The sequence below is a fragment of the Solenopsis invicta genome, chromosome 13, assembly GCF_016802725.1.
Source record: "Solenopsis invicta isolate M01_SB chromosome 13, UNIL_Sinv_3.0, whole genome shotgun sequence".
Taxonomy (NCBI): domain Eukaryota; kingdom Metazoa; phylum Arthropoda; class Insecta; order Hymenoptera; family Formicidae; genus Solenopsis; species Solenopsis invicta.
Genome location: NC_052676.1, coordinates 7897317 through 8041495, shown reverse-complemented (window position 1 = coordinate 8041495; position 144179 = coordinate 7897317). Strand labels below are relative to the sequence as shown.

Below are 144179 nucleotides of genomic sequence, written 5' to 3'. Positions count from 1 at the left end.
GACATAATATGATTATGTCATTTGAATACTTTGTGTATTGATATTCAACGTTTCTTAATATATAAAATAGCATAATTTAAAAGTATAAATAAATGAATGACGTAAAAATAATGTAATTCTAAGATAAATGAATAAAATGTACGTATCAACATATTAATACAAAAATTTAACCGATCCATTTTGGTTAACATGCGATATACCTATGTCAAAATTGATACAAATTTTACAAATATGTATCTTGCTCAATTTACCAAGTAAAATAACTACGCTTAAATTATTTATAAATAATTATGCTAAATTTAATTTATAACATTTTATTGTAATTTCTGCTTGGAATTTCACAATAAAGTATTTTCAAACTATATAGGCCAGGAGGAACGGCATCCTTTAAATTGCTTATTGTCATTGTTGCGCTTAGATAATTCAAAATTATGTAGATAAAACTAAAATATATTACAAATAAATGTATCTTAGATTTTTATCTTGAGATATATGTTTTGAAATACATTAGGTGATTTAATTTTGTTTTATCTAGATGAAAAATAAAATTGGACACGTTATCATGTAAAAGATAAGATAATTTTTAGATAAAACTGCGAAACAGTTTAGAATATGTAAACAGTATGTCTATATTTAAATTTCTAAATTTTTATTTCTTAAAAACAAAACTTCTTCGAATAATATGACGACAAATACTTTTCTTTAGATTAAAATTAATACGCAAACAAGAGTAAAAATTGAAAAATAGAAGGAATAATTAATTCACATTACGCAATGACTGACGAAATTTCTTGTAAACGTTTTCTAATTTATAATTTTGGAACGACTTTTATATTGCATTACTACTGTGTGTAAGCTGTTCTGATATACCTACACTGCCAGTAATAAAAACCTACAATTTACGTTACATATACTATAGATTTTTAGTATTGGCAGTTATCTTAGATTATTTAAAAAATAGAACATTTTTTTTATCTAAGGTAAAAATAAAAATAATATACATTACAATAATTTAGGTAAAGATAAGATAGAGATATTTCTTTACCCGGATTTCTAGATGATTATCTGGATAATTTTATATAGATAATAACAAACACTGCAGCTTGCACATCCCCCAGCAGATCTCTTTCGCGCGGGCGTCAAAATAGACCAAATAGATCACGGGATCAGCGGGCGTAGCGTCAACTCGAAAGTTCGCAAAATGATTAACGGGTATGCAAGTGAAAACGGGGGATGGGTGGCGTAAATGAGATGGAGCGAATTAATGAGGCGCGAACGAGTGTATACATTATACTTGCGCCGATCGCCCGCGGCTTCCTCGGGGCAATTGGGAAATTGTACGCGTGCGTGGTGCATACGACGCGAGTAGCAGACAAACACAGAATGTATCGCGAACTAACGCACGTAGGTTACCACGCTTAATTGTCAGAAGGACACCCCAAACAACCGCAACTGCGCTCCTTTACCGCAATAACATCCATTGTTCTGCTAAACAAATTTTAGTATTACATTACTGCTACAGTTTGATAATGCATGATTTACATTATTACATTATTATTTTGGATCATGATTCAAACACGTTTAGTTATGAAATTTATGTATTGTAACATTGAGAGTTAAATTCAACAAGATGATATTTTACTTCATAATATTGTACCAATGTATGATAGAATTAATCTTCATTATTAGAACAATACATTGCATTCTTTATTAATGGACAGCACAATGTAATATATAATACGTACAGAGTTGAGCAGAGTAAGTAGTTAAAAAATTAAACGTTGAATACTAAAGTTAAAAGATTAATAACTTTTACCTTAATTTATTTTAAATAAATTGTAATTGCGTTAATTTCAAAGAGTTTTTTAATATATCAATTTATTAATTTTTTTTTTGAAGTTAAAAATGTTTTTATGTAAACTTCATATACCTTTTTCAATGAAATCTTGAATATAAGGCAATTAATTATAAAAAGTTTAATGCGTATCTTTTATGATGTATCTTTATAGTAATGTGACGTAAAATATTATGCACCTGCAACAAAACGTTTGTTTATAAAATATAATACAATTATATATATGTATAATACATTAGTACTGTCTTCAGCATATATATATATGGAGCGAATATTTAGTGCATATTGTTTATATGACGATTTACATGGAAAATTAACATTGTTTTGAAATGACAATCTTATAACTTAATCATTACTTTTACCATGTAATTTTGCACTATTATTGTTTTGCAATTATTAGTAGTTTGTCCTTGTAAATAAATAATTAAAAAACATCCAAGCAAGCATAAAATGGAGTATAAGGATACTTATACATTATTAATAAAATTTTTTTTCTATTTATGATAATTATGATAATTAATACTTGTATAACAATTATACAAGTAATAATTATGTACATAATTTACATATAAAATATTAAATATTTTTATACTGTATATTGTAATTATATTATTATTTACAGTAATCTAATTTTCAAAAATTGTACACTAAAATAGAATATAGCATATATTTTTTATACATACACATTAGTATATAATATTCAAGGTTATTTAAATTAATACTGGAATGAATTAAATTTAATAACCTATAAAATTAATTTAAATACCTTAAAAGTTACATGAACAAAAATCTGCGTCAAAAGTTGGATAAAAAGGTAAAATTAATTTAAATAAAATTAAATGCGAAGTTTGAAACGCGCTATTTATATTAAATTATAATAATGTAATTTCTAAAAATTAGATTACTGTAAATAATAAAATATAAAATATTATATACAATAACAGTATATTTATATTATACATTATATAATATATAAAGTAATATATAAAGTATTATGTAATATATTGTAAATAAAACACATGGAATGTATAGCTAACCAAATAGTTCTTATATAATTCAGATATTTAAGAAAAGAAATATTATACATGCTTCTTATAGCATTAATATTACCATTCCGGTTTTATGACTGTGTTTCGAGTCTGATGAATATGCGGCGCACAGTTTGAGAGTAGGAAATTGTAAAAATTAGAATTATTATTTGACACCAAAAACCGCTGTGACTGACGTAGATCTTCCATTCTCGTGTTTAAAAAAAAAAAAGGAATTTTAGTGACATCAATATTTTTAACGTACACAAAAAAAAATTAATATCAAATCAATAATTTATTGTTTCATGCAATGTAAGCAAAAATATAGAATCTTGAATTTGTTTATATGAAGAAATTTTGTTTATTTAGATAAGCAAACAGGATTTTATATTCTTGTTTATACATATAAAACAATGAATTGTTGATATAATATTAATTTTTTTCTGCGTATAATTAGAAATAGCAAGTTTTAGTTCTGTATAAATAAAGATCTTTCTTAATACACATAGTATATTTTCGCATTTGCATCTCCCCTCGACTGTTAAAAAAGTTCATCAAACCAGCGACGTAATCCGGCGTGAGAGCGGAACATGATAAATTGCAGTATGTTTGTATATAAAGCGCGGTTTCCTGCTCGTGCAAATATTTGATGCGCGTGTGATTAATTGCGGTTGCCTAATTACCAGTGTACAGCTCAAAATTGCATCTGCATGCATACAGGATGCTCCAGAACTGTCGCTCATCCCAGCAGCCGCGAGTTCTTTGATGCAGTTCATTTGCACTCGTCGAAAATACGACTGACCGTCATGTTTCTGTGATAGCTTTTTTTTATATATAAGCCTCCAATTATTTTCTTTTAATGTTTGTATTGTAAAAGAATGATAGAAAGCGAAGTATATTTTATTATGTTGTTGTGAAAAACACTGATCCACGAGAATTGTTTCTCGTGTTGAGAATAAAGACGCGATATTAAAATACAGGAAAAGAATATATTGGAAAAAATCAATTCTGAAGTACCTCTTTCTCATTTCTTTGTCTTCTTTAGTTTCTCATTTATTTCTTCTTGCCATAACAAAGGCCGGTCGATTCATAGTCGATTCTTGCTTCGAAATCTTCTTAAGTAATGTCTTAAGATGTTAATACGACTTTTTGATTGGTCGATGACATCTTAAGGTGGCACTTAAGACAGTCTTAAATATAAGAATCGACTATGAATGCCGACCCCAAGTTTCGTTTAATTTTCTTTCTCCTATTTTTCACGAAATATTGTTTTGTGTGCGTATCTGTTACATTTATAATTTGTAATTAAAATGAAGGTCGGTAATTTTAGAACACTCTGTAACGCGTGAGAAACGCGCGATGGATGATACTGCGGGGATCGTATTACTATATTATTTGCAATATCACGAAACGGTTGCGAATTGCAAAATTTATCGAATATTCGTCGGAATATATGTAAAAGCGTCCTTTTGCTAAATTAATGTAAACGAAGTTTAACATAACTAACGAGCAACTCACTTAATATTGCTAACGAAGTAAGGGGGTCGGCTTCACCAGCTTAATGATAATTTTAGTGGTATTAGCATCGAGTTTTCCGAAAAAAGATAAACAAGTAATCGAAAATACACGGAAAAAGATTGATCCCAATTTAAAGGCATAAAAAAGTTACTCGCTTATTCGACGTATCACTAACGCATTTTGGTCATTTAACACTCGTATTTTCTACGTGAAAATTACATATATTGTATCGTCCTGGCTCTGATTCTACTTTATGATACATTTTATGGAAAAAATTCTAGATTCTTGCTAAATTCTTTTATATAGTGTTATGACCGAGCGAGTTTGCGCTCGACGTGGTGCCTCGTATATGCTAATCGCTGCGCGTTGTCTTGGCACGAGACGCGACCGCGTCTCTTGAAAAGATGAAGACAGTTGACGAGTTGATTTGAAGCTATCAAGTTTGACGATTGTGTTTCTTCGTTTGCGGAGAAAAGCGTTTCTTGCATTATTCCTTGTGTTATTAAAGTTGTGTTCTTTAAGAAGTTCCGCGTTTTCTTCCGCGTGCGCGAATGACGCGAGTGCGAAAGGAAACTTGTGAGAATTCAAATGCGCGTTTCTTGTACGAGAGCGTAATAATATGTAAGGGAAGATAGGGATAGTTCGATGATAAATAAAAGTTTGGTTTTCATAATTAACGAATTATCTTTACTTTTTAAAAATTATTTGAATTTTAATCTTTCAGTATAACTGTCGTCAAAAAAAATTTTCAAAGAATTATAAATAATTAAAGAAAGACATTTTTTTCCATGTTATTCCACAGATAGGGTAAAACAAAGTTGGCAAGATGGGATACACTTTAAACTATGCAATCATATAATTTAATGTCATAAGTGAATAAAAAGCCGTATAAACGCTCTTTTAAAAACCTTTAATTTTGATTGATATAGTATTTTGTAAAACAAAATATTTCAGAAAATGTTCCATTAAATATTCTTTTCTAATCTTAATTTTATTATGATTATCAAACATACACAGAAAAACAATTAGTATCAAATTAACAATTTGTTGTTTCATGTATAAGCAAGAATATAAAATTTTTTTGGAAGAATTTATAGTCTTAAACAGACATAATTTGCTTATACAAAGAGAACAATTTTCTTGATGTAAGTAAATTATATCTGTTTAAGATTATAATTCTTCCAAGAAGATTTTATATTCTTGCTTATATATAAAACAGTGAATTATTGATGTGATACTAATTTTTTTTCTGTGTACTCTCCAATCCATTTTCTAAAGATTTATAAAACCTAAAGGATATAAATACTTTTACAAAGCGAAATATAATTTATCAAGTGTAATCTTGTACGATTCAGTTGTTTATAGAGAATTAGATTGTAAGTTACGAAGCTTTTGACAAAACTGTGAAGTAAAAGAGTATTCTGGAAACAACGAGCGGAAGATGTCCAGGAATAAATTGCGAGGAATTAACAAAATTATTAAAAACAAGTAATTCAACTTTAACGTTTGTTAATCTCAACAGACGTTGATAGAAGTTTGTAAAACAAAATAATTTCAAGGAAATGATCTACTAACTACTTTTTCTTAATCTAAACATTTTGTTGTGATGTCATAATAATTTTTTTTAATGCTAACAAGAACTAAGGGTCCTACAAAGAAAAAAATGCAATTTATCAAGTGTTGAGTCTGAGAAAGTATATAAAATCACACGAATACATAAAAGCACTAAGATCCAGCTACGATCGAAGAACCCTTCTTGTTTAAATTGTATGTAATATTTTATGTTTCATTTGTTGACGGAGAATTAGATTATAGAAATCATAAAACCTTTAACAAAAGCGTGAAGTGTAAAGGAAATATTCGGCCAATGTCGAAAGATATTCAAAACGATTGATGTCTATTTCAAAACATGTCTCTTCCAGTGTTCCAGAAGGTGTATATTATATAGAAGATATTATTGTACACTCTCTTTGGAGATGAAACGAGGACGACCCTGGTGAGATACTCTAATGCAGCTTGTTATTGCGTTCAACGTGCAACAATGCTCGCTCACGCTCCAGCGAACACAAATATGCTTCGCGTCACTGCTCTAAGACGCTACCGGGTGAATCGATTGTTTGGTTTCTCGCATCGTCGGTTCCGTGTCGACGGCAAATTGTGCGCAAACTGTTATCAATGGCGCTTGCGACGCGGTTGCCAGTTCAGAGAGAATTGCGCGACTTGCTCTCGACGATCGTCTCACGCCGATCATTCGGAACGTAGGTACTCCGCAAGCAAACGCGTCGCCAAAAGAACAATGGTAATAAATTCGATCGCTTTCGAACGCGGAGCAATATTTGCGTTCGTTTACCCAGGACACTCTAGGCAACTCTAGGTATCGCGCGTCTTCTGAAGACCGTGCATATTCCAGACTCGCACTGCATTCTACGGTCATTGTGAGATGAAGTGGTCTAGCCGCCTAACGATGTCGTTATTATCATGTGGAATATACTTCTTAGTACGTGCTCAACGCTACGCCACTCGACTCGCAAGAAAAGCGACCTGCGCAGACTCGCTTATCTTCTTGTGTAAATGGAAAACATCACGAAACTTGAGTACTGGTCTGTCTGTCTCTGACTTGGAAATCTTTCATGTACACTTTACTTGAGAAAAGGTTTGCGTTTACAAATATGCAAAAATGAAACTGTTCATATTTCACGAAGCTGCTGTAAAGTGTTTGAGATTTATGAGCGATCTATTGTAGCATAGAAAATTTATATTTAAAAATAAAACGGTTTTAACTGATAAGGGAACCTCGTGAAATGATAAATTTTGATTTTAATGATTTATATACATATATTAAATAATGTAAATATGAAATAATTTTTAAATTGTTCTTAAAATATATACTTACTGCAGTAATACGATTTTATAATTAGGGGAAGGAATTTATGTAGTATCTCAAATTAAAATTGTGCCTAATCCATTAATGTGCCCGAGAAATCCTGGGCATCTTTTTATTTTAAATTCTTCATACGTGTCCTAATCAAAATTTTTAAGCGTTAATTGAAATTTAAGAGTAAACATGATTGCTCTTTCCAAAAATCTAATTGACGATATAGTGGGATGAGAAAGGAAACGTAAAGTGAAGACAGTCGTATTAAATGTGTCCTATTTAACATTGTATGTATCAATGTCAGTAAATTGTGATTATAACTTAAAAATAATGTTTTTAAAATATTTCAACAATGTTTAAAAAAAAATCAAATAATCTTTATAAAACATCTGTACATTATTTTTTAAATAAACACATGAAATCAACATTTGTAAATGTTGCTTTAATGTTTCTTGCTTGGATATATTCTCTTCAGTTCTCTGTAATAATGGGACACGGTAAAATATTTGGACGTGTATTTTTCACTCTCTTGCTGTTAACATGTTTCAATTTCTCTCACGTGGAGATAGAAAAAAAATGATAAAGTTATTACGTCTCTTATGAATTACCTCTGATCGTTATATGATTTTAATTTTTTTCGTCTATCGTCTCCGATTAAATTTTTTAGAATTAACTCTTTTCAGCCCCCTAATATCAATTATGGTTTTTTCTATTTCGATATGAGCTCAATTGAAAAAAATGTAAAAAAAGAATGAAAAATACCCGAATTATTTTATCTTCCATTGTCACAGGGAATTAAAAAGAATATATAGAAATTAAAATCTAAAGCTTTTAAAGGTAATAAATTTAAAATTTTGAAAGTCGATATGAATAAAAAATTAAAAATGGATTTTGTTTAAAAATTATAAAAAAATTTTAAACAAAAAAGCGCACATATGTTTACTGGTGCAGTAATAACAGCTATTAGCGTTCGTTGTGTTTTTATAAAATCTGAATTTTTCAGTTTTGCAAGTATATAGCAGCGTTTTTTAGGTATATACGTTTTAAGCGTATAGGTACTCTTTACATAATTTTGAGAAGTACGTTAGATATTAATTTTTTAAAATTTAGTCTAGCTTGAATAAAGTTTTTAATTATTGTAATTGAATTTAATGTATGGTTTAATTTGTGTATGAATTTAGCATATAAAGTTACATCGTGTAGTAAGAGGAGTTGTAAGATGCTCATGAGCCATTTGCATTACGAGCGTAAAACCGCTCTTACGACTTTACAACCTCATAGTGGACGTTGCATAATGCTTACTAACAGCAAAGAAATTATTTTAAAAAGTTTTAAACAAAAGAAGTTATTTAAAAAACTCTTTTTCACATAAAATTTTTGTAAAATAATATTTATAATAATATTTATAAAATTGTTTTGTAGCACTTAGTGTGTAAAATTTACAAAGAATTATTAAGTTGTGATTTTTTTTAATTAAAATTTTATGACAGTTGTTAATATTCCACAATCCCCTGCTATCTCACAAACGCATCTCTCTTTTTCCTTTTTTAATAAATTGTAAGCTACGTTCGTTCTGTATACCCAATAAACTTTTTCAAATAGCGTGGTTGATATAATTTTATAACTTACAAATTCTTCATAGAAAGAATGCCCTTGATTAAAATTGTAACGCATTAATATTTACTGAGTTACATTAAAAAAACAAAATGATATTCCATCATATCCTTCTTTCTTCTACAAATTGTTTTATTACTACCGAATTTTAATTTGTTGTTAATAAAAAAAATTAAGCAAATAATTTAGTTGACGTAAGTAAAATATTTTGTGTTACCAATCATGTGTGTACCAAATATTTCGATTAAAATTAAAAAAACTTTTTCAAAGCGTGAGCTTTTGCCTTTCAAACCTGTTAAAAAGTATGATTTTTCATAGGGATTTAACAACATTCGGTTTACATTGGCATCACATGGTGAGATTTAGACGAACACTATCATATTTTTTGGAGTGCAGATTCTTTCAATTTCACCAAAAAATTTGAAAAGTACAGAGGAGAGATAATTCCGTTTCTGCAACACATGAAAAATCAATGCTCTCCTCTCGATGAATGAACAACCTAGCACAAAAGCTTGATCGTTTGTACGCAGTTTTATATTCTGCAGAATATCAGAGCAAGTTAAATCGTGTGATGAATTGATTCGGCGGCCCTTTGACTCGCGACCGCGAAAAAAAGAGCCCGACGGCAGAAATGGTAGGGATGATGCATCGCGATCCTTTGCGCGGTATATCCCAATTTATTAGAGGTCTGCGTGAATTACTTCGAGATAGAATCAAAGTATTGACGGGTACATTTGTACGATAGGCCGATAACCGTTCCGTCGTAGCCTTCGCAATTTCCGCGCGAGCGACAACAAGACTAATGCTTATAGCATTGACATAGTGTCATAGTGCAATGGCATACGATTACGTAAGGCAGCGTAACGCACATTCGTTGGCTTAATGTTTCGTGAATAATTTAATGTTGCTGATCACAAGTAAGTCATCATTTCTATCGTCACTTCTAAAAGAATTATTAATATTACCATTCTGTCGGAGCCAACGAGGAAGAAATATTTAGAATGATGGGACGTGTGACGGAGGATAATACTTTAAATTTATCAAAAAATTTCTTTCTCTGTGTATGACGGATAGAATAATCAATCAAATAAATCGGTAAGTTTTCGCTAAAATATTGGGGAGTTTTTGTTTTAAATTCGATGATTTATATGCCGTGGCGATAATTAAACAAGGAATACTTATTGTTAAAATGATGGAATGCAATATGCGTCTGTGTGACGTAACAGTATAATACTTTAAATTTATCAATTTTTTTCTCCACGAATGACAGAGGAAATGATCGATCAATTAGATCAATAGGAAAATTTTCGCTAAAATATCGGAGAGTTTTGCATATTAAATCCGATGGTTTATACTCTAACGATGATTACAGGGAAAGAACTATTTAACTGTAATATCTAAACATTTAGCTAGATACAGATCGGAAAATACTTTTGTATCGAACTATAAAAATTAATATGTAAGACGTTTAAACATGACGATACTGCTGCAAAAAGATTTGCTGTTGTGAGTTTTAATATTAGCTTACATGTCCAATATAAATTTTTTTAACAGTTCAACATAATTATTTTCAGATCTGTATTTCAGCAGAAGTGTTCTTTCCGTGTAAGAAAGAAATATTTAGAACAATAAGGTATGCAAAGTGTATGTGTGTATTTACGTGACAACAAAAGGTAATACTTCCAGCTGAGCAATGAATTTTTTTCTCAATGAATGAAAAATAAAATAATTAATTAAATCGATGGAAAAGTTTCATTAAAATATCAGAGAGTTTTATATTTTAAATCCGATGATTTATGCCGTGGCAATAATTAAACAAAGAGAATATTTATTAAAATGGAATATAATGTGCATAATAGAATAATATGACAGATTGAATGATCAATCAAATCAATTGGAAAGTTTTTCCTAAAATATCGGAGGGTCTTGTATTAAATCCTGTTTAAACTCTAACGATAATTAAATAAGAAAGGAATATTTAGGATAATGAGATATGCAATGTATGTATATGTCTGTGTGATAATGGAATATAATACTTTAAATTAATTAACGGATTTTTTCTCAATACACAGAAGATAAAATAATTAATCAAATAAATCAAAAAATTTTATTAAAGTTTTAAAGGTTCTTTATTTTAAATTCAATGATATATGTCGTATACAATAATTAAAAATGGAATATTTAATATAATCAGTAAAATGCGTGTCTGTGTGATAGAATAATATTTTAAAATTGTCAAAGAATTTTTTTCTCAATGGATAGACCAATACATCAAATTAATTGAAAAATTTTTGCTAAAATATTGGGGGAGTTTATATCAAATTCGATGGTGTATACTGTAATGTTAAACAAGAAAGAAATAATAGGATGTAATGTGTAATAGAATAATATCAAAGTTGTCAAAGAATTTAATGTTTCTTCATATGGAAACGAAAGATAAAATAATCAGTCAAATCAACCGGAAAGTTTTTACTGAAACTTCGGGAGGTTTTATATTAAATTCGATAAGTTGTGTTATAACGATAAATGAACGTAACAATATTTCTAGCTGTTAACTCTTTCGTGCTTGGTAACTAATACGTCTCGGTTCTTCAAAAATTCATAGCTTTCACAAAAATAAATAGTGAATTCTTTTAGAGCTTATTTCAAAGATCAAAAGCAGAATTTTTCACAAACAAATCAACACTTTTATGAATTTCTCTTAATCTGTATACATCGGTTAATAGTATTTAAAAAAAGGGTAAAAATAAAAAGTACATATATTTTTCTCAAAAATTAAGATATTAGGTTCCTTTTAGGCTACTTTGGAAGGTCAATAAAAAGTCACCACTTAATTTCATTACTTAATAGCGAATTCGGAGTGGCGGACCAAAATGCCAATTTTATTGTATTTCAGTAAATTTTGATTCGCCATTTTTGAATTTTAAAATTTTAATTGTAGACTCATAATCATAACCAAAAGAACTTTTAAAAAAAATTAGATGCTAATTCTTTATTCCCAGAAGAAAGTCAGACACAACAGGTGTTTAATTCGTTCGGAGATTAATCATAATTGCAATATTTCACAGTACAAAATCGTACGCGATAAATAATGTTTCTCGTGCCCTTTGATTCCGTCGATAATAATAATTTTAGTGACAATGGAATATCGCAGGATATATTGTTAAACTTGTTCGTAATTATCACAGAATAGGTGTGTGATACCATCTATAGTTGTAATAGATTTAGCACGGAGGGTGCCGTTAAAAGAGTCGTGATCGAGGGTTAAATTAAATTCTAGCTGCACATGGCATTGTGCTCCATTTTTAATATCCGACATTAATAACGCATCGTGTGCCTCGGAGAGATATGCAATAACGTCGATACGCGCGGCGTTATGAAAATTCGCGCAAACAGAGGGGCGGCGCGGCGGGGGTGACATTATTTTCGTGCATTATTTCGCATATTTTGCATCTTCCATCGTGCGGCATTAATCATTTTTATGAATCACGCAGCCGCGCTAATACATTTTATTTATGTACGTGCAAAGCGCGCCGTTTTATCCAGCGCGCGGAATTATAAAATTAATCGCACTCGGGCGATGCCAAAAGCAATGCGCGATTGGATATCGCGTTTGATTTAATCGCCGTAACACGACCGCGATCGATACGTCGCGCACGATATTTCGATACATCGAGTGCGTATATCAAATTCTGAAAATATTCGGATCGTCAACCATTAAAATAAATTTACAAAATGGAGATCATGAAACTTTTTTTTTTCTTTTTTTAATACGAACTGTCGCTGACAGAGAAAATGCGTTTTAATAACGTGAAATATGACGGACGGCGGCATGGTCATTAAAAAGCCAAAGTTGTCTCGTTTAAATGTCTACACAGACAGAATGTTCTACATATTACATAATAGTATCTCTTTGATGCATTGAAACTTTAGAATTTATTCGACCTTTCATTTGATTTCCGTGAAATTCAATATATAGAAAAAAAACGGACCGTTTACAATGTATATGACAGATAAACAAAGCTAGCAGATTGTCCAATTTGGGAAAGTGACGAAGGGAAGTCGGTCACGCGAGGAAAAAATTTTGCAGCAACGAATTCCGAAAGGTGGTGAAAAAAATATATAGTTCAATCCAATCGTAACGAAAAATTTGCAATTTCGGAGATACGAAAGGATACCCCATCAGCAGACAATGTTTTTTAAATATTTTTTAAATATTTATTCTTTATTGTAACGTTTTTTAAATATTTAAAAAACATTTTGAAAATATTGTTTCCTGATAGGGTAGGAGCGTGTCGACAGACTCACGCATTATTGGCCGCGTTCGGCCGTGTAATTTCCACGGCTATCATCGGCTCTAGGTAAGTCAGGAATTTAATATTAATACTGGTTGTATGAATTTCAAGAATACCGTCTACGATATCGGATAACTGGTCCAATTCCCGCGACAAAACGCGAACACAGTGGCGACGACGAACGGTCGCTGTGCTCGTTGCAGGAATGCACTTTTCTGGTTTTAGGGCATACACTTTTCGAGCGGAGGATACGGGGAAAACGAAGAATGCGTCGATACGCAAACGAATTCGATGGATGCGCTACCTGACAGCCCGCAGCGCGACGTTGTCGCAGTTTCTATTTTTTAATTAATTTTAGATCTCAAAATACCTCCTGTCTGATGCGGAATTCTTTCTAGATACGAATTTAATTAATCTATCGCACGTATTAAAAATACAAAGGATAAGAAAGCGCACAATGGAAAATATTTTGTATTTGTGTTAAAATCAGTTCTCGTCATAATTCTTTCATTGAATTTTTAACACACGCAAGGGTTAATTTAACACAATATATAATTAATTATGTACTTGTATTTCACTTTTATATTTTGTATTAAATGAATATTTAATATTTATTACTGTCAAAAAATAATGCAATAACATAATAAAATAACGTAATAACTACAATAAATTTATGGGTAAATGAACAAATAATATAAAAATAATGCTCTTTTAAAAAATAAATTAATAAAATAAACAAAATATACGTGTTATAATAAATGTTTATTAAAGAAATATGTTCCCACAATTTGTTTCTTAACTGTATCAAAATATAATGTCTTTGTATTAATTCTTTTAACTTCTTTGTATTAATTGCATAATATTTATGTTACTCCCTAACATTAAGTTAATTAAGGAAAGATATCAGTTAGGAATTAGTTGTGAATATGCTTTTTTTAATATTTAATAACATAATAGTTAAGCTCTACTTGGCTTAATGCCTACCCTGAAATTAAATAACTGTTATAGCTATATTTTATGACGGTCATATAACTGAAATAAATTATATCATGTGAATTTGTTATATATGTATAAGTTGCAGTGACAGCTTCTTCTAAGGGATGAGATGTCATTTTGTACAAAACATAATATTTCGAGCTTAGTACCTTTATTAAAAATAAGTTTAAAAATTTTTTCAATTTTATTTAATTCTATACATCTTAAATTTCTGAAATGCTACTTAAATTTATAGAAATACAAAAGTATAATTAGTTATTTCTTACCTGTTTATGTCTTATCACTTATTTTTGTAATTTAAAATTTAAATGTAACTGTACTGTAGGTAAATAAATCATACAAATTTCTATATATTACGTTACACTGTTTAAGTAATTGTGGCATCTTGTCCATATACGTTAAAAAGGCTAATTTTACAGGACTCAAAATTATCCTGTTTTACCGATCAAACATGATTTTTTTCAGCATGCTATGTAATTCCTAGTAATATTTACAGATTTAAAAATCCTTTTGCTTAATTAAAATATAAATACAAATGTAACTCAGGCTGGCGATTTTATCCCGAGAACAAAGAATCAAGAATTTTAGACCCATTTTGGCTAATATTAATCTAATATGGCGTCTACAGCTGTCGTACACAACGTGTGTCAATATTAGCTTGACAAAAATTTTACAGTCTGTACAAAACTGAAACGGTCTGAGGTACAGATCACATGATAAAACAACTTTGTATTCTTAAATTTTGGCTTATTGTTAGACTCTTAATATGTGTGCTTGAAAGATTAGTGTGCTTGACCATTTGTGCTTCTACATGCGTATAATATTCATATAGCAGTATGTATTGACGTACGTTTGTATTATAAATCATATATGCGTAAGTCGTTGTTTAGTCGGTAGATCTCTTGAACATCTTAACTAATTTTTTCTCAAAAATCAGAATTTTAATTATTTTATTTATATGAATAAATGAATATCACAAAAATATTATATTAATTTTTTATCGCTTAATTCCTCAACATAATAAAGTAAGTGATAAATAAATGATAAACAAAAATTGCTTGTTATTAAAAAATCGGTCCAATAATACATTCGATTTATGCGTTTCCATTAAAATTTCAGACTTGATATGTTTATCCTTTTTACAATAGTTTTAGAAAAATCGAAATACCATTGTTTATAGAATTTAGATAGGCTTTGGTGATAAAAAATTTTTTTACAATTATCCATTGCCGAGAAAAACGGGTGGTTTAGTGCATCTTGCATGTTAAATTTTTCAACTGTGAAAACGGTTGGAAGTAAAAAAATAACCGACTCATCAAATGCAAAGGCGAAAATATGTAGAAATTATAAAAAGAGAATTTTAAAGAATAAAAATGAGATAATTATACTATATTTTTGCCCATCTTCTTGGACATATCAGACACTGAGAGTTTCACGTTAAAATTCTGTTAAAGTAAGATTTACTTACAATTAGAGTCAACTGAAGAAAAGAGATTAGCTCCCATCCTGCGCTCATGCAAGTTGATTAGAGTCGTTACTTCCTTTTATACAGGGTTGGGAAAGTTACTTCGTAAAAATAACTAGTTACAGTTACAGTTTTCTTCTTCCAAAAAATAAATAGTTACCGTTAGAAGTTACTGACTTTAAAAAATAACTCGTTATAGTTACAATTATTCAAAAAGTAACAAGAAATTACTTTTCAGTTATTTTTCTGTTTTTTCTTACAAGCTATTTTAAAGCATTGATCATTTAAATACTAGATCTTTACATTTCTAACATTACTCAATTTTATTTATATTGAAACATGGTGTCAAATTTAAAGACGCTATTGCTTGAAATTCAATGAGAAACGGAGATAAAATTACTCCTGTGTTTATTTGTGTGATTTGCCGAAGAGCATCCACCTAAAGTATCTTTAATTGTGTAAGATGCATGTGACACGTCCATATAAATTACTTACACATAAAAGCTATATGAATTGTGTTCTAAAATCTAACCAATCACATTAAAGCTGCGTTTGGAAACATCAGCTGAGTACCCTCATTTTATCCTTGTTGTTTACTGATTGTTAAATAAAGATAAAATGATACATGACGCCACCCGGGTGATGTTTGCGAATGCAACCTAAATTGACAAATGAGTTTGAAATATGCAAAGTAACTGTAACAATAACTATTAATTTAGTTACTAGTTACACAAATAATGTAACTAAGTAAAGTTATAGTTACAAATGGAAAAAAGTAACAAAATTAAGTTACAGTTACGAAAAAAAGTAACCCAAACTGTAACTTCGTTACCAGTAACGAGTTACTGCCCATCCCTGTTTTTATATTAAATAGTTCTAATTTGTAACATGTGATCTCTAAAATCTTATTGTGTGAATTCTTAGGGAATTTGCAAAAAATCTGTTTGACATAAACGGGAAATGATCTGGTTAGGCATTCGTTACACGATAACCGCAGATAACGGTATAGGCTGAACGCTGGACAAAGATCAGCGGTTGCAATTGTTTATTCAAACTGCCGGATCGGAACAACGCCGGCGGAATTTATCGCATTCGCTGGAAAAATAAAACAAGAGGAAAAAAGAGAAAAAAAATGCGCGCGGTCTCGGAATATCGAGTTCCGTGGAAATCGTGGAATAGCAGAGGAGAGAGTGTCGCGTGTCGGCGCGTTCTCGCTGGTCCTCGCTGTCGCTTCCAGCGGAGTTCACACCGGGGCACAACGCGACACCGAGTAACCGACGACGCGACGGACGCGGGGAACGATCCTTCCGTTCCGGGAGGGCGTGCGCGAATATTTCGAGCCGCGGCGCGGTACGGCGCGCATTCTGGCGCGGCTCCGGTGTGCATAAATTTCGGACGTGCCGGCTATGGTTTATACCGGCGGGATTAAATAACTTGACCCGCCAGCAACATATCACGCCAGTGTACGGCACGCGCGTCGACTCTCTCCGCTCTCTTCCTCTCCCCAACCTCACCAACCCTACGCTCGCACACGTACAACAAGCGTGTCTGTCCTAACACCGACGTGATTGCAAGGTACATATACTCCCACGTCGATCTGCACGCCACAATTTTTATTTATTCATACGGTGTCTCGCACAATTATCTCCATTGTCGCTGTTATCGTTATTACCACATCTTTCTGTGATTAACGACATTATATCGTAAATTCTATTATAATAATATGTCGATATTAATACCATATATGTAATACTTCTATATGGCTAATGGGGCGTGGTGTACTATAAGTGCGACAGAGTCAACACTAAAAGACAGAAGAGTTACAGTTATTGGTTGTCTGCGAAAAAGTGGAAGAAGCGCACAATGTCACTAATGCGCAAGCGCCGACAATAAAATATATAACCTATTTCAAAACATCCCTTTCGAGGAAAATTTTACTTGATATAATATATACACGTAACATGTACTGTATGTTTCGAATAAAATTTTCCTCGGAAAGAAATATTTTGGAACCTAATCTAGTCTATTCGTATAGAGTACAAGTTGATTCCAAACCTAACCCCAAAATTGTGCATGACCGATACACGTTTATTTTTCAATATAGTCACAAGTGGTATTCTATTGGCGCTTGCCTAAAAATCACGCCTGCGCATTACACACGCAGAACGCGAGAATAAAGGACAGCAATAGCTTGCTGCACCGTAATGTTCTAGCAGCGAAAAAAATGAGTTAACCGTTTTAATCATATATGAGGAGTATTACATATATGATTAAAGCTAATAACCATAGTGGATAGTCACCATAGGTTTGATTTTTTATTATCTGATTAACTGATAGTCAAATTTTACCTGATGTTTGATCCAATGGGCTTTATCCATGATGATGCCATAGTTGAAGCTTATTGACTAAAACTTCAAGTTAAGTTTAACCATAAGTTAACTAGATAATGAAAAACTGGGCCATACTGACATAAGTCTCTTAAAACGACACCCCTTTAGTTTCCGAAAGCTAAACATTTCACTTTATTAAAAGTAGAAATGATATTATATTAGGATCCCGATTTACATTTTGTACAATAACCTTGTTCATAATCAATATTTTAAATTGAATTGAAACTTAACGATTACATTAATCAATATATTTTCCAATCGATTCAAGACTCAAAGTTATGAAATATTTATTACTCATAGAATGTAATTCACAGAAAGTGATAATATGGCATAATAGCTCGGAGAGAAACAGAGGTGGTGAATAAAAATAACTGTTATATAATTAAACTGTTTTTCTAATGCAATAAGTGATAGCGCGCATTTGTAAGAGATATCGCGCGATCGGTTACCATATTTTCCACAAAATGCAACGCGTTCAATTGTTTGTCGCGATGCGGGTTTCACGGTAAAAAACGATTCGAGGGATCTTTCGCTGCACCGGTGGAATGTCCAGCTTCGTAGTTTGATTAGGCAAGATTGGCAAAGTGTACTGCAAGTGCCGAACTAACCCTTACCGATACCTAGGTGAAAGCCAAGCCCAGCGCTCCAATAAGGTGAATCAAGTTTGTCAACTTTGATCTAAGGCACTTTCAAGGGACTGAGCACAAGAGATAGGTACACGCGTGTTATGTTATCGGGGGTCGTAAGCGGGCCAGGATGAAAGAGAGTGCAATGACCCGGTAACTTCCAACCCTGTTTAACCAGTGGATTATAATTACTGCTGACGAATTAGGTTTCGATGGCTCGAGCGAAGGCTGAGCGAAGAGAGGGATGAGGATTGAGGGAAAACGCAATATAAACTCGATAAAATTATTAACGTCGATCTTTCGCATAAATATATGTATGGCAATGTATTTAAGTTTGTAATTAAAAAACTACTGGCCTTGATAACACTAATTTACAAAAAAATATTTTTCTTAAATATTTAGAATCAGACAAAAAGTTTCTTATTTATAAATTTTTGGATCCTAAAGACAATGATGCCAGTCAATTTTTATTAGTCTAACTTTCTCTTTTATTTATTTGTTACATGCATATGAAAAGAATTCTATTACTTTCTTGCATTAATTTTTATATTATATGCTCAAGAATTAAACAGTATACATATAGTGATGCCGAATACAAATTTTAAATTTTATTCTAGAAATATTTGGAAAAAGAATTAAAGATAAAACAATCGCATTTTTAAATATCTTTTTTTATTATATCTATAAGAATTGGTATTACTTCTTCTTTTCATTTCTTATTTTTTGAAATTTATGTGAGTATTTAAACTTAAAAAAATATACGTATATGTATAATTAATAATATCGTAGTTGAATACTAAAATACTTGTTCCTTCGCTGTTCTAGCCATTTTTTCAATATTTTGCCAAAGTATGCACAATATGCGGTCCGTAGGTTTTGAGATAAAAATCGTATAAAATAAAAAATAATATTTCGAACATTATCTACTCGAAATACTTTTTTGACACTTTCTTTATTTTATGTGATTCTTATTTCAGAACTTATGGACCATATTGCGTAAAGTACTAGATAAAATAATGTCAAAATGATAATATCATTTAGATTAAGAAAAACATAATTTTTTTTCTCCAGAAGTTGTATTGTTACTGTTTGCTCTTTTTACCAAGTTGTAACACCGATTCTTTTTTTTATTTATACATACAATACAAGCTTAAATTACCTATAAATTTCAAACAATTTGCACGCAGTGTTATTATTATTCTATTGAATAATATGACACCAAATGCGTCAGTAAATAGCTAAACCGATCAATAATGCGTTGATAACAATTACCTCAATTCTATGAGCTTTGAATGTATGCGTTCTTGCGCACAATAGATTAATGAAGGGTTACGCATGTTCCAAGCTGGTTTAAACATTTGCATTAATCTGTCCTAGCTTATCTATTTTAGTATAAATAATGTTATTATGCGCACAGTGTATTTGTTAGATGTTGAATTTAGCTATGAGTGTATTCACTGACTCATTGCCTCGGATTAAAATAAAAACGTAATACGACATTCACCGACATTACGCACAATGCCGGAATTGTAACTGTATTATGTGCGTTGATCTGCAAAATACAAGCATAAATTTCAACTTGTTAGTGTTTGAAATAATATTGCGCGCAAATTTTTCGTTCGTCAAAGTAATAAAAGAAAAAAACGTCGTCTGAAATAATCATATCGTAATCATATCACAATCAGGATTTACACTAACGTATGCTTTTTAAACAAAATGCTTTTAATTTATAAAATAACGAACACGAAATGGAATTTCTCTCTCTCTCTCTCTCTCTCTTTCTCATGCCTCTCATCGATTTCACAGTTGCTGGGGCTTCTATTTTTTCTATATAGCTTAGCGGAATTACAATCGACGAACTGATCTGGAATTTCTTCGTTGATGTAATTGCGCCTTGCTTTGTCCGCCGGCAGCTAGGCAAACCTTTGCTCAATTAATTAGCAGTAATTGCAATTTAGTCGACGAACGTGGAAACAAGGACAGAGCTGGAAGTTTCCACCGGTGTACATGCGGCATTCTCTTGTAGTCAGATATTATTCGACTGCAAGTACACACAGATATACTGAGAATTTCTAGCTGCAGCAATAAAATTAATCCTTTATTCACGCGCAAAGATAAACTTATGCAATTCATCACTGCACGTCCTTCCCGATTAAGCTCTGAAAATTTGCATGGATATTATAAACTTTTATTTACGCGACTTGCAATAGAACAATGTCACAGTTCTTAACAGAATATCATATCGCAACTGTCACGAGAAAAGTGACACAAATCAAACATAAAGTTTAAATGAGAAGAGAGAAAATTACGCATTTTTGAATGAATTAATTGTTCGCGGCAGCATTAAATAATAATTAAATACATCGTACAAACAATGAAAAACTGAGTGCTTCTCTAAAAGTAAAACAGATAATAATTTTGCCGTACTATTATGTTAGATCCCCCAAAAATATTCCTATTTTAACTCGCGTCTCATTTTTTTTCTTTTTTATTTCTTTCCGTGGTTTTTTTTTTAAATTTAACTAGTATCAGCTAAATTTTTTTCTTGATTAAAAACCGATGTATTTAAAACACAATGTGTACATAGAATAACTGTCTCAATCATTACCAATTTTTTCTGTTGCAGTTTTTAAAATAAAATTTGAAAAATGGAAGCATTATGTACTAAAAATGTTTTAAAATTAAACTAAAACTATTATATGGATGTAACAAAATTTGTTCCAAATCATACCTATTTATGTTGTAGAAATTCAGACCCTTTAACCACCCTGAAACGTTTCGACAGGGGAAAATATACAGAAGCTATTAAGTTTCTCATCGCAAATAAATTGATTCCCAAGCGAAATTATTTTATTATTGATAAGTCCTTTGTTGAGACGGATTCAGTATCCGGTAAAGTAGCATTACAACGACAAGCGAAAAGACTCTGAAGGTACAATTTCTTCCTCTTCATAAGCTGTCTCTCGCGGGCCGCCAATCCCGTTTTTATTATAACTCGATCGTCCATATCTTCCGTAAACCATGGCGCTTCGCAATATGAGCGGCGTCGTTTCCTCGACAAATGCGAGAAAATTCCCATGACGACGTCGACCGGAATGAAATCTTTATAGCTTATTGAACCGAGCGATATCCGGTTTCGATCGCCACATACTAAAAAAGAAGTTATCTGTAATCGATAGTCAATTCCCGACCTTCTTCTTCTTAAAATGTTTACCCAGATGTACGAAACACGTCATTTTGAAGTTACGAGTATATAAAATAAACTCATTGGCTGTAGGAACACATCCATCAATTAAAACCCATGACTTCACTGCAATCAGCGAAGATATATGCCTAGCAATTGTCGATCGTTATAACGTTAAGCCCCTTGATCGTCTAACGTGTCACTAGCAGTCATCGGTGACTAGCACAAACGTGCCCAATAACCGTTAGATTAGCTTCGTAGTGGTGATCGATACTGACAGCATTATTGGTTTCTCCTCACTTTTCCGGACAGTGCTGTAATTGATGCGCCAGTCAATTAATATAACATGAACATGGTGAAACACATCGATTAGTCTCCGCCCAGATCTTAATCTCATCTAGCTTTCAACTTGACGCTAATTTAACTTGGATCGAATTACTCCTTTGCCAGACATAAAACGGCGAACATAAAATTTTGCACAAAAAGCCGATAGGTGACGGTCGCTTATACGCCATTTCGTTGCCGAAGATACTATTGCCGAAGATACTACATTATGACGGGATATAAGCTGTTCCGTCATTGCGCTCATAACTGTGGATATTCTAGATGCGTATGATGGACTATTGTCGTGATATAGCGCGTGAAGATGATGCTCTGAATTCTCGAACATGTCCTGCGGTCACGTCTTACTTACTAGTTTGGTATAATTTTATCCTGTTCTCTGTAGTTGCGCTTCAGCTCTTCGCTATGTGCGCAGTGAAACTTCACGTAAATGAAATTATAATATGTAAGAAATAATATAGATGTTTAAATATATTTAATATATTAAATGGCCTGTAATAGTGAGAAGGATCTTATTTTCTAATTTATTAAAGAAAATTTTTATCAAAAACGTATATTAAAAAAAAATTATCAATTTAATGTCATCGTTATAAATAAGCCAAAATAAGTTAAAATAAATATAAATAAGTCAAAATATAACATTTTTTTTTAATTTAATAATCTTGAATTTCAGTGGAATATTATTTTATATTTTATATTTAATATTATATTTTATTTTAATATAAATTATTTAAACAATAGTTATCTAAAGAGTACAATTTTATTGTTTTTATAATTATAGGAATCCAATTTTTTATTTGATGATATTGTTATTTACAGTTTAATATATTTTTCTTTTTAACTCATAAAAATTATTATTATTAAATAAATAAATTTAGTTTTCTTAACAAATCATAAAAAATTTTTTTACATAATTCTGTCTTTTTTTAATTATCAAATTTTTTAGATAATTTTATATTTTTGCGTATTTATTAGACAATGTAATTGTTAAATATGATTGTTATATATAATATATTAATTTTAATTTGATATTATTCGTTCTTGTGCGTGTGACAAATATTGTATTATTTATATGAGCAAATTACATAAAAATTGTCAAATATGATTCCTGTTTATAGTTATTTCATGTGACAAGAGAAAAAAAGGTAGTATCATGCTTTTACGTTTTATTTAATCACTTTGTTAATATTTAATATTTAAACTGAAGTAAGACTTAAGTATTATTATTACATTCATTAAAACATTATTTAATATTATGCAATTGAGTAACTTTGTTTAAATCAAAATGTGTATAACCGAATAAAAAGTTGAATAACAAATAAGAATACTCCAATGTACATATATTTGTGTGATAATACACTCAAATTTACAAACAATGAGGAAGTATGAGTAATTAATTGTTAAAATCTTAAAGAAGTTTCAAAATATTTTAATAAAAATATGTTATAATAATTATTAACTATTATATTGACGTCGCTACACTACGGCGAACTACTAAACAGATGATTACAATATACAGATAAAATGATATAGTCACAAGTAATTACTAGCAATTCGTCATCTAATAACGAAGGTATGACGGATACTCATAACAACTTCATGGCCCATAATACGACCTTCTTCTTTAATACAATCTATTTTTAGTTCCATTTTAAGCATTTAGAATATAAAAATTAGTATATTATTAGGTTTTATTTTTATACATCGTTAATTAATATTTCCCAACAATTATAAAAGATAATATTTTTAAATTCAGCTGAGAAAAGAATAATGAATCAATTATTATCAATCACTGAGAAGATGATGTAATCAACAGTATCTCTATATTCCATTTTCAAAAATAAAGCAATGATCAATCATTATTAAGAAAAGAAAATATTTAATTTTGCAGTAAAATATTATTTTCAAAAAGCATTTTAATGCACATATTTATATTGGTTGTTTCAGGTCTCTCCTTGGGCGGTGGTTTAATAGTTCTGGCATCAGCATTGTCGGACGCATCACTAGAGTTACCGGGGAAATACAGTTTGCCATCAACAGCTGGCATGCAAATGGACGATAACAGTCTACCTCAGTATCACTATGGCTGGTGTCTACAGCTTTCGGGATTAGCGCTGATGCTCGCGGAAGTGGCGGCTGTTTTAACGATGTCCGGTTACATGGCGCGGTTCTCCACGGTCGAGGAGATGGTGAAGTTGTCGATTAAAACTCTCGCCACTGATCGGCTCGCTCGGTTTTAGTTAGGAATCCACTTAAACTCATTAGACTCCAATAAAACGTGAAACAACATCCATCCTAGGACACACAAGTGGATTTCTAGCTTTATCGTCGCATGTTTCGCAGTCTTTGTTTAGTTAAGAGGATGTTCATGCTTCCTGTTTTTCTTTTTAGGTGAGGGTGATGGTCCCGGGCGCTGAGAGAAAACTGAGGGAACAGAGAGGATTCAGCTCGGAGTATCTCGTAAGGACGCATCAGAAATCACCGGGACCACCGCAGGCTCGACCTTTTGGTCAACCAACCAAAAGTGGGTGAACTTAGACACTAAAAAGGGTGTCCCGCGTATGTGTGATGGTGTACACACCATATATATTTAAATAATTGGAAAGATCGAGGGATCCGTTATCCGTAGAGATCCTACGGTCAGAGAATATGCCACGATCCTGAGATCCAAGGAAATACATATGATCTAAAAAAAAGTGTTGCGGGACACCCTATAAAATAATAAACGCGCTTTCTCATGCACTGGAAGAATGTAAGTCCGCACTTCTGTGTCCTAGCGCCTCAAAAAATAGCCGAAGAAGGAACTTCATTGCTCTGCAAGTCGGCGCCCGACATCTGCGCGTCGAATCCACAGGCCATCAGTTACGTCGATAAGGCAGACCTGTCGCACGTCTTGCCAGTCTACCCGGATGGCAAGAACATCGATCCGCGATACAACAACTTCGATAAATCAGAGGGCAACGTCATAGATTCCCGGCTGAGTGGTTTTACCGATAAGGAAGGCTTCATCGATCCCCGTATTCTGGCCGATTCTAGGCAAAATATGATCGCCTTTACGGAAAACAAGGAACCTGACCAGGAGCAGCGATACACCGAGTTCTCCGCAAGAAACACCGATCAAAATATTGTAGATTCAAGATTGAGCGGTTTTGCTGACAAAGAAGGTCTTCTCGATTCTAGATTGAGCGGTTACGTTGACAAAAATGAGTCCTTACTGGATACTCCGTTCGGTTACGATACCAGATTCAACAGTCTCGCTGGACAGACTGTTCCGATCACGCTGAAGAATCAAAACACCTCGGTATCAGCCATTCAATCGCAGTATATATATCAGAATTTTGGAACGATACACTCGGGCATTCTTAAAGTATCGGAACCAGGTACCAGCTCCAGTTCCAATTCCAGTCAACGTAGTATGACCCTGCAAAATCCAAAACGAAAGTCACAGATCGCTCAGAACACCTTCAGCACGCTGGAATGTGAAAAGAGGAAGCGAGCGTCCGGATTAACCGGTAAGGCAAGCTTTTATACCGGAAGTGCTGTATGACCACCACCCCCACCTCCGACCCCAAGGTAACTCCCAGAAGAGGACACCCCACTGTAGCCGGAACTCGGTACGACTTTCAAGTTGGGTTGGAGGATATTCATTAGTGATCACGTGTAAAAGGAAGAAAGTAAAACCCATACAGCACGGTTCTTTAAGAGATGTCCTGCAGACGGCCAAAGGACGATCTAAAAGAGTTCGAAGGCTATCTCTCGGACAAAGTATGTTGCGTGGGAAAGGGATTTTTTACCAGCTAAAGATAATTCTGCCATATTTAATAATAATGCGCTTGCCGATGTACGGTACATAAGAAAACATGCTTCTTGTCGAATATCGGCATTGCAGTTTTCTACAATGGCTCACTAAACTTGCCAAAAGAATGCCAAAATTACGATTATGCCATGATAATATATTAATTTAAAACAATATCAGAGTAGTTGGATTCGTAGTAGAATCATCAAAAATAATAATTTATGAAGAAAAAGACGCAAACGTAATTTTACGTAATCTATTGATAACGTTGTGAGAATCGCACTTCGTTAAATAAATTAAATTAAATGACAGATGAAAATGATGAATTATTCAGATTACTCGCTCATCGTTTTACATAATGAAAAAGTAATGTCTGTCAATCGACGTTAAGACTTTAACTTTAACTGAACATCGTAATCGCGTTTCAGCTGCATAACCAATCAAACAAACAGCTGTAAGATAAAATATTATATAGTCAATATGTTGTAACATAATTGGTGGTCGATATATTCAAAATAAGTCGGGCGCAACTTTCGTACTTCAGTTTACAATAAAGAAACCACTGCCGATTAATCAATGCGCAATGATTTTGATAAAAAGTTTTCCTTATTTCTTTTATCGATGTACACGCTCTAATTGTATCACTAATCGAGGACATATCAGAAATAAACGTTTTCGTGATTGTGTTATGATTGCTGGGAGATACCGTAATTTTATTTCAATCTTTATTGGTTTTGAATTTCTTCTATATATATTTAAAATGGATTATAGACGTTTCATGCACCCGCATAAAAAATGAATAATATTGTATTGTATACAAAACATCAATATGCTGTAACGATCGTAGTTGAGTGTAATAAAATATTCTTTTTTTAATAATGTTGTCTCTCTCCTATAATTATATATCATTTAATATAAACGATAAAAACAAATACTGATTTAATTTTAGGCAACGTGTTATTAATTCATATAATATAAACATTATTTTGCACACGTAAAATTATTTAAAAATATATTAGTTAAATTGTATAACTAATAGAAATATTAGTTACACAATAAAATAATAAAATAAAATATCTAAATTTAATAATATAATAATGTCTAAAATAAAAGAATGTCTGTATATAGAGGAGAAGAGGGTATTATGGCTGCTGTCGACAATATGGTTACCCCTATTATCTCCGTTATTAGATGACGTATTCTAACAATTGCTTATGGAGTTATTCATTTAGTAGCCCGCCGTTTTTTAGTGATATTAATATGACAATACATAATAAGTGACAATTGTTATAAGGCATTTTTACTTTTGAGCACTTCTAAATTTTTTCAAGGTTCACCTTTAACCTTTAATTACTCATACTTTCTCATTATTTTTAAACTTGAGTGTATTATCACACAAATGTACATACACTTGAGTGTTTTTTTTATTATTTACCTTTTTATTCAGCTATACACATTTTTAGTTATACAAAGTTAAAACAATAACATGGAATTTTATTAATATGGTCTTTTAAGCAAAATTTTTATATTGAAATATTTCTTCAATAAATCGATCGTCATTCTAGAGAGCGGTGTTTAGAAACATTAAAAACATTATTTTATGCTTGTTGTTTAATGTTAAACAGGAATAAAATGACATTTCTAACTAAATTCTTAATGGTATTTTTAAAATTACTGAACGCAAGAAAATTCTATATCAGAAAAATTCTAAACAATGGAAAATTAAATATATATAATTTTGTAACAAGATACTGTGTTTCTCCTAAACTAAACTAACTTTTTTAAATTATTCTTATAGATAGCCATATTACAACCACTTTTTTTCTGCCACCGATTATGCAGAGCATTAGATTTTTATAAATCACATCCTAAATAATAAATATCTCATTATTTTGAGCCTAGAATCTGTCAAACAACATTTTGACGAATGTAATCGTTCAAGTTTCAATAGAAAATATTAATTATTAACAAAATGATTCAATAAAATGAAAATGGGTGCCATATTACCCTCTTCTCCTCTATTAAAATATCTATAATTGTAAATAATGATTATATGAAATTATACGTATACTTTATAAAAATCAAATTATATTCTTTAAAACAACCAGAGATAAAAGCTGTTCTCTCTTCTAAATATTGAGATGTAATGATATTTCATGTACAAGATAATGTTAAGGCTACTGATACCATTTTGCGTATCGCTAAACTCATGCCAAATTTAAAGGTAATTCTAACAATAAATAAGTTAGTAGCAGAATTAATTTGAATTAGTTATTAATTTTCACGCAAATACCATATGTTCTTAAAATAATTAAAGAAATAAATCGCAGAAAGGATGGATTTCTTGCCCATTTTTTGGTCCTCAATTTTGGAATTTAATTTTATACCAAGAGACAGTTTATGATGAGACATTGATCACAAAAAAGTTTTACATTGAGCATACGATTGGTTTTAGAAATATAAAAGGTCACCCACCTACTATTAATTGTTAATAGTTGGTGACCCCTTTGACACTCTATATTTCTGAAACCAATTGCATGCTCAATATAAAAGATTTTTTTTGTAATTAATATCATATCATTTGACATAAAATTCAATTGAAAAATCGTGAACTAAATAACGGGCATTTTTTACAGTGGTCTTAATCAATATTTTATTCCGCAGTCTTATTTATCTTACAGTCCTTTATTTATGTATCTACCATATATTTGAATTTCTGCATGAAACATGTCAAAGAACGTATTTATACACCTGTTATTAATTACAAAGACCTTATTATACATTTGTACATATCTTATCCAAAAATTTAATGGAGAAGAAATTTGCTAAATGCATATTTCTCCTCTAAGCATAATAAATTAACTAAATACATCAATGCAAAAAGATAAACTATTCTCTTGGTAGAAATACAATTTCACGAAAAAAAATTGTTTACACTATCAGAAAATAAATAGTCTTAAAAATCACATGCAATAATCTAAGAACAATAATAATATTAATTGTACGAAATTATTAGTATAGACAGAATAGTTAAGATTAAAAATATAAACAAGCTAGAAAGAAGACATTAAGATATAATATAATTTCCAATGCAGCATGTTTTGAAGAAAAAAGGTCCAGAATATATCTTGGGACGTTTGCACCTACGTGGCGGAAATGTTATCCTTTCATCAAGGGAATGGAACATCTATCAAACGTGTCATGGTCATAGTCTTATTAGCCATCTCCGTATGGTTAGAAAAATGTCGTTTTATGAGCTTCTGAAAATAGTCGATCTGCTTCTCAATTTCTGACCTACGTGTATTTATCTTGAGGTAAACTTTCGACGTTAGTGGTCCCAAGTATATATATCCTCCATGCTCTAAGAACACACTCACCTGAAATAGATAATCATCAACAATTTTTCCAAATATTCAAAGTTAAAGGATTATAATTTACATTTGCCTTAGGCACTGTCTTATAACAGATCAGACGTTTAATAAAATACTGATAATCGAGTTTGCTATTAGATTTATAGAATTTACCTTGTCAATCAGCTGTACGGAATATATGTGGTTGAGGATAACGGTTAAAGCGGCAGCATAGTTTATTTCACTAAAAACGATAAATTTATAATTAATATATATTACAATTTTTACGTGACGAGAGAAAACGCATTTAGAGAAAAATTTTTATTACTGTGGTATGATGACCCAGAATTTTCGTAATATGGTTTCAAGTACAACACTGTTCCTTGCATGCTTTACAATAAGAGAATAAAATACTTTAATAGAAATTTTTTTGTCTTTACTCGTTGCATTTAAATTCGCTCTGTTATATTCGAGAAAGTGGAATAACAAATTCAACATATTATCATCTTGAAAACAGGAAATGTATTCAACATATTTACTACCGGAATTGTCTAACCACGTCTCATTTAAATATGATTTTTCCCACGTAGGTACAAACACTTTTTTAAAACCATTACAGTAAGTCCATTTCTTCCATTCTGGTAAAATTCTATAATTTAAAAAAAATATGAACATATCTCATTATTCAGAAAAAGAATATTATTTATTATTTGCACTTGATAAGATATTTCGTTATTTACTAAAAAATTACTTGAATAATTTAGGATTTTGAAGATGCTGGTCTAACTTAAATTTAGCCTTCTCTAAGCATTTATCGTATTCAAGGATACACGCCCATTTTACAATATCTTGCCTTAAACATTCAGTAAGTTCGTTTTCCATCGGACCTTTTTCAAATCCTAGTTTATCCAAAGAATTGGAAAATAATTTTTTCAGTTTTCCCTAAAGTATCATAAATTTTATATTGTTTCATTGTTACGAGAGATCTACTCCTTCTGTACATATGTCTTATTTTATTAAATATTTTCTATTCTTAATATAAATATAGAAATCATATTTAAAACTGGGAGTAGGGAATAGGTTTTCTATTATGTGTTATTCTATATTATAATGTTATTTTGTATTATAAATGTTATTCTCGCCCAAAATAACATTCATAAATAATTTAACAGAAAATTATAATCGTGTATACTGTATACTGTAAAAAGTTTTTACAAATTTTTTTCTTATAATAGATAAAAGTTACTAAATAATTTACTAAATAAGTTACTAAATAAATAAGTAAATTTTCACGCGTTTGCAAGTTTGCAATATACAAAGATAAACTCAATTTTGTAATTAGTAAATTGCAGAAGCAAATTTACAATATATGTTTATGGCAAATTATATAGAAATGTAGTAATAGTTAACCAATTGTATTATTACACATTCAAATATTGTCTTTTCAACATGTGTCCGCATACACTAATGCTAGGCGGAACAGTTTTCACGTATGCACGGTGTATTAATCATATTATATTTCACAGTGATAAAGGAATTTTGTTATATTACGTAATGTTACAAAAATCTAGATAATTACACATAATATTAAAAATATCCCGTTATGTACGTAGTTTTCCATATCAAATAAGATATACGTATTCAATAAAAACTAATTTACGTACACAGTTTTCGTGGAATTGGATAATTTCTATAAACTTATATGATTTCTTTGATGGGACTAATCATGTAATTTTTACATTTATTATATGTAAATTTACTAAATTTTTTTACAGTGTACTTTTGAAATCATTTAATAATCACCGACATTCAAAAAATCTTTCAGATATCAAATAATGTTTTTCGTTAATAACATCCGTATATTACACATACCTTTATATAAGCAAAATTAATTTTCGTTCCCTTCTCATTTACCTCGTCATATGTCTCTCTGAATGCCAACGGATTATATTGTGATATTGGAAACACATTGGAAATATATTCCATTCCTTTGATGAAAGGATACCATACTGCATAATCGGTCTCTTTCCATAAATATTTTACAAGTTTCAAGAATATGGATACATTGAGCGAGCGTAATGTCATCAAATGAAACGCGTCATCAATGATTTTAGCACGATTGATGACACTTATATTTTTATATTCGTCAGAATTTAAGTAATTTATAATTTTGCCCCAGTTGTCATCTTCGTAATGAATGCGATAATATCCTGTTAAGCGACAAGAGAAGTTTATGTAAGTCTATTAGAATTACATGCAAATTGAATAAAGATAAATAATTTCGTGATTTTTTTATATTACAGGAAAATGAAAGAGGTATATTAAAATTAGAATGAAAGAGATAAATTAAAAAGAATCACAATTATGAAATTTATCTTACTTCATAGATTATATTAGGAGTTTTAAAAAGTTCCATGAAAATTTTAAGAGAAGCATGTAAGTATAACTTCATAATAATTTAAGTATACATAAATGGTGTCAAAAAGCTTCGTGTACGTTTACAAAGTTGACATTATATTTTTTTAAAGATAGAATAGAAAAGAAGTAAATTTTATACAAAATTGTATTGTACATTATCATATTCATGCAACAAATGGAATAGTATGAACATTTATAAATAAAAGAAAAACAAATAAAGAGACATCAGGAATATCTGGCAAATAATAACAAGAAAGATCTACATATAACAAATTTTGTAAAAAATGTTCACCAGCTTGCTGGATGTCGACTATTATCCAACCATCTTGAAGAGTATGAAGCATCTCATAAGACGGTTCGTCCAGAGTTAGCCACAGTTTAATATTGGAAGGAAGAAAACTCTTCACTAATAAAGCTGTTGGTATCCAAAATCCACCGAATAATTGCTCCAAAGCACCCGAGTTAAGTTCCCTTTGCCTCCAGATCAAGTCAGGGTAATGATTATGACTTAACCAAAATGGAAAATATTGTGACGAGAATACTTGGCGTAACACATTAGCAACGTCTTGTTGTGTAAACCAGAATTCATCGGGCGTCAGTGAGCAAAACAAGCTAAATTTATAAATTTATAAACTTATTGTTGATAGTATATATGGATTTTTAATAGAAACATACAGATGTGTACTTTTCAATTAAACTTTTTGAATAATAATAAAATATAATTAAATTTAGTTATGACTTGAAAACTGGAGAACCGTTCTCCCTTCTCGCGCGCGAGCGACGACGAGTAAATAGCAATATTTAAAAAAATGCAAAAAAGACATAAAAAAATAGAAGTGAGATATAAAACTATAGAACGAGCTATACATTATTTATATTTAAAAAGTACTAAAATTAAGTTATTTATGTTTAGAAATGCAAGGTAGACCGAGACGAATTGGATTAATTTTTCTTCATAAGTAAAAAATAATAAAAAATTAATTTTATCATTTATCATAGTTTTGCTATACATTCTTAATCTTTACATCTTTGGCTTGAGTTTTACATAATAAAATAATACATAAACATAAAATTTCTTATTGTACAACGAAAAAACTCAAGAAAAAGAAATTGTCCGATTTGCCTTAAAATTGGAGACAAAACGGATCGCCAGTTAAAAAAAAATAAATATAAAGAAATAAAAAATAAATAAATAAACTCATTGAAAGGGCCTATTAAGTTGTTTCGTTACAACCTTACAAAATCGTGATTTTATGTAAGACGCTAAATTTTTTTGCGTATTTACAATCACTGCGTTTGTATCATCACCTGACATTAAATCATATTTAATGTAGAATGGTTGTTTATTGTTTTTATTGCAGAGAAATTACACAAAGGTATCTAGTATAATAAAACGAATCGTATAAAATAAAAAAAATAATGAAAACTGTCTTAAAACTTATAATGATCCGATTCGCTCTCTGAACCGATTGGCCTCGGTCTACCCTAGCACTTGTGAAAAATTGAAAACAGATTTTATAAAAATTTACAGATATTAAATTTATTACATTTAATCGTATAATATATTTTTATTAGAATGTAATTATTACTCACTAATTGCGTAAATATGTGCGGACACCAGTTCGAAATGCGTAATCGGTAACTGAGACTTGAATCATCCGTAAAATAATTGGTACTATAACGATTTAATCAAATGATTAAATTAATCTTATACTTACAATAATATTTTTTCCTTTCGCTTTAATAATACTTTTTATGTTTACACATTTATATGTAACTTTTAATTATTTACATTACCTTTAATATATCTAGGAAATTTAAATATAGATTCAATCTGGGAAACGTTGACAATTTGTATGGGATTTATACTGGTATGTACATCCAAGTGAAGAGATTCGTATTGATTCTGAACTATGAAAAAGTCCATTATTCCGGAATTATTTAAAGACTAAAAACAAAGTTATATTTACATAAACGTTAAACCAAATGATATTTTTCCATTGATTTAAAATAAGCTGACGCACAGAAAGAAAACTAATCAGAAAAGAACATAATCAAACATTAATATCAAATTGAAGCTAATACATTTGAGTAATAATCATAAATAAATAAATTACATCCGTTTGATGCTGTATAATCTCATGTAATTATTTAAAAATTTAAAATGTTCTCAAAACAAAAATGATTATTCTTTTGTGTATAAAAATTTTTGCTGTAAAAGTCTCATGTGTTTTATAATTAATATTATTTTTCATTCTATAATTAAGTTTTATAAAGAATTTTTAAAATAAAATTGTGAGTTAAAATCTCATAATTATACAGCAAAGTTTTCTTGAATCATTTGTATATTATTTCTATTTATATATTATACATCGTATTTTTATCCACTTCCACTTATCTCTAGATTTCATAAAAGCTTATAGAGATTAATTAGAGTCTAAATTTTATGAAATAAAAATAATTTGCAAAATAAATTTTAATAATGTTGTACATAATATTAGTAAATGTAAAAACCTTAACGACAGCATTCTCTCCGTATAATGTAGCAAGACCATCGTGTAACCAGTTGAAAGACCACCAACATGAACTAACTGCGTTACCAAACCATTGAAAAGATATTTTATGTGCTATTAAGCGCGCAACTTCTATTTTCCGCATAATTGGATCATATTCTACATTGTATATAAGATCTGCTTCCCTAAAAATTATTGCAATTATAATTATTTCAAATTATAAGCATACATTACTTTAGTTGATACATTTATATAGTATTATGTTAATTGTTTTAAACTTTAATTCAAAATACAAATAACTTTATCTTTTAATTTCCTTTTTCAATGTTTACAGACAAAAACTAAAATTGTAATGAATATTGACATTAATAACATGCAAGCTATAAATTTAAAAAAAATTATAAAATTAATTATATATTAATCATTTTAAATAGTATTTCTTTATACAATATGGAAAATAAAATTAATACATTCATATTATACATGTACTGTCTAAATCGAAATCATTATTTGCTGAAGGACAGCAAACAGTCCTTTAGTAGTATACTAATAACTAATAATTATATTAATTAGTGATATAGTTATTAGTATACTACTAAAGTTGTAAACTTAAATATTTAAATATTACAATTAAGCTTCAATAAAGAAGGAATTTGAGATTAATATAAAGTTTTTGTGTAGCTGTTTGGACATAGGTACCTGTCCCGATCTCTGGGACGTTTACCTTATACAATATAACATCATTTTAGTAGTGATATATACAAATATTTATACATTATTTTAGTACAGTTTGGTATAAAATGTTAATTGCTTCTTACTATTATAATATCTACTATTTTATTTAATTCTAAAATATAATGGTTTGTCTGTAAACGTATATGTATTTATTGCATTAATTATGTATTACCTATGAAAGATGAGTCCCCATTTTGATGTACCGTCTTGTGGAAAATCAGGAATTACAATATGATCCGTTTTTGGAATTTTTACTTCTACAAATTCAGATTGCACATATTGCGTGACATTATTTATAATATTCATTGCGAATGTAAACGGTGACTTTGTAGAACATTCTCTACACCACAAAGTGATACTTTCGTTAATACGAACGAAGCCATAGCTCGTCACAACAATCGCAATGTGATGAGTAGATAATGGAGGAGTAGTAGAGAAGTTTGTCCACATAAAATCACTATTGATCACATCATTAGTTTTCACCGGCATGTTGGATATGGCCGTATAATTGTGGTGATGCTTTATAGAAATGGCAAACGTGGTTCTGAATATCGGATCAATCCAGCAGGGAAATATATATTGTGCTCCAATTGTGTGAAGATATGTAGCGAGCATAAATCTAAACATATTTTATTATCTTTATAATTTCTTTAAGTATAACATTATTGTTATTTGAAATCTTTAAGAAATACCGCTGGTATTGAAGCGTTCTTAACACGTTCCACGCACCATGTCGCATTTTAAATAACGACTATCTTGGTTTTGCAATAAAAATAATCAGTAAAAGTTAACGGCTAGTACAAGCAATAATGATGTAATTATTTAATTATTTAGAAGATAATAAACTTTATTTTTTTTAACAAGTGCAAACAATTAGTAGTTAATCGATCTTTCCAAAATACATTCTTTATCAGCGAAAATTAAAAATAAAATTTATGAAGTTGACATGAAATACAAAGTACAACAGGATTGACAGAATGAACATTTTACAGTAAATTGTAGATAAGCAAATAGGTATAAAGTAGAAAATCAAATACAGTAAATAATGAGAAAATATATCATAAAAACCACATATTGTTATTATGTAAATCTATATATAAACTATAAATCAGTATTCGAAATTGGTGACTTCAGCATCTCCTTGTGTTGGAAACGTAACGTCAACTGAATATATTCATCTTAAGCTTTTATCTTAATTTAACAATTTATATTAATCAGACATTCATATTTATTGTGAAATTTATTGTGAAATTTATTGTGAAATATTTAAATTAAGAAAGTGATCATTGTCATAATTCAAATGTGTTGATACACTTCACGATTATTATAAGATTTCGGCTACATTATTGTGAAATATTCAGTATCTTTATCTTATACATTAAATTTTATGTCAATTTCAAAATTTGTATAAGTATTTACAGCCGAGTCTAATTTCAACGACGTTGTGTAATATCTTAAGATGATAATCTCGTCTTGTGGTTTATGGTATTATAAATAATACTTAAAATGATCTTAAATATTAGAAACAATTGTGAATACCGGATTAAATTCTTTGTTATCGCTGATAAAGGAGTATAATTTGAAAAGTACTATTTGAGTTTTCTTTTCAAATAAATGAAGGCTATTACATTCTAAGCAATGTATTATTATTTCACGTTATTGGCAGTTAACTTTTTCTGATTATTTATGTACTTAATAAAAAGTTGCTTGCATTGCCGTGTAGAGCATTGGATATCCATTTCGTTTTTGTTTACTTTTATTATTACATGTCAAATAAAATGTACAAGTTTATAATGGTTAAAATTAGTAAAATTATTATTATGTAAGGAAAGATCTATAAAGCATCAATATTGCGTTATAATTAAATATGCAATAAATATATAATTAAGTATATTACCATGCATAATATTAGAAATTACTTCATAGTTATTTTAATTCTTTTCTTACAATTAAAATACAAAATAGCCTGAATAGAAAACTCGACGTCGTGGGTCATCGATAAAGCGGTACGAAGTGTATTAAAAAGTGATTTTAACTGTGTTTTACATAACACGCAGATTAATGCTTTTGGTATGCTAATATAAGATCGATTTTCTTACAAATACAAGTAAGAAGTGAACAACGTGATTAAATTTTAAATAACATATAACAATATATTTCCATAGCATTTAACAACTACTTACAATGTATGTCCATTTTTATTTTGGTGATATCTTCTGAAAAAGCCTTCTACCTTTTCATCTTTTGTTCCACGGATGAATTTCATTTGTAGAGTGTACAGACCGGGACGAAATGTGGTATTAGAACGAAGTATTAAAATATCCGAATCGACATTGACAAACTGATTATAAACAACGCCATTGCTTTTAATCAACTTGGCTGAGATTATATAAATTATTCTTTCGTTTATTTTATAATCTTCAAATAATCTTATGGTTTGCGTTGATCTAAATGTACTGATGGTTACGCTGGATTTTCCAGCAAATAAGCGATATTTGTATTTATTTAATGGTTTAGACAGCATTGACTTGTTGAAATCTGCTTTGACATCGGGATCGAAACTTATGTTGTAGTGAATCGGTACCACCTTCGAAGGGGAGTCGATCGAAATGCTGCAGTTATTATGCAACTCGCCATATGCGGCAAGAATAATTGTGATAACAATAAATACAAAAGATTTACGTATATTGTCCAAATTCATGTTGCTCTAATTCTAGTTCCAGAAGTTTACAACGACGTTTCTAGAATTTCATGGAAAGAAAACGATTAGTAATGAATTAGCGTTGCTTTTTTACACCGTTGCAATTATAATAAATTATTATATAAAATTGTAACAATCAACACAATAACTTTCGATTTATTAATAATTACTTATAAGCTCGAGATATTTAATATTTAAATATACTCTTCATTTCTAAACACTTTTGTGTCTCGTAAATGTGCAAAGAATACAATGATTACTGATGATACTAAAATATTATAATCTTTGATAATTCTAAAACAATTGTAAAGCAAAATTGCACATACTTTTTATTATAATTTATTTTTTAATAAAATACATTAACGTATGCATATCTCTTACGAAAAAATACTCTAATGTTGGATAATGTTTATTTACAAGTTAATACTCAATTTGATTCGAGTTACATTGAATTGCCAACACCTAAACGAGTGTATTTCTTCATAAGAGAAAAGTATGACATTTAGCGATTCTGTATTGTAATTGTCTTACCGAGAAATCTAATTCCTTTAACAATTTATATTATTTCAGCAGATATAAATGTTTCACTAAACATATATGTACTTTACGTAATGACAACCTTATACTTTGGAAAGCTCATTGCAGACTAACCGGTCGTACTGACTGCTGTGTTTATTAAAAGTTATCTCATAATAAGTACAAAATGTCACTTTTAACAAACACAACTTTTTCTTCTAATGTCTTGCGATCTTTGTAAACATGACTGGTTTTCAAGGTTTTATCGCCTCTTCACGTCAAATAATATCAACACATAAATTAGTATCTACAGAAATCTCTTGCACTTTTTCATCTTTCTCAGCAATTACATTGTTCAACAAATAAAAGTTGCATATATTTATTTTTCAGTCTGCAGTATGTTATTCTTCTGCAATTATTACACCAATCGTTACATCAAAATTGAATTTAGAAATAACGTTACTAAATTCTAACTCTGAACGTTCAAGTATCTAGACTAAAAAATATTGTATACTGAGTTAATTTGTATTTTTTGTCATAGAAAATTAAATTAGACTGTTGTCGCAAATAAATAATAAATAAAACATCTATTAAAATACATATGTGTGTCATAATAAATAACATTTATAAACAGAATTTTATTTATAAAAAATTCTAACAATTTTTTTCCCAAATATCTGATTAGATTATAAATTTTAAAGATTTAGCCTGCAAATATTATATGAAAAGAAGAAAAGAAGAAAATCGACGGATGGTATTAAGGCGATGCTGGAGATACCGACTGAACACTATTATTTTTAATTTCAGTAAACTTTTTATTGAATTTACAGAATGATAAATCCTTCTCTACAATTAAAGTATTGACAAAAACGTAATACGCTGGCTACAATTTGACACGAAAAACGAAAAAAAGTTGCAAAACTATGTGCTTCTGTAGTAGTCTCGTGACAATATATATTGCGTATAAAAGTTCTAGATTTTGTACCTACAAAATAACCATCCAGCGTACTGTGAATTACACGTAAGATTGTTAGTGTGCTTTCAAAACGATCCTAGAAGCTTTAGTATAAAAGATATTTCCAATCAAAAATATCGTGTTTATGTGTGCGTGCAGAATCGATGTGAGAATCAGTGAAGAGTGAGACTGAGTGAGACAGAGCACTAATTTAGTTCTTCGATGTTGCATTAGAGGCGCTAAAGTCAAAAGAACAAGGAAAGATGAGTGCGTTTGACAAAGAGCGCTAGCCTATTCCCCTTACTCTTTGCCTCATGCGTGACCCGCAGTTCGTAGAAGAAAAATCTGTAGTAATCTGAAGTACCGACGTCGAGTGAGTTTCACCGTCAGTCCAGCATCGTCTTAACGGGAAGCTTGTTGAAGTGCAACTGCAATTTCAATTCAGAGATGGCACCATTCGTACACAAGACTCGGCTTAACTCGAACGGAAATCGGATAGATGGCGAAATGATGGTTACATTAGCAGCCGCCGCTTCTAATGTTTAATTAACGCCGCATAATTGGCCGGCCAATTAGCGCACGCCGTTTAATATTAATCTGCAATTTGAATTCATTTCAATGCGTTTAAAATTTATTGAATACATAATTAATGCGACGTGTTGCGAATGCAGATGCGGCGTACGATGCGAATCACTCGTTTATCATGGTGCATTTTGAGAAATCTGATACGAAAGATGTGACAATTCTGAATTATTAGCGAAAGTACAGCGTGTGTCGAGAGCAGTAACATCGAACTGCGAAGCGATGCCAGTGGCGCGAACGAAACCGCGAGTGACCAACGATTCTTCAAATGCGGCATGAAATTTTCAATGGAAGGGAATTAAACCGCGATGGAAAAGTTAATTTCCTCATTTCTGGCGACGCTTCCCTTCCGGCGGAATCGGTGGAATCGGCTGGAAAAGGGAACGCAGAGTTGCTCATCTCTGTCATTTACCTTGCTACGGCAAATCCACCCCCGCCCGCCGCGCCCCGAAATATCCCGCCAACCCCTTTCCGCAATCTCACACCCTTGAAACGAGCCACCTTCCCCTCGGTCACTCTAGCCGTCTCACTCTAATCCAATTAAAAACGTCGGACGATCGCGCGAAACAGCGGCGCATCGACCACGAGAATTTTAATTGATGTTACAGGTACGAGAGAGGGTAGCTACCCCCGGGAAAGGGATCGTTATTGCATGCTCGCAAGAGAGAGAGAGAGAGAGAGAGAGGTGCACGCCAAGATTTCGTTCTATTATAACGTTACAACATTTATTGCCACAACTTATTTCATCTCATTTACGTCTCATTTTATATAACGATGGTGCAAAACAGAGGGATAAAATGAAATAAAAATTTTCCGCGTCGCAACGTGTCGTTGGACGTACATAGAAAACACGAAATGAAACAAAATAGAGTACTAATAAAGAAACTTGTTTAAAAATATCTCGGCAATTTTGAGATTTAACTTGTTACAATTTTTCTCCCCGTACATTTCCCGTAAGAAAAGCGCTTTCGACATACTCTGTATATTTAATGAACGACAGTGGATTTCGTATTTGCCAAACAATGTGACGCACGGAAAATATAACAATAGCGAACAATGTATAATTATTTGCACTCCATTTTGCAAATCGCGTCTGAACGATATTGAGGGGACGATCGCGCGAAATGTCGCTGGTGCACCGAGGAAAATCTGCGATCGCAATTCTTTCCGACGGAAAATCGACCGACGAAGAACGCCACGCTTTTTGCGCGGCCGACAAGCGCCAATCAGAATACTCGATGTTCTTCCGCGTAGAAAGTCACAGACAGGGGATGAATCTGAGGGTGAATAACCCTCGAGGATAAAGCTCGGAAGATGGACTTCGAAAAAATCGGACTCTGTTCTGCAAATGGAGACGTTTTCACGCCATTCTCTCGACCGTTCTCGTGGGAAGGCGCGGACCTTATTTTTTTTCTTCACCCTTGTCCCGTTTTGACCCGTCGCTGTCCCCCATTCCTCCACCCCCGTTCGGCTTCGGCGGTTTATCACGTCCGTGAAAGCTCGTAAGCCCGTCGCATCGCTCTTTCACGGGGAAAGTTCGTCTCCCTCCTTCGAGAAGGGAAAAGTTAGACTTTTCCCGAAATCCAAGAATTGTCAAATAAATTTCATTAACTTGCGTTCTCGTATCAAAGCCGGTCGGTTTTTGTCGCGACAAGAATGGCAACAGGAAATTGCAACAAGAATAAATTCTGTGGTAGATAAAAAGGGAAAGCCGGAGAATGAGAAAGAAAATGGCGGTCAGACAGCCCGCGGGCGGCCAGGACCTGCTGCCAAATGAAATTATCCTTTGGAAGCAGTGGCGATCTCGAGGGTTAATTTCGCGAGACAGAGTTGTCTCGCCTCCTGCCATCTGCTGCATTGGTATCACTACGGCCGGCCTCCGGCTGACCATAATTTAATACATAATATGCCCCTTCCAACTTTTGATAAGAATGAATTTTACGTCGACTCGAAAGTATTATACGGATTGCTAGAGAGTTCCAAAACGTCCACTGATAATAATAATTAACTCTTTAGCAACATACGGCTTACGTGAACATTTAATACCACGCTGAAAAAAATTTATTGAAAAACTAAAATCTTGAGTCCGATACATTCAACACTAAATTATTGAGTTGGTTTTAATTCTTTGTTAAAAATTTTAATGGTTTATAAGTTCAACGTATCGAATTAAATATTTCAGTTTTTCAATACATTTTTTTTCTGAGTGTACTTAAGATAGTTACATCCCAACTATGCGAGCCAATGACAGACTCTCGTACATATCTCTAAATTTAAATGAAATATATTGTTATGTAAAATTTAAAAATAAAGAAGCAAAGCGTTCTATTTTATTATAATATTGAATTATAATAAAATAAATTAATTTCGGGAAAAATAAGGAAACTGAGAGATAGTAACAGATAACCTCCTTGTGTTCCTTGAAAATACGACGTTGCCATATCTATTAGAATTCCTCAATTCTTGAGAAAACTTATAAAATCAAGATTTTTATTCACTTGAACTTTAATATTGTACAATAAATATTTGCGATCTTGTTACACATGCTTCCTCACGAATTCACTTACTTTAGACTCGATCGTTTTCTATTAGCTTTTTGAATATGGTTTGGATACTACATAAAAATTCGTGTTTCATCATGGCAGAAATGACTATACTATAAGAATAAACAGGGAAAAATCTGTGATGTTTCAATGGTTATATATCAGGATTGAAACGTTAATTCAAATATATATTATATATTAATCTAAATACGTTTTTATGTATTAATCTTACGTATATTACTTTATATAGATGAAAGTTTCAAGACATTCTTGAATAATAGATTTTAGGGTCTACCTTAAAAAAATATTTGCGGTGTCCGTAAGTTTTGTAATTTCTTTATTTAAAATTGTTTTACTTTAACTTTATGTACCTTGTTATACGAAGAGAATTTTCTCTTATAATTTATCCTCAAAATCATGTGATAATCATGGAACTATACATTTGTTAAAATTTAATAAGATTTTAGGAAAATTTGGTTAATTTTTACTACAATTATGTTAAAACTTTTTAAAGTCTAAATTGTTCTATGATTACCATAATTTTGAAAATGAATTCCAAGAGTCAAGTCTTTTGGTGCACAAATGCCATAATAATTACAAAATTACTAATAAATACATTAATAATAAAGTAATAATAATATCAATGATACGGAAAAGAGTTTACTAGAATGATTTAATCCAACTATTTATTATGCCCGAATGTAATAATTGGCTGATTCTATCTCCTAGCCTTTTTTTCGTCGATCTTTTGTTACCTTGTTTAATAACTCGTGATGAATGTACCTCGTCTCCACTTTGTTTCACGTTCTCTAAGGAAAAGGAATCCCCCGGGAATCCGTGATATCTTTATTCTTTCTTCCCACTTCAATCCCGTCAGAAATTAAAACGATAAATCCGGCACAGCCGCCAGCTGAAATATACGACGTCGACGTCGCCGAATGAAATACGACATTGTCGCGACGACGACAAAATTCGATGGTGAGAATTATTATTTCAATAGACAAAGCATTTTGAAATTATTATGAAATCATTTCAAATTCCTCCTTAGAAAATTTGAATAAAAGTTTCAAGACACAAAACCAATGGAAGAAGATGAAAAAATTATAAAGAATTAAATATGGAATAAAAATATGAAAATTGTAGAATCCAAAAGATGCTGAAGTCAAAGGACTTCCTTTAAACTTCTTCTTCAAAAATTATTTGATTTGGAAAATCCAGAATATTCGGAAGAAAGTAAGAAAGAACGCGAAGATTTAACCATTTGAATATAAAATGAGCAAAAGATTTGAGAACTTTCAAAAACTCTATGAATTTTGTGAATCTTATAATTTGAAAGATAAGATCCGTTTATTAATCGTAGATAATTAATTAATCCGCCGTAGTCAAACTGAAGATATAAAGATCCAGGCAAATTTTTAATTTGGAATTTTTCTGCCTCTAATTCGGACACGTACAAAAAGGTGAAAAACATTTCGGATCAAACGGTTGTGAAGTCATACATTTAGGATGTCGGAAGAATGGACCGCGCAAAATTTGTTTCAGATTCTTTAGAGCTCGAAAAACCTTTTCAAAAACACGGTCAGGCACCAGTGACCTAATTGGACCGGAAAGCAACAAAAATATCGTTGGATCACGGAGGGTTGAAACACTCCTGCTGAAGTCTATTAATTCCAACGTTAACTCGAATGAAAATTCTCGCTGTTTCTTTCGAACATCTCTCACACTTTGACTCTAAATCTCGGAACGTCGGAACAGTGATCCATCCGTCTCATTCCTTTCGCAAAATACGTCGGGATCGGGGCTGCCGTGACGCAATTGGCACTTTAATCTGTATTCAATGACCGACGCGCAGTACGGAGCGAACTTTTTACGGGGGATTTGGCGCGGCGTGGAACGATCGCTCGTATCGGCCGTTTGCGGCGCGAAAACGCGCGTTCCGGTTCGTGCGCGTGGAACAAGTTCGAGAGGCCGGCGTTCGCCACGGTTGCCATGGCGACCGGAGCCGTCTAAATCCGCGAAGCACCCTTCGCCCGCAGGGATGGAAGCGAGGGAGGAAGCGGGAGAGCGTAGGAGAGAGCGGGAAAGGGCTGCCCGGTGGGTGACAATGGGGGCGCTAAGTCTGGAGATTTGCAGGGAGCACGCCGGTTGGTCGGTTCATTGTTTCAACGCCGGCTTCCGTTGGAAAACGTATCGCCTAGCCTCACCGTCGCGGAAAAACTCCGCCGACACGAAACTTACGCGGAGACGAACGACCGGCGTCGACGGCGAATATAAATCGCGACAGCGAGTCGCGATAACCGTCCCTGCGTCCTTAAGTTATTCGACTTTCGCGAAGGAAGTGTTTATGTGTGCTCCAGCAGATGTAACATTATTTATTATACCGAAATACGCTAGCAAGGAGTGAATGAGAGGAGAAATATTGCAAATCAGTCATAATGTAGAATTACTGAAGAATTTATGTGCACGGATTGTGAACGATTTCGATTTTGAGAGATATACATCAACGGAAAGGTAAAAAGAGGGATACTAAAATAAAAAAATGCAAGAATAATTACAAACCATTTCATTTCAGTATTTTGTAACGCATCCACTTTCAGCTGTCTTTCCACGGACTAATTACACGGCAATGCGTCTAATTACCGCCGATGCGTAACCACCGCAACAAACTTGCCGCGATATTTTTTCGTTGCTACGAGTGTCTCTTTCAAGGGCCGTCCCTTCAGGTCGGTCCCTTCAAGACGAGCCGGTAAAAGAATGAGCGGACAAGAAGAAGAAGAAGAAGAAGAGAGAGTAGAAGAAGAAGTAGGAGAAGAGAGGGAGGAGAGGGAGAGTAGAAACGAGATGAAGAAGGGGGTGAAGGAGCGCGGCAGCTGTTGGCCAAATTAAGTGATCATCTCGTCATCATCAGTGAAGCCGCCGCGAGGGGGGAACGAGCCGCGTTGCTGCCACGTTGCTGCCGAAGCAATAGGCTTCGCGAGCCCCGTGAAATTAGCATCGGTGAGGTCCGCGGGGCAAGAGGGACCGCGAGCGTTCCTCCGCATCCGTGCCGCTGATTGGAGAACTGCCGCGTCGTCGAGTGGGCTAACCGCAAGAAGGAGGGGAGAGCATGGTCCGCGGGCCCGGGGACATGGATGGGTACGAAGGGAGGAGAAAGAGAGAAAGAGACCGGACTTAGACGGATTTAATAAGCGCAAACGATAATCGCCGTATTTACGAGCAAAGCCAGAAGTCCACATAGGCCGAAATTAAATTATTGTCACAATAAAGATCGCTGAAGTCACGTGACGTGATGTTCGGATCAACAATGATGTCTTTCTTATCAGAAAGCTGTCATATCAATAATATATGTCTTATATACAATACGTACTTGTCACTCGAATATTTTTCTAAGTGGGGATTTTTTTAATGTTAAATTAATCTTTTGCTAACGTTTCTTTACGTGTCGTTGAATTAGAATATTAAATTAGAATTGATTTGAATATTTGATAATTTTTTTAACCTAAAAAAGAAGAATATGTAATTTGTTCTTTACTTTGGAATTAAACTGAGAGGCTCGAGCATGTTGGTATAGAGAAACCAATCTGTCCTTTCTATTTGGTCAATACAAGTGTTCAATCTTTCTTATTTATTAGGAAAGATAAAACGATGCTGTGTCAACTTGTCACTGAATGAAAAGCGTTCAATAATGATTCTGGAATTGTAATAGAAGTGCAGTTGCATATAACATATTTACAAAATTCTTATTAAAATAATCAAAATAATTCACGTAAAGCGCCTCTAATGAACACATACTAATACTGAAAATACGTTAACAGAAGATGAATAAAAATATATTCGGATGGATCTAAACACCGAATTTTACAAGTCGCTACCAAGGATACGAGTAACTGCTGCAAGCACCTAGACTGACGTGCAATTTAATCTTACATTTTATCAAAGTATAACTACCCGAAAATTACAACGCACATGGCAGCTAAGAAGAAACCGGGCGTTCGAAGACGCTGAAAAAAGTAGCTGGGGTTATTCGAGCGCGGACGCGCGGCTTCATTACAGATCCTTTCTCGAGGCGGACTCTCAAAGCGGGACCGAATTTCCGGGCCTAACACACGGATTCCACGAGTGCCGCTTCTCCTTAATCCGAGAACGATTATTTATGAACATAAGAGGCAACCTAACTGTCGCCTAAATAAGGTGTGGGTCGCGCATACCTGTACGAGCCCGTTATTAAATTATTATACGAGCGTAAGATTTACCGAGTCTTTCGTCATCGGGGGACCACCGGGCCCCGCCGACGATTTCTTCACGCTTCGTTGGATCCCGCTGACGAATCGAAATTAGAACGATTCTGGGTACGACACGAATTCTCAGTATTTTGTAATTCGCAATCTGATAAATAGACATCCAGACATAAGAGAAGAGTGCATTTGCAACAAATCGCTTCCTTTCGTCTTCTTTTCGTTTCTCTTCACTTCTCGCCTGCCACACGTATCTGATTCCCAGCGTGAAACTGCTAACTGCTCTTCGAACTTTGATCTATCCTCTATCAATCTCTTCTGGCAGATTCAGCATCGATCTTGTAGCTGTCTAATCTTCTAATTATGTCACCCGTATAAATGATTGCCATCGACCTCGGATTATTCCAAGTGCCGCGTAGAAAGCGGATCCGCGCCAAAGAAGATCCCCATACAGTACAGATCGAGATATCGGCGTACCGTAATCCCGCGCTCGGCAGCTCCCCCAAATCCCCATAAAGTTCATAAATTTATCGCGCGGCGCGTCTCTGTCTTCCGCCGACTCGCGTCCCCGCGCTTCTCACTCCGCGTACGCGTCCGCCCGCTTCTCTTCTCTCGTATAAGTCAAAAATTCAAATTATGTATTCTATTAGGTGCGAGCGGTGCCGCGCTCGCGCAGGCGGCTCTCGTAACGGAGAAAGGGAGACGGGAGTGCGGTGAGCGGCCGACGGAGAGAAGGGCCCGCTCTCTTCTCCGTCGGAGAGGGTACAAAAGGAAGGGTCCGGTAGGTGCGCCGCGGACGCGGGGCAAAAGGTCCGGAAAAGAAATGAGAAAGAGTGTAATAAATTGGCGGTGAGATTATTCTCGACGTGCATTAAGACGTCAAGCGGCGCGACGGACGACCTGGAAAGTATTGCCCGACACTTTCCGCGCCCCTCCACCGGGCCTGTCCTCCCTCTCCGCGGGCTACGTCACCCCCCACTACCTGGCGTAACGGGCCCCGCGGCTCGTAGGGTCCCAATCCGGCCCGAACCTTCTACGGCCCTGTGAGCGCGCAAGCACGAACAGCTAATCGAAAGAACGTGCGAACCCTCTTGAATTTACTGGCACCACGTGACTTTTCGACACTTGCCTAATCTCTTAACAGGTTTCCTCATTCTCATTATCTTGCGTTATCTATCCTAATTTCGTGTGCTCACTTTTAAGTAAAATTTTAGGGATGTGCTATATTAAATGATTTGAGTAATTGAGCTGGACTAAAGCTTTTTTCTAAGTCAAGAAAAGGAAGTGATACAAAAATATTTTTTATTGTTTAGTATGAGCTAATATTTTGTTATTATATTCTTTGAAATACACTGATACAACTGCACTTTTATTAATGTATAAAAGAATTATATAATTTTTTAAATATAAGTTGATTCCATTCGTAAAAAAATAGATAAAATTATTGACAAGTCAATGTTTTGCTTAATATTAAATGTTTTATATCATAAAATTATTTTATTTAAAAATTGTTTAAACCACCATAACATTGTAAATATTTTATAACATATTTTTTATGTTTTTTATAACATTGTTAAGTTGATCACTAGTTACATTAAAATAAATTGCAATTTTTAAGTTATTTTCTAAAATAAATTTATATAAATACATGTCATTTGTCAAAAGCCTTAAAATTCTTCTTATATTAGTCTAATATTTTCATACTTGAAATAATGAAAAGAAATAGTTTACGATAGAAAAATGAGTCTTTTTATTAAGTCAATAAAAAAAAAAATTAATTGTATTTTGCAAGTGCATTAGCGTAGTGTCCGAAGAACAGTGAAAATTTTTCTCTGTACATTTTTTTAATTAATTGAAAAAAAAATTATATAATTGGATGAGATTATTAAAATAACCTTGTGATACAATTATTGAAATTTTAAGAGAAATTTTAAAACATTTGTCTCTTGTTATAAAGCAATCAACACAAATGTTTTATATAATGATATTTCGTTCATACTTACTTTATTTGACATTAGAAAAATATTTGTGACTATAATTGAATGTTAAAATAATTATGGTTAAGAGTCCCATTTTTGAAGTAATTACTCCTACATAAAAAAAAACATTAATAATAGCAATGTGTTACATTCAACACTGACAAAAGAAGTGGTTGCAATTACTATAACTTAAATATAGTACACCAGAAGTAATAAGTTATTACTTTTTGTTAGTACATCATATTATTATTATTTACGTAATAAATTAAAAATGTAGCTCATAATCATAAGTTAGTAATTCTTAATATTCAATTATGGTCTTAAATGCCGAATACCTTTCCCACTCTACAAATCAAAAGATATAAAATATTTCTCCACGATGAATTTAAATGAAACTGTTAATGTAACGAATACCCACCTTATTAAGGCATAATGTAGAAAAGAATAAATTCTTCGATAAGGAGCCGCGGCATTTAATCCGAACGAATCAGTTTTGCTGGATCTATTAAAAAAGGGCAGGAACGACGGGTTCCAATCTCGCCGGGCGATCTCTGTGGGGGTAAAGTTAACGTTGGTGGTTGTGTTGGAGGGTGTTAACGAGTCACGATCGTCTCGGCCGAAGGGAGGCGGCTTTTGTACGGTCGTCCGCGCGCGGTTCCAGGTGTTGCTCACGTAATATATTACTTAACACTTCTCTAGAAGGTGGCCACGGGGGGTCCGTCGGACCTAATTCACCTAGACGCGTCATCCTTCCGCCGTATCAGACCGTCATCGATTCGGTGGGAGGAAAAAGAAAGGATTACCGGCCGTCAACCAATTTCGTTTTTATGGAATCGATCGGAATTAACCGGCAAAAGTGATCAGTTAATATTATTCCGCGTGGGACCAAAAATTAACGAGCAACACTGCAAATACAAAATGGAAAAGTAATCCCGTGTAATTAATGGAACCAAATTTGCACGATATTAAACTTGTTAACTCATTGAGACCGTATTTATTTATTTCGCGAATGTCGAAGCTATTTATTTTCATCATTCATAAAACTGAAAAATGATAAATATGTCAAATATAAATTTCTCAGCGTTTATTAAAAATACAAATAGAAAAGCAAATATCTTAACAAACTTTTTTTTTGTTATTAATCGTTGGGAGAAGTGTGTGAAATCATTTGAAACATTTGCAACATGAGACTATTAAGAAATACTCACATTCCCATGTCGTTTTATTTGTTTCATTATGTTTCTAGCTGACCTGGCTGAATCAGTGGAACAGCGTTTACCGATGCTGTTTCTTCACAGTAAACGGATATATCTTGTAAATGTGCTCAATTACATGCTTGTCAATGAATGCTGCCGTCCGGTTTCGACGTTTGGGAAAATAAATACGTCGCTCATGGGTTTAATTTAAAATATGCACAACAGCTTTACATACGATGTATTTTTAAAAAAATATAAATGTCACAGTTTAATATAACTTTCAATAAATAACAATATTCAAAATGAATAATTTTTAAAAATTATCCACTGCCTAGCAGAGTCGGCAGTCTAAACGAATCCAAGACGTTTCCATATTTCAACGTAAATACATTATCACAAATCAGACTCGTCATGTCGTCTCAATAGATTAAATGGCAATGAAACAAGATTACCAGATTACCTCCGTTCGTGGCGAATACATTTCTGACGGAATTTCGGAATGTCCTTGTTTCGCAGACGCATACACCGCAATACACAGTGTTGATGTGTCGACGCAAATGACGGTTCGCCGTCAAATTCGCGAGGTGCTCTCGCTCGGGTCCGTTCGCGGCTCGCTCTTACGACGGAGATGCGCCGTTTCCCATGAAAGTCGCCGGAGGGTGTTATTTAAAAGTTCGTGTTGCGCCGCGGCCGTAGCGGTGCGGCAGGAATCGCGCGGCTCGGAAACGAGCCGAACTCGAGGAATTTAGTGACCGGTCCCTGGTCTGACAACCAATCATCCCGCCGAGGGAACGGGGGCGCGAAGGCAGAGCGGGGCAGAGGGGGAGACAGGCCGGGGAACGTAATCTTACGTATCAATTAGCCCCACGGTCCGACGGCCTTACCCCCCGCGGGCCTTTGACCGCGTGCCGCACCGTCTTCGAGGTGTGAGAACCGAGACACAGAGCGTGCATTCGTTTTACAACGTCTTCATCCGACCGATATCTCCTCTCTCTCCCGAGGAAGGGAGGGAAGTGAAGGGGGAGGACACACCTGGAGGAAATGCACCCACGCCAGAAAGCCGATGAGTCATTGAGCCGCGACGGTGGTTGCGGTTCTTGGTAGCGGATTGGCCTCGATTGGAATTCGAAGTGTCCCGTGTTCGTTTGATTACATATTTACAGTTGGCTGGCTGCTCGGTTTATGTGAATTCTGTTGTTGACAGTGTGGTCGAAAGTAGAACTTTCTTTCTTGATTATGTTTCTCGTGATCCAATGAGAAGGAGCAGAGCAGTTGAGAGTAACACGACGAATCATTTCGAAACGTCCAAACGAGATGGAAAAGATCCAAAAAGGAAGAAAATCGCTTTTGCACTTGTCCAACTCATTGAAGTTAATAAAATCAGAAAGTGTCTTTCTCGCCTCAATAGAGCGTAAAACAAATAAACAATATAAAAAGACTTTTCTTGGAGGAAAGTTGTTATGAACGATAAAAATGGATACTCATGACAATCTGAAACGCAAAAAATCGTGAATAAATCTCGATAAAAGATTAATATCGGAGCAGAGCTCTTCAGAAAGGAGGTTCCGCTTCGAACATTATTTCTTAACTGTTGCAACCAAATAAGACAGTTACTGCACATTTGTATCAACATCTATTAATACGCTTGAGGCAAGAATTGGAACGAAAGCGTCCGAATACTGTGTAAGAAGAGCAACATGACAACATGCCAGATCATACATTGCTTCTTACACAAAAGGTATCATAATGAGTCTTGGCTGAGATGTCCGAGTCTGGCAGCACCCGGCACATTTATCGGATAGCCTTCAGATTACCATTTATTTTAATCAAAGCAGCACACTTTGTCCAACAAGTGTATTTCCAATCAGTGTATAAAATTCTAAAATGGATTGATGACTTTATTGCGTGCAAAGATATTTTTCTGAAATGTAATTTACGAGCTACCTTAAAGATGGCTATAATGAGAACAAATTTTTTTATTAAAACATTTGTTTTACTTTTTTTTAAATTAAATTAAATTTAGCTAATTGTAAGAAGTTTGATCATTTATTTGTATATCTAATATCCAGGCTACTTAAGCTGGTTGTAACACTCGTAGAAAAGGTTCCTGGATTTAATTGCTGTTCTACGTTTATACTTTTGTCTACAATATAAAATTAATATAGGAATAATCATATAATTATTGTTGAAAGAAGAATGTTTTATTTTTATATGACAAACTCTTAAATCAATAATAAAATGATCTTGATGCTGTCCCATTAATTTTCTCAGATAGGTTTTAATTAAACAATAGAAATTTGTGACAATTTCACAGTATTCTTAATTTAATAATAGATTAATCTGAGCGTTTGAAAAATGTTTTCTATTAAAATCACTCACAGAAGAGCTCGTGGATACCAAAAATACTTTGTAACGTATAGACTCACAAGAACTCGCGTAGAAAATGATTGCTGGATTTTCGTTAATTATATTGCATTGCATCTAATCTTTCTTACGAGAGAGCGCTTGTCCGTACGACTCCCTGTCGATGATGTCCCTGCAGTAGTTAATTATTGTATTTATTGTATGACATCAGGTAAATTTTTATTCTAAATGTTAGGCTGAAATCTATATGTGTATGTACTATTCTCGTTTCAAAATAATACATCAATCTTACTTAATTTAAGAACAGGCAAGAATAGTTTTAGTCTTATTAGAAATTCTCTTTGAAAGGAGAGAACGTCAAAAATTTGTTCAACATTTTTCATAATTTACACGAGTCTTTATAATTAATATTTTGCTGGTCTAACGAAATTTGTTTCAGATCTTGACCCAGCTAAATTTTTAGATGCTTTAACAAAATTATTTTTTTTTTGTATTTATAAGTTATATTAAATAAAATATTAATGTAGAGCTCTTATTAATTAAACTTGCAGAATGTTTACGCCCATTAAAGCGGAACATTGCACCGAAGCATAATTGCAGAAATGAGATTTTGAATTTTGAATACAGGCGATCTGATAAGTCAGATTTAATTGTGGAGAGTTCAACGGAACTTCGAGAGAGATGAATTTCTACGTCAGACGTGGTATCAATCCGTCTAGTTAGCAAAATTTGCAACGGTACTCTATCTATCGTGCAATCTATCGCTACCTTGATCTACGTTGATGTTTCTATTAAATGCAGCTGCAATTTTCTTCCAACAATGGTGAATAACTCAATCCTTCGTTTCAATAGCGACTACGGATATATTCGCCATAACGGTGCCGGTTCTCGATAGAGGAAACATGCATGATTAGCGCTAATAAGCCGGTATTTGCCGTCTTATTAGCTATATAATATCTATCGGTCACGTAACACAGTATAGGGTGAGCGAAGGAAGTTCGTGACATAGCGAAGGAAGTTCGTCATAAAATGATCGGCGGCGTCGAGTTGCCCGCGTGACAAGCGAACAGGTATATAACTGTTAACTCGTGGCCGACTGCCATTCGACTTGCAGAAGAACCTGTTATTCCAGCCGTCAAGGTAAAGGCCTCCCAAACAATATTCGCCGGTCTAAATCTATGGATATGAGGATCTGGGAATTTTTCAGCAAGGATCTGACGTGCTGACAAGCGGAGGCCTCGTGAATTGAAAGAGAGTTCGAGCGATCCGGGGGAACCCGAGAATCTGAATATCTAAATATCCCGAGCACTCTCGACGCCTAACTATCTAATAGCGCGATGTCTGAGGCTACAAGAGAGCTACCGAAAGCGAGATAACGACTTCACACAACAATCGTCTCTTTGTCGAGGAAAACCAGGCATTGAGTGCGATTGGAGTAACGCGCCAAGCTCATTTACTGAAAGAGGTTAAACTGAGGGGGACTTGTCTTTATTAATTTAGCGGATATTCATTTAGCGTTGTGCATGTATGCAGCCAGCGAGCCCTCATTTATGAGTCTCGTCTATTATTCACCTACAGTCGCAGCGGCTGGCTCAGCTATTATCCGCTAATTATATAAATGCGGCGCGTAACTAGCGCGTTGTCTAACTACGTAATTACAACTGCCACTACTATTTGAAGCAAAACCGTCCGCTGTTTCACCGTCCGCTGTTTCAGCGTGACGCGTGTTACGATTCGCGTTGACGAGCGCTGAGCCGGAGGATCGATCCTCAGATTGTCCCGCTTTGAGAATCCGTACGTTTTGCTCTCTTTCGATCGAGCAAATTATTACCGTGCAGCGGCAATCATTTTGCATCGATCAGGATGATAACTCGGTGATAATCTCTGCGTCGCGTGGAATCGCCGGTCGCGGAAATTGCCGGCGGCCAGCCTCGTAGATTCTGCCGGAAGTCGTCTTGTAATTAGCGCGATCCGCAAGGGAGGGGTTGGGGAGGGCGGTTTAATCGGGATTTAGCATGCGAGAGGATTTAAGGAGAAGGATCGAGGTAACTGCGAACAAATTAAGATTCAATATCGGGTGAGCTCTATATTCCTGAAGGGACGATAGATTGGCTGCGGGACTGATAAGGGTGAGCGCGTTATCGTGATACATCTTCATGCTTTCTTCGTGACGAGCATTGCGCCGGCACGCGAGAGGCAAACCGACTAATAGAAGCGCGAAAATGAATGCAGGCTCATTTGTTATGAAATAAAACAGTTTGGTTTATCTGAGGGATCGATCAACTCTTCGAAAGTTTCAACACCCGGGATTATAACCGTCTTAAGACGTAAACGGATAGCCGAAGGTTCGAGGAACCGATGGGACGGGAAGTTGGGAGCGCGAGCGTCCAGAGTAGAACCGTAAAAAGTCGTCAAGTTCGATGAAGAAAAAAAAATCGCAAAGACATGTATTCCAGGCCTTAAAGGTATGAATCCAACGAGACGCTTGTACTTGCAAATTGTAAACGTTGACTAATTACACAAATTAATTTAACGGGAGAGTCCCAGATGTGCACAGACCCAATTGGACACCACCAATTATAGCGGCCGATGCCTAGAGTATTTCCGTTGGTTGGGTTAGATTAGATTACGTAATTGGTAGTGTCCGATTGGGTCCGTGCGCATCTGGGACCCTCCCAATTTAACTATAAGCAGTAGGTAATTTGACGATTTGGGTACGTTGAATATCCAAATCGTCAAATTTACAAAGTTTGCAGGAAGAGAGAGAGAAAGAGAGAGAGATTTGATTGATAGACCTTTATTTAGCTTTCACAGCTATTTCTTGTACACAATTATTATAACTATATATTAATATTACCTAATATATACTCTTTTAACAGTCTCTTAAACGCTACTAATTCGCTGCATTGCTTAATCACAGTGGGTAACGAATTATACATTTTTATACCTTCATAAAAAAGGCTTTTTTGAGCACTTCTAGTTCTACGGAAAGTTACTGCTAAGTTTCCTGTCTGCCTCGTTTGTCTATCGCATTCTCCTCCCACTATCTCTATTTTATTGTTTAACGCCTCCGAAGCCATGCCATTTAATATTTTAAAGATAAATACACTAACGTTATAATATAACCGTTGCCTTACAGACATGAACTGTAATGCGTGTAGCATGTGTTCAATTTTGGTATATCTATTGCACTGTAAAATTACTCTCATGGCACGGTTTTGAGCTATCTGAAGTTTATTCAATTGCGTTTCACCCAGAGAGAGAGAGAGAGACAGAGAGAGAGAGAGAGAGAGAGAGAGAGAGAGAGAGAGAGAGAGAGAGAGAGAGAGAGAGAGATGGTGAAGGGTCCACGCAAGTGGTTATTTCTTCATCTGTCACGAGAATTTTGAGCGAGGAACGCGTTCCGAGGGATCCTCCGCGCGACCGGTGAGGAGGAAGGATAGGAAAGGAAGAGACGGGATAGGGCGTGGTTACGGAGTGATTTAACGTCGAAGGTGCGTGTCTCTATCCAGCCGAGATTGCAAAGGAACGCGTTTCGCGCTGCTCCCACAACTGCTACAACAACAACAACAACAACAACAGCAACAACGGCCGAACAACATCGGAGTGCCGGCGCGCGTTTTGGAGCAGCAGCTTTACAGCCGTTTAGTGTTTTACGGCCGTTTTATGAACGCCGCATTGCCTTTTCGTACGGGGGGATCCACCGGGATATCCTCACGAGCGAAGATTGGACATAAGAGGTGGCGGAAGAGGGGAAAAGAGACGAAAAAGAAAAAAAAAAGAGAGCGGATGTACTACGACGCGGATTTTCACTCGTAAAGGAGTTTCGGTGATTTATTGGAAATCGTTACCGCGCTCCTGTGGATTTGTCACCTCTCCCGGAAAAGTATCTCGTGAACCGCAACTTGTCGCTAAGGAACACCTGTGTTGCGCGTACAGAAATTGAATCGTTTTGCCAGCGTCCGCGCGTGCACGGTACGCGATTAATTAATGTTCCTGTTATATTTCCGTTGCGCATAAATCTGGCTACGCCACTTAATTTTTCACAAGCGGATACGTATGTAAAATGGATGTCAGAATGAAAAGTTATATATGAAAAATTTATAAAAAGTTCAAATTATTCATTTTTTTTTAGATTCAGATGAAAACTTCAGAATTTTACACACTCAGTAAATCAGATTTTTTTTCTTTTTTTTAGAGAAATGAAAAAGCTCTACAGATGAGTTGTGGAATTTCCGTTGAATTTGAATCGAGATATTTGCTTCAAACTCGTGACATATATTCATACGTTTCCGCGCGTATTGTAAAAATAAGTTCTCAATTTATCTCAGTTTTAAAGAAAAGTATGCGGAGGTGGTTCTTTTAGTTTATTTAAGGAGAAGGCGATATTATGGGCATTTGTTTACATTTTAATCAATAACTTTGTTGATAATCAATATATTATAATGAACCTGAACGATTACATTTATCAAAATGTTTAATAGATTCTGGACGCAAAGTTATGAAATATTTATTACTTAGGACGTGATTTATAAAAGCGTGACGGTACTGCATGATAAATCGAAGAGGAACAGAGGTGGTAATGTGGGCCACCGCGAAAATAAATTTAAAAATTGGTTTTGTTTAAAAAAAGATACAGTACTTTATTACAAAATTACATAGTTTTAACTTTCCAAGATTTAGAATTTTTCTGCGATCGACAACATTAGAGATAACATTTTATCTTTTTCTAACAACGAGGATAAAATGATATTTCTAATGTTTTCGAACATGGCCCTCTAGAGTGATAATCGATTATTCGAAAAAACATTTCGCGATGAAAATCTTGATAATGCGGATTATCAGCACATTCCTATACACATTAATAAAAGGCTATACTATGAATAACTTTGCATAACTCAAAATGTATTTAGATAAATAAAAAATTAAATAGCAAAAAAAAAACACTCGAGTGTACGTACATTCGTGCAAGGGGTTTACCACTTGATGTAATCGTGAGACTGTGTCCCCAAAATCATTATGAAATCCTCATGTAATCATTTTGCAATCAGATGGAATCATAAAATCATATGAAATCAAAATGAAATTACATGAAATCACTAGAAATCATAATGAAACCGTATATAATCGGTAAAAATCATTTTGGATTTTTGTGTAATCATTATGAAATTTAATATGAAATCAGTGCAAGTTTGTACCTTCTATGACGTTTTTTTTGTAAAAAAATTTTTTAACAACTATATATAATGAATTCCAATAGCCTTAAAGTCAGTAATTAGGTATATATCTATTTTTTAAATGGTTACCTCTCAATTTAATTTTATTTGAAAGAAATTAGCAATCAATAATGATATGTCTAGTCAAATACAATTATTTTTAATTACTAAAAATCTGATAATTATATATGCATTTATTGTAAAATTGTTGTGTAATCATTGTGAAATCGTTGTGTAATCAGATGAAATCATATAAAATCATATGAAATCAAATGAAGTCATGTAATCTGTGCGACAGCATTTTATCTAGTGGTAAACCCCTTGCATTCGTGTGATAACACCCTTAAGTTTAAAAACGATGAGAAAGTATATGTAATTATGAGTAGGGTCAAGATAATGCTACAAATGTTTTGAAAGCTCTTTTGATTAGTCAATTTGTAAAATTCTTTGTTCTGATTAGTTAAACTAATGCTTCGAAGCATTTGTAGTGTCTGATTGTCCTCAGCTTAAATGTTAAAATGTAGCTTGGAAAAGTTTTAAAGTGCTCACAAGTAACTATGCCTTATAAAAATTGTCAACTATTATATATTAGCATATTATCGCCACTGTACAACAGCAGAAACTATTAAATAAATGATTCCATAAGTAATTACCAGCAATTAACGTCACTTATTAACGAACATAATATAGGTGCTCACATAATACCTATAATACACGGCCCATAATGCCATCTTCTCTTTTATAATATTATGAATAAATATTATTTTGTAAAGAATTATTGTAAATATCTGAATTGCACTCTAAAAAATAATTGTGTTTATATAATTCTCACCCTGTTGATGTTTATACAAATACTAAATGGTATCATCATATTAATGTTTACATAAACATCATTGTGGTGAGAAATATATGCATAAATCCATATCAATTCGCACAGATATTTTTTAAAATATAATGGCATTTAAGGTGTAAACATAAGAGGAAGGGAGAAGAAAGAAAAACAGATAGAATGGAATAACTATTCGTTAAGTACTTTGAGAGGATGTTTCTTCAAGCCTTGAGAATATTGCATAACGAATTATAAGTGTTAAATCATATACACATACATAAAGTTTTAAAGATGAAAAGCAGTAAGAATAAAAGTAAAGAGAGATAGAAAGAAGAAAGAACGATGGTGATGAATCGCTAATTATTTTGCGCTCTGGGACAAATTTCCCTTAAGCGTCGAGACAATAGTACACAGGAGATAAAATCATGCAATATAGGCAGATGAAGTACAAATATTTTCAAAAATTTACAAAAATTGATCAAAAGGGAAAAAAAGAAAGGGAAAGAGAAGGAAAGAGAAGAGTAAAAAATCGAAAGAGCAGTTTGAAATAAATTCAGTTGTTCTCGTTCAGAGTTATTCCCAAAATAACCGATTCAATTACCTAAACACCAAAGTAAAGTCGCACCTTTTGTAGCTCCCAAACCTCTGGCAGACCCCAATCTCCTCGTACCATAAATTCGCGCACGTCCAATCGCAGCGCCGTCAAATCGCCCAGGCCGCTAAGTAAAGCCCGGGCACCCCGAAAGCGACCGAGAATATTATTCGATCGACCGACCGGTACGTTTGACGCGCGAAGAGTTTCGCGCCTGGCCGGGCCCGAGCCCCGGCTTTAATTAAAAATTAATCGGCGCAAATTAATTTAAATGCAAAAAGTGGGGCCGGGGTCCCTTCGGAGGTGGAGTCGCCGTTTGTTGGGGGCGGGCCCACTGAGTTAGGCGATCGTTACGGTGCCTGGTACCGGACGATAATCGAAAAACCCCGAGACGATCCGAGACAAAAGGCTCGCTGCGAGAGTGGGAGAGAGAAAGAGAGCGAGAGAGAGAGAGAGAGAGAGAGAACGAGAGAGAGAAAGGGCGATCGGACGGGATGGCCTCGGCCGATCGGCTAAACGTGAGTCTCGTCCGTGAGCAACCTTCCTTCCCTCGAACTGGTTCGGCTTCGATCGTTAATACCTCGTTATCGCTCGGGTCAGCCAGGATCGGCCCGTATTGATCACTTTTTGATCGCGAGGCGGATAAATGCGGCCGCGCCGCCGATCCGCTTCGCTGCTTCTTTCGCGGGGCTGTAATCTGTCAACCCGGCCGCTTTTAAACGGAAGAATTAAACAAGCAAATCGGCGTGTTTACTCGACCGAGTAACTCTGCTCGTCGGGTTTACCGACAAACGGCCCGTTATCGTTATCACCCAATGATATATGCAAATTGAATTTTGAGAGGATCTAACGTGTGATTACACCTTACCTATACGCGACACAGTGCGGTTTCTCTTCATCTTGTTTACTTCTCGTCTCTGACGGCCCCTTCATATATTTATTACAAGTATAAAGTAACGTGGTTTCTTTAGAAAAATGAGACAATCTCTTGGGAAACGCTCGGTGCTTAATCAATCACACGATTATCATGAATAATCAGCTTAGTTCCGAAACCTTCTTTTTAAAATAGTTGATTCTAAAAAATAAAAAAATGGTTAAATTATAAATAAATAAATTATGTATGAGAGAACGAGAAGCAAAAAAAAAGTGTATACATATAAGCGCTCGATCATTTACGACAAATGAATAGCAACGATTAAGGACATATCGCGCTATCGGGGAAATTTTTATTCAAAACACCATTAATCATTGCCCGAATTTGCTTACGCAAGACGCTGAACGTATGCAATCCCGCGGCCGAAGGGCTTAAAAATTGAGAAATACACGAGCAGAGCGGAATGTTGATAAATTGGAGCCGGCGGAATAATTCCGCATCGACCGTCCGCGGTCGCCGCGTCGCGTCGGTACGTGATCGGGGAAAGGCGAGGGCAACGGAAGCACCGCATATTTCTCCCAGACTGTTCTCCTCCCGGTCATCGTGAATCCGCTTTCGAAAAGAGAAGGAGACGCGACGAGGCAGAGCGAGGCACGGCGTGGCGAGGTGAGGCGAGATGACGGCGGCGGGAATCCCCGCCTACCCATAACGATATTTTAATTAAACCGAGGCGCTGGCCGAGCCGAGGAGAAATTCAATCTCGAGATAATAAATGATCGCGGCCCAACACCTTCCTGACTGCTGACGAGCCGACACCTCGGCAACTTAAGGAGTTCACACCTTTTCCCGTGCGGCCATCGAAAAAATGGCGAGCGCCAAGGATACTCTGTTTCTCCTCCCTCCTTCCTCATCTTTCTCTCTCTCTCTCCTTTCTTTATTGTTTGTTTGATAGATACGACTCCGGACTCGCCCTTATCATTAGTCTCGGCCAGCTACATGAAGTCGTTAACGCGAGATTAAAGCGCGCGGCGGTAGCTACCGTCCTTCGAGGCGTCATAACATCTATCCGGCGGATTTTTCCAAATTCCACCGCGTGTCTTCGTGCTTTTCAGACAACGCCTCGTAAAAATACGATAGCGATGCGGAATACGTGTACGAACATAGCCCTGCGGAATACACAACCCGATAGGCAAACTCTTATAAAATTGTGTAAGGAAATCTTACATAAAAATTGTAAACTGTAATTATATGTAGGTCTAGTTACAAAAATGTAGAAATGTTAATCTTTTATTAAAGTTATTGATAATTTTTGGCGCAAATAACTTTGAAATAATGTATTTTGTTAAAATAATAACATCTGGCGAACAATATAGCGAATCATCTTAACAGTTTGTTTGCAAAATTAAATTTGGAGAGAAAGTATTTGAAGAAAATACTTAAGTTGTATTGTATTTAAAATACTAGACAAAATAGGAACGCGCTATAGAGCTTTTAATATTACGTAATTTTATATAAATTACAAATTTGATACTAGTGAACGCGCAACGAACAGAGACCGCGTTTTTACGGGGATCAGCGACTTTCAAGCATCCAAGATCATCAAATCTCACAATCAGTAACGGCTGAATCGATCAAGTTCTGAGTAGTCTCGATCGATAGTTTAGCTGGCAATTATATAAAAAAAGTATTTTTATTTTTTTCTCTCCGTTTAATACTAAAATATTAACCTCGCAATTTAATGCGCATAGTGAAAATACGCGATTTCCGCGATGACAGTCGCTCACGGAGTTAGCGTAGCAAAAAAACCAATTGGCATCGCGATAAAGCGACAGCAATAACTTCGATTTATTCTTTACGTGCCTTTTTTATAAATAAATAGAAGTGATTTATAAATATAATTGTGCTGGAAAGAATCAAATTAATTTATGTAAAAGAAAATTACCAATACCGACACACCACTGTGTTTTTGTGTAACATTTTTTAAACAAAAAATAAAAATAGAAACCTATAAACATAAATACAAATTAGAAAGTGTCTTCTATCAGATGATGTAGCAGTTTTAATAACACTGTTTCGTAATAATTAATGAGTTGAGTCATCCCTGAGGCCTTAAAATAATATCTGCTATAAGTTTGGGAAATTTTTATGAGTAAATAAATAGCTTTATTAATAAGTTTCTATTATTTCAATTCTATTTCCTTTCTTTATTCTTAATTTATTGTATTCTTTATCATTAAAATTTATGATGTGGAATTGTAATTTATATTCTCCATCTGTTATCAAACCACAAACTATTTTTGTTTAATTTTGTATTGAATGTTAATCCAAAAGTTATTTTAATATGCGTTTCTAAAACTGAAAAGAACATATAAGTTTTTAATACATAAATAAATAAAATCAGTCCCCATACTTTAAAAATTATTGCGTATCATATGAGTTTCATTACTTTTCTAATATTTTTTTCAATACAATCTATAATTTTCTCATAATTTGCTTAATGTCTCAAGGAATGTTCTATACATCCTTAAAAAAGCTATGATAATAGTGACAAGTTTTTTCCACTTATAAAAATGCATAATCCTAAACTACAATGTAACGAAATTGCAACACATGAAATATCACACATTCAACATAGCAAAATTTTAAATAAAGGATCGAACGATTTTTTAAATAATTGTAAAATATTTATGCTTCACAAATTGGATTTATTCAATTTGTCATAAACATCATTTAGAAATTTTACGCTGACACGGCTGCGTTGCATTGTAGCGAAGCAATTTAGCATAAAGTAATTATTGCGAAAGTTTCAATTCATAATGCCATCGTTATGCAATGTTTTCAGAATTCGCCTATTTCAGGGTACGTGTGCGGCAAACCGTGAAATTTAATGAATGAAACTGACATTGAAAATTAGCATACAAAACGACGACCGCATGCGCACCACAATCAACTTTTTTCTTCTTCATGAATCATTGTTACGTATAATCGTGATCGTACATCCATATTCAAATCTTCACGTACGATATTAATTATCGTGGTAATTTTAAGACTGTAATAAAAATACCGTTAACGTAGGCGCTTAGACGTCAGTTCGATTTACGCGAAAGGAAGCTGCGTGAGCAACCGACTTAACTGATCCTTAATTAAGCAGGGCTAAGAGGGTATCCTGCGGAACGATATTTTGCGTAAATCGCGCTGCGTGCGCGAGAGGAAAATAAATCCCCTTCTGATCGCACCGCTCATAACACAACCGCTCGCGATAACATATTTAATGCTTTCGCACTCGCGTCCGAAAGCGCGCTCACGTCGCAGGGGGGGACTCGCTGGTATCGGGATGCATTTTCTGATCGTTCCCAGAAGGATTCGTAATTAAACGCGGAGATCGCATTTCGATACACGCGGCCATATCTCTTTGCGTACTGAATTCGTATGAACGGTATGTCCGCTTCGCGAAAAATATTATAGCGAGCCGAGAAACCCCTTCGTAAACATGGTACCGCTCGCCCGTTATGTCTCCCCGGCTTGATTTTTAATCTCGCATCGCATAAAAAGCAGATTCGACATTATCGGCGATGCTTCTAGCTGGAAACGTAACTCTCATTTTTTTTTTTTATTAACATTATTTGTATTGAGGGTTTCAAAGATATTCATTATAAATGTGTTAGTACTAAAGTATTAACAATAAACGATAGAAACTATTTTTCTAGTTTAGAATGTAAGTTTATTTAATTGATAAATTCAAGATAATTGGTTGTAAAGTGTCCAGGTTGGATTATTTGGAAACATTAAGTTCAAACATTTGAAAATCAAAGTTTATACTAAAGTGTACAGATGTAAAAACAATAATTTTTTAATATTATTTATGAAACTATTCGGTATTTAAAAAAAAAAACAATAAAATATCTAAACTGAATGAGACCTACTTAATTAATTTTATTTTTTAAGATCTCAATTAAACAGAATTAATCTATTTAATTGAGTTTCCAAAAATAGAATTTTAAAAACTACAATACTTTATAAATCGATCCTTAATATCTAGAATAAAATTAACTTTATTTACCTCATATTTAAGAACTTTTGTAAAATAGAGTTTTAAAAAATAAAATAAATAAATTGCATGTCTCAATTATTAAATAATTTTTTTCCAAATTTTATTTTGCAAATATATGTTACTTATTAAAAGATATAAAATAAAATTTACAAAATTGTGTTTTTAAAAATTCTATGAAATTAATTTTTTAAGAAATTCTGTTTTAAAAACTTTGTTAAAGTTCTTAGGATATTGAACAGAGTCTATGAAACTTTATTTTTAAATATTCTATGAAAAAAAAGCTAAAAAATGTTTTTAAAAATTTTGTTAAATAAATTTTTTAAAAGTATAATGTAGTTATGAATGTAAATTAAATAGATTTTTTAGATATTAAATAGAATTAAAAAATTATATACTTTTTAAAATTATATTATTGAAAATTTATTAAATTAAATAGAGTTCTTGAAAAATAAAACACATTAAGTGGGCCTTGTTGAATAGAATTTTTAAAATATTAAATAAAAGTTTTTAAATAATATTTGTGAAGCAGACCGTTAAATAAAATTTTGAAAAAATAAAATATATTGAGTATATCTGATTCGGTCCAGGTATCTCGGAACGGTCACAAAAAAATAATAACGAATCGAATATCTATTAAAGCAAAAACTCACGACGAAATTTATAATTAGGAGATTTTGATATATGCTTTGTACTAAACTCGTTTCACGCCGCGCGGCTGCGAAATGCGTCTAAAGTAAGAAAAAAAAAAAAAAAGAAATTGTTGAAGGAATTCGAGGAAAAAAAACCGATGTTATTTTAGCGTGGCCATATTTGCGACTTGGGATTGAATTCCCGGCAATAATAGATCAGGAATATTCGCTTTGTCAACCGTGATGAAACCTCGGGAGAACAGCTTTTGTGTTCCCCGCGCTTCATAGACGCGCGATTGGTCTTGGCCTCGCCATTAGTCTCGCCTGTCTACGCGAAGTCGTTAACGCTAGATTAAAACGTAAATCACCTACCGAAATGTTGCAAAAGCCGTTTTTGCACGGCTACACCTCGTTGGAATTCGAGCGGGATACAATCGCCGCTTCTTCACTCGTTTCCTCGCCACCGTCGTCGTCGTGGCGCGATCGAGAGTCTGCGGGACTCGGCGGAGCGTCGTAAAAAGGAAAGGCTCCCGTAATATGGAGAGAAACTGCGATTTCCATCATGCGCAGCGAAAAATTGTAAACGGTAATATCATTGCGCGAGTGGAACGACAATGGCATTATTAACTCCGTATTCGGACAACGAGTGACATAAATCACCCAACACAATTGAAGGCGCTTTTCTCGCAACGTTGAATAAATCATAAACATAGGAATACGCGCGCGTGGAATACAAATGAATTGTGGTACCTGAAATTTACAGCCGTGTTTTACGTTCAATCTGGAGCCCGTCCACGCTAAGCGAGTAAAAGTCCAAGCGATAATTCTCGAAATTTAATTTAATTTAATGAGAATCGCAATGCACTGTCGGAGTGGTAAACGCGCCGGAGATAACGGAGATTTAATTTTTCCGTATTGACGATGAGCGACAAATGAAGGGAATACCCGAGGTATTCTTCCTCGGGGAATCTCCGAGATTCCGAGATTCGAAATTGATTCCGGATCCGCGATAGATGAATTATTTTACTAGATTAATTGCGCAGATGGAGCGATCAATATTCGCCGCCACGCTCGCATGATCGATCGCGTTAAGCTACGCGTGATAGATAAGATACGAAGGGAGCTCGAAGTGAATCGATGGCGGGCGACTTGGGTATGCATAAGAGTTTCGCGGGCGCGCCGCCGTTGCCTGATTAATTTGGCAAAAACAAATGGACCGTGATCGTCCGCGTGATTAATGAAGTAATGAAGTCTTGACTAACCCTTTAATGGGGCAACGGCGTCCACATCGGTATCTGCCGGTCTGGGAATCGGCGATGCCGGTGCCCTCGCCGCGGCAGGAAAATCAATTTGGTTAATTACAATTAATCGCACGTTTTGTTGGAATCGCGCCGTGAGTTATTTCATCAATTAAAAATGCAGATTGCCCCGGTTTGGGCTGGACGCGTCGCCCTCGTCTCGCTTTATTTTCGGTTAAACTGCGCGCTCGCTCAAGCTGCCGGACGCTTAAGCGTCCTCCGCCTGATGAGTCTATTATAAAATTAATAACTATAAATCTCGCGACGGCGTCGGCGACGGTAGCACGTGGCGGACCGTTTTTCATACTCCGGTTAATTATACGCAACTGCAAATTGACCGCGACGAGTAACGAGCACCTTACCTCTGTTGTCTCTGTTTTTTTTTTCTCTTTCGCTTTATATTGGAGCTGTCTCTACGTGGATTACGCGGACGATGATTTTTCCTAACGCACTGTCGCAACAAGAGACGTCCATCTTCCTGTCGCAATAGCGCGGATGAGCTTCTGCTTCGTCTAATGTCCCATTCTTACGAAACAACTGATTATTAGACGCTGGAAGTTCCCTTTTTTAACGAGCTCTTCTTTAGTTCTCTCTAAATAATGGTAGCTTCTTTTATTCTTGGCAACACAGAAGCTGGCAGCATCATTGCTGCTACATTGCAACATTGCGTATTGCAGAGAGGTGGCAAGGATTTTTTTTACAATGTTGCTTCAGCAATATTGCAACAACATTTCAAAAATATTTTGTAAAAAAAGTACCACACAACACGGAAATATTGCATAAACGTTGCAAAATATTGCTGCAATATTACAGCAGTAGTAAAATGTCCTCCTTTAAAAATACTGCAATGTAATAATGTTTCAACAATATTATAATATAATGTGTTTTGATATTTCTGATAATATTTCAAGCGCCATTACATTAACACGTATAATTTCTGCGAATAACATGATCCTGAATTAATTTTGGGTAAAGTCGGTATTTACGCCGCGCAGGGATATACGCCGCAGAAGCCAAAAAAAAAATAGAAGAAATAAAGATAATTTGCTCACAACCACTCTGTTATGTGCCTCCATGCTATATTAGTATTGTGTTGTGATTTCAATTCTATATTGTTAATATTAACGAAAATATCGTAAATTGAATTGATTTTTTCATATAGACGTATTGCGATCGTGTATTATAATACCATCTAAAATGATTACTGTAGAAAATATAAAAGGTATAATGATTATTTCATGATATGTAAATGTAGAGCAATAATAAAAGATGGAATACAAGCAAGATACAAGTGTACAGCACTTGTATTCTTTATTTAGTTTGATATCTTGTGTATCCCACTTGTTCAGGATATACGGCATTTTTAGCGTGAAGGATTTATGCCGTAATATAGACCGTAGTACCACTGCGTGATTGGAAAGCAGCACTTGCCCCTATGTTGAGAACACAATGTGCACATATCTGAACTCTGTTGATGTCTGTGCATATTAATTTCTTCAATATTACATTATTATTACTTTGCATATATATTTACTGTTCTTATTCCCTAAAAACTTTATAAACACATTTTGTAAGTCGTTATATTATTTTATATTATATTTGTAAATGTTATTTGTAAATTATTGATCTTACACATGAGTAATTTACGATTATAAACCCTACTATTTTTTTTATATGACAAAAATGCAAGGTTTTCTTTTTTTAACTTTTTCAAGTATAAAAAAAAATATCTTTTATTTAAAATTTTTTTACATAGCAGTAAACAATATGAAATTTTCATAATTTATTTTCCTTAAATATAGTAAATAATACTTGATAAATTAAATTTTTGATAGCTGCGGCGTGTATACCGACTTTGCCCTATGCACAGAAGAACCAAAAACTATAATGTATCAAAATTAACCTCTCATTTATTTTGAACTCATAATCCTCAAAATCTTTTGTAGGATCTCTCGCCCTTTCCAGGAATCTTTTTACCAAAATGCAAAGAATTTCATAATGGTGCGCCTTTTTTCTACGTCGAACGTTCTTTTAATTACGAGAAATAGAATTCCGCTGCTTCCATCTAGTGACGTAAGCGGGTACTAATTACAGGTAAAGCATTGGATGTAACTTTTCACAATATTTTTGAAACATTGCTGCAATATAAAATGTTGCAACGTTGGAGCAATGTTGCTGCAAGCTTCTATGTTGTACGGATAATATCTTGTGTTTCACCAGCGAGAAGTACGCGCCACCGCTACCAGATGGACGTGGTAAAATCTTACTTTTCGTAATTATAAAAGATCACATAAAATAGAATTAAAAAATTCTTTAATTTTTTACTTTTTTCGCAGTGGGAAGATTTTTAGAGATGCAAGTTAGCATCGATATTATTAAACTGATTTTCAATTTAATTACGTTTTATTTTCAAGAGCTGTGTTTGAAGCTGAAGGTAACGGCGCGCAATTCAATGTGAATTGAAACATGAAATATTTCAGCACCAATATCTGCGCTATAGTTTCTTGGCCCATCTTATATTTAATTTATTGTCTTTTATTTACATTCATTAGCTTAATCAATTAAATAAAATTATCATTTATTTTATCAAGAATAGTGGACCACAAAATTAGACCCAATTACTTTTCAAAATAAAATAAAATTTTCATCTCTTCGTCATATATTTGTAAAACTTTCTATCCCCTTTCCCCCTCATTCTTTCTCTCATGCCTGGTCTTACGAAGTTATTTGTGACAGATCATCGAATGACTAACGAGGCAGTTTTTCGGGCAGATGGGACGAACGGGCTTTACATGAACCACCTATTGGAGTAACGGAGACAGAGTGAGAAGGCAGATCTCTCGGTATCCTCGCATCGCACTCCGACGCACTCACACGCGATCTCTCGCTCTCTCGCGTGCCTCACGGGCATTACGAGGAACGCTCACGGCAGCCAGTTTGAATTTCGGAGCGTCGGGGGGTAATTCCATCGGCGGGGTGTTCTAATTGGCCTCTCATTACCGATGCTCGGCTTGTTTCGGGGCCGAGGCGAGGCGAGGGTCCCAACAGCGTCGAAACTAACCGGTGGCTCCGACCGATTATTACCAGTTATTATCTACCGCGGGATCGTTCGATTTAATGGCCGATTGTTTCGAACGCCGCGCCGTTAATAGAAATTTACTGTGGACTCGGCCAGGCCGAGGTCCTCTTCCGCCATTCTAGTGACACAACCAGGCGACTGTTACTGAAATTCTAATAGCTTGGGCTGCAACTAGGCACTTCGAGAGAAGTTGGAAAGCAATCTTATCATAAATCGCGTCAAACCGTCCCTTAGATTTGTCCTGTAGATATGTACCCAGTTTCATGTAAATCATAGAGAGACATGTCGCGAATATTCTTCGTTAGCATAGATAACGTTTTTCCTTCATCATGTCTACGCGTCACAAAATATTGGAACAGCGGACGCTATGTAATTTCGGCTGTTCGTAGAAGCCGAAGACCGGGAGGAGTCGAGTTTGCGGCTCGGAGCTGGCAAACCTGTAATAAAGTAGCGGAACAGTTTTTGACCATACACCGCGCGTAATTGGCCGTTATTTTGGCGGGATACACCTAATAGAAATAGGTAAAGGGGTATTTGCGTTCTACGCGAGATAATTATGCGATGAATATTAGAGCCGCCCTCTCCGGAACACGCTACTTAGATATAGTTCTGATTAGAGTTATAGTTATTATTTTAAAATACTTTCTCGGCCTCACACGCTACGCTACGTAGAAGAAAAATTAGTATCAAATTAACAACCACTGTTTCATGCGTTAGCAGGAATATATAGTTTACTTCCAAGAATTTGATAATTTTAGCAAAACACAGTATATTATTTTTATTTCTATATTTTAATAATTACTTGAAAAGCTGTAAAAGCTTGTTTTGACATAATAATTATAACAGTATTGAAAAATTCTAATTTTTGGATGAAAGATGTTGCTGTTCCATACCTACTATTTTTTATTGTCAATTCATTATTATTAAAATTATTATTATATAAAATAAATATACTTTCCATAAAAGAATTATACCTTCTTCAAGTAAAAAAGTTATATATCTGTTTATTGAATTCTTTAATGAAAATTTTATAACCTAGTTTATATATGAGACAATGACTTAATTTAATTAACTAACTTTTTTATGTATAATACCTAAACGTAATTGAAGACAATAAAAATTGTTATATTTTTTCAGTCACTTATTCATTTCGAATTCTAATACACTCGGTGTCGCGCTTAACCATATTTCCTTTTTTCATTTTGTAAGTTGTTTTTGCATTTTCACATAATTAAAAAAAAAAAGTTATTAGAAACGAACCTATCAGGCGGGTTTTATCGTACAGTCAGTAATGATTAATTATAGTTCAATCTATAACTTCTGAGTAATTAAGAATGAAGGGAGAAAGATAGATTACGAAAGAGATATGACGTGAACGTCGCGGATCATTAGTTGCAATAATATCAAGTCGACTCCGTAATTTATATACAATCGTGCCGAAAGATCACCTGAAAATTACTTAACCGACGGGTCAATTAACATGTTAGGTGATCCCGACTACATCAGTTTTATCATTGAAGTTTAATCATCGGATTGATGCAATTTTGCGTTGCCGTTTATCGAAACGTATAAAGTAAATTGATTGCTACGCACTTATCTATCAATAACTGTTACAAGTTTTCTCGCTCGGTCGCGAATAATCACAGAGCTCGTTCTGCTCGAGAAAACCGAATTGAAAACAGGACGCACGTCAAACGGCCGATCGATTGATGAATCGAAGTCCCACCGTGATTACGTCGTAGGCCCCGTTCGACAGCTGTCGGTTGCATCGTGGGCCATTTTAATTGAAAAAAGTCGTCGCGGCGGAGAGACGAGGAGGCATCAATTTGCTTGATTATCCCGACCGGGTTAGGAGAACCGAACGCGCGGTGAGAGGAGAGCAAAACGCTCGGGGTTCCAGGCGGGGGGAGAGGGGGAGGGGGAATGGGCCTGGCAGGTCGGTCCTCGGGCCCGGGATAGAAAACCTACTATAGATTATCAGGCCTGTTATTACGACGGAGAGCGGAGGTTTTTTCGGAACTAAAAATTGGTTTTTAATGCGGGGTTCGTCGCTTTCTTGTGGCCGCGGGGCCCCCTGTTGGTAATAACTATATTATCGGGGCCTGTGACCACGCGCATGGGGCACGATGCACGCTACACGGCTCGCGGGACACGAAGACGCGCTCGAAGGCGTCCGCCCGGCCCGGCCTGGCCGGCCGGACGGACTCAGTCCAGTCGCGATACAATGTAACTAATGCCGGAGAATATTCGAGACATGCGAGAGTAGAATAGCTACGTCGTTCGCCGCAGTGCTGCGAGGCACTCGGGATTATAGCTGTGGGCCCGCATCCGCCGTCCTTCCTCGGTTTCTTAACGCAACGAGATATTACAACTTGATTCGAGCTCGAGCCCGATCTGGAAGAGACAGGGGGTCCCAGCTATTGAAAAACTCAACAGCGCCGCGATTACGAAACCGTGGAGGTGTAACGATTCACGGCCCATAAAGATCGACGAAGATTTAAACATCTCGCGATGAATGATTTCCGCGAAGGAGTCCGCTTCATAGATTCGCCAGGGTACCACCAGTCGGGGATCCGACCGCCTCGCGCTTGAGATGCAATAGCAACGCCTTTCGCAACAGCGGCGAGTTTCGCGATCTGGGTCGACCCATTGTTGCGAGCCCTTCCCCTCCCTGCCCTTCCCTCCCTCTCCTCGCCCCCCTTCCTCCCTCCTCCCCCTCCCTCGCGCCAACCCTTCGATCCTCCTTTTGGTCGGTGATCCCTTTGTATGTGGAGCGGGCGTCAGTTGTTCCGAGGCGATTTATTATGAGAATTATGAGGGGCTCGCGCTCTCGCGGTGCCCCATGGTACTCGGGGTAGTGCTCGAGGAGGTGCTAGTAAGAGGCGGTACTGCCTCGTAAACCTTAGATTTACTTCTGGCTGGCCGCCATCAAAGCACCACTACGCAGATCGTTCCTCATGTTTTGCGGAGTCGGAGTCCGAGATACTTATCGCGATATTGCCGCGAAGAGAGCCGATTGCTTTCCGTCTCTCGCCTTACGTCGGAAGAGAAACACACACCTGGGCCTTCCCCATTTCTCCTCTGACTTTTCGTTCGCGATGCATGCCTGTCGGAAAACGTAAAGAAATCGCGCGAAACGAGACAAATAAAGTCCAAATCTCGTCGGAAAAACTAAATTTTAGTGGAACTTTGAAATTTTGTTCAACAACAAAGTTTGTTGCTTTATTTGAATCTTGTGTAAATTTAATTCTGATAAAATTAATTTTTTTCACGACAAGGTTATTCATAAAATATACTGAAAAAATGCTTTAGTTATATTAACAAGATATATTTTAATGAGATCAAACAAAAGTTTTGATTATCATATGACTCAATTTTTTACAACTATATGTTTGATAGAATTAACTATAAATATTAATTTGCCGTTATCTAAATAAAATCAAGTAGATGATTATCTAGATGATTTTACATAAAGTTAGATAAAAAAATCATTTTATTTCATCTTTATCTGGATTATTAATGTATATTAACTTTATTTTTATTTTAGATAAGAGAAATTATATTTTTCAAATTATTTAAGATAATGTAAATAGTATCCAGAATAAGTATTGTCCTCAATCTAAATCTTCGAGTTTGTCAACTATTTATTCTAACAAAATTTTTCGAAGTTATAACAAAATTGCGTTTTGAAATGCACTACCAGTACTGAAAATCTATAGTATACGTAAAGTGATTTGTAGATTTTTAGTATATATCGGAACGCAGCAGTAGTGTAATATAAAAATTGCACCAAAATTATAATTATATATTTGAAAACTTTTACAAGAAATGTTGTCATTATGTTATATATTCCTTCTATTTTATAAATTAAATTTTTATTTACGTATTTATTTAAATGAAGAAAGAAATATTTTTGTGAGATTATAAATTATTACTAGAACTTTTATTTTTAAAAAGTAAAGATTGAAAAATAAAGATATGAATATATTATTTTTATATTCTGAATTGTTTTACTCAACAGCATTAATTTTTTTAAAAATTATCTAGACAAAATCATATGGAATTTTATCTTTTATCTAGGTATAAATAAAAATTAAATTATCTTTATTTTATGGATACATATCTCTATCTAATATAATATCATAAATCTAATATAATATCATAATTTTAAGTCGTCTAAGTGCTACATAGAGTATTTAGTTAGCTTTATCTGATTTAATATACAAAACTTCTAGTATAGTTATAATAGTGCACGGCACTGCCACTAGATGGACGTGACGGAATTCTATTTTTCGTAAGTAAAAACGGCACAAGAAAGAATATATATTATAAATTTCTAATACAAGTTACTAGGAAGTACACATTGACAAAATAATTTTTTGTTATCTACAAAAATTAACTTAGTAACCTGATGATTCTTAGAAATTACATGTGCTAAAACGTATTAAGAGGATGCTATACTGACGGAAATTATCGACCATTACAGTGTTCATTAATTTTTGAATTGGCTTTACAGATCACAAAATCCTTTTGCAAAATAAAAGTACGCACCAAAACAAAGTCTGCTCTGGTAAATTTTATGAGAAAATCGATCAAAAAGTTAAAAATTCATTTATTTTCGATTCGTGGATCTGTCAACCAAGATTAATTTTTGTTATTTACTGACGTTTTGTAGCTCGTATGTATAAAATGAGACCAGGGCGGACTTCAGAAAACTCTAACAAACAACACTGACTGTGTATCGTTTCAGTCAACAACCTAACAAAAAAGTTTAATAGGTGAACAGTTGTACGTGTCCAAATTTCGCTTAGCGTACGTAAACGATGGCAAGAAGAGCAGTGGCTGTAGTTAATAGGTCTTTTCGCAGATGGCGAAATAATCGAAAAACAAAGACAGATCTATGCGTTGGACAAAGAGCGATAGCCTGGTCTCCCTCGAAAAATAATCTGCAATGCCGACGTCGAGGAAGTTCTTCGGTAACTATAGCATCCTCTTAAGACATTAACAAATACTATCAAAAATTTATGTTCCACATTAAAATTATATACTCATTAATATCATACAGATTTTAGTTTCATGATCAAATTCTGGTATATTTAATAAGAAAAAATTAATCATATTTATCAGATAATTTTTACAAGAATTCAGATTCGTTCCTTTGCCCACACACGTACTTATTGAATTTACAAGATTTCCAATTGCAACGAGATTCCTCTTCCAGTGTAATTTTAACGAATTAAGGCAAATGTCTGGCTGTTACTGCGTCATACAAAAAAATAATTAATCACATTAGATTACGCTAGCTTAGATTACGTCACCTTAGCTTTGTGATTAATAACTTATTCATTGAAACAAGCAACGTTACGGATCGTTAGATATTTATGAGTTTACTTCTCCGCTAACACGCCTCTTTGACAAGCCTCCCAATCATAAACTCGTCATCGACGCGTGCTTCCAAGAAAGATGTATAACAGACGTAAAGAAAGCAAAGAATTTGAGAGATTCGTACAATGTTGCCTAATTGGCGACGGCGATTAGGGGCAGTTCTCGCTTACGTATCGGCAATGTGTAGAAAAGCTGCTTCCAGGAAGAAGGGACCGCGTCAGCAGGTGCTTGATAAAATGACGCCTTCGGATAATCCGGTCGCTCGTCCGAGGACATTCTCTTCGCAAATAGCGATATTTCGAGCCGGCATCCTTTCGCGGACCGGTTTTTTCTCGTAATAACGAAAAGATTTAGCGCTGGCATGAAGCGTCCGTGTCCCTATCGCATGCAACATTGCGGAGAGCTTGCACGACCATTGGCATTAGCATAATACTCAATTTCATTCTTTGGCCGCTCGTCGCCGCTGACACATTCGTGCATTAGCAGGTGTCGGGCGAAATTGCCGATCCTGCGGGATGATTGCGCCTTCCAGCATGACGGCTTCGTGGAAATTGTATGAATTAGCTGGGAAAGAAAACACCGTAATGGAAGACCCTTGCTAAGAAGGTACGACTCGAGTACGGTCCCTTGCGTTTCAATGTTAAAACCCTTTGCTTTTGGTCTATAAATTTCTATTTCTAAAGCATTCAAGTGAAGTGGAGTAAGGTATTCATTTCCATCCATTTTCATTCCACGCTATCGTTTCGTGATTTGATTCTTGCGCAAGATTCCCAGATGTTCCTATGAGATTGAAATGTCTTATTGATGAGTAAATGAGTGGAGCGTCAAGATAACCACGGGGAGAAAACATTATATTATGCAATATTTAGATATTATGCAAATAGAGAAGAGGATCCAATCAAAGTGGAAAGATCGATGATGTGAAATCGATATTTGCAAAAAATGATAAAAACATATAAATTATAGGGAGATGTAACAGAAAAAAGGATAAGCTCCAACACACGCGCGCACATACACACACACACACACACACACACACACTCTCTCTCTCTTTCTCTCTCTAGTCTTCTCCTCTCAAATTGCCGGAATAAATTTCGAGACGAAACCTGCTGAAGCAACGAGAGAAACTCCGTTTCAAATCTGTACAAATTACAGGAACTTCATGGAGGTTCCGTGTCGGCCCGAGGGCCCGGACGATCGGGAATCGATTTTGGCAGAAAAGTGAATCCAACGAGCGTGGCGACCGCCCGTGAGGCACCCGCGGTATCTCGATCCCACGAACAAGAGTACATATACATATATATACAACGCTCTCGGGGTCCGCGTACGGGGTTCGCCAGTTCACGGCTGGCAGACGACTATCTACCATCTTGGCGCGTACAGGCGGAGGAAAATTTGGTAATAAAATTTGTTCCCGCCAGTTAGACCTGGGCCCGTTGCCAAAAGCGGCTATTAATTCTTTATCGCGCATCTTCGATCTCCTGCCAAGTCCCGATCCGCCTTCGGATCCGCTCCGTGGATGGATGCTTTTCAATATCCAACGGGATTGCCCTCCACGCGCTCGGGAGAGCGCTCGCGCTTCAAAAACAAAGTACGAAAACGACTTCGGCCTCGATCGATACTCGAAAATTAATAACGCCGCGCCGCTCGTCTCGCATGACGAACGCTGTTTGATCACTGCCCTACCGGCGTCACTGCGGAACGAAGTGCGAACTCCTACGTAATTAGCATCCAAAAGGATCGATAAGATTACGGAATTTCGCGCTAACCGGTCCCAGGACACGCATGTACGCTAATAGGTAGCCGGTCGAGGTTTCGCGAGAGCGCCCGGATCGTTGATTTTTTTTTTTTTTTTTTTTTCCTGAGGGACTCTCGCTCGTGAGCGCCGCTCGTCGTGTGCCCCAACGTGCGCGCGCGTTTCGTGGAAGTAAGAGCAACGTCCCTCGTACAGCACGAGAAACGACTTAATACGTGGGTAGAGCGTAATCCCGCACACAGGCGAGCTATGTACTCGCCCTGCACACCGATTTATGTACATACATAATGGCGATCGCCGGGCCAAGTCGCCGGCATTTTATGGGACGAGCTGGCCACGAGCCCGGCGAGCCCGTCGAGTACGTTCGTCGAGCTGTCGTGATTCGCAAACGAAGAGAGCAATTTTGTTTCCGATATAGTTCTCTAATAAAAAAACATCAAGACAGAAGTACGCAGAACGGACGTTAAGGGAGAACCCCCAATTATTTCTAAATGACGCACTAAATCTCTGATATTTAGTAGATCATCCTATTAACGTTCAATGTTGTAAAGAATTTGTAATTGAAATAAATTAAAAAAATGTAAAATTTATTTTCTGTCGAAACACGCAGGATCCCATCTTGATCCTCGAGCTTCCATCGTGCCTGAAGCTCGCTCTATTTCGTTCCAAATTCGTTCAACCACTCTTCTTTTTGGTCCACGCTAAAATATAGCAGGCGCAAGATATTAATTTACGAGAAATTATCGAGTTCGCTTATCGCGCCGGAGAATGCTCGAATACACAAACACATGGGAAAAAAGGTTGAGTAAAGGATCCAATGAGAGGGCTAGGAGACCCAGGTTCAGATATTTAATCTGGTGCGGAGTGGGTAAGGCTCATCTAGACAAGGAGAGAGGGCCTTGTCGAACGAAGATCGAGCGGAAAGATAGCCGATACCTCTGGGAAATATCGGTATCGATAGGTGATCAGAGCTAAATGGTTTATGCGAGCGATCAACCTCCGACCCCTTGTAATAACCGGCAAGGAATCTGCCGCCTGATCTATTGGATCGAACTTGATCGAGTTACACCTTGGCGGGATGGGCCAGTCGTATTCCCACCCAGCAGTTCTTTTTTTCTTTTTCTTTTTTCGTGAATTCAGAACGAGGCAAGTAAGGATCCTCTCTTTTCAATTTTGAGTCATGTGAGCAACAAGAAGTCTCTCGAGTTCAATGAATCTACGCCTTGAAAATGTCAAAGCATTCAGGAAATCCGAGAGATAAGGTAGATTTGTAAGGAATCGCACGAGAACCAACCAGTGCCGAAATTTTGATAAAGTGTGATGGACGCTTTTAAATAGACCATTCGAACAGGCATTTAATAATAAATAAGAGGATGTAAAAGAAAGAAAAGAAGCAGACTTGTCTCTTTCCTTCCGTCCTTTTCTCTTTTCTCCTTCTCCCTTCCGCGCATTACGATCAGTTAGGCATGAGCGGTGGCCAGCGATACACATTATCCGTTCGACAATGAAGGCGTCCACCTAATGAAGGAGAGCGGCGATCGGGGATCTCGTAAATCTTCGGATTATTAATACCCGGCAACTCCGTGCGTGAAATTCGGCAGGTGGCCGGTCGGACCTCTAATCGCGATACCGGAATAATTTACACCCGTATTCCTCGGGAATCATCGCGGGAACGTTAATGAGCGCCGGGCAACACTATTTTCGCGTGATTTTCGAGCGCACTGATCGCTGATCGCGAGCCAGGTGACGCCTGTCCGAGCGATCTCGAATTTCGACGTCTTAATATCTCGATTTCTCTTTCCCGTGTACATACGCGTCGAGCGCGTAGCTAATTGCAGTGGCAAAAAGTAAACGAGTAGCTTAATCGTTGTCCGTTTTATTTCTTTATTAAGATAATAATTTATTATAGGTTGTGCCTTTCAGGAGTCATTAACCGCATTTGTTTGTTTTAAGTGAAAATGTTTACTTTCATATAGATATATTACTTTAAGTATATAATTTTATATTTTTACATCTCTTACACTTAAATAATGATTTTACAAATAATATTATTAAACTAATAACATTATTAAACTTAATTAAATTGTTATTTTGGATTGAAAAATCTGATTGTCTTGAATGTAAAAATAGTCTAACAATAAATATTTTCTAGAATTGCAAAAAAAGTTACTCGAATAAAAGTTATTTCTTCATTTTATTGACATAAATATTTCAATTAAGAAACTTTTAACCTGACTGCAAGTAAATAAGCCATTGGGATCCGCCGAGTGAATAATTGTTTCGTGTTAAATAAAATTTTTTCGTTTTAAGACATTTTTCTCTAATATATCTTCTTACACTAACGCTAATGATTTCTTGCATGGACCATAGTAAGCGAAGTGCAACGGATTCGAACGGCTTTGCTACAATTACCAACGCGATTTGTCACGGCCAGAGAAATCTGTATAATGATGCGAATGAATCACTAGACGCTTTACAAGGTATTGCGGCATGCGCGTAAGAAATGAAGACAATTGTACCGTTTGCGTCAAAGAGACAAGGGCTGTCCTAGTTTCTACGCCCACGTGTAAAAATTTAAAAATTACACACGCAAAGTACAAGCGAGAACATTCGACTATTACAAAAATATTAACACGCAAAGAAGACAAGTTATAAAATTGAAACTGTAAAGCATTAACTTTGTAAAATGAACACGAATAATTAAAATCATGACATTCGAGAGCACATTTCTTTTTTTTTATCAAGACCATAAGTAATTCGGATATTCTCTGTAAGAAACGTGGATCCGGCACTTTTTCAGTTTCTTCGATTCAGTTTCATACCTAATCGTAAGATGCCGGAATCGCGTCTTTTCTTAAGACTCTAGGATATTGCGATCATCCTCGGCAATCGGGAAGCGCCGCTCTGGGCCCCGCCGGGAGGCCGAAGGGGGCACGTAATGCCGTTCGTGCCCGGCGACAATGGAGCGGTGCGAGAGGCGAACGAGGAAGAGGAGGCAGCCGCCGCGAGGATTGGCCGGTAATAGAGTCCTCAGGCGAGGGCGAGGGCAGAAAGCATCGGCCGTTTAAGCGCTGCTCCTCGTGGACGGCTAATAATATTAACCGCGCCACATCGCAATCGCACAATGGTCCTTTGTGGAGGCGCCCGGTCACGCGCGCGCGCTTGCTCACGTAGAGATGCTCGTAACATAAATCGCGAGCGACGACGCGCTTTATTGTCTTCGCGCGACGCACATTACCATCCACTATGTCGCCGTCTTCATCCCCTCAACCTTTTGTTTCTTCATTGCCGTTTTTCACGACGTTCACCAATTTCTATTTGCTAAAGTGGCAATACCATTTTCGGACGACGGTCGTTTTCCTCTTGCTATCGCGAACTTACTTTACATTTGAAGAAATGAATTCGGGATCAATTGACCGTCATAGATTTTCGTGCGCACATTTCTTTTTTTTTTGTTTTTGAAAACCAAAAAAATTAATTGTTAAGAAATAATTATAATGCAGTTGTTTCGCCACATGATTATTAAGAAGTGTATATATTTAGTGATGTTTAAGTAGATAGAACAGAACGTTCAAGACATTTCCTTATATTTTTCTCTGTATACGCATGAAAAGATACTTATTTTAAGTCATTATCTTTTTTTAAAATATCTCTTAATTAAAAGAAATAATGACTGCCAACATTAAATTTTTTTCTAGTGGGAATAAAATATTAGCTTCAAAGTAAATAATTAGTCAACGAAGTAGAAATTTTATCATAGAAGAAAATATTTTCTTGTAGTAAAAGAAACTCTTTCCAGAAAACGAAAGTATATTGAAGCATATTGAAGAAGGTTTATTGAAAGTAAGAAATCTAATTACTTAAGTCTAAAAACTGAATTAGAAAATGTGTATCTTTAGTTCAGGACGCATTGGTATTAAAATTAATTCTGATAATGAGATTTTTAAATTTTGTTTTAAGAAATAGACGATAATGACAAAAAAGTTGTTTTTATTAATTTTAGGACTATTAGAAAATTAATCAGTGACATCACGTGTCCAATGACGTCATGTGGCCTCGATAAGGACACTGTAACATAATCCATTACTTTTACAAGAATTAAATAATACTTTGTAGATGCGTTTAAGCATTGGAAACATTTTAAGAGTAAACGTTTGCAGAACAATCTTATACATGCTATAAGGCTAGACTTATTTTCTCGTTTTTAAAATTAAAAAAATTTTACACCTACTCTACTCGCGCGTCAACAAATAACCATAATTTAATACATTTTCAGTTTTAATAAAATTATGTGTCGAGGGTGAACAAATATACAAAAATGCATTTAATTCTTAAATGAATTTTTTAAGTATTTAATATCTGTAAATATAATACATTATATAACAGTCCTTAGCGACCATATTGTACACGTGACATCACGGGTTAATTTCTAAATTATAGTAAAATGTTTCTTTAGAACAAAATAATTTTACTAAAACGTAGTAAATATCTGTGCTTGCAAATTTAGTGGATAACATGTCACATAAAGTTTCACGAGCGATTTTTATAATAATTAGAAAACCAATTGAAATAATATAACATAATTTAATTGTTAAAAATGTTATGAAATTCAAATCATCGTTATTAAAGACAATTGCTATTGTATTGCACGATATGGCTATAAGTGATGTGTTTTATTACATCAAAAAGAAAATTAATTAAAGATTTTTAAGTGAGAACTACATTGATTTAGAAGCAACTTGAAATATGAGAAAAAGTTTAATATCGTAAACGTTCAGTAAAATGATAGATATGCTAAATCGATGTAATAAATTCAACGATCTTTCATTGTTTTAAATTGCAATTTCGAATTGCCATTCATTATTCCGTGTATAATAACCGGCTAATTAATTAACAACATTAATTCATACAATATCTTCATCTTATCCTTTCAACGTTTCATGGAATTGCATAATTTAGACTCTAAGCGAGTGATACTGACAATGAGATCTTATTAAAAGCGTTTGGAAAGTGCGCTCGAAAAGGCTTGGGAATCGTCAGTCGCGATATTTTTAACGGCGCCGAATATAAATAGCGTTGAAATTGCAATATAACAGCGGAAGCGATGTTACGCCGCGTCTATGATTTATGCGCGGCTCATTGTTCGCCACGCGACGCCGACAGCGGCCGCATTGTCGTACATCGTTATTATTCCGCTGGTCTCCTTCCCCTCGCATCGACGTTAAACGAACAAAAGCTCTCGACTTTCAGCGAGAACGTTCCAGACTCGTGGCGAGCATAAATCGCGCTCGCGCAAATTTACATAAATATCTGTGCTGCAAACGCAATTTATTCTTCGCTAAACTTAGAATTAACTTTCGACCAGTGAAAATTACGTGTGTATCGTATTGTCTTATATTTCAAATTTCAACTAGTTTCGGTGATTAGAGCGAAACTATTAATAAACTTTGATTTCATTCGATTTCATATTAATTGTGTTAATTCACTGTTTCATTACATTTAATCGATGAAACTGAATCCACACAGCATAGAAAGACTGCAGAAACATTACACAAATGTTTTATCGCATCATTGCAAAAACTTTTATATTTTATAAAATGTTGCTGTAACATTGTTAGGAAATGCAAAATGTTCACTTTTTTTAATATTATAATATTGCTGCAAAATTATAATATAATATTATATTTAATAACTTATAATAACATGATATTATAATTAAGGTGTTTTTAATTTAAAAATACAATGTGGGATGTGTATATAAATATAAAAAGTTAATAAAATAATTATATAAATAAATTTGCAATGAACTATTATTCAATCATTATTATATCTAACATTTAGAAAAAAATCATCAATACCGACATATAATTTCCAAAGTGACGCTTCCCTTTCTCGGAAACTGATCATTACATTTTATTAATATTATTCAGTATATGATTAGTTTAGATAATTAAAAAAGTAACAATCCATATATATGTTTTTCAATATAAAATCTACTAAAATCAACAAAAAACAAATTCTTGAAAAGCGATAATAAAATTAGTACAATTTTGTTTTGCAAATTGTATAGTTTAAACAATGAATATATCTTTGATAATATTGGACTGTTTTACACGTTTATAACGCCTAAAAACTTTGATTTTATTTTTTATTATTTTTTTCATACGATTTTAGACATAAAAGCTGAGTGAAGCATAAACTGACACACCTGTCATTTTTCCTTATCTTACTAAAAACTCTAATAATAGCAAAATTTGAAATTCAATATTACGTTCAATATTACAAAAACTGCTATATCTGCTATAATTATAACGCTGACTGGACACTTTTTAGCTTATATTTTTGTTTGCAAAGTTTTAAATTTATTTTTAGTCTCTGTTTAAGAAATGTAATCCGGAAATAAATGATACATGTATGTATCTACGAATATCTTTTTTTAATTAATATTTATTAATATGAATTTTTATATAAAATAAATACTATATGTTAATACGTTATCAATAACGCAATTGCAAATTTATATTTATAAAACTGTTTATCTTTTAGCATTTGTATTATATATCTGCGTATGCGTTCGCGTGTGCGAATGTGTATCCCACAAATTGTTTGAATCTCAAACAACGTAACTTTTAATGTGTCTCTCGGAGAAAAAATTTAATATTAAAACTAAAAGTGTTTATCTAATATTGAAACTTTGCTGTGAAGATAAATTTTTAAAATTGAATTTTAGGGTTTAAAAAAATTTCCTTGACTGAGGAAATTGTTATTAATATCAAGCATTTTCAAAAATAGGTTTACGTGACTAATCGTGATAAAGTCAAGCTTAAATGCAATACAAGTTTTGTGTAAAATAATTTATGAGCTTGATGAATCAGAAAATATGCACGAATATTTATGTGTATAAAATCTTAACAATTTATTTCCACATTATATTGAAAATATTGCTGCAATATTATTTAAATTATATTGCACATTCATATTATATTTTAACAATATGTCTGAAACATTACATCGCAATATACAAAATTGTAACATTACTGCAAGGCCTTGTGTCGCATGACAATTACTCATATCAAATTATTTTATTCTATAATGCAAGAAATAATAGTTTTCAAGAATAGTAATTCTTAATTAGTTTATTGAAATAATAAACTCATATCACGTAATTAATAAGCTCAAATTAATTTAGTTTTATACTTACGCTGCTTCGGCCGTCTCTGATCCTGTCGCGCTGATTTCTTCAAATGCTTCTGATAAAGAGGAAGAGGGATGGGACGACGTGCGGGGGGATGCAATGACTGAACGCCGACATGGTCTGGAGAATAAATTAATATATTTTTAATGGATATATGATAGGTACTGGTTTTTCGCATATCCCGGATCATCGTATGGCAACTCTTAATCACCCCTAATCAACCCTAAATCGAGCTCGAAGATCAAACTTGCATACGGGGGTAGAAGGGGAGCAAATCTTTGTACCACGCCGTACTCACGCTCGTTTAGGATCTTAAAGTTTATATACAACGCCAAACAAATTCCTATCGCAAAGGTCCTCAAGAGCGTTTTAATTTGGTTTTATCTTCGAACTGAGTGACATTATATTGGTTGTACATGTTCAACCACTGCGCTATTATAAATAAAAACGCTGGATACAGCGTTATCCGATTTGCCCAGTCTATCTCCCCTATAGGAATTCGAGTCACGATAACGAGTGGCTGCTGTAGTAATTTTCAGCGAATCAATCGCAATTGTGTGTAACGAGTTGAGAACCTCCGCCCTATTGCTTTAAATAATATCCGCGATCGACGAACACTGGGGTATCGACTACTCAAAAATTAAATAAAACGGACCTCCTTCCCACTATTTACATTAAATACACGCATATATGCACTCGCACTTTTTCTCACTCTCTTTCTCTCCCTTTTTCTTTTATTCAGACATACACTAACACACACACTCACACTCACACACACACACACACACACACACTCTCTCTCTCTCTCTCTCTCTCTCTCTCTCTCACTCTCTTTCTCGCTTTTCTGTCTTACCTCAAAGTCGGACAAGCCGCCTAGTCGGCGAGATATGTCCACGTTTATTGCACATTTTTTCCATTCTCTTCTTTAAAAGGAAACACAATGGACGAAATCAAACGCACTCGATCTACGATGGTCACGCATGCATTCGATATGTCAAACTGATATAAGTCTTGCCAGTCCGTGCCGATGGCGCAAAACTTAGATCCTCAAATTCCTTTAGACCCAAAGAATCTCGTAATTACGAACGTAATCGATCGCGATCTATTATAACTTGCAATTCGATTGTTATACCTGTAAATTTTTCAATTTGTCTAATATCCAATTTCTCTGTAATTTCTTTCTTTCTTTAATCAGCCTTTGGCTCGTGAATTCGTGAATGTAGACTTTCAGAGATCTCGGAATCGAGAATCTTAGATGCGCATTCATCGATGGACGTGAGAATGTCTACAAGTACGCGAGGATATCCATGAATCTAGCGACTTCAGTCAAAGCGACAGGAAACCCTGGCAGAAACGGGGACGTTACCGTAGCTGGTTTCTTCTCCGCGCGTTTTCACGACCACCAGAAGTACCAGTTCCGCGCTCTTTTACGCTTCGGCCTTCGCTCATTCCCAATGGTCACTTCACCGTCAACCGGTAATCTTGTCGAAGAGTTTACCGCCGCCACCCCTTCGCACTCTTCGCCACTCTCGACTACGTGAAACTTTTTAATCCGGCACACCTCGGCGCCATTCCCCACCTGTTCACTACGTCGTGGAGGGCGACGTGCAAGCCGACGAAACGGGGGACGTCGGCGACGTCGGCGTCGCCGGCCTGCGATCCGATGCCGCGCTAGTCCGATTGTTTCCCAACAAGCTGTCGATGGAGAACGGGTTCAGCCTCTTCCTCTCCTCCCTGCCCTTCACTGACAGATCAATGCTGCCGCTCTGGACTTCCTCCTCGCTGGCGGCCTGTCTGATCAGATTCCTGGCGCCGTTACCGGCCGATTGACGACCCGCCCCGACTCCCACCAGCTCGCGCCGTCGCTCCAGCAAGCTCAGGCCCCAGTGATGAATGCCGGGCTGGTGGTTCAGGTGCTCCATCGGCGGATTCTGCGGTGGGACTTTCCGGGGCTCGCTAGTCTCGTTCGCGTTACTGTTGAGGGCCGGGAAACATTCACCGTCCACGGAACCGTCGGCCGCCGAGTCCACCCGCTCGCTGTCACTCTCGCTGCAGGAGTCCAACCCGCCGACTACGTCGATCTCCTCGTTGGCATCATTACCGGATATATTGTTGCTCTCGCTGCCCAGACCCAGTTGGCCGAACGAGTTCAGAGGACCGCTCCCGGAACTACGACCCGACGCCGCCTCGCTACGAGACTCCCACTCGGCACGCAATGTCGATAAGTCCACCGTTATGCCCTGAAATTAAGAAAATGAAAGAACTCACATTATACATAACTACTGTTCAATTATATAATCCGTGTAGATACAATCGGCTGTATATTCCGATGTAAAGGTCAATTTCTGCCAAATGCGTACATATTGAATCGATAAATTGTTCCAAAAAAGAAAAACATTGTAAAGATAAATTTTATACGTGTATGTCAATAAATTATAGAAAGTAAGGAAAATATTTTTTTTTTTTTAAAGGTTAAACTCTTCTATCGTAAAAATATATCAGTATTTCGAATAAAGAATATTTATGCTGCTATTATACGAATGAGATCAGGTACGTACTACTCTTTGATAAATATCTAAGATAAAAAATTTCAATCTTTCAGAAGGAATTGATACGTTCGTGAAAAAATATTAATACGTTGTAGTCCAAGTACTTGGAAATTTTTTAATTGCGGAAGGATATTTTTGCGAGAGTTCGCGGCTTACTTTGGCAGCGAGTTTCCGCTGCTGTCTCTCGAGAGCTTTCAGCAACTTCTTCTGTCGCCTCTCGCGCTCTTTCCGTCTCAGTTCCTCGGGTGGGATAGGTTCGCCGCTGCAGCTCTGTGGGTGAGCGTTATGCGCCGGCCTTCCGGGGCCCTTCTTCGTGTGTTCCTTCTTCCGCCACTTTGCCCTTCGATTTTGGAACCACACCTGCAACGGCGATGGTCAGCGAGGGTTAGAGTTAAAAAAAAGAAAAGAAGACGCAATCCAATTAGTATTTTTCCAAGATATTAACAACTGGTTTTCCGTTTATCAAAAATCAAGCGGTATCTTTGTTGAGGAAGGTGAAATCCGAATGCACTTCCCTTAATCTGATTCGTCGCTCAACTTTGATCGCGATTCGCTCCTTTATCTATGCTTCTACAGAAAGGAGATTAAATCGACCACAAGTTCGCGTCGATTGACGTCGACGAAAGCCAAGCGCCGTTCCTCGCGGGTCTTGAATCGTAACAGGCGCTCGCGGCGTCGCGTAAATTTGCGGATCTTCCCTCCCGGATCGCCCTTCACGTACCACGCGAAATTTCCCTGCGAGCCGCTTAAATCACAGCGCCGCCTTCACCGCGGCGCTATCAGAAGCGACACGAAGGGCGGATGCATTAAGTTCCAAAATTACAGGAAGGCTTCTGTCTCAGGACGAAGGACCAACGACCCTCTCGGGTGTCCTGATTCATTGAGGACGACAACCCTTTGCTCGCGTGAACGCTCGTGGCATGAACGACGATTTAGGGCTAGCGTGAGCCACGACGCGACCGAAGGGTAGCGAGGGCGCTCTCTCTCTCTCTCTCTCTCTTTCTCTCTCTCTTTCTCTCCCTCTCTCTCGAGGGGCAAGGGAGGTGGCGGCGAGGGGGTGGCCGTGGGGGAGAGATGAAGACATTAGTTGTACGGCCCGGCCGGCGAGCGGCGCTGAGCTCACGCGAGCCGAAGATCAATAGATCCCCTCGGCTCCCTGAAACACCTTCCTCGCGTCACGTAGCTTTACGAAACTTTCTTTGACTCCAGGACACTTTACGAACCCCTGAACGAGCCTAAAGCGCTCGTTTGTCTCTCTCTCTCTCTCTCTCTCTTTCCTCCGCTGCTATCCGCGAGTTCCCGTTACTCGCGATTAAACTTCAGGCGATCGTAATTAATTCGATTAGTTCGACGGTCCTATTTAGAATCCGTCGCACGCGCTTACGCTATTTAATTCTCTAGCCTCTCGACTTTCAGCGCGAACCTCGCTGTGCTTAAATCACATAACGTTACTGCTACGGCTACCGCAATTTTCAGTCCGATAATATCTGGACGCTGTTACATTTTATGTCGATAATTTCAACCTGCCAACCTTAATTTCCATTATTTATTTCATTACTTAATATCATAATCTGCAGAAAAACGGCAGTCCATGATATCGTCGAGCAATCAAACATATAAATCATTTTACAAAATTGTAATAACTTTACTTGAAAGAAAGAGTAAGATCTATGTAAGAGTGAATACCGTGGATTTTAATATTAACTTTTTTTTTAGTTGGAACGGACGCCTTTTATTTTGTAAATTGCTCACTCAATTTTCGTGAAACTTGGAATAATTTAATAATGTTATATTCGAATCTGGATAACAAATACAAAATTAAAAATAGTGGATTCTGTATAGAAGACAGAATTTCAAAGAAATAATTTGACTACACCGTGAAACTCGATTTTAACAAATTTTGAACATTGCTAAGTGATATAAAGTTTTTAATTTGATTTTTTAGAGCTCAGTGCTATTAGTAACAAACCGGGACAAAACGTTTATAAACTACAGAATGTCTCAAACCATTTGTGCACCTTTTTAAAAAAAAGAAAGAGATTTTTGTAAAAAAATCCCAAAAATTGAGACAAGTAAATCAGGTATGCTCTATCGAAGAGTGATATTTTCAACTTCTGGTTTTAGAAATGGGCTAGCCAGGTCGGAATTGTTGATTTTTTTAAATGTAACTTATATTTTTTATCGCAGGTTCAGATTACACGTAAGGAGAATAAAAAAATTGTGATCATAAATAATTTGTTTGGAAATATCAACATCTTAAAGGAATCTTAAAAGTAATTGTGATGTAAAAATAAACTTAAATAAAAAGTTAATAAAGGTAATATTAAAAAAAAATGTTTGAAACAAAAGATTTTTACTTTTCTTATTCATAACACAAATTTTTAATAAAAATTATTATGTTCTTTTTAATTTGAAAGAGGTGTACGGCTAATCTGAGACACCCTGTATGTACTATTTTATATAACTAATTATATAACTATGTAATTACTTAACTACTTGCAATAATTGTACATTATAATTATGCAATAAGATAAAAAAAATTTTTATAATAATGCCGAGACTATATAAGTTCATTAATTTCTAAATACTGATTATAAGTCATACATTATATGACACAAATTCCTTCTTCACTTCGGGAGATTATATTACTCCTTTTAAATTTCATATTTAGATTAGATTCAAATTCAACGATCTTAGAACCAAGTTTCACTATAACCAGGTTATTTTTCAAACTTTTTGGTCCTTTATATTGTATCCGCCATTTTGAGCTTCACAATTCTAAAGCCAGAATCGATTTCAGCAGCTCCTAAATTCTATAGAAATCAAGATCCTTCGTAAATTATTTTGTTATGAAACTCCCCAAAGGATAAGAGACACATAAAATTAAAAAAAAAAAAAGAAAAACAGTATTAATAACTGATTGAAGATTCTAAAATCGTGAATGGGAATATTTAGAAATAGCATCCAATCAATTTCTCGCCAGACGGATAAGATCATGCCCGAATTCATCGAGAAATATCGCTACTGAGGCACGTTCGAAGCCTCACGCGCAAACCTCGCGAGGCGTCCTGCCTGCCGTCAGTTCAGAACCGAGCACAGCTGTAACGCATTACATTAATGCGATACGTCGGAAACACGACTCGGGCATTAGCGCGGCTATTCGTCAGGAATTATCGACGACCGATAGCGGTTTAACAAGCTGTTTCTATCCGATGAGAGCTGATCTCGTGTTCTTACGAACTAAATAACACAGTTTTTTCTTCCCCCGCGCGCCGCCGCCGAGGAAGTGGTGACGCTTATATTGTGAGCGTACAACCGGCTTGACATGCATAAAGCGTATCTTTATGGCAGCAAAAACTCGAAGAAACGACGTCGCCGATAACCATAATCGCCATACGGAGTCCGTCGGGAAAGATAATGCATTCTAATGTAATTACATTTCCGTCAATTAATAAACGATGTTTTCCGCGCCGCGCCGATAAGAGCGCTTTCGCTTGACCAATTAAATTGTTTCATACCGTAATTAACCCTTCGCCTTACGGTCTTCCTGTTTTTATCGTAATAGGAAGCGCTTAGTCGGCCGATGCATTACACAGGGTGCGTTAGAAAAATGTGGAAAATAAATGCTGAGCGGAAAAAGGTCGAATAATCGCATTGTTGTGTTAAGTACTCCTTATATTCAAAGTATTATTCAATTGCCTTTACGAGCCTAACGCTGATTATTCAAGCGATCGGTAATAAATACAAACAGTGTTCCTCGATACATGGTACAATTGATACGGGAACAATTGGTGCCGATTTATATATTACAGTAATTAATACACTGAAAAAAAAATTACTAAATTTTAATAAATATTTGTTTGTATATTTGCAAGAAAATATTTATTTGCAGTACGTAATTATTTAGTCAATTAAAAAAAACTGATAATTAAATTTAATTAGTCGTCCTTTTACTAAATAAATATATATTTTTATTTAGTAAATATTTTCTTGCAAATATACAAATAAATACTTATTAAAATTTAGTAATTTTTTTTTTTTCAGTGTATCAATATTAAATGTCAATTGCAGTCGCAAATTAAGGACAAGGAAAGTACTGAATGTGATTGCCGACGATCTCTCATCCTCGATAATCACAGTCAACAATAGTCCAATTGGTAGAGGAGAAGGTGAGTATTACGGGCACACATTTATATTTGGTTTAATAACTTTGTTAGTACGTATAATCAATATATTATATAGAAACTTAACGATTATATTCATCAAAATGTTTAATAGATTCTAGACACAAAGCTATGAGATATCTATTACTTAAGACGTGAATTAAAAAGAGAAACAGGGATGGAAATATAAGTCATTACAAAAATAGATTTAAAAATTGGTTACGTTTATAAAAAATACAATATTTTGTCACAAAATTACACGTATATTTTCAATTGTCCATGATTTAGAATTTTCCTGCGTTCAGAAACACTAGAGATATCATTTTAATCTTGTTTAACATTAAACAAGAAGAGTAAACTATCTCTAGTGTTTACGAAAGCAGCCCTTGAGAATGACGATCGGTTTATCGAAGAATTATTTTGATATGAAAATCTCAATAGTGCCGACATATATCTTCTACGCCCACATTAACGAAAGACTGTGCTATTGAATAACTCTGCATAACTTGAGAAAACTGAAATAGAAAGTTAAATAACAAAAAAGCACTCATACATTCACGTGATAACACACTCAAGTTTAGAAGCAGCGAGGAAAAGTGTATGTAATCAATAATAAAATGTGCCTTGGAAATGTTTCGAAATGTTGAAAAGTAAAGAAAGCCTGTTAACAGTTGTCGCTTATTGCATGTTGGCATATTGTCGCTACTGCCTAACACAGGCTGCTAAAGAAATAATCCCATAAGTAATTACTACACTGCAAAACATACCCGCTCTAAATATGACGGAAAAAAGTGACTTTTTTCAACTTTGTAAGTGTAAAATTTAATCGCAATGATCGACGATCCACGATCTACGAGTCGAGTCGCTATATTGCGATGATATGATCATTTGTTTAAAGCGGACAACCTAATTTAATCATAGCAACTCGCAATATGGCGACTCGACTCGATCGTCGATAATTTCGCTTTAATTTCACACTTACTTAAAGTAGAAAAAAGTCACTCTTTTCCGTCATATTTAGAGCGGATATGTTTTGCAGTGTAGCGGTTCGTCACCTAATAATACGTAGATAATACGAGTGTTCATAATATCTACACTGTCCATAATACCCATCTTCCCTTCTACGGAGATTTAAACGTTGAGGTCAGAGATTCAAAGTCCAATTAAATTCTTGAAAAATCGAAAGAGGAGAATAATAACGAATTATTACTGAAGATAAATTAATAATAAATTAAAGATAAATTCCCCGTTCAATTGCATTGTCTTTCTCTCAACTCGAAAAAAAGAAAAAAAAAACGACGTGGACTCTGCGGATGGAGCTTCGCCGCAAGTCAAGTGCAAACAATGGATCGTAATAAAATCGTAGAATAATAATCGCGTCACGGTTAGTGGACGCGACTGCGTACGACGTTTTTACAAGCTCACCGTTTCACCGGCGCAGATCGGTCGCGACGCGCCGCGACGGTCTCACGGATTTGTCGTCGGATGCAAATAGCGCCTCGATGATAGCGGACGTCGCGCTCGCGAACTCTTTCGCGATAAATCAAAACGCGCGGCTTCCGATGTTATTTACGAGCGGTCACGACTCACGCGCCGCGTAATAAACGCGAAATCGGGACCGCGACGCGATAACGCGAGATCGTCCGCAATACCTGTGCGTCGGGAAATATTGATCCCGCGCGGAGTACTCTCGAAACGCTCGGATCTCCTCTCTCGGAGAGAGAGACGCGCTCTGCTCCTTCGATCGTGCGCGAGGGATCGGATTTTGCCGGAGCGGAGAGATGGCGGAGACGATAACCCGGCCGTGCGGTGACACAATGTGACACGATGTCACACAGCCGGTGCGCGTCCTTTCGATGGGACTTCCCCACGACAGGGAATAGCTCTCAGATTAGATAACATCGATCACCACGTACGATAACCCCCGTATGTCCTGCTGCGGGCACATCTCCTCCGGAATATCGCAACAACCAGATAAACGCGGACCGACGCGGATCGATCAACGTTATCGAGCCGCACTTGAGTCTAAGGATTCTGCCCTAGCAAATATCATCGAGAAAGAGCTCCGTCCCCGCTTTCCAATCCTGTGAATATTGTTTCTGCCGCTTCTCTCTGCGTTCAACGAACGCTGGGGCATTAATCTCAACCCTTGAACCGCGCGCCTCGAATTTGCCCCGAGTCCACGACATATTCACGCGAATTTATTCAGTCTACGGCGGTTATCAGAGATCGACAAGGCGATAGATACGAATTTAAAGTGACTTCGAGATCGAATTTTCGAGGGTCGACTGACAAAAGGGGTCGATTCCGGCCTCGGACCTTTGCCTCCCTGGCTCCGTCTCGAGGGGGTAGTTAGTCCATCTGGTCCGTTACCTTCAGAGATCCACTCGAGGGTGCAAAATCGACGCAGATTTATCCCCCCCCCCGGTCATCCATTTAAATAACACCGGCGCTGATAGGACCCCACTGTTTCTCAACAATGTTTTCGCATGAATAATGTCGTCAAATCTCTATCTTTTGTTTATTCATTTAGTCAATATTTAAGATTTCTTCAAATTCCTGCTACTTTAACTCAGGATATGTATCAAAATTTTGACTTGAATTTTACGACTTGAATTTTACGACTCTCAAAATCATACAAGAGACAATATGAACTTTGAAGAATTTAGTAAAATAATTTTTAAAAATATAGTAAAATTTACTAAAATTTTAGTAAAATTGTAATAAATTTTATATTATGAAAAAACCATTTCTTATTATATCTATGTTATAATTTTATTTTATATTTAACCAAACTATATCATATTATATTAAAAAATAATTTGATTAAATTTCATTAAATTAAATATAATAAAATTTATGTTTCCCCACGATTACTATAATTTTAGAATAAAAAGAAAATTCTCTCTCTATATATTGACTATAATTTTATAAACTATGTAAAACACAAAAAATCAGAATATGTAAATATAAAATTATAAATAAGATACTACTCTGAAATCTGATGCGAATTATAAATCGTCTAAAATAGCCTTTTTTCATGATGTTTAACACAAGGGAACTTATTTTAACCATAAACTTGCAAACGTAGCAAATTAATAAAATCTACACATCCAACAATTAATCCTCGATTAATTTTGTACCGAAACAAAATCTTGGCACAACGAACGTGGAAGTGAGATTTCCTTAAATAGCCCGTCTTAAAGATCCTTCGTAAGGGTTTATCCGCCGCTGACACGGAGTGGGCGCGTGTCATTAAGCCTCCGCGGAACTGATATTAAATCCGTTCGACGTGGCTGGCCTTCTTCCGGTGTTCGGACAGCTCACGCCCGCGTTCGTCGAATGCAGTCCAGCCGAATCCTTCGACAGGATCGCGAAGGGTGAGCTCTCAATTTCACGGCCGGTCGGACACACAGTTACCCTTAGGTCTTTCAAGCGGATATTTATATTTATCCGCTTAGACACGCGTGTTAGACCACGCAAATAGCGCATACATCCGCCTCCCCTCTCCCGCATCGATGCACCTTCTCATTTTACATATCTCGTCAATCTCCACTAGTCTTATCTTCTCTTCGCATCACACTCGCGTTACACGCCACAAACGATTCGCACATCATTTTACTTCTATATTCATTATTTCATTTCTTTTCTATTTTATTACTCTACAATTCTATTTCTCGTCTGTTTCGTCTGTTACGCATGTGAAACAAGAATCACGCGATGTGTTCATATAGAGTGCAATTATGTATCACATGTTTCTTTTACGCTACAGATTCTTCAGTAAAATTAAAGCTCTGTTTATTGCAAAGTGGCTAGAGAATACCGAAACGTTACATTATAGATTTCAGTATTAAACACTTTTGTGACTAAAGTGCAAATCTCGTTAAAGCTTAATTCATCTTTGCCATACAGCGCAGGAAGACTGCAAAAACGTTGCATAAATATTTCATTGCAAGAGTGCAAGAACGTTATAGCTGCAATATTGCTGTAAGCAATGGTCAATAAATGTCAGCCTCTGGAAATATTCCAATGCAATATTAAAATAGTATTAAATTATAATACGATTGAAAAAGTTATTGTTTAAGTAACTCGTTACCGTTACTCGTTAACGATTCAAAAACATAACTAGTCATTATTATTATAGAGTTATTAATTTTAAATAGTAACGATTCAATTATTTTCTCAATATTTTTTCTTAATGCTGAACAAGATGAATAAAATAAAAAATGCACCTTCCTAAGGTTTTTTGTTAAAATATTAATCAAAACAATATTATTTTGTATCTTAAATTCGCCAGAGACCAGAAAAGTTTAAACAGAAAAATGTAAAAATGCATAAAATTCAAATATTTTTAGGTTTTATTAAATTGTAAATTTAAAAATTCTTGCATCTTCAATTTTGCGTATCAAAATTTTAAAATAATAATTTCAAATTAAAATATATGCGATAACGTAATAGGTTTATAACATCTTAAAACTAAAAATAATCTTTAATATAACAGACTATGAATATCAATTAAAAATTGAAGAATTTATACACATACACAATAAAAATTGTCACAATTAAGTTTAAAATGTAAAAAACAATAAATGCGTTCCGTTATTTATTTAGATATATGTACGTAAACTATAAATTTTCAGTACTCGAAATTAATTTCGAAACGTAGCCTACGATAAAAGTTACTAATTCGTTATTTAAAAAATAATTGTAACGGTAACGGTAATGCAAATAACACGTTACTTCTCAACCCCATAATATATTTTGATGTTTTTATAATATATCAGATGTAAGCCATTATATTAACACATTTTGGCACATGTAACTCCCAAGAAAATTATGTATCTCTGAATTAATTTTTACAAGAAAAAATATCAAATTTTACACTCCGAACATATCTTGATTTCTTTTGTCTTTGGACACAATTTTGGAGGCTCGTCTCTTCAAGGAATCATTTCATTAAAACGCAAGTAAAAATTTCTTAACGCTTTATTTTGTGTGTATCTTACGAGAAACCGCATCGATCATTTGTGCGTATGTACTTTTTGCGGGTAAAACACAAGACTATTTTTCACAACGTTATTTTTTACGATATTTTAAAAATGTTATTACAACATTGCTGAAGGAATATTACAAAATAAATCTTTGCAATGTCGCAACGAGAGATATCTTTACAAGCTTCTATGCTGTATGGATTATTACGTTCACATTTCATTTCAGAGAAAATCATTTAATTGAATAAAATTTATTACGTTGCCTTTTAGAATATGGAAACGTAATAAAAAAATGTCTAAGGATTCTTCTACAACGTCCCACATTTTTATTCGTTTATAAATCAAATGTCATTCTTCTTATCTCGATTCCTATTATACACGATTCGAAGAATGTAATGTCGGCAATGCTCTATGTGTGTAACAAAACAAGTAAGGCTGGAGGAAGAAACTTACTGCCACGCGGCTCTCTTTTAGTTCGAGTCTCACAGCCAGTGCTTCCCGCATAAAGACGTCGGGATAATGACTCGACAGGAAGGCCCGTTCCAATTCCTCCAACTGCCAACTGTTGAAGTTAGTCCTGCTTCTTCGCCTCTTGTTGCCGCCCTCATCCGATTCCCCGTCGCAACCTGTAAAGAGGAACATATATTCAGAAAGAAGATAAACCGGCTCGAGAGAAAAGTGAAGTTACTACATAAATATAAATGTCTAAAATCCCGCGGCTCGAATTGAAGTCTACGTTGAGACTCCAGAGATAGAAGACAAAGAGATCTAACAAGCTCCTCGATAATTTTTAATATCAAAGACAACGGTGCTCCGAGGCAAAATTCAGCATTTAACCCCAGCTCCCCAAACTGGGTCTGACGGACCCTATGCGAGTACTCATTTCTTGCAATTTTGTGTTTGCAAACACAATTTTTATTTTTTTAAATTGGGTCTTGTTTATCATCTTTATTAGACTGTCAGGTATCGATTTCTTATCTCATGAGCTAAAAAATATTCTTTCTGTTCAAAGATACAACATGTCGAAGTTATCAGATTCTATAAACCTACAGGTGAGGACGAAGGTAATCAAAAATAAGTGTGGGAAGTTAGGATTAAAAATCTGCTCACGAAAATTTAAAAGATATGGACGTTAAACATTCGGGAGTTTCCAGCTTCATAAATGAGCATCGAAATTTTCGGACGTTGAGCATTAAAATCGTTCTTCGAGGCTTCGAGGGCTCGAAAAAGGCTTGATGCTTCGCGAACCTTCGCGAAAAGCGAAAACGTAATGAGCCGAGGAAGAGCTCGAAGGAGCGGAGGTCTCCGGGATTCGACGTGCCTCGGAGATCGGGGGTGATCCGAAGATCCCGACGTGCGCGCTTAGAAACAGAAGAGCCGAGAGTAAACGATAACGGCGACATACGGCCGAACACCCGCAATTACTTAATCGGCGCGAGCTATTGTTGGTGCGCGCGGCGGGATCGCGTAAGTGCATGTCTCGCAGCGAAAACAAATGCAGTAGTTACGCTAACCGCCGAGCAATAATGCGGCCCCGTAGTTGTAACGGCCGACGCGCGCGTTCCGATAATGAAGTTAACCATGTAGTAAAGTGTGCACTCCTCTTCAATCTTCTCCTCCGATCGGAGCAGCTGCACCGGCGCGCTCGCTTTCGTGCTTGCCACTTTGCCGATGTAAATCGATGAATTCGCGCGCACGCACACTTCGCAGGGCTTCGTACGGTCCTTTTGTTCGTGTGGCGGTGTCAAGCCGAGCGTGACGCGAGTAACGGAGAGAGATTATAGCGGCAATCATCATTGTTAGACATAATCTAACAACGTAATAATTCTTAACGCGAGTTCGTACCTACGTAATTCCAGAGTCGCGCTCTCGGAGAGGGCACATATCGCCGGGGTAGATTTTGCAGATAAAAAGAAGAAACTTTTTGAGGGGGTCGCCTTTGCCGATTCATACTCGGCTCTAAAATCTAATCTCTCAATCGCGTCAATTTGCTAAAAGTCTCCAGGTCTCACTCAATACTCACGATACCCTTAAGAGGAGATATGAGGTTTGTACGGTTAAATTGAGGGTAAAATTTGCGTATTTAATTCCGGGAAAGGAATAAATGGACGCTGAGCTTTCTTCATTTAGGTATTGCGTACTGTGTTCCAGTAGGAAGTTGCTGAAATTAATAACGTACCTGTAGCACAGCGTTGTAAAATATTGCGACAATGTTTCAGCAATATTGCAGCGATAAAATGTCCGTTTCGGAAATATTGATACGGTAATGTTGCAGCTACGTTAATACAATATTACATATATTGCTGCAATGTTAATGCAACGTAACGCAACAATATTGTTTAAGCAAACATTTTGCCGATGCTGCAATGCTGCTGAAACATTGCAGCAATATTTGGCAATGTTTTCGCAATGTTAAGCTGTACGAGAACTCTTATTCAATAACGTGTAAATCGGAAAAAATATAATTGCGTTTAATAGAAAACATTTGACGCTTTTATTTTAGTACTGTATATTATTCTACACAACAAAGAATTTTTACTTATTTTCACACTTTATGACAACAATCGGAGACTTTAATGATATACATTTTCAAAGTTTACTATTTGAACAAAAATCAAATCTTTTATTAAAAGCCTGTATTTCTCTGAACAATTATTTGTTCTGCCATTAAACACTTTTTAAATCAGGCTCCAATCAGTTTTTCCTTTGTTTTTTGATTCTCCAATAATAGTTGTCTTTAATATATTTGCATAAAAAAATGTGCTTCAGCAAAGAAATAATTTGGTTTTCGTTAATTTCTTTGGTTTCAAACAATTAATTATGTATCATTGTCTTGCAAAATTCTACGTGTTGCTCCTAATTCGTTTTGTTAACGACCGATGTTGTTTTATAGGGATGCAGTATCAAAAAGTTTTGTAGAATCCCGTGCGGTGAAGATTTAGAGATTCCAAAGACTTGAACTGTTTTTCTAATAAAGAAATTCAGATTTTTAAAAAAATAATTCTCCACATCGTTTATTGTTTTCTCCATCAGTACGAAGGTCTTAATAAATCGTGCCTGCAGTTCTGAATATTACCGTACTGCATAAAATTGTCTATTACTTGGCGAAGAATACACGTAAAATTATTTTAATTGGTTAAAAATAAATCGAAATTGTATTAGAAAAATGGAGCACTGTACGTGAAGATCATCAAATAAATTTTACTTTTTCAAAGCGTTTTTATTAAATAACTTTAAGAGGATGCTATACTGACGGAAATTACCGACCATTACAGTGTTCATTAATTTTTGAATTGGCTTTACAGATTACAAAATCCTTTTGCAAAATAAAAGTACGCACCAAAACAAAGTCTGCTCTGGTAAATTTTATGAGAAAATCGATCAAAAAGTTAAAAATTCATTTATTTTCGATTCGTGGATCTGTCAACCAAGATTAATTTTTGTTATTTACTGACGTTCTGTAGCTCGTATGTATAAAATGAGACCAGGGCGGACTTCAGAAAACTCTAACAAACAACACTGACTGTGTATCGTTTCAGTCAATAACCTAACAAAAAAGTTTAATAGGTGAACAGCTGTACGTGTCCAAATTTCGCTTAGCGCACGTAAACGATGGCAAAAAGAGCAGTGGCTGTAGTTGATAGGTCTTTTCGCAGATGGCGAAATAATCGAAAAACAAAGACAGATCTATGCGTTGGACAAAGAGCGATAGCCTGGTCTCCCTCGAAAAATAATCTGCAATGCCGACGTCAAGGAAGTTCTTCGGTCACTATAGCATCCTCTTAAGCGTTTCGTATTTGGCATTAAATGCTCTATACGCGTTAGTGTATACACTTTTTCTCTATAAAAGAAGTCCTTAATTAGAAAAATCTTTTTCCATCCTGAGATCACTTTGTAACGCACGTTTTGTTTCAAAAATGAATATAATACTGAAAATACTAAAGCTCCAGATACGAGACTAAGGACGGATAATAAAGAACATTTACCTAAGTCGTAGAGAAAGATGACATGTGTTCAGTTTCAGCAACTTTTCATAGCATATACCTTTTACCATATTTAAAATGTGAAACATTAATTTGTATTGAAAAGTTTAGAAATATGAGTTCTTTTATCATCGACGTGTCCGAGAATTTTTTGATTTTTCCATAGAAACAATTTGTTCTATTTTTTTTCTAATTTTCTTCAAAATACTTTGCTATATAGACCGCTATAAATATTGTTAAAAATGTTATTATGAAATAATATTAATTTTTATGCAAGAATGAGAGTTTTACTTTTATATCATAACCATTTTCTAATAAAATTTTTCTAATAAACCGTTTTATATGGAAAAAATTTTTTTAGAATACCATGAAACGTCATAAAACGTAGTAGTCGCGGGACAACACAGATTTCGAAAAATTTTATTATATCAATAAAAAGTATATCAGGGGAAATTAAACCAGAAAGTAACAGATTATTTTTTTAATCGCTGTGGAATCGCGAGATATTCAACATTTTCAAATCTGTCTTAACAAAGAACTCCTATATTAATTTTTTATAAAGTTTTGTATCACAAATTAATTTTCTACATCAAAGTAATAAGTAGATACAGTAGCAAATACAATTAAACAGGGAAAACTCGCTTACTTCGTTTCTTGGAACAAACTTGCAAATTTTGCCTTCAATTTAACAACATAAATCTTCGTCAACATTCCACATTGCTGACTCAAAATTCTTAAACTCGGTTTATCCAACGTTCATTCCCTGCATACTTCTCGTGGAAACAAAAAAAGCTTTGTTATCGCTTGTTATTGTTAATTATTGTTAAGAAAGTTGTGATCATGCGAGTAATAATTTATCTCTTTTTTTCAAAGGATTGGAGCTCGGCGAGCGATCGGCGGATCGTTGCATCCGGGCAGCGGAACGTTATAATTTGCGGCAGCCTATCTCGCGCGTGATCGATATCGATATCGAATTAAGTACTGTATACTTTCGACGGGAATTATTATGTTCGTGCGACACGAGAATGGTGGACGACGGTCGATGGCGGACGATCGCGAATTTATCTTAATTTCGCGCCATTTGTAACCGCGGCGTAAGGTAAACATCTCGCCGGGCGTCGAGTGAATCGAGTCCTTACAAAGTGGCCTTAAACACGTAATATAATACGTAAAGAAAAAAAAGAAGAAGCAAATTACGCGGACATAAAGATATGCGCGAAATTGAAACGAGCAATCAGTGTCGAGTATTAAAGATGCAAAATGTAAATGTATACAGAAACAAGAATAGTAAACAAAATGTATGAAAGAGAATGGCGTGTAACGTGTACACGCGGCGTAATGAAATGTCGGTGTTAAAAATGGACTGCAGTTTTTAATCTGTCATCCAACCGGGAGAAGAAGAACGAATCGACGATGCCACGGATATTGCGCAAAATCCCCTCGGTATTGATTAAAATGGCGCCGGTTCCGGGCCGAGAGCGACGTCCGAGGAGCAATAACCGCGCGTGATTCGCGGCGGAGGAGGCCCGTACCGAAAATCGTTTTCCCATCTTCCTTATCCGGGCACGCGCGAGATAAGGCGCACGCCGCGGCATCCCGGCGCGTCCCGGAGCGTATTGAATAAACATGGAATTCCAGTGATTTTACGAGGACAATCCGCCGCTCCCCTCCGCCCCGACGGGCGGTATCTCCGACGAAGATCGGCGATTCCGTGCCGCGTGTATGCATGCTAATGGCCGGAATTGAATAAAAGATCGGGAATTATGATTGACTGAGCGATGCTGGAACCCTGCACCCCCGTGCGGGGTTATCTCGATCTGGCGCGGAATAAAACGAAGATGGAAATAAACGCTCGATCGCGGTCCCGGAGATCTCGCTTCGGGAGAATCCTCGATTCCGTGATTGCAGGATTTTGATATTGGCTACGATGTTCGCGCAGGCGATATATACTGTAAAAGAAACGTTGTGTTTGTACGATTTTACCTCGCGTATCTAAGCATCGCGTGTGGTCCAAAGGCAGACGTAGGGTAAACCGACGCGGATCAATTTCTCTTTGTAAGTAAAAAAATAGTAACTAATTTTGTTATTAAGTTTTCCTATAAGTGCTTAATCTTTGCATCTTCAGCTTGAGTTGCACATATTAAATTAATTACATAAACGTGGCATTTCTTATTGCACAACGAAAAAATTGAGAAAAGGAAATTGGTCCGATTAGTCCTAACATCGAGGACGAAGCAAACCACCAGTTTAAAGGAAATAAAATTTTGAAGAAATAAAAATGAATAAATGAATTTTGGAAAGAGACTACAGAACCTTTTCGTTGCACACTCACAAAATTAGGATCGTGATTTTATGTGATGAAGGACAAAATTTCTTAGCGCACTCACGATCTTTGCACTTGTATAGCATTGCTTTCGCTACAGAGAAAAAAAAACGTGAAAATAATTAACGCAATAAAACAAATCGTATAAAATAAAAAAAATTGATGACAACTGTCTCAAAATTATAATGATCCGCCTCAGTCAAACCTAATGCATATACAGAAGCTTGCAACAGCATTGCAGTATTGCATATTGCAGTGCAATGTTTCAGAAACATTATAAAGATTTTTTCACACATAACTTCAGCGATGTATCGCTGTTTCAGTAACGTTTCAAAAATATTGTCTTATGCTTCATTCGCGAGAAGTATCCCAGATAACAAAATGATGTTATTTGTGATCATTTTATCGTCGAAATATCGTCAAAAATGTTATTTTGATGTTAAAGTGATGACAAACAACGTGTTTTTGAAGCACACGAGATGTGTTTAGATGTGAAATAAAATCGTACAAGCGCAAAGTTTTTTTATATTATATCGCTTGTTATCTGGGACGCATTACCGCCACCAAATGGGCGTGAGTTTTACTGCTCGTAATTAAAAAAAACTATACAAAATAAAATAAAAGATTACAAGAAGGCATCATTAGATTTTTTAATGGCATTTACTTCTAATGAAATAATTTCTTAAAGAGGCGAGTCTCCAAAATTGTGTTCAAAGACGAAATCCATATAGCAACATTGTAACATTTCATTGATATTGCAAAGACGTTGAAAATATTACTGCTACATTACTAGAATATTCTGTGCTGTACGGAAAGTAAACGAAATGTATTTTGGCAGTAAAATTTTTTGTTCTTCTGCGTGCAAAAATTAATTCAGGGATATATGATATTCCTGGAAGTCACATCTGCTAAAATGTGTTATAATATAATGACACATTTGGAATATTATCAAAAACACAAAATATATTGTAATATTGTTGCCTTTTTACATTGTAATATTTCTAAAGCAGGACATTTTAATATTGCAATATTACAGTAACATTTCATAATGTTTTGCAATACTGCAATCTTACAATAAAGTATTTCTGCAATATGCTATGGGAAAATTGAAGAAAACATTTACAATTGAATCAATTATCAGAGAAATCGCATAAATAACAAAATTTTATTTTTGGAGAATTAAAAAAAAACTTAACTTTTATATATATGTATAATTAAAATACTAAATATTTTTTAAAACATGTAAAAAATGTCTTATTATCTCATAGATTAAGAAAGTAGAAACTATATTACTTTTAATATTTATTTTTATAAATAAAAAACAATTTAAAAAGTATTAACTTATGTTTGTTTCTCAATGAAATAAGCATTCTCGTATATATGTATAATAAAGTTTTATTAATTAGGAAATTTTGTTAAAATACTGACAAAATTGTTCTAAGATTATAAAATAACGATTATCGAAATATATTTAACTTTATTATTAAACATTACAAAATTTACCAAAAAAATGTAAATTTGTAACATTGAATTTCAATATAGTAAAGTAATTTATTATTAAATGCTTATCTTTACGGAAAACAATATAAAGAAGCACAATTACTGACTTGGTTATTGTTTCTCATGTAAATAACGATTTTATAGACCTGTTATCTAAGAAAAGAATATTTACGTGGTTATTGAAGCAAATTGTGTAACTCTCCTAATTTTGAAACGCCTGATATCTCAATTTTAACAAAAATTATTATGGAGTTTCTCGAATGACCGATTCAATTACAAGCAAAAAATATAGATGATTTTAACACTCCAGCCTTATAATATATTGAAATTAAATTTATAATATATTATGAATTTCAAAATAATGTTTTTGCATGATAAAAAAAAACGCGGATATTGCGAGTAAAAACGATCAACCGGAGGGGCTAAAAGTGTCAACACATAAAATGCAGGATGGAAAGATAAAAGTCATTGACGTCGCGTTTTATTTCGATCAGCGTTCGAAGTGCCGGTGAATTAAGATTTACCGATGGCAGGTAGGCGCCGCGCCGCTTGCGCGAATCGGCTCTCGAGATTGTCGTTGAGGTGGCCGCGGCCAGTGAAAAATCGCGGGGTTGGGCATTAATCAGCGTAATTAGATGCTATTTATTCGCGGCCCATCTCCGTTCGCTCCGCACATCTCGCTCATTATTGATAATCTATAATCCGTAATAAGCGCCCTGGCGCAATGGCAGGTTGAGGGATCGTCTCACGAACGATAATACCTTTATCGTGTCAATGCCGGCCAATCACCGCCGCTCACTTGCGCCAAATTTCATAACAGAATGAAATGGCGGTAATTAATAATCCCGATCAAATGTGGTAAGAGCGATGGCGAACGATTCGAAGTATACACAAAGAAAATGAACATTCTTGTTTTAAAAATATCTTTATTTTTGAAATGTATAAATATTGAGATGAAATTATTTATTATTAAATAAACATAAGTTGCTTACATGAAGGAATTTTGTATATTTTTATCAAGAGAAATATGTTCGCATTAATCAAGAATTGTTAACTTTTTAATAAGTTGATAAAAGATTGAAAAAAAAAATCTTTAAATCAAGAGTTAGAATTTATTATTGTTATTATTATTGTTCTGTATTATCGAAACAATTATATTGTGATATGATTATTATAATATTGAAATAAAAGTACAATACTTCGCTGAAATTGGAGATTATAAAATTCTTTGAAAATTTTATTGTATATGAAATAAACAATATAATAAATCTGCTTACAAATGAAACACAATAATTGTTAAATACAACATATCACTTTTAATTTGATATACTTTTTTCTGCGCGAACTCGACGTTACGAGATGAGAGCAAGTTACATGGAACAGTAAAACGCATATCGATGCGTTTCTTTTTTAGAAGCTTGATTCAATTCCGTTAAACAAAAGCGGGTGATAGCGAATTTTATAATTTCGGACGTTTCTTGCCGCGTCAAGTTAATTATGCAAAAGAGAAAAAGGTGATAATTATAAAAAATCTCTCCCGATCGCGCGGAGAGAAGTTCCATTGCCGAGCCGAAGCGCGTCGCGCTCGTATCACGAAATTAGTCGACTCATTACCATCGTGTCAGGTTCATTATGCGCCGAGTGCGTTTCGCCGTGGGACAAGCGCTTCCCTCGTTAAGGAGGAAATGCACAATTCCGCTGCGAGGCGAACGCAACGAAAATAGATTAAGACGACGCGATCCGCGATCAAACCGGACGTGAAAATTGTTTAACTCGTTCCCTCATAAATTATTTAGCGCGGCCGTCCGCTATCATCTATCAACTTTGATAACCGCGCCCGATAATAACTCCCGTGCCCGACCGGCCGGTCGAGACTACAGACGGCCTCGAGTGCAACCGCGTAAATATGTTTCGACCGAATCCATGCGAACGTCAAGCGCGAAAGAAAAGGTGCGAGTTATCCACGTGATTTCACCGCGAGGTCGATCCGCAACGTGTGTCTTGCGATAAAAAGTCGTGCTACGCAAATTAATTCCGTCGGAGGTTACCGCTCGACTTACGATTACGCTATCTAACATTCCGGTTGACCAGACAGAGTACTCGTGTGTGGTTTCTGAAGATAACCTTAAAAATTGATTATTACCCGGTAAAAAAAAAAACAAGTCGATATATGATAAATATAAATATTTGTAATTACTTTTTGCTTAAAAAGTAACCGGAATTGTTTGCTTAAACGAAACAATCGGCCCGAGATCATAATTTTTTTTTCTTGTTAAGTGGCCATATCTCCTGTACTTGACTTTCGTGCGTAGACTATCAATTTGTTTGTTTACGACAACTGTTTCTCGATGTTTGATACGGCAACTTTTTTTTTACAGCTTCTGTCGATTCGAAACGCTTTCTACAAAATGTTAAAATATAATTTGAGTTTTGAAGGCAAGAAAAAGACACAGGGGGCCAAGGCCGGAGAATACGATGCTTGAGAAATGATATTTGTTGCGTTTTGGCGAGAAAGTTGCATATCAGCGGCAGCATCGTATATATGAGTGGATTCTCAAGGTGCAAAATTTATATGTAAATTGTCTTTCCACAAATTCGGCCATTTTGTTACAAATCGCCTCATAATTTAACGCTCAAGTAGTATTCCTTATCGAATGTTTAATCATTAACTGTTTTCTCGTTTAAATAGATAATTCCGGGTACTTTTCGAGCCAAAAATAAATGTAAAACATGTCCGTTTATGTTCTCTTTCTCTTATCTTTATATATGTATATGTAAAAAAAATAAAAATAACTGAAAAATAATTAGGAAAAACAAATTTTGCACTGTTTTTCTTTTTAAAAGTAGATGTGTCATAAATTATTTTCGTTATTCAAAAAATATTCGATGTATATAATTATATTTATACAATTTTATGTAATATATTATTAAGCCGGTGCAAAAGTTCTTGGTAATACGGATAGATGTCAGTATACAAGCATAAATATTATTTCATAAGCAAAAACATTTATGGTTTTTATAAATTAACATCCCTGCATTAACATTTATGTATGACAAGTCATAATTGTTAACATAATTATTACATTTAATACGATTGAAAATGGAGCCAGTTAAAAAGTATATTCGCTACTGTATTTTGCTTCGTTTTCACCAAAATAAGTGCCACTGATGCACACGGAATTATTTGCGGAACGTATGGTAAAAATATCACAGTCATCAGAACGTGCGCAAATTGGTTTAAGCGATTTAAATACAGTAATTTCGATATCATTGATAAAAAAACGCTCCGGATGCTCTGCAACTGTGGAAGAGTGCGAATTGCTTGAGTTGCCAGCGTGCTTTGAAGACCCAACCGACTCGTTAGCTCACATTAAAACTACGCGTTGATCATTCGACAATTGTTCGTTGTTTAAATGCAATGGGAAGAATTCAGAAATATGGAAAGTAGATGCCACATAAATCATCCTACAATATCACGCAATTGGTAATCGAAACGTCTGCCTTTCTTTGTTTGCTAACCAAAGAAAGAAAAGTTTCTTGTAGCGCGTGCTGTAACTGGTGATAAAAAAAAATGGATATTTTTCGAGAATCGAAAGGCAAAAAACATTGGATGGAGTCTGGTTAATCAATCACATCGCCACCACGGCCATGAGATTCTTCTGTGTCTCCGATGAGACCAGAAATATATGCTCTTCTATGAGCTGTAGTCATCTGACCAAACCATTACGGGAGATCACTACAGCAAGCAATCAACAATAAGGCAACTGCATACAGAATTAATTTTAAAATAACGGCAAATAGCCAGTAACCGTCGCAAGGCCATTCTGCTGCATGACTATGCTAGGCCACGTGTTGCTAAGGAGACCAAAGAAGCATTGCTGGAACTGGAATAAGAAGTTTTTCGTATTCAGCTTACTCACCGGACATTGCCCCTTCTGATGACCATTTATTGTCTGATGAACGCTTCTCAAAATGCCACGGATATATTAAAATGAGTCGATAATTGAATCGCCTCAAAAGATGATTCCTTTGTTTGATGTGGTATTCGCAAGTTGCCGGAAAGATGGGAAAAAATCGTAGAAAACAATATAAATTATTTCTGTTAATTTATATTGTATCATTTTTTTTTACTATAATAAAATATTATAATAAAATTAAGAATCTTTGCACCAATCTAACACAACGTTAATTACATGCAATCAATTCTTCTTGTGTTCTCAAACATTATTTTTTGTAAAAAAAAAACAATGCAAAAATGTTCTTTTGATTATTATTCAGTTGTTATTTTTTTCTAATGTAATTGGTATACGCTGCACTTAACAAAAACTTAAATTTATTATTCAAAAATTTATTATTCAAGGAAAATAAATTGTACCAATAAAAATTTCACACTCTGTATTATTATTATAAAAAAAAAAATAAAAAGTGAAATATTTCTTTTCTTATATTTGAAAGAGAAACTTTAATAAACTCTTACGTTTTTGCTGTATATCCCACAGATGTGAAATATATGACTACTCATGTGTGGGATGCGCGACGCATACATAATTTACAAATAATATTTGCAAATATGATATAAAATAACGTAATAACTTACGGAATGTGTTTACAAAGATTGATGAAGAACAATAAATGTATATTCATTCATCAGTCCTTAGCTCTTGTCAGATCGTAATGACTCATCAACGTATTTTTGTGGTGCGCTCTGTTTACAATTTACACATATATAAATATATATACGAAGTAATAATAGTGCAATATTGAAGAGGGTAACATATACAGATAACAAATAGCAATAGAGTGCAGATAAGTGTACTTTGTGTTATCTACGCAGGCGCAAGTGCTGCTTCCCAATCACAAAGCGTCTGTAGACGGCATAAATCCCTCTCGTTAAAAATGTCGTACTATTATTACTTCATATATATATTCCAATCACGTAAGAAAAAATACAAGAGCTAAACGCTTATATATTATCCTGTACGATCCCTCTACACTTATGCATCGCGAAATAACCATTAAGTCTCTTACACTCCCTAAAGTAATAATTTTAAGCAGGTCATATATAATTACCCTACTCACTACACTGAGAAATTAATTCAACCGACGGGGGTTTCGTTAAGAGGATGCTATAGTTACCGAAGAACTTCCTCGACGTCGGCATTGCAGATTATTTTTCGAGGGAGACCAGGCTATCGCTCTTTGTCCAACGCATAGATCTGTCTTTGTTTTTCGATTATTTCGCCATCTGCGAAAAGACCTATTAACTACAGCCACTGCTCTTCTTGGCATCGTTTACGTACGCTAAGCGAAATTTGGACACGTACAGCTGTTCACCTATTAAACTTTTTTGTTAGGTTGTTGACTGAAACGATACACAGTCAGTGTTGTTTGTTAGAGTTTTCTGAAGTCCGCCCTGGTCTCATTTTATACATACGAGCTACAGAACGTCAGTAAATAACAAAAATTAATCTTGGTTGACAGATCCACGAATCGAAAATAAATGAATTTTTAACTTTTTGATCGATTTTCTCATAAAATTTACCAGAGCAGACTTTGTTTTGGTGCGTACTTTTATTTTGCAAAAGGATTTTGTGATCTGTAAAGCCAATTCAAAAATTAATGAACACTGTAATGGTCGGTAATTTCTGTCAGTATAGCATCCTCTTAATACTAATAATAAAAAACTGAAATCGTAACACAATACCAACGTAATGCAAAGGCGCATAACAGAATGGTTATGGGTTAATTATTTCCACTCCTTTTATTTTCTCTGATTTCTACGGTGAAAATTCTCGCGCGCGTAAATACCGGAGATACTCTATTTATAGAGATTATACAAGAGATGAAAGCAGATATTAAAATTTTATTTATATGATACAAGAAAAAAAACATATGTGTAAAATTATATTTATATTTGATTACAGAGCATCACGTAAAGATCATAACAACCCTTAAAGATTAGGATTCCTAAGATCATTTTGAAACAAAATTTTTAATACCAAAATGTCAAGATTATACGAGTAATAGTTTTTTAATTAAGAAAGGTTTAAAAATTAAGAACTCAAACTCTCCAAAATGCACGCGCTCAGGTAGAGTACCTCGTACAATAATAAAGGTTCCTATATATAATTCTTGTTTCCTTCATTGATTTTATATATACTTTTACTATTCAATATGTTGTATCTAAATGCACGAATTTCGGGCAGATTGCCAACTTTAAATCCTTTGCGTGTAAAAACTATTGTATAATCTTTTGATATTTTAGGATTTTATTTCGAAACTTTCTCTATCTGTAAGCATTATTATAATCTTTACGAGATACTCGTATATAGATTACTTTTACCAGACATTCATGTAGATCATATTCTTGAAAAATTTTTGAAGAAATTATATTAGACATCATTTATCAGCTTAAACAATGCTAAATAAATTCGTAAACATGACTATTCTCAATAAAAAGTTTAATAAAAAATTATCATTTATATTTTATATTTAATACTTAATATTTTAATTTTAAATATTATACTACGAATAAAGTTTAAACTTAAATTTTAAAATTACTTGATATAAATAAATATTTTATTCTTAATTCAGATTCCTGTTTTTAATATAAATTCTTTTTTTGTAAGAGATTTTTCAATTCTTTGTCTTCTTAAAAATGCAAATCTGGAATATCTTTTTATCGAATACGTAATGACGATAAAAAGAATCCATGTCGTCAGCGTGTTTTTCTGTCGCAGTATATCAATCGTGTTTGGAATTTAGGTCAGATATCGAAACCTCGAGTGTTGTCTTTCTCGGTTCTTTTATGATTAATTCATTGAATTTAATTTTTATTTTACATTTCACGCTACTCCTTTTTGTAATACTTCATGCAGTTTCTTACTTCATGTCATTATTCTTGTAGCCTTAAATTCTATCACTGAGATTTACTTATCAAAAGGTTTGAAAAATAAATGATCGGATTATCTTGTCAAAAAATAACAAACATATGCTTACGACCATTCAGATTCGACACAAATCCAATCACGATTTATTGGGAATGAAATTATCAGAATGTTTGGAAATGAATAAAAAGGTAATACCTGTCCGTCACTTTTTAAACGGATAATATATTTATTTTTGAACATTTCGATGATTTCTTCCCGAATGAACAATAGTTGGATTTTTGTCTGATTTAAATATATAGTCATAAACATCCGTTTGTTTGTACTTTTTACATAAGTGATTTGATTGGACTGTTTGCTCAGTGACCATATTTATGAAAAATTTTAATTTACATTCTTACTGTAATGCTAAATTAGTTTGCCAATTCTCTCTCTCTCTCTCTCTCTCTCTCTCTCTCTTTCTACGTTTTAGAAAGGGAATAATAAAAAAACTATTAATAACAAAGTTAAATTCAATAATTGCATTCAACAAAAACAATATTTTACAAACAAATTAATTTTATTTAGATTCAATAGTCTACTATTAATATTAATTAAAATTAATTTAATCACATTATATATTATGTTTTATATATTATATATTATATAATGTATATGTACGCAAAAAATTGTATTCCAAACATGCAAATTTTCCTTTTATTTTTGTCTCTTTTAAAATAATCACTAAAACAATTTTTTGAACTTTAGAAGAAATTCTTTTAAAGGATAAGTAGCAGATATTCTTAATTTTTATAAGGATTTATAAATAAAATGAGATTTTTAATGGGTTTTATTTTAGAATTAATTTTCCACAAATACAAAAGAAAATATAATTTGAAAATATTAAATCTTATTGGAACACACACCGTTTTCCGTTGATCATGAAAGTCAAAAGCAAACTGATAAAAATTATAAATACTGATCTTTAAAACAAATGCGTGTTATTTGAGATAATTAAGTTAACTCTTCGAGACATTTTTTATTACACTACCTCATCCATTATTTAAACATCACGATGTTTATAAAGCTTTGACTGAACGTTACACTATACTGTTATGCTAAAATTTAACAATATAATTATTGCAATCACCAAATAAAACATGATCTGCATAAAATGTCTTTATTCAGAAATTCGTTAAGAAGAATATATTCTTAGTTTCAAAGGGCGTTCTAGGAAAAAAAACAACATATGTAATTTTTATCTATTAAAAACATATATGTGAAGGCTTACAAGGTATATAATCCTTCCAAGAATACAATCTTTTTGATCTAATTGAAGGTGATTTCCACCCTACAAATTTAAATTTTTCAAACGTTAATCCTTTTTAAGATGTTAAACAAGCAATTTATATTACAGACTTATATAATTATTAAATCTGCAAAATAACCAGTTATTTAAATTATAATATAAATCTAATATATGCAGCATGTAAACAAATACTCATTAAGCTTGCATTTGTCTAACACAATCTACAACAAGTTATTAGATTTTATCACATAAAATTGCTTATTTCCAAGTACGCAAAAGTTTTAAAATTATCAATAAGTAAAATTTCGAAGCATGATAAGAAATCACATATTCTGTAAAATTAGTAGCTTAATGGAAACGTAATTCCACAGTAAGAGTATTATTTAGCCTAACACACTGGATATCATTCGCAATTAGGCTAGTCTTTTATTAACAAACGTAATAAATACGTTAACGACGGGTTCGGCCTCTGACCGCCGCTTTAATAAATGACATACACTTCCATAACACGATTCTTGTCTGCGATTCCAATGATAATGATCCAATTAGCGGCCGTTTTCTCGGGCGTTCCACTCTGTTTACGCCGCGGTCTATCCATTCTTTTACTTTCAATGTCGCGATCCTGCTTTTTAAAATACGCCTTTAATACTCGGCTGAATAGCTAATAAGCCGTTTAATAATTTACAACACGGGCGATTTATGTCGTGTGTAATTAAGCTGACGATCCAAATTGAAACGCGCACCGTCGAGACATCCGGAGGCATCTCCTTCGAGCCTCGATACATTGATCAAAGTAAACATTCCTGTGCCTACTATGTAAACAAATATTTTCCTAGTGTTTATTTTGCAGAATCTATGAATTATTAGATCACATAAAATTCATTACTTTAAACTTTTAATACTCGAATTTTTAAAAGTTATTTGTTTTGAGGCGCATTATCGATATATAAATTTGAATTTTGCGCCAATTAAAATTCTTCATTACCGATTTAAAATAGAGATGAGCGATTCAATCATTTCCAATCACACGAATTCTGGATATTTCGTCAATTACTTTCGTGCGAAAATTAATAGTGTCAATTATTTTGATTTCTTTGTTCTTTCTGCAACACTGTCTCTAAGAATAGTTTTGGTGATTACTTATTTCCCTAATAGCACGAGATAACGAATATTGTAATATTTTACAAATATACGCACGATATCACGATATTGTGCGAATGTTCGTACGATATCTATAATATTCTAGAATATTCATACGATATCTTGTGCTGTTAAGGTTAAAACTGTAGTTTTTTCTTTTTATATGAGATAAATGGTTATCCGAGGGGTAAAGAAAAAACACTGACGCGAAATTTAATAAACGTCCCGTGAATGTCGATTAACAAGACTGAAAAGTTTTCTCTCTCGAGGTGCGGTCAGCACGACCAATGACGAAGAGCACCATCATCCGGCATGGTCGACGGAGATCTTGCGCGAAATTCTGGACCGTCGGGGCCGCAATCAATTTGCTGGCGAACGAGGCGTTTTTATAGACGTTTTCGCATCGGTGTGCGCGATCGCTTGCGGCTGTGTGCGTTTAATACGCGTTGACGTGGCACGTTTTTAGCGCGGTGTAATCGCATGATGATACGTTACTGGCCTCTAACGACGCACGCGACCCTTCGTGGCAACTCTCCTTTTATGCGGACGTCTTACTCGCCGGGAAAACGAGCGAGGGAAATGCACGAGAGATGAAAGAATGAAAGAGTGAGAGAGAAAAGAAGAAGAACGGGGGGAAAAAAGTGCATGTATGTGTGTGTGTGTGTGTATGCGTATGTATAGATATATCGGCGGAACTGGTTCTTCGCCAGCCGCGAGGAGCGATAATCCTTTACCGGAAGAGTTCGATCGGAGCAGCGATTGAAGGGCTGGAGAGCGAAAACGGATCTCAAGTAATAATTAATACAGCCCATCTCATTTATGAGATCATTTTAATTATAAATTTGTATTCTTCCTCGGTATTTGTATGCTTGCTCTTGTATTTCTTCACAGAAAATGGAACTTACAAGTCAGAGTGGTCTTGTTCTTATTCCAAATCTTCTTATTTTAATTCTTGAAAAATGGAAGTTTCTTAACGAAGTGATTTGTGGAAAATTTTGTTTCCTAAGGATTTTCAGGACTGTTGAATTCGATTCTTGGAATTTCTAAGATCATACGGAAAAGTTTGACATGATTGCTACATATAGTATTCTCTACGTTTTGAAAAGAAATAAAACATTTCAACAATATTGCAGCCATATTTTTTATATTTCTAAATATTATCGAAATTTTTTGTATTATATGAGTCTGTAAATCCCAATTATAGTAATATTAAATTGAATACATCCATAATTATATTTTTATCTATAGCTCATTATTGTAGAGTTCTCATAACTACCCTAGTAGTACAAAATATTGGTGCAATATTAAAAAATAATGTAAACCTAATATTATACATTGAATGTGAATTGATTTCAATATTGGTCTAAAGGTGGATTATTAAAAGCTGGATATCTACTTTTATTTAGCCAATATTGGAGTTGCAGTATTGGTTCAATATTGTTATACATAGGTTGTGCATTGGTTTCATTTATAACCAATATTCGCAGTAGATTGGGAAACCTTGGCCAATGCACTTCCAATGCAAGTGCAATATCGTGCAATTATTGACCCGTAACATTGGCAGCACATTAACATTCCTTTTATAACCAATATTCGTATTAGATTGGGAAATATTGACCAATGCACTTCCAACATAACCAATGTTTCGCCAATGTAAACCAATCCAAAGCCAACGAACTGTGCTACTAGGGTAGTCCTTACAATAAGTAATATTCAGCTAAAATACATTTGTATGGTTGCCTCAATTAAAAGACTATTAATAGCACATATAGCACAAAATATTTCAGCAATATTGCAACATTACAACATTTCAGCAATATTACAGAAATATTGGAAATATAGCAATATTCTGTGCTGTATGGGATTGCTATCTCTCTAATGTGGTCTGTAGAACAAACAATATGATCGAGAGATATAGTTACACCGCACTGACAGTTTAGTGCTATTGCAGAACTAAATAACAGCAGTATTGCCATCAACTCGCCAAAATTTTTTACATAAAATGTATCTTATTCCGAAGAATACAGAAAAGTTGCAGTAACATTGCTGAAATATTTCATCTAGCTTAAGACTGAGACATTGCAAAAATGTTGCAAAGTGTTGCTACAATATTGCTGCAGCTTTGCTACGATGGTAAATGTCTGCCTTTAGAAATACTGCAATGCAATGTTGCAACAATCTTACAATATAATGGTCCGTACCTAGAACGCGTTTATAAAGATGTTTGCGAATTTTCTTATCAGTCTCTCTTCGTTTTAAGCCTAATAAATGATAAAAATCAAAATACGTGCAAAAAGCGTACTAACATCTCTATAAGAGCGTTTTGAACACGAGTTAATATACTTTGGTGTTTCTGATAGTATTGCAGATACCATTATATTAACACATTTTAGTACATGTAACTTCCAGAAATGCCATACGTCTCTGAATTAATTTTTACACAAAAATCAAAATTTTTAACATCAAATACACCTTATTTACCATAATTATCAAATTTAATTTTTGTGATTGGCCCCTTTCGTTAGAATGTGAGTGTAAAATCTTATAATGCTGCAATTTTAATTTTATGTTGTATGGTTTCTTAAATACAAAATAAAATAAAATTTTGGCGCGTCTATCCAGTGGCGCGTAGGAAAAGCATAGAATATTAATTTTCGCAATATTTTTGAAACGTTGCAGCAACATCGTAGTATTGCTATATTACAAAAAAATCTTTTCAATGCCTCTGCAACATTGCATTACAATATGTAATGCTGCAATGTTGCAGCAATATTACTGCAAGCTTTTGTGCTTCAAATTTTGTAAATCTTCTTCTACATATTATTTATATATCAGTCGGCAAAATATCTAAATTTCTATCAGGAGATTAGCAACAACTGTGTCCGCATTAAACTCGTTCTTCCAGAAGTGTCTGCCAACATAACCTATAAAAGCTAATCTAATGGCAATTTAACAACAGATCCTGGTCAATTTCTGCTGCTAATCTGCATCAAAATGCTGTATTGCATGTAGATACTCTGTTTCTGTTACCAATTTGCCGCTAAATGCTGCATGTGTACAGATTGTATTGCGATTCTATTATACTGATAACATTTTGTCATCATCATCTAATAATACGACCACAGTAGATTACGGTTATAACATCCATATAACGGCTAGCTTAAAGTTGAAGCAACCATATATGTAAGACATTTCCATAGTATGTACTATGATTTCCATAACTCTTTTGATTTTACAGATAGATGACAAAATAACATTATTATTCTGTTAAAATCTCAATTCTTTCAAACATTTAATAATTAAAATTAGGCTAATAAAAGTTGGCGCGGGTAAAAATGCGCAATTACAAGTAATAATATTGTACAAATTATTTATTCATCTCTAAATTACAAAATAAACGTTTTGATTCGCTTTGGAGTCATCTTCAGCGTATTAATATAAATAATAAAAATCGAAAAATCTAGCCGTCATGAGTCACCAAAAACGTTTGTATTGTTTCGAAATTTAGAGATAAATAAATAAATTGTATAATATCATTACTTAAATTGTGATTGCGCATTTTTACCCGCGCTGACTCTAATTAGTCTAATTTCAATTACTAATTGTTTTAAATTTCAAGAGTTCTCCATTAATTACTTAATTGTTTCTTAATTCTTTCTTTATATGGCGGACTGAATTTTCCAAAAAAATTATCTGATTGTCATATGACTCATTGTCAGTCTTAGGCGGTTCTTTAGATCCCTCAATTCCATTGTAATCTAAAATTGCGAAAATTCAAAATTGTAATAATCTCCACTGAAGATAGAATTTGTGTTACAGAGCTCACAATTACAATTTGAAAGTTGATACATTTATAGTCATCCCATTCGGCTAGCATGATCTTTAAATAAAACAAAAATGGAAACTTGGTATTACTTAGCAATAGTAAAAATTCCCTATAATTAAGTTTTATTATACTATCAAATTAATTTTTTTCAATTCTGTTCGCCATATCTACAATTCTGAACTTTTTATTTTTGATCTCAGAATAAAACATTATCAATTTACCCCATAAGCAAGTTTTATAAGAATCGAGTGAACAGTTTATAAAATACTGAGGGATGATTTCCCAAAAGCGATCTCCCGTCCACAAGGGATATTAAGGAATATTCTAGTCTAAAGCACAACAGTTTGTTTATTTTTAAGAATTAAAAATGAATCTGATGCCCATATATTCGTTCACACATCTGATTGTACATGTTTAGAAAACATTTACAAATTTTTATACATCTAAATATTCATTAGTTTTTACGTTACATAAATTACAATCGGACACATTTTTCAACTTAGTTGATTTCTCAAAAACTACTGAAGTTGTTAACTTCGGCTTTTGCATGCCTGTAAAATATATGTCTGCTTATCGTCTGAACTTAGGATTAATGAAAAATATTGCAAACTATTAAAATAGCGTGGATTTAAAAAGTAAACACCAATTTTTTAACAAAATGATTCTTTGAATTTAACGTATACGGAAAAAAGGTTAATTTATAGATATTGCAACAATCTTACATAGTTCAAGCAAAACATATTTTACATGTACAAAAGTTAAAATTGATAACTTTTGTAGTTTATAAGAAATCATGCTAGCCGACATGAGAAACGTTTTTACATTTACATAATATAGAAATTAATAAATATTTAGCTACCAATTTTTTTTAATGTTTACTAAATATTATGTGTAAGTATATGTAACAGTGTTGAAGAACATGTGCAACTCTCTTTTTATGTTCCCAAAAATAAGCAACATTTTTGCGTTCTAGACTAAAATATTCTCTCACGATTGCCATTTATAATATTAATTATATTAAACTGTCAATAATAAAATTTAATTTCAAGGATATTTCTATAAATTTATTACTGATAGTAGATGCTCAGTATTTTGTAAAATTCGCATCAAACTTCAGAAATTCAGATGGAGGATTTAACTTCGGAGGATTCAACTTTGGAGAATTTAATGAAATTTTCTCCTCCCGAGGAGAAAAGTTCCGTGCGGAATTAATTGTTTGCGGTCATCACCGAGTTCTGATGCACCACCGTGAGAAGATTGAGATCTCTAGGAGGAGCACCCGAGTACCTTCCCTGGTCTTGCACAATCCTTCCCTACTTCGCAGGAACACGCAGGCCAGGCGAGGCGAAACGAGCGAACTCGTCAGCGTGGCGGCGAAGTGCAGCCTGAAGGCGTTTAATAAGGCCTCGTCCTATCTTACACGCGTACGCGAACGCACGCCCGAAATAACGTGCAATTAAATTGAAATTACACCTGGGTCGTCCCGAGTAACACCTTTGTGCGTTATGCGCCATCGTGGCCTTGTCCCGGCGCGAATGGCTGGTAATTCGCGTGCCTTTCGTTGCGTTGCATTGCGTATAGCAATTGGCGAGACGTTTCAATGCGAAAACGTGCAGCGTAAACGTCGATTTTTGGCATAAACGTAGTCATACGAGCAAATGATGGCGCGTCGATTGTCCGAATGTTATTCAAACGTATCGAAATTTGAATAGGTGTGTCGCATGTTAATTAATCATTTCCTTTGTCTCTCTGATGCATCATTCCGACAGTGTTTGGAAGTAATTATTCACAGAAAAAACAATGAATTAAAAGATGTTTGGTTAAATTATGTTTGATTAAACAAATTTTGGTAAAATTGAACAAAATTTCTGATTATTACGATCAAACATTTCATATACAATCAGAACACTTTGATAAGATAACTATCAGGATTTAGTTAACACTTTCTAATTGGATCTACAAAACTTCAGACATACATCAGAACGCAGCGCCGCCAGTAGATGGACGCAACAGCACTCTGTTTCTCGGAAGAAGAAAATTACACAGTATAAAAGGCACAGCATTCTAAGACCAATATTTATGGACCGTTCTTAAGACCAGTCTCTTTTAAGACCATCTTAAGAACAGTTTCAAAACGCTAATACGGATCTATGATTGGTTCATTATCTAGTGATATTTAAGGTTCTTAAAATGATCTTAATCCTCAGGATACACACTTCAAAAAAAGTCCCTCTGGGTATTTTTTACCCGGCGTTTTCCATTGCTTATATCTCGGGTTGCAGTGCATCGACTTTAATTAATTATTTTTTTAATCAATTATTAAAAGATTGAAAAAAAGTTTTTCGGTATAAAAGTTGGAAAAGGCGTAGCATAAAAGATATTTTGCAACAATTGTTGAAAGGTGCATTCACATGCCACAAGTTTGAAAATCGGCCCGGGTGATTTTAACCCAGTGAGTACACTGAAAGTTAAATGTATAGAATCGATTATAAATACACCGAAAAAACGATTTCTTTGGACTTAATAAATTTTATTGTATTCAAAGGAATTTATTTGGAATAATCCAAACGAATCAATGTTTGAATCAATAAGTACAATTAACAATAGTGTTACTTTTATCAAATAATAGATGTTTCAATGAAGTAACTTTCAGTCAAATAAATATAGGAATACTAATTTTAATAAAATTGTTTTCTTTGTATACTAGCTTGAGTTTATACCGATATTCTAATAAAATAATTTTTCTTAGAGACTCTAAAATGCTATTCCTCTGACAAAATCAAATTCCTCTGACAAAATCAAATAATGTATTTTTAGTTTTTTACAAAAATAAATTCAAGAAACTGATAATTACCTATAAGAAACTTATTTATTTTCGAACAAACATGGGTAGCAACTATTGATAGAATCTACCAGATGTCTAATTAATGCGACTAGACTTTTTTGCAATATAATCGGAATTAGAATGCATTTAATCAAATTTGATTGGTTATTTTTATGAGAATGGAATAACATTTCACCAAGCTGACATTTCGTTATATGTCCACGTTTCAGATTAATTTAACCAACTTTTTTAGTGTGACGCTATGGATTTTCTGGTGACGTTAATGCTCGTAGATTCTCATCATATTTGCATACTTTCGTTATTCTTGACGGCCAACTGGGCTTGATAGTTGATTAAACTTTCGGTTGAAACGTCACTTTACCGTCGTGACAGAATGGCGTAACGCGAACGTAAAGCGGACCTCGTACACGGGGCACTTACACGACGAATGCAATTCAGAAGTGAATCCGAGTTTCGTAATCACCGGCTTGGTGAGCGCCGCCGGGCCGCTTTCAGGACGCAAGCCCCCATTTAGAGGGTAGTCTCTTGTTAAGTGAGAGTCAACGACGTCATTAGCGTTAGGAACGACATCCTGGCACCCAGGAGACCGCCGCCACCTCCTACCTGGAAAGCAACACCAGTTTCCAGGTGAGGAGGTAACACGCCGACGCTACCCATTTCAGGTCAGACCGAACTCCGCGTCCGCATCTCGCCCCTTTAAAGTGCGATTAACCTTACTGGAGGACCGGGACAATACGCAACCACCAAATGCTCAGCTATTTACGTCCGCGATCGTATAACGTTTGCTCCAAAATTCCTTTGTATCCGGCTTTAATAGTTCACCAAGATTAAAGTTAAAATCGACTAAATTTTTTAATAAATATAAAGACAAGTCAAATATTGAACAGACAGTAATCCGTTGCGTCATGGATTTGGAAAGAAGATTTATTTAAGAAGAATACTTTTTCTTATAGAATTTATCCTCAGTCGAGCGACAACGTGAATTTCGAAAAAGTTTATTGTATTTTTAGTAAAGTTTAATAAAATTTGATTTTAATAAATTTTTATTAAAATTATAATAAAATTTCTCGCTTATGTTGCTCCATAACTACCATGAGAGATTTAGAAAGATAAATTCTAAGAGAAACATCTCTCCGTGTAACGTTTTACATTTCTATCTCGATCTTATTAATATAATTACATACTGATAATATTTTTATTTTATCATTTCACTGTAAAGAATGCAGGATATAATATTTTTTGGAAGACGGTAAATATATGGAAATTGTTTACCGAGCGTCAGTTTGAGTTTAATACCACGATCATTTTAATTACTTTTTTACGTTACGTTAATAAATTATTTATTAAGCGTATTCGCGTACTTTTCGAAACGTTAATACAAATTTAATAACAGCGGCGTTTAACAAAGTGCAGAATCGCTTCTGCGTCAGGACGGACCGGTTGTTTTAGTCCTCTGAAATCAGGGGAGGGTTGGGAGAATGATCCCGGGAAAAGGGGGTTAATAAAGTAATTTAGTCTGGCGCGCGAGAGCGCGCGAATGTGATAAAGGACACGGACGGCGAAGAAAGAGGGGAGAGAGAGAGAGAGAGAGAGAGGAGAGAGAACAAGATTATTAAGCTGTAAGGCGTTAACTGGCATAAGGCGTCGGTAGGTGGATACGTTGCTTGCGTGCCAGACTGACTGCATTTGCATCTAGACGCCATCAATCCTCCTGACGCCCGGTTACATTCCCCTCTTCCCCCCATCCACCGAGAACCGAGAGAGGAGGGAAAGGAGGCTTTCGACTTGCTCCAAGAACGCGACTGCTAACATCATACCTGGCTCGCGAGGTGCGAAATGAAGATCCAAGGATTACTTGGAAGGCGGCAGAGAAAGGGCGTTGTTGTTTAACGATCACCGTTCCGCGGGAATGGCGAGGAGGAAGCGAACAAACAACTGTGAATTTTGGAGCATATGGGTCAAGAGTGGTTCTTGACCCATATTTGACGGTTGAACCACTTCCATTCTTGAAGTCCGTTCTACGAAAAATTACATTAGCTTTATTCTTTCAAACGCCAGAGTTGTCGGCGATTAATTTCCATTTCTACACACCTCTATTTTTAGAAAAATAAAATTGAAAGGAATTAGACTTGAAAGAATTGAATCAGAAATATGACGATACGTTGCCAGTAACAGCCGACACTAGATATTCGTGTGTATATAGTATAATATTATAATTTTATTATTACAAACTCCAACTCGTGCGAACTGCGCGCAGAATATTTCGTCGGTTCTACAAAACACAATTCAATACATGATGTTGGAATAATCCGCGATGTAACGCATTAAATTGGTAAACAATTTAATAGTTTGTGCTAACAAGTATCTATAAGATCCCTCACTCTTTTCCTATTCATAGAAAAAACTGAAAAGAATTTATTATGAAAAGTAACAGAATTTGAACCTAGAGCTCCCAGCATTCCACGTGAGCGTCTTACCAATTCGAGTACCGACGCATGTATTTTTGCTGTTCTGTTTTTACTACTTAAATATATTACACATATGTATATGTATATATCTTTGGACAGAAAGGAAATAAATTGGTCAAATTTAATTTAATCAGTCTAATTATGATCATACGATTACTAAGTTTAATTAATAATAATATTATTATTATAATTAATTATAATTAAATCAGTTTAATTATATTTACATATTGCAACTAAAGACTTGGAAAATCTCAGAAAATATATAATAAACTTCATTGAAAAATTACACGCTACTCATTTTAAGTGTTTCCAAAATTCTAACATTAATATAACTTTGATAAACATAAACCGCCGGTTGCAGTTAAAGAAGAATGAAGCCTTGAAAAGGCGACATAAACTGTCCTTGCTAATTGTAAGAACCACTGCTCTAAGAGGTTAATGTCGAAGCGTCCTCACGAAGTCCTAACGAAGGCGAAATTCGAATTATGGCGATAGGATTTAATGCATGCAGAGCGTAACACATTTAAAGACGCAGCAATTATATTTGTATAATATTAATGCATGAAGAGATTTGAGATATTAAAGCTCGTTCGTGTTCGCGAGATGTTTGTCGTAATCGGCAATCGCGGCAACATAACCGAATTAATTAGATGAAATTATATATCCACTAGTTGGTACAAAAACACGTTTATGAAATTAAAAGATCGGTCTTTCGATATCAGTTTCATTATTAGTTTTACGCCAATTATTATTCTCGAGGCAATTGCCGGACTGCCTGAAATTCGAAAAACATGCGAGACTCGCAAAATTGACGTCTGCGAGGATTCTAAATATTTAGAAAACCGTCTAATCAGTCATATCTTAAGTAATAAAAGCTAAATAAAATATTCATGTAGTGAAGAAGATACTCCAGAATTTATATTAGTAAGTCATATCTCTCACATTTCCTACGCTACGTCGCTCGTTTGTATAATAAAAATAAATAAAAAATAACACGAGATAAAAGAATTTAAAGAGATGATTCGGAGTTGTCAACTTTGATGCATGAAAAAGAAGAGATTCGCAAAACGTTTTGACGAACCAAAATACAGAACTTTGAGCGATAAGATTTATCTTATTTTCGAATTTCCGAACGAATATTTATAGAGAACGACGCACTCCATATCTCTTTCGGGTTCGCTTTAACTCGCGTAATTATAGCTCGACGCGATTACGCGCGTATTAATGCCGCGGCAAAATTCCGAGGTATTAAATCCCGTTTGCAAGTCTATGCAAATGATCGTCTTGATTATGCGACGTCCGAAGAGCGAGGACCTAATTAAGGTGAGACGGGAACCCGGGTGGGTGAACCCGAAAAGGATCGATGGAGATGAGTCCCGGGGAATCTTCGCTACGTTACGTAACGCGCATTTAATTATACGCGCGATCAAATATAATCAATACGGACATAAATTAAGGCGGACGACGTCCGATGACGCCCGGCACGTAACTCGTCTATTTTTATCCGCGTTAACGATCGGACTTAGCTGTTCGGGATTATGATTCTCAAACAGACGCTGCTCGTTTTGACTCTTCGACCGCTGGGTCTGACGCGCTATCGGATCGTCGGAATCTTTCGGGATGTGGCCCGCAAAGATCCGCGAAACCGGATCACAATAATGTTGGTCGACGTAATGTGATCTTGGAGCGCGCCGCGACAATGTGAGTGGCGACGGGCGGACCAACGCGAGCACGAAGAAAAGGACGAAGACGAGGCGAAACGGAGAGGCCGTCGAACGAGCAACGTAAAAGATTCTTCGCATAATATGGGTAGCCGGCGTATCGGCCGGCCGATAAGGAGGCTTTTCTGATATGATCTATACAACCAGGCCGGTTAATTATATATTAATACCTTCGCGTGCGATCCTTGGTCGCGTATAACCGGCATCAAGAGACTGGTAGGCCCTGGTTGGCTGGCCGGCTGGCTGGCTGGCTGACTGGCTGGTTAGCTCGACGGGAAGGGAAGATCGGAAGTGGTAGTCTAAAGGCTTTATAGGCTCTAAAACGCGATCGGTTGGATCGATTCTCATCAATGAGGTATACTTTCGTAATGCAATAGTATAGATTCAGTCGCCGACTTTTTTTTTACACAAGTAAACGTTCCTGATAACCTTGGATGTACGCAGAGAGAGAATTTTCTCTTTGAATTTATCCTCAAAATCGTAGTAGTCGTAAAATAAATTGGATTTCGAGGAATGTTATTATAGTTTTACTCAAATTTAACCAAATATTTTATAATACAAAATAGTTTGATTAAATTTTGAGAATATCGGCACACCAATCGTTTTTGGATTGCATTTCTTAAACAAAAGTTAAAAATAAAACTTTGAAAGCGTAAATGCAAACCAGAAAATATCTATTATCATATGATATAGCAATTTTTATAACATCGCGTCGATTTTTACAATAATTAAGTTTTTCATAAAGTAAGCAAAAGCAAGCCTCTGACAAAATAAAGCCCAAAACTGACATAATAAGCTTCCTTTTTTTTTTACACGAATCATCTCTACGAAATATTTACAAGTTGGTACATGAAGATTCCTAGAAGCCTTCTATTTCACTGTAACATTTTTTGTTGATTTACACTTTATGTTATTCCGCAAAATGTAATATGCAACATGATAATAAGGATTAGATTAGATTACTAATTTATTTGATAGATCTCTTAATATATTCTAAATTTTTTTTATTATCCGATAATATGTCTTATTAACATTTGTGCCAGTTTTACGCTGTTCACAGTTTATGTCTATCCGCACAGCACGTAATATTGCAACAATATTGCGACAATATTACAATATCGCAGTAATATTACAGCAATATTGTAATATTACAGCAATATTGCAGCAATATTACGTGCTGTACGGGTAAACCCGTATTAAGAGAGAAATAATATAAATAAAGAAATATAAATAACAGTTTTAAAACTCTATAAACATGTGAAACGATATATTATCAATAATATATTTACTAGTGTATAAACCATTCAATTTGCAAAAAAATTTGTATAAATTTTATTCCTACTTTTGATGAATTCTTTTGTAATAAATTTTACGTAGAGAAAAACCGTGAACATATAAATTGTGGGTTTTTACTTTTCTAATTTTACTTATCCAAGTCGATGATTTTAACAATGTAATTAAAGTGCAATATTTATTTTCCGTGAAATAAAGAGTCGCTTTAGAAGATCTATATTGATATTGAATTTACTTTCTTCTACAAAATTATACTAAAATGATAAAATTCTCTTGAAATCCATATGGTATCACACAATTACTATTATTTTGAAAGTACATTCTGAAAGAAAATTCTCTCCGTGTATGTATAATTTATCCAAATTACTTGTTAATCGTCATTTTAAATTGCGTTGGAATTCGAGATTTCGGTTTATAATTTGAATAAACTTGTTTAAACGCACATTTTTGTCTAAACTCAATTTAGAGAATGTGACGTTTCTTTCAACGTCACTTTATTTAACAGTTATCGTTATTACTATTATTACTATTATTATAAAGATCAAACTATGCACATCATGTACAATTATTATGTAACCTATAAAGCAACCTTAACGTCATGCTCGTGGCGAAGGAAACAATGAAATATTTATGGAAAGCAATTTTAAGAAGACGCGGAAAAGCTATTTTGAATGGCGTAATTAATTCGCGAATAGTCAGCCATTCAATTTGTGAGCAAGATCTAATCGTAAATACGATTAGGCGCGATTGTTTCGGCTTGATAGGGCTTTTCCAAGGTGTCGAAAAACTTGGAAATGGGAGAACAAACGGCACCGGAACACGCGCGCATATACGTGTGGCGACAAGCGGGAAATATATGGCCGCGCCGGCCGGCGTATCTCTTAATTCCCGGTAAATACTGGGAATTTAACCAGCCGGTAATAAATACCCGTATTTAAATCCCACGCGTCCACGAGTCCTGAACTTGTTTCTGCGACGCGCGAGATGTAATTGCGAGTTTATGCGTTTATTTCCGCGGCGCGGGCGCCTTTTTTTTATTGGCGCCTCATCCCGCCCCTGCTTGCGAACTAATTACCCGTCGTGTTTATTTAACGTGTCAATTAGTAAGATTTACGCGGCAGCGAAAAAAAGAAATACGGCCTGACTCCTCGACAGTAGTAGTTCTTCAAAACTCAAATTGCCTTAGAACGCGCCCCCGGAGCCTCGCTTGCGGAGAGAATGCAGAAAGTTGGATGTTTACGCGAGAAGACTCACCGCACGTTTTCTTTACCATCAGAGACTCCGAACGCAATTTGTATTAATGCCGTGATTAGCCGCCACGCTACCTCGCAATTACATAATTTTCATTATTTACATTGAGAGCTTTCACTAAACTAGCAGCTCGGTATCGCAAAGCCGTAAAAGAAGAAGAAGAAGAAGATTCAGGACGCACGTTGTACTATGGATTCGTATTTAATTATCCCGGTCCGCACGGTGAATTATCAACGAGAGCGGCGCACTTTACGGCCTGCCCCAAATTATTATTAACGTAATGCACGAAAAGCGGAATGCACAAGTGCGGAAGGTCAATATTGTATAATTCCGCGTGCGCGTTATACAGACGTTCTCGCGCGGCCGATTGCGCCTGGCTTAAAAAGGAGAAATTGCGTGCCGAGACCTCGGCGCGTTCGCTTACACCACCCTAACTACTAGCCACGGATTGTTACCCCCATGGCGTGTCATTTCCCGGGCGATATTATATCCCCGTCGTCGCGTGAGGTTCTGACCCGCAAGTCGATTGTTTTAAATGACCGATCGGCACCGTGCATTATCAGCCGAGTAATAAAAACTCATTGGGCATTTCGTATTTAGGAATACACAAACGCTCGCCATTGTGTATGTATAATATTCGACGTCAATTTTTGTAAACAATTAAATAATAAGATGGAGATAACAATGAGATATCTGAATAATTTTTAACTTTCACACATTTTTTATGAGGTTTCAATGGCCCTTAAATAAATTTATTATGAGCGAATTTATTAAAAATATAATTCGTAAAAATAAAGCAATAACGGTAGTAATAATAATAATATATAATATTAGTAACAAATACATCATATAAATGGAATAATAAATATAAACAGAGGAAAGTCCGACCAATACCGACATATCACTTTGTAATTGAATTGTATTTCTTAAACAAAAATTACATATAAAAACTTTGAGCATAAATACAAATTAGAAAGATCACTAATACTGACATACCACTTTGCTATTGAATTATACTTTTTAAACAAAAATTAAAGACTTCGGAGACACAAATACAGACTAGAATAAAAAGTCGTAAATATGTAAATAATGAATATATTACTGTAATATATAATAATATGTAAAATAAGTTACAAATCTTTAAGTAATCTGTGATTAATACATGTTATTTTGGTCTACACATTCGTGATAAGATTATATTGAATTCTCTGTCAATCTTTGAGTTAAAGAGCAAATTGTGGAAACACCAATAGATACACATGCAGCTTTGCGGCACAGGCACAATCGTCGAAATAAAAATGTTACTCCCAGCTCAGTTGGCGAGATCGCCGCAAACAGATTCCGCCGGGAACAACGGCGCACTGAAGGCGTCGAGCAGCGAATTTTGTCGACGCGATGAAACGAGACTTAGCGACCTTCGATTATCACTTATAGCGTGTTAGAGGCCGCCGTTAATTCCGACGGCAGACGGTAGCGCGTAATAGAATGTAGCGAGCTGCTGAAAATGTTAATTTTCGCGGGGCGCATGGCACGCGGGAGAAAGCGCGCGCTCGTAAAAACGCGGATTTATCACGCGGTGCTGTCGATTAATCGAATGCAAACGGCAACTTCGCGGTTGTATTATTATCCGATGCAGATGTAGGCGTGCCTCACGCGATAAATTCAGATTCGCCGAAGGGTATTTTTTACGATGTCTCGCACGTTCGTTTCCCTAATTGAGGATGGTACGGTTCACGAGCCCGTCGACTACCAAATTCCGAAATTATAGCTGAAAGCGTACCACGGACCGTCGTGCGTGAAATAACATATTTTGAAAATTACGAGGTGAAAGATTTCAAATGCGAAAACGTTCTTTCGACGTGAAAACTTTCTCGTAATTAATTCTTTATTTTTATCCTAATTGTACACAAAACTGTATGTTAATTGTTTGAAAAACTATGGAAAAATATATATTTAGATCTCTACGTTCTATCTTTTTGCAATGAAGAATCGTCTACTGACGATAAACACTTCTTATAGCAAACGATATTATTGCCATGAACAATAAGCTGCTTCTTGATATCTTCACTTCAAAGTTTTCCAATATCTAGAAAACTGTGTTTTATTCTTCACTATTTCAATTCTGTCATATAAATTTACATTTAGCTTTTTTACAACAAAAGATCGTTGATTGACAACATTTCGTATCGCAAAAGATATTATTGATGATAAAGAATAAAAATCTTTTGACATTTTTACTTCAAAAGTCACCGATGTTTAGAAAGCTACGTTTTATTTCTCACTATTTCAATTCTGTCATACATTTACATTTGGTTTTCTTTTTACATCAAAAGATTGTTGATTGACAACATTTTGTATCGCAAAAGATATTATTAATGGTAAATAATAAAAATTTTTACTTCAAAAGTCACCGATATTTAGGAAACTACGTTTCATTTCTCTTTATTTAAATTCTGTAGTCAATTTACATTTAGTTTTCTCCCATCAAAAGGTCGTCGATATAGAAAATGAGTATTTTATTATATAGCAAAAAGCGTTATTTTCATAAATAATAACTCCTCGGTATCTTTACTTAAAAAACTTTGATATTTGAAACTTATACCTACGACACATTATTTTTATTTCAATTTAGTCGTCAATTTTATATTTGGTTCGCTCATAATGTAGAAGCGTCGATAGACAATCATCGATAAACGTCTTATGTTACAAAGGATATTATTATTAGCATAATAATAAATTAATAATAATAAGCTACTTTTTGATGTGTTCATTTCAAAATTCTTTGCTGTTTAGAATGCCATGTCTCGTTTCCATTTAATTTCCGTCGTCAATTTTATATTTGGTTCTCTTACAGTGAAAGAGCGACGATAGACAATCATCGATAAACATTTCGAGTCGCAAAAGATATTATTACTATAATAACATCTAATCTTGTAATAATAATAATGATAAGCTGCTTCTTGATATCTTCATTTCAAAATTCTTCAATGTTTAGAAAGCCACGTCTTACTTCTATTTAAATACCAACGTCAATTTTATATCTACTTTGCTAGTATTTATCTAGTATTATTTAGCTAGTATTTATTGTTCTAATTTCATATTTATTTGTCTGTTACAATGATAGAACGTCGACAGGAAAATGAAAACTTTTTTATTGCGAAAGATGTTATTATAAATAGTGAGCTACTTCTTGGTATATTCAATTACAAAACAAAAGTGCCGTTCTTCGATTGAATAAAGCAAGATCATCAACGACACTTTTTTGTGTCTTTGTATCGAGAATGCAGCAGCATCTACTCGCCATCGGCGCCAGTAAATTACGCAAGAAACATTAAACGATCAGCGTAAGCGAATTTGTGTTAGGTACATCGTGCTGTTTAGCTACCGTTCTCCATCGCGGCGCAGCGTTTCGCTTCACAAATCATCCGGCCGTTTATGTTCCCCGAGCGAAGACATTAAGGGCCGCGCGGTATCGCGGGAAGGGTTAATTCTGAAGAAGAACGGGATCGCTGAGAGGTGGACGGTATTGTGGCCGACGCACACAACGGACGAGATAATTTATTTGAAATAATTCCAGATGAGAGATACATCATCGATACGCCGCCGCGTCCGCCGACGTTCGCTCATTTTTGTCGCGGCGGGTCGCCGCGATGAAAAATCCGCTCGTCGGTTTGATAAACGCTCCCCCTTTCCTTGTAATTATGCGCGATCTCGCGTCTTAATTTACGACGAACAATCTGCTGGTTTGCCGCGAAATTTCGGGAACTTGAGAGAACTCGAGAGAGGATTTGCGCAGCTGTACATACATTTTTAAAGATAACAAAGTTCCTGAATAAAGGAATTTTTACAAAGAAAAATTGACATAAGTATCGTTTCGGTAAAGAAAGATATCTAAATCTATCAACGTCTCCAAGAGTTCATAAAATTATAATATTCAATAATATATCTGTTCTCTTCAATGCACACGTTATTATTATTAGTGTTATAAATTTGTTTGAAGCAATCATTTCCACAACTTTCGAAAATTTATATAATTAAAGTTTTGTGTTCATATAAGGTGAGACTCATTGCCCACCCAAAATAAGAATCGAGCCGAAGTTTTAGCAGTTTACAGACTGAAGATCGCATTTATAAGACATTGAGACAAGCCAGACCGGGGGCCAGGAAGCGAAATTGGCGAAGTAACTCAGAAAGTAATAAAAGAGAGATTCTTATCGTCAAAGACAATTAGCGGGGCATATAAATATGACGTATTTATAGTCTGTCAGCCGTATCTTCCCACTATATGCGTCCACTGCCCCGCCACACCCCACCTATTCTCCATCATAACTCAAACTATTTAATTAATGTTTTCCCCCTCCCCTCTCTTTCTCTGTCTTTCTCTCTCTTTCTGGTCGCGGAGAAAACTGATGATAAGAAATCTTGCAGACACGGCGCTTCGTAAACGCCTGGCAGCCTGGTTGGTTGATAGTCGCGTGATTCTTTGTGGATGGCATATCGACGATACCAAAGATTGCGAGATAAAAGCGTCATGAGGATCCCAAGTTTAAATGCGCAGGCGTTTAGCTCGCTGATCAATTGTTACGTCATTGACGTTATTAAATGGCGTAACAATCCTATTTGCTAATATAATATTTTAGATGGTGCATAAAAGAGCCTGTCAAAACCCATCAATTTGTTGTCGTAAATATAATAATAACAGACTAGTGTATTATATAGAAACATATAATATAAAATGATAAATTTTATATTATTTGTTATACTTTTGGACTTTTCAGAAATGTATAAAAATATGGGCCTAAATTTATAGGCTTTATAATTATGACTGCGTTTAATTTTTATCATTTTCTCGACATCTCTTTCATTAAATATCTGTTAATTTATGATACAATTATATAATTACTTGAAGAAGTACTTTGAAAATATTTTAAACATTGTAACGTAATTAACCGTGATCCAACCACGGATTTAAAGATCCAAGCAAATTTTCAGTTTTGAATTATTCTGTCTCAAATTCGGACACGTACAAAAAAGATGAAAAATGTTTTGACTCAAATAATTGTGAAATCGTATTCTGGAATGTTGAAAGAGTGTAACAGAATCTTTCAAATTCTGTGTTTCCTTTCAGAAACCCTTTCAAAAACACTATCAGATACCAATGACCCGTTTGAACTATGAAAACAGCGAAGAAACGTTGGAATACACAAAGGATTAAAATATCAAATAGTTAATTATGATTTACGTAAAAAAAAATTTCATTAAATTAATTTGAAATATGGATATAACAAACGAACAGTTTGATAAAATATGAACGATCCAATTTATGTTGAAATAACCAGATAAATTTGGTTACTTGCATTCTGGTTGTAACCACACAATGTTTGCATTCTCATTCCGGTCACATGAAAAAATGAACTGGTTGCATTAACTGGAAATTTGGATCTAGATTCAACCGCAGTATGACTGTTCAAAATGACTATTTTTGTAGGAATTGATTCCTGAATTAATTTTTGCGCACAATTAAAAACTGTGCTATTAAAATGCATCTTATTTGGTTTTTATTTCTGAACCCGACTTTGGAGATTCGCAAAAAAACAAGAATCATTTTATTAGAATATCGGTGAAAAATTGCATAACGTTGCGTCTTTTCTTCTATTCTGTATAATTTTCTTCTTGCGAGAAACAGAACGCCGTTGCGTCCATCTGTTGGCGGCGCCGCGTACTGCCAAAAATTTTGTAGCTTCAACCAGAAAAAGTATTTACCAAATCTTTATAGTTATCACATTTAAACGTGCTAAAATATTTTTGATGTAATAACCATAATCTCTATTTCCATGAAAATTTGCTTAATCAAATATATCTTGTTAATTCAATTCTATCTATGATTGTTCGTTCCGTGTGACAGCGCCAAAAACGGAAATTTATTTCCTTTGGTGACGAATGTGAGATTTGAGTGAAATTGAAATTGAAAATACCCAAGAATCACTAGCGTTTTTACTACGTTATCACTTTGTAGCTTCGTGAAATCTATTGACGAAGATTGGTGGCTCGCTCAGGATCCAGTTATTTTGGTGAGCGGTGCCCAGCGGCAAGGAAGACGAGGACGATTCAATTTGTCGGTCGCGCCGCGCCGCGCGAGTATTTCTGAGGGCCCGTGGCGATATTCACGACACGCAAGCCACGCTCGAAAATTAGCTCGTGACCGAACGTTGGTAGCTCGGGCCGCGGCGAGGGTGCGAGGAGCGAGGAGATTGCATGGGCGAGGGGAGGACGGCAAGGGAGCTCGAAGGGGCGCGGTGCGCGCGGGAGGAAAGTGCAGGGACGGAGAGGAAGAAAGAGAGGAGTTTTGAAAAGGGACTAACGACCGGCAGTTAACGGCGGCTCTGAAATTGCCGGTTGCCGGCGCATCTTCCACGGCCGACCAGGCCGGGAGAATTATTAAACTGTAGTTTAGTTTAAATTAAGTTATTACCCGGAGCCGCGCGCACGTTTTGCCTGCCTGTTTTCTCCGCGCGACCGTGCTGACCGAGCCGCGCGTTCGCGCGCGAGCTTTCCCTGCGTCCCCTGCGAGCTTTACCGCGAGCTTCGTAAGTCTAAGGGCCTCCGAGAGGGATTCTACTTGGCCGTTCGCCTTCCCGGAGGTTCAGGTACTTCTTTACGTATATTGACACCTTCGTTAGTACGTGGAGGCTTCTGCAAAAGTTTCCAACGTCGCGACGTTGAAAAGTTTTCTGCATCGCCGCATTCTTTTCTCAACACGGGCAGAGGCACGTTACAGTCGCAGGATATCGACATTTTGTGAAAATAATAACTGTATTTATGAAGCTGATCTGATATAGCAAACTCCTGCACATTGACAATAAATTTACACGGCAAGAACAGTTTTGCTGAAATACAGAACTGAAAATAATTATGCTGAATCGTTTAAAATTGTATCGGATATGTCTAACTTGGTTAACAGAATGTCAAAACTGTTTGCAGCAACATTATCATGCTTGGGCGACCTACATAATTATTTTGATGGTATAATATAGAATTATTTTCCGATCTGTATCTTAGCTAATGTTTCAGATCTATGTGATGTTTTAGATATATATTAATTTAAATATTCTCTCGTATAAAGATTGTATGGCTCTTCTAAATATAGCCTTGTGATATATAGCGCCGTTATTATTACGAGAATTTGATTACTTACGATCATTTATTTTGCAGTAGTTCTAATATAAAATAGTCAACAATAAGGCATTCTTTTTCCGAGCATTTCGAAACTTTTTCAAGGTACATTTTAGCATTTAATTACACATATACTTTCCATTTTATTGAATTTAAGCATATTATCGTAGGATTATATTTACACTCAAGTGTTGTTTTTAATTATTTAACATTTTGATTTATGCAAAGGGCTTCAACGATGGGATAAGATTTTGTTAATGCAGTCTTAATTAAGCAGGAAAACAGTCTCAACAGCTATAATCTCTTTTTGAAGTTCTCAGGTCGAAATAATTATTTGATAAATTGGTTTTAGTTTTACTGCTACTGCTCGTCTACATATTGTAAGAATTACAGATTTCCAATACTGCATAGAAAAAGATTAATATTTAATACAACAATTCATTTTCAAACAAAATTTCTTTATGTTAACAAATTATATCTGTTTAAGAATATAAATTCTTTCAAAAAGCTTTTATATTCTTGTTTATATACGAAACATTGAGTGATTGATTTGATATTAATTTTTTTTTCTGTGTGCAGTCTATATATGAAAAAGTTATGTGTATGAACGTATATTTATTTTTTATTCTGTCATATTTTTTGTTTATTTTTAGTAAATACATAATTTTGTAACAAAACATTGCTTTTTTTTAACAAAACTATTTTTTTAAATTTGTTTGTAGCGGGATTATATTACCATTCCAGTCTCTCTTTGAGCCATTAAGCAATGAAGTCACACATCTTATAAATAACATCTTAAATAATAAATGTTTTATAACTTTGTGTCTAGAATTTGGAAAAACACATTGACGAATGTAATCATTTGCATATTCTGAAGTTTTCAATGTAAAACACTGATTGTTAATAAAGTCATTACACAGAATGTAAATGGAGGGGAAAGGCGTAATATTCTCTCTTTTCTATATGAATTAAATATGAAAAAAATTATATCCTCCCTCTCCTTGTCAAAAAAAATAACACAAGTCAAATTTTTCAAATCTTGTATTATGTGCAAATTGCGTTTAAAATTATTGCCTTTTAAAAAAATTGTACAAATTAAAGTCAAATAAAAAAAGTCGGGGAAAATAAACATGCAAAAAGTAACACTAATCAAAAGGGTAGTTTTTAAAAGTTTAGCGTAATAAAATCAATACTTATTTATTTCTAAAAAATTTTAAACGTTGTGAGCAAACGTTGTGATTAGTTCTAAGTTATTTAACATATGTTAACACTGTCATAATTAATGAATTTTAAAGTACGCAAATTTATTTCTTCTCTCCCAAACAAAAACTATTTTCGATTTGTGTCACTTTTCTTATGGGAATGGGATATGTGTGAATTGAAATGTTCTCTAACGCAATGAATTTAAATATATTAAATGTGAATTAAATACGAGAAAATGATACACGTAATTTTTCAAATGTTCCTGGCTTTCCGAGTCTGTGAGCGGAGCGAATGATATTTCGGATGAATTTTTAACGAAGCCGGCTAACGAGCGGCTTCACTAATGACGTGCGTTCGTCATTACGTGTCGGTAAAGTCTTCCTTCCATATTACTCGCAATTTGCACTCGTCCTGCCGGCGATAATTTCAAGCGCAAAAAGCACACAACCCGCGACTTGGAATTATCACATTAACAAACACGCGACGCGAATCGATGACACGACGCGCGCGATTTTACGTACTGATTAAATTTATTATTACAACCTGACATCTTCGTAACGATACAGCATTCCCATTGCGCGAAACAATAATGACAATGATGAATATTCGACGTAATTGTAGATTGTGGTCCGCCAGCGTTTGTAGCAAAGACGATATCCTGTCGCGCCATTCTGTTATATGCCGTCATCAATTTTTGCAATTGCGTGCCAGTGCCTCGAATAAAATCGCATCGTTATTGCTAACGATAATCGCGACGGCGCGCCGGCAACGTCCACTGGCGATTGCGACGCGTACACCGCCGCGCGTCTCCGAGTGTTAACGATTTCCGACATATTTCCGATAGGTAACAATTTTCATAATCACGCGTTGCTATCTCCCAATGCAGAATTGCACGTCGTTATCACGACGACGGTGCGACGCCGGAATCATTTCAATGTTGTAATTTACCCGGGCGTGAGAAAGCGATAAAATGTATATCATTTTTCATAATTAGACACGTTGCTGTTCAAATACGGATGCCTATCCTTTCGACAGTGATCGCAATGTTAACCGTGCGATTAATATCCTTTAATATTACGCTTACACACGCAAACACGTCCGAAATCAGGCCGAGGACTCGTATGGTGGTCATTATGATAAATAACAGCGACATTGTGGCCGACGCGCCGTTCACGGAGGCTCAGCCCTAAGATCTCGCACGCTCTCGAGTCAGCACTTGGCGGATTATTTCACCATTTTTCTGAAGAGAGAGAGAGAGAGGGGGGGGGGCAGAAGAAGGAGAAAGGAGAAACCGCGGCAAATCCAGGTGGTTTTGCGCTAAAGTGCTACCTTTAAACTTCCCCGTCCTTCGGCCAATTAAACTTTCTCTGCATAACGCAGGACGTTGAAGCGGAAATTGTATACCAGATACCCATAAGGCGAGCTACAGGGACGTTTCGATTTTACGTCCTGAGCCATTTTCAATCTATTGTGAAAATAGATTGAAAACGTCCAAATGGGACGTGCCGATGTCTAATTAGAGCTTCCAGTGGTAAAGTATGACACGTATCACGTTGCTTTCAACGCTCGCAGTGACGGATACGATTTCCGCTCCAACGCTTTGCACCGTTCGAATGTACTGCACTTTGATTTCCGTCTCGTTACTGATCCTTCGAATGAACGCACGCAAATCATTTTCTGTTTTTTAAGTTTTACGAGCTTTCCCTTCTTCATTCTTCTTTCCGCCTCCTCTCCCCCTCGCATCCTCTTAGCTGAGAACGGTCGCCCTTTTTTGTCAACTGTCCTAATGCCTCCTTCTCCTCCGTTCTAATCGTAAAATAATGACAGGATGCTACGATAACGCGACCGCTTACCGAAAGAAGCTCGCCCGGCTCGTCTGGTCTCACCTGCATCCCCCCAAATGTATTGCCTTTCTCTCAATGATGGACACTGTTATTTTGACTCGCTATAATCACGGAGGTAGCTTTCCAAGTGGGCGAGGGAGAGCATACCGATCTGCTCTGCCTTTGAACAATTCCTTTTCCGGAAAGAACAGTTTCCGCCCGGAGAAGACTCAGTTTAATCGTCCAATTTGAAAGGACGAACCTATAATGACCCACCGAATCGTCGAACACGCCAATAGTAACACGAACGTGCGTTATTGAATGGAAACGATTAATTTGAGAATGTTACGCCAACTGTATTTTGTGATCCGTGAAGTACTCTTGTTAATTTAATCTCATTCTTCCATCTACGGGAGGCCTATCGGGAGGGCGAAGAGCCGCGTTTCAAGGAGGCACCATTTTGCAGGCGGCGAACACAATGCGAACACCTGTTATACCCGGCGACGTGTGTGCAACGTGCGCGATGCTTAAAGCGGCAATTAAGATACAATAATTCTAGAACTAATATCACCGATGTAATGTAAGTTATGGTTCATAAATACTTCGTGCTTTGAGAGATCGTAATCACGAAATTACCGATGTGACTAATGTTTATGTATAACTCCCATTTTTCCGCCTCGGTTCAACGCGTCCGCATAAGGTGCGTCTATCTCTGTTCTAGCTACATCTCGTGCGATATGATCTCTGCGCGATTGCCGAGATACATGCAGCTCGATAAGAGAGACGGGGGGGAGGGAGATAGAGCAAAAATAATTCTCCGTAAATTCGCGTCTCTCAAATATCACGCGTGTGATACGAGAGTCATTGTTCTCGGGGCAAATAAGGCTCTCCGAAAAGGTCATTAAGCAGGTATCGAAACAACACGAGGTTTCAACGCGCTCGTGCACGTTCTCTCCAATCTGTCGCTGATTCCGATCGCGTTAACTTGGGATTCGAACAGGTTGGAGATACACGATGCAAACGAGAGCGCGAGCAGACATAAACTTAGATTAATCGGCGAGTCTGTGAATTGGAAATCCGCAAATGTGCATGTAAATGCGGGATGAGAAACGAGCAACATTTGTGCGTGAGACGCGTGATAAGCTTTATCTGAAAATTACATAAACCCATTGATTGGCAAAAATTGAGGAAAGAGGAACGGGAATAAGGGAAGATGAAAAGAGACGCCTAAGCGCACAACCGCGCACAATTTACGGGCCGGATTTTAATTCCGTGTTACAAGGTAGCGGTGAAGGAACCAAGAATAAATTAAAAGATAAAGCAGTGACATCCGGCTCTTCTTTTTTTAAATCTGTAAATTATCGATTCTCCTGTCAACGTCTGTGACGTCTCCTCGCTTATTTTTACTTTATAAATTCTGACGATTTAGTCATTATTTTATTTTTACACCTCTCTCTTCTTATTGGTGTCGCATCTTTACTGTTTTTTTTCACTTACTTTAAAAATTTGAGCTCTGAATATTTCACACACGTTGGCAGCTAGCTTCACTCTTTTGAACGGTTGACCTTTCGGAAAAATGTCCAATGATTTTACAACATTTTTCTTTTAGTTTACTACGCACTGAGGAGGACCCAGCATCAAACTCGTAACTTCAACTGTTTAATCTCACACGTGAACAACCGCAGCAACTTACACTGGCAATTGTTTCATCTTTTGATTTAATTGACAATTTTATTGCGTAGAATGATTATTTGAAATTAATACCTATCTCTATTCCTCCGTTTCTGCTCGTTCCTCCCACTAATTCTCGAATTCGTCCTTTGTTCTACAGGAACGAGGGACGCTTCAATATTTTTGCAAGGAAAGAAAGCCACTTTGCTAAAAGAATACACAGAGAAAGGGTCGAAGCCGTCTGATGTGGAAACTCTAAAAGAACGAGACGCCCGCTTTGCATGCCACTGACACCGGCCTGACCGTCGATGGCGATATCGCTATCAGGTTAACACGTAAAGCGACACGTTTTTAATCTAGCCTCTGCTAGTCTGGATCTTAATTCACGGCGGCGGGATCGGCGCGGCATGTGGCGGCTTTGCGAGCGGTTGGAAGCCGCCCGCGAGCGCCGACGGACGGGACGCAATTTCGCGGCGACGCTAAGCGCTCACGGCTTAACGATCGCGCTAACGTCGAAAAAGTTTAACGATCGTGTGTAGTGGCGTACGCACGCGAGTCCTCCACGAGCATTCCGCCGCCGAGCTAATTATGTAAACGAGTATTTCGCGAAGTTAGGGGAGGACGGTGAGGAGGAAGAAGAAGGGGAGATATACGTGCGATCCCATACGCAAGGCGGCGGCCTATCGCCCGGCGACATCGAACGGGGGATAAAATCGCGAATAACGACACTCCGCGAGCGTTTCATTAGGAATCGGTGTAATTAAATGTCCAAGTGTAAGTGTGAAGTGGCCAAATGCGCACGGGTGCGAGGCAGCGCGGCGAACGATGCGATTTCGCGCCAGAGCCGAATTTTACGTCCATTTGACGCTCGACCCAATTCTCATTCGTATAAACGAATTTATGCTAAAGAGGTTGGAAGAAAGAAAAATCTAGAATTCTCAAAAGCCGCTGTCGAATAGTCAACGGACGCTTCAAAAATTTGCGGAAGTCCTTGAATTAATTTAACCGGAGGAACTTAATTACCGACAAGTATGTGACTTTAAATTTACAACAGATAAATTTTTAAGGAAGAAGTATGAAGACCTTTCATTCTTACGCCCCCGATCGTTTTTAACTTCTGGTCCGGCACACTTTTCATGCATTTAGATTATTTGAAACGGCGATCTTTATTTTGAACAACAGTCTAATAGTGTAAGTAGGATTTTTCTAACTTGAAGAAACGAAAATGTAATTCACATTCGTCAGAAAGGACGAGGATATAAAAATGTCATAGATATTATACGTTTCTATAAATTTGAAGCTTGTTCGATGTTTCGAAAAGTTTAATAATAATGACATAGATTTTTTTTCGACGTACAGTAACTGCGAAAAGGAGAATTATACAACGGTGGAGCTTAATGCAAAATGCAAAATTTGAAGTTGCACAATTAAAAAGTGAGGATTATCAACGTTTGAGAATCCGAACGGTTATTTGTGGCAATTTTTAAAGCGATGTGATCGAATATTTCGATAATTAAGTTTAATTAAATTTAGATTTCTGTGTTATTCGATGCCTCATTTGCAAGTGAATGCGAGACGGATTCCTTCGGTTCCTTTCAAGAGCGCCAATGATATTTTTCATGGCGGAGAGCTCGTACGAGCAATCGTGTGATCGTTAAGCGAATCTGGTTCAGTTTGACATAAAGGAAAGGCATTAAACGCGAAAATAAACTTGGCTCATGTCACGACGTAACGCCATAAAGGACGTTCGGTGGACGACGTTCGATCAGAGCAGAGACTCGCAATTACGCGCGTTCCCGCCGTTGCCAATAAAACTATTTATCATGGCGGAGAGGATGGGAGCTTTCATAAATCCCAAAATAACCGGCGGGTCGATCTGATACACGCTCGCGTGCACGGCTGACGTTCATGAACGAAATGCTTCTCCTCGACGTAGAAATCATTATGCAATTATAACGAATCTAACCGCCGCATACTTTTGCGGAACCGGCGAAACCGCCGAGTGTGTTATCCGACGCGACGTGCCGTTGGAGAAGAACTACGAAATTGCTGAGAAAGAACGGCGGTCTGATAATAAGTAGGATTATTCTCGTCCAAGCGAACAAAGACGTACAATATTCGTATTCGCCAGGAAATTGTGCGAGGATATAAAAATGTCGCAGATATTAAATATTTTTGTAGCCGCGAACGTTCCTATCGCGAACGTTCCTAATTCAAATTAATCAAAGCTCGTTGCACGTTTCGAAGAAATTTCACGCTGAAAAATAATTTACTGCAATTTTTAAGCGTGTAATCGAATGTCTTGATAATTCAGTTTAATTAAATTAAGTTTCTAAATACTAATTGAAATTGTCTTAACACAATACGTCGCCACCTACGATTAAAAATATTTTACACTGAACAATCATTTATTGCAATTTTTAAACAATTTTTTATTCGAGTGTCTTGATTATTAGGTTTGATTTGATTAAATTTTTGTAAAGACACATACACACACACGCACACGAATTCATTTTAATACAATCTTTTATTATTTACGGATATGTTCTTTCTTCTCTCTGAACACAATATTTTTCAGCATTTATACTTTATTCAATTTTTCTAAATTTTCTAACTCTAATGTCATAATTTCATAATGAAATATATCAATGCTTCCATAATGCAGTAATGACCATTTTTACAAATGCGTATCTCACGTATGAAATTAGCAGAGGTTAAAGAATTTTGTAGAGGAAAACGCGTTAGACACGAACGCTATTTTAATTATTCGATGCCTTGAGTTATACCAATTTGAACTTTCGTTCGTCAAAGAACCGGCACTGTTCACGCAAATTCGCGGTAGCGCGCGATAAATTCACAGCGGCGGAAACAATCGAAAGCCAAAGGCAGGCGAATTAAGTGGCGCTCCCTTCGAAGCATAAACAAGTGTTAGGGACGTGAATGGGATCACGTAAAAAACAGATTTCCACCCTCGGCTACGCGGACGTTCTCGCGCACGAAACACGTTTTCAGACGGGCGGTCGCCAGGAAGGGCGGGAAAAGGGGATAGAGACTAACATCGTAAGCGATCCCAGGGGCTCGTCAGGAACGATCTTATGATTGACCGCGTTACGCCACTCCCAGAAGACCGTTTTTCAAAAGCTATTTCGGAAATGCCGCCGCCATCAACGTACTTCAAGCTATATCATGGAGAAGTAACTCTAAACTAAATTACTTATAATTCCAAGGAGTATAATCTATGAATGTAGCAACTGTAAGAATCTTTTACAGCACACAATTTTCCAAAGAGAAAAAAAAGTTGTCTTATTTTCTTTATAAAAATAGACCAAGCCCTTGTTCAAAGTTTTTTTAAAAGGCTCTTTACCAAAAGTTAAAACATATCTCGTAGACGTTCGTGTTGTCTTATAAAAGAAATTTATAAGGAAAGGGTAATATATTTTTTTTTAAATTACAGCATCCGAGAAAGAGACTAGATTGTGTTAAATTCAATATTAATTTCAAGCTTATCGACTTCGCACAACCATTAAATTTCTACTCACCTTTCTTTTCGTCCTCTTCCTCTCCATGATCAGCAGCATGATGTAGATGATGCACACTGGGATGATGCCCAGTGATCCCCGGTACTAGGGAATGATTGCTCAACGTCGGATGCGGATGATGCGGATGATGATGATTGAGGAATCTGACTGCTGCGGCAGCGGCCTGATGCTGGGCCTGTATGCTCTGCTGGACCTGGCTCTGCACCTGACCCAGTACTGGATGATGCGGCGGCCATCCTGCCAAGTGGAACGGAAACACAGGCGTCGTTCTTTGGAACAACCTGGTCGGGGCCAGCAAGGATCCTCCGGAGGCGCTGGAGCCGCTGCCGGGGGGCAACGGAAAGGATAGACCGCCTCCAGGCTCCAGGACCATCTTCGGTACCAACTCGCCGGCGTTCGTCTCTCCCACGGAGAGCGATCAGTCCGCTCGCATCAATCCCTGGGATCAGCAAAGCTCGATCACCAGGAGAGGAGGGGGGTCACCTGATCACTGGTACACTGGTGTCATGTGTCCGTCAAAGATGCGAGAGATTGGAGGTTATCTGACGCCGTTAGATATTTCCAGTTAACGCGCGTTTACGTCTTCCATTTTAAACCCTTTGAAGCATCGTCACTGAGCAATACAATTCATAGATCATCACTGCCTGTAAGTCACTCGTTTGTGATGATCATTAAGACGCTTGCGAAAGCTTTGATCTCGCCCTTTCAAATGGGTTTCTGTATCTTCCATTCTAAGTCTTTTAGGTCGTTACTCAGATCCATCCCGATCATTGATCTTCTCAGAACGCGATGATCTTAATGAACGGTGTTCCAAACCAAGATTCTTATTGCTTTCTCTAATGTTGATATTTTACATATTCTTGACGTTTGCGGATGCTTTCAGGATCTATAGATCAATCCGTAATTCAAAGTGTCAATCACAACGTTCCACATATTTTGTAACTTTTTCCGTACCAAGTTGCCTGTTGAATAGGTGATTGATAGAATTCCGCCAGCCGTCGGACAACTTAATGCTCCGGCAGCTTCTAAACGCGCGACTTTTCTAACCAAATTCCAAGCCGGTATCACAAATTAGGCTATAATACGTCGAAAATCCATGATCGACAATTTCAAATGTTGATTTCACCAAATACGAAAACAGCCAGTCCTTTATTTGTTATGATCGATGATTGGAAACTAATGACTTTCAATGAGAACAACGTCTTTCCAAAAGTCCATTACACAGTCTTTGATTTGTGACGTCACTGAAAGTCTCACGATTCACGGGAGCAATTCTTCTCGGTGTACTCCAAAATTCTGTGCACGTTGGGATCGCTTCACCGAATTACGCACGTTTGCAACACTTTCCCGGCCACGACGCGTCACCGGAGGAACTTCCGGGTCTTCGCGGCCCTCGAGTACGTGCGCGTGACAGGCGGGTCTCCGGGATTTCCTTGGTAGCAAGGACCTGCTGGAGTTAAGACCACTACGGCATGAGCCAACGGCACAATACTATCTGCCCAGAGACTCGAGTCAACGACTCCCCTCTGTCCGCGAAACTGAAACTGGTTTTAGGATCCGCCTAGAGGCGCCCGATTGGCCGAGCCCACGGCAGGCTCGTGGGTTACACGGAATGTTGAGCCAATGCGGGCGCGGGAATTATACGGACGGCGCCGCCCGCCGGACGCTTTTTTCGTCCTGGAATTGAATCGACGCCTGCTTGCGGTGCCTGGTGGGGGCGAATCAATTGGTGGCTGCCCTGAAACAGGCCGCAAGATGGCTCCTCCCTTCCCACAGCCGCTGCGAGATACCCTTGCCGATCTCATCGGCCGAGGTACTCGGATTCGAATCGAGTTGGATTCGTCGTAATGGACAGGCAAAATATATATCAGTGAATTGTGCGGTTGTTTATTGCCCGACATTGTTGTCTCGCCTTTTGTCCATTTGCTTCCACCAAATAAAAGTTTCAAGTAGAAATTTAACTCTTTAATTCGCAGGTACACAACGTAATTTTAAATTTTATTCGTCTAATTTAAAGATCGCGTTTAACAATTAATATGATACGTACGGTAGATAATTTAACTTGATTAAGAATATTGTGCGACAAGATCTTGGAATAATATAATTTTAATTTATATCTAAAAGACATTCCTGCTCTCTTAGATTCTTAATTATCATTGAATTATAAATGTTTAGTGAATTTAATAAATTAAAAGATCTTGATTCTCTCAGACTCTTTTATCACGCATGATATTCCATATGGAATATCTTATTGATAAAATTAATGAAATAGGAAACCCTCCTCGGGTCTCGAGTGGACGGACGAGCTCGCGAGGAAGAGACACCCCCATGATCACGCACCACCACTCCCGTGGCAGTCCCCCCACTCCGCGAGCTCCTTCCGCCCCTCCAACCCCCGAGGGCGCGATCCTCTTTTAATAAAAGGAGCTCGGAGGCGTTAAGTAATTACATCTATTCTCTGCTGGGGAGGAAATTACCTGCGCCGGGTCGGTGTGGGAAAAATTGGGAAATTAAAATTAACCCCCACCCCGGCTGAGCTCAGCGCGCGCTTGCTCGCCCGTTCTGCCCCCTTTCTCGGATTGCGCGCTCGACCGGAACACTTCGTTCTCGAATTTAGGAGGAGCCGGCGGCCATTACCGCTTACGTAATCTTTTTTTGCACAGTGACGGCGGCAGCTTGTTAGCGAAGTTATTTAGCACGCGATTCGCCCCCTTCCCTCCCGCCCCTCCGTTCGTCGACGAGAACCGAGAGAGCCGGGCACTCATCTATCATCTCTGGATATTGTTGCCAGAGTAATACTAATAAAGGACAATACATTTCAACGCTCATTGTTTTACATCCAAATGAAATTTGAATCTTCTAATTTCAGCAGCTCATTTCTAATCGATCAAATAGTTTGCAGTAAAGTCTTTCGCAGTATGTCATGTATATTAAAATATTATTTTAAAATATGAAACGCGTGTTTGTAAAACACAAATCTACATGTTTATTAAATCATCTTACTGCTCTGCTTAATTTTTTTTTTGTTTTAGTGAGAAGAAACTAATCACTTGATGATTTTGCGGTAATTTAACGTTCTCTTTTGCAACAATAAATCTAGAGACTCTTTCTCCAAATTATCGACACGATTATTATTCCAAATGATTCTATTCAACTTCTTTTATAGTTTTCTTTTTTTTTTGACTTGTCAACTTTTTTCAGAATAACAAAATATGTATAAGCGGAAAATCAATACGATATTTTACAACTATAACAAAATAAGGTTCAAATTACTTGCGAAATGCATAAATTCCAGTTTCAGGATGTAATTAATTTTAAGAATTAACTTTCAGTATGGGAATAATTAAATTACTTATCGATTGACAATAACGAGAAACCACGAAGTTGATTATGTTGAAGGAAGAGGAGAGGGACTGAAAGGGGTAAAGTGGAGCCATGAAAAATTGATCGAGCACAATATCTCACGTTTAGGTGCATCTCGGTGAAGGAACCAGAACACGCGCGGGTCATACATCAAATACCCGGAGGCTCCTGGCGCGCACGCGCTCTCACGATTGTGAGCTTTAA

At 35.4% G+C, this 144179-nt stretch overlaps 3 protein-coding genes across 7 annotated transcripts in view; 1 reads left to right on the top strand and 2 right to left on the bottom strand.

Annotated features, from left to right (window-relative positions):
• The window catches only part of LOC105203259, a 227517-nt gene extending 200654 nt beyond the window's left edge, over positions 1-26863 (top strand). For all 3 annotated transcript variants that reach the window (XM_026136793.2, XM_011172034.3, XM_026136792.2), the window contains exons 5-7: positions 24136-24377; positions 24580-24712; positions 24966-26863. In XM_026136793.2, the coding sequence (XP_025992578.1) occupies positions 24136-24377; positions 24580-24712; positions 24966-25735 (1145 nt within the window). In that variant the 3' untranslated portion in view covers positions 25736-26863. The remainder of the gene's footprint in view (positions 1-24135; positions 24378-24579; positions 24713-24965) is intronic.
• Positions 26864-28648: 1785 nt separating this feature from the next.
• Positions 28649-38339, bottom strand: LOC105203266 (aminopeptidase N). Of its 3 annotated transcripts, none has more exons than XM_026136810.2 (12): positions 38233-38339; positions 37184-37741; positions 35173-35619; positions 34267-34450; positions 33550-33700; positions 33346-33427; positions 32045-32364; positions 31207-31544; positions 30086-30276; positions 29663-29983; positions 29509-29578; positions 28649-29361 (listed from the first exon to the last, which is right to left on the bottom strand). In XM_026136810.2, the coding sequence occupies exons 2-12, from the start codon at positions 37699-37701 to the stop codon at positions 29155-29157; spliced, it is 2829 nt and encodes a 942-aa protein (XP_025992595.2). In that variant the 5' UTR covers positions 37702-37741; positions 38233-38339; the 3' UTR covers positions 28649-29154. The 3 variants fall into 3 exon arrangements, with proteins under 3 accessions (XP_025992595.2, XP_039312674.1, XP_039312675.1); XM_039456740.1 differs by having other exon boundaries at positions 28649-29244; XM_039456741.1 differs by having other exon boundaries at positions 29133-29278.
• A 44752-nt stretch (positions 38340-83091) lies between these two features.
• LOC105203254 lies at positions 83092-142646 on the bottom strand. Its single transcript, XM_011172030.3, has 4 exons — positions 140613-142646; positions 95132-95304; positions 85681-85884; positions 83092-85215 (listed from the first exon to the last, which is right to left on the bottom strand). The coding sequence occupies exons 1-4, from the start codon at positions 140983-140985 to the stop codon at positions 84562-84564; spliced, it is 1404 nt and encodes a 467-aa protein (XP_011170332.1). The 5' UTR covers positions 140986-142646; the 3' UTR covers positions 83092-84561.
• Positions 142647-144179: the final 1533 nt, after the last annotated feature.

Coding starts and splice junctions, on each gene's coding strand:
- LOC105203254 (XM_011172030.3), bottom strand. CDS start 140,985: ATGGTCCTGGAGCCTGGAGGCGGTCTATCCTTTCCGTTGCCCCCCGGC. Junction 95,305..140,612: donor GGAAGAGGACGAAAAGAAAG/GTGAGTAGAAAT, acceptor TCCTCTTTACAG/GTTGCGACGGGGAATCGGAT. Junction 85,216..85,680: donor AGCGGAAACTCGCTGCCAAA/GTAAGCCGCGAA, acceptor TCTTAATTTCAG/GGCATAACGGTGGACTTATC.
- LOC105203266 (XM_026136810.2), bottom strand. CDS start 37,701: ATGAATTTGGACAATATACGTAAATCTTTTGTATTTATTGTTATCACA. Junction 35,620..37,183: donor AATAAAAATGGACATACATT/GTAAGTAGTTGT, acceptor AAATATGTTTAG/ATTTATGCTCGCTACATATC. Junction 29,362..29,508: donor CCGTACAGCTGATTGACAAG/GTAAATTCTATA, acceptor TATCTATTTCAG/GTGAGTGTGTTCTTAGAGCA.